The 144179-nt window shown below is 41.0% G+C and overlaps 1 protein-coding gene and 1 long non-coding RNA gene across 3 annotated transcripts; one reads left to right on the top strand and one right to left on the bottom strand.

The window, feature by feature from the left end:
* Nucleotides 1–23873: 23873 nt before the first annotated feature.
* Nucleotides 23874–74959, bottom strand: MAN1A1 (mannosidase alpha class 1A member 1; the record flags this gene model as incomplete). 2 transcript variants are annotated; one of them, XR_014509949.1, is made up of 13 exons in its annotated part: nt 23874–25027; nt 25079–28790; nt 30927–31042; nt 32697–32869; nt 34434–34653; nt 36271–36386; nt 40682–40775; nt 42449–42572; nt 47748–47842; nt 52262–52342; nt 56578–56693; nt 63635–63731; nt 74318–74959. XR_014509949.1 is itself a non-coding variant. In XM_083435215.1 (12 exons), 12 exons carry the CDS (start codon nt 74957–74959, stop codon nt 28667–28669), a joined length of 1998 nt encoding a protein of 665 aa, XP_083291341.1. In that variant the 3' UTR covers nt 23874–28666. The 2 variants fall into 2 exon arrangements, 1 of the variants encoding a protein (XP_083291341.1); XM_083435215.1 differs by having other exon boundaries at nt 23874–28790.
* Nucleotides 74960–75100: 141 nt separating this feature from the next.
* LOC310675111 lies at nt 75101–90023 on the top strand. Its single transcript, XR_014509956.1, has 3 exons — nt 75101–75231; nt 75455–75588; nt 89197–90023. It is a non-coding gene; the product is annotated as an uncharacterized lncRNA (long non-coding RNA).
* The last annotated feature ends 54156 nt before the right edge of the window (nt 90024–144179 follow it).

Here is a 144179-nt window from a genome sequence, read left to right as displayed (position 1 = left end):
CTGCAGGAAGCTTTGACAGCACATTAACAAGAGAAGGAAAAGCCAGCTTAGTCCATCAAAGATCTGGGCTAGGGGAAAGCAAGTATTTACCTGACACCAACAAGATGTCTGTGAAGGTGCCATGCAGACCTCACTGGGGCGAGCATTTGACAGATGGTGGGCCACAGCTGAAAAGGCCCTCCCTCTCTTTATGGTTCCTTTGGCATCTGCTTGCACATACATGCTTCTCTCAAAATGGCAAGGTGGCTTGGAAAACATCTGCAAGCAGCGCATTCACCTGCAAAAGGCACCTAGTGACTTCCCAGGCCTGAAGAAAGGAAATGCTATTGGACTGGTTACCTCTATTAGCCTCTGCCAGTCATGTCAAGACCCATCTATTTTTTCAGGTGAGGATATATTGCAGGGCGAATGCCTTTCTGCATGCAGTCAGAAGCACCAGTGTTAAGCAATCCCTACCATCTCTGCCCCAGGAGCGAACCTGTCCCACTGTGTCACTCAAGCACAAAGGACATTTTCCTTTCTCTCTGTGACTCATAAGGTGACTTGCAATGCTCTCGCTCCCTCCCTCCCTCCCCCAAATCTCTTCTGCTCCAATAAATTCTTGTGTTGGAGCCACTATGCCGCAGTGAGAAAACTGCTGAGTTTCTTACTGTAATATCATTTACAATTAGTTTGCATGATTTTGATTATGCTCCCTACAGAAACATATTTTCAGCAATGTATTTGTAGCTGGCTTGCAATGGTCCTGCATGATCCACAGTGTGGAATAACTGCTTTTATGCCTGTGACATTTATGTAGAATATTTCCAAACCTCCCAACCACAGATTTGTGGGTTAAACCACAGAGCCTAGGACTTGCCAATCAGAAGGTTGGCGGTTCAAATCCCCGCGACAGGGTGAGCTCCCGTAGCTTGGTCCCTGCTCCTGCCAACCTAGCAGTTCGAAAGCACGTCAAAGTGCAAGTAGGTAAATAGGTACCACTCTTGCGGGAAGGTAAACTGTGTTTCCGTGCACTGCTCTGGTTTGCCAGAAGCGGTTTAGTCATGCTGGCCACATGACCCTGTACACTGGCTCCCTCAGCCAATAAAGCGAGATGAGTGCCACAACCCCAGAGTCGGCCACGACTGGACCTAATGGTCAGGGGTCCCTTTACCTTTACCTTACCCCCCCCCCCCGCCCCAGCTCAGCTGCAAATATTGCTGAGAGGATTTCACCCATCACGGCTGATCTGTGTTGAGTGAAATGCACCCAATAGTTTTTCAATGGTAAAGTTTATATAGAGCGATGGGCAAACTCTGCTGGTTTTGATTTAGAATTAGGCTTAGTAAGTCACACACCAGTTTCCAAAAGTACATACATGAATCAAAAGCTCTTTTCCACGCTCCATTTCTGAATATGGGGAACCCCATCATGCTCTCCATGATGTCACAGGGAGCACAAATGCCTTTGTATTCCACGAATCGCGGTCTGCCGATGAACCCTCTTACTGCTTCTTTTCTTCCTCCTAAACTTACGCAGCCGAAAAGTTCAGAGTATGTTTTGCTCATTGTTATTTATGAGGACTGGCAACCCCCCCCCCCCGTATTCTGTAAATATCAGGACTATGAAACATTGCAGTTAGAGAGAGAGAGAGATGGTGGTTTTCTGGATTTATGCATTTTCCCCCTTTATTTGGTCTGTGAGTGACATTATATATTTGCATGTAGCTTTTCCTCCCTGTAGGTGGTGTAAATTATCCTCCCCCTTTTTATCTTTACAACAGCCCTGTGAGGTAGGGTAAACTAAGTAAAAATACATACATAAGCAGCAGCAGTTCTTGCCAATGGGTACTGATGGTGCAAGGCCCCCAATCCATATTTAGCATTTTAGGGCCATGAAATCTTGTTTGCATCTCTGTGGCCTTCTACTCATGCTTCTCTCTCTTTTGAGATGGATTTTCCTTTCTGCATGTCTTAGCCCAGGGTGTACAATCCATACAAGACACATGAAGCAAAGTCCACCAGCCATCTATGACAACGTACCCTCCAACATTTCTCCGATGAAAATAGGGACGCTCCATTCCATAATGCTAATTTTACTATTTATACCCCACACATTTTACTGGTTTGCCCCAGCCACTCTAAGCAGCTTCCAACATATATAAAAACGTAATAAAATATTAAACATTTAACAAAACTTCCCTACACAGGATTGCCTTCAGATAGCTTGGGGGTCTGATAATGCCTTACCCTTCAATGAAAATAGGGACATCCTAAGGAAAAGTGGGATATTCAGGGATCAAATAGGAAACTGGGATAGCTTCTCCAAAGCAGAGACGTCCCTGAAAAATAGGGACACTTGGAGGGTCTGTGACGACTCACTGGGTGCTTAATAAGCTTTCTGAAAAGGGCTCCCATCCTATCCCACTTACCAGGGATATAAGTATCACTGAATTTAGTAGGACTTACTTCTGAGTAGATATGGTTAGGATTGTGCTGCTTTGTTGCCTGCCTGCGATAGCAAAAACATGTGTGTATTAAGTAGCCCTGGGAAGGCACAGTAGTGTGTCATGTTTCTCTTTTCCTTTTGTGGGCAATATTCATAGCACAGCAACATTCATTTTCAGTTTCTTACGACACCCTGGCATTTTCATCAGCCTGTTCTTTGTCACTTGAATTTGTTTATATGTAAGGAACATTTTCTTACATGAGTTTCTTCACTTCATTTCCATTTCTGATCGTTCAAATAGTGTTAACGGCCCGTCAGCTTTGATAGGCGAGATCTTGCACTGAATTAATGCTCTAGGAAGAAAGACATGCTGACAACCAGAATTTTTGAGATCTAGTAGTTTTGCAGTCAGTTGTGCTATGATTTTGGGCTTCTTGGAATGAGTGATGACAAGCTATCACACGATATACACTTAAGTGGGGTCCCGTTTGTGTGGCCAAGCGGCCACCTCTTTCAAGCTTCTGTAGGAGGATGCAGCATCTTGTGAGAGATCTATGTGGGCAGAGTGGTAGAGGACTTAAAACCTTCAGCCGTTGAGCAGACCGGGGCCATGTTGGTTTCTATTATCAGGGGGACTATAGATCAACTGAAGTTGTGATGTCCACTTTTAACTTTTAGACTTTAGCCAGCAACTTAATTATCTTTTTTTGGGGAAAACATTTCCCCATCACTTGAGTTTGTTTATTGTAGATATTTCAACAATGCTGTCTTAACGCCTACCTGAATCAAGCTGGACAGTGTGGGCTAATGAATCTATTGTTAATTCCTGAGTATTTGCTGCCCTCTGCAGCTGAAACCGTTTATTAGCTTGTCAGCCATTCAAATACAACCCTGCATCAATGACTTTCCAAGCTCTTTAAAGCATGCCCTTTTGTCTTAATGCTGTACCGACGCTGCTATTGCTATCGATGAAGCAGTACCCATCCAATAGTCTTTCTTGACATAATGGTAGGGAGAGGAATCCTTGGAAATGATATCACAGACTTGGGCACCATACAGAAAAGGTTGAGATAACTTCCCTACAAGGAAAGAGTTAGAACACCTGCTGGAAAAAAAGAGGTTTGTACAGGGCTTCCAACTATTTATTGTAATCACTCAACTGCTTCAATCTGTGGAACTGGCACTGTTACAGGTCACACACAATACTCATTCTGTAGTTGTAAGAAATTGATCTTTTAGTGTGATGGCACCTACAATTTCGAACTTCCTGCCTGAAGTCAGGCAGGCACCTTTGCTGTGCTCTTTTTGGTGCTTGCTTAAAACATGTTTGTTTAGGAAAGCCCATCCAGAAATGTGATGTTGGCAAGTTTTAATCATTTTTAATTACCTTTTAGTGATCTTTAACTGTTTTTAATTGTTTTTAACAGTTTTCATTGATAATTTTAACATTTCCAGTAAACTGCTTAGAGGTTTTACTACAATCAAGTGATATATGCCAGGTGGCCCAAAAGCAGGCTTACAGAAGTTGGTATACAGTTGAAGGAAGGAAATTCCTCACAACAGATTATATGTGTACACATAACTGACACACAACAAAGTGACCGTTAAATTTTAGGCTGGCAGTTGGAAAGAATAGTGGAGTCAGGTAAAAGGATTATTCTTCTTTACTGATATTGTGAATGATGACAGTGAACTTGAGTCAAGAACAAAGAAAGTGGATTTTAAAAGCAGTATACCTACTTTGGGGGGTCCCTGTACACTTTGCTATTTTAATAATAATATTATTATTATTTATCTGAAGTAACTAACATGGGAAGCTTCCTTATACTCAGTGTTATGAGCTGCCAGTACACATTTCTTGATAAAAGTGGTGTGGGTGTTGGCATGAAATGGCTGCCATGGGCAGCAATAAAAAGCAGAGGAGGTATTTCATAGCAGTGAGTGCCTGCATTTTTAAAAAAAACACCACTACTTGCACTGTATCAGACTATGGGTCCAGCTAGTTCTGTGTTGTCATCACTGATCAGTTACCTTTTAATACCCATTAATAACTGCTTTGAGTTTAAAACTGGAGAAAGATTTCTCAACATAATAATATTTGGAACGGAGGTTCGAATCCACTTGGTAGCTGTAAGTCCAGAATGAGGGTTCCCACAGAGCAACAAATCGTGAGCGAAAGGTGAGATTTGGCACGTGTGCCTTGCAGTTGCTGCTCCGTGCTGCTCAGGTTCCCGGATTTTTCAGAGGGTACCGAAAAAGGCATTGGATAGAAGGGACAGGAATGTCCTTGAAAGAGGTACAGAGCTGTTAGCTTTGTACACTGGGATTGTTATTGCTGGCCTGGTCTTCTGGCGTGACAAGTCACATAGTGAATGGATGAAAGGTACATCCAGTTTTAGCCTAAGGGAAAACCATCCATCTGGGTCATTCTTCAGTTGAAGAATTGCTCTGTTTTTTATATCTGGCAAGGTACAGGCAGGTTTGTCTGCAGAGAGAATTTCTTAGCAGGAACAGATGGAATCTGAAGTAGAAGATTTCTCTTCTCTTCAAACACTTCCTATTAATAGTTAATATTTCAGCCGCTCGTGTCTGTTTCAGATATCTGTAACAGTTTTAGGTCTGCAGGTAGCAGAGATTTAGTTATTCTCATAATAGTATTTCTGTCCCACCTTTCCACTTAGCATAAAATTCTCGAGGCAGCTTACAATGCAAATTAAAACACAATATTACACAACCGTCTTCCTGCAGGTGGATCTGAAATAACAGCCTGTCTCCAGTTGCCATCCAAACAAAAACAACTTCTTATTGGTGTCAGGGCAGCTAGCTTCTGAATCCATTGTCCTGAATGCACCTTGTCTCTAAAAATCCAATTACAGTGGACTGAAAGCCATTTTCTCATGTTTGATTTTAAAGGTTTCTGATTTTTAAAGCTGCTTTTCTATCCTTTTCAGGCACCATCCTGTGATTAGCAGTAATGTGCTCCCCTCTTGTGTAGCTTTCACTTTTAAACCAGGGCATCAGCACCAGCTAGCATAATACTAATACTAATACTAGTATTATTTATACCCCACCCATCTGACTGTGTTTCCCCAGCCACTCTGGGCAGCTAACATCATATATAAAAACATAGTAAAGCATCAAGCATTAAAAACTTCCTGATAAAGGGCTGCCTTCAGATGACTTCTAAAAGTTGTGTAGTTCTTTATCTCCTTCACATCTGAAGGGAGGGTGTTGCACAGAGAGGGTGCCACTACCAGGAAGGCCCTCTGCCTGGTTCCAGAATCAGGAATAGCAAGAGCTGTAATGATCCCCCTAGTTTAAACTAATCAGAGTTTCTTTGGGCTTATGTCCTTTGTGACATAAAAGTGTGACTTGCTGCCTTAGCCATCCCTATCGTGTGTGTGTGTGAGAGAGAGAGAGAGAGGGGGGGGGTAACTACGTCATCTATGGTTGTTGTCTCTGGGAATTTCTGGAGTTAGCAAGTAAGCTCACCATTTGACTGTCAGACGTAGAACATGAATAGTCCTCCAGTGATAACCCAACAATGATATTTGACGTGCCAACTGAATAGATGGTTGTGAGGTACAGTTTTGAGAAGGAAAGTGGTTTTTGTTCTTTTTTTAAAGAAGGGGCTGAATCATGTTTATTTTCCTTTTGAGAATAAATTATAAATGCCACACAGATCAGCCTGTCTGAAAAGGCTGAATTAATTAGCCTGCCACCTGAGAGAGTTATCGTCCTTTCTGCCAAGGATGGAGTGTTTTCAAGTACCCATGTGGTACTTGACCTTTCCAGAGATGTGGTAGACAGATCAACGGGTGAGTGACTGCAACAAGCTGAAATGGCATAGCTAGGAAGAAGGAGAAGAGGTAGAAAAAAGTTGTGAGAGCAATTGAGAACATAATTTTCATAAACTTTAAAGAACTACTTCGGTTTGTAAGGTGAAGGATGGAACTAGTGATCCACTTAGGTGGCCTTGTTTCATGAGTATAGGTCAAACTTGTAAAGCTGGTGTTTACCAAACTTTGGATAGGGGAAAAAATTCATGAATTAAAATGGGAATTATGCTTTATTCTTACCCCCCCCCCCAAATGTTTACAGCAGCCTTCTTCAACCTGGTGTCACCCAGATGTGCTGACTATCACTCCCATCATCCTTGACCTTGACAGAGGAGTTTAAATATACAGTGGTACCTCTGGTTATGTACTTAATTCGTTCCGGAGGTCCGTTCTTAACCTGAAGCACCACTTTAGCTAATGGGGCCTCCTGCTGTTGCTGCGATTTCTGTTCTCATTCTGAAGCAAAGTTCTTAATCCGAGGTACTATTTCTTGGTTAGTGGAGTCTGTAACCTGAAGTTTATGTAACCCAAAGCATATGTGACCCGAGGTACCACTGTATCTGGACGGCACCTGGTTAGGAAAAGCTGTTTGAGAGAAATGCAGCAATCGCCAGAGGCCCTGCTCCAGGTCCAACTGCCAAATGAAGCACAGTGGATGGCTGCCAGGAGCAGGGCCTTTTCATTGAGTAGGACGTTGGGCTGCATGATCTTCAAGGTCCTGACAACTCTTACATTCTCTGGGAGGAATACAACGTTCCACTATTATGAATGTTCCATCTGTGCAAGCATTTCAGCTTGTCAGATGAAATAATTTCCCTCTCCTCCAGCCCCATGGTGCTGCTCTGGGGATATCCCAAGCCAATTTGGGGAGCATAGGGAGCACACAAATAGAGGAGAGGGGAGGAAGTGCTAGTGAAGATCCTTGTACAGGCGTCCACTAGCCAGACTCATTAACAGAATCATGGGGATTCATTCATCTATTTTACCTGAACCATTGTAGAGGTTTGTGCCCTTTGTAGCTTAAGCAGGATAGTTAGTACCCTTGGAAGGTGAGCCAAGCAGCAAGACTCTGTCCCTTGTGGTACTGGAACGCCAGAAGAATGACTACTTCTTCTTGGTCTTACAGAAGTTCTAGCATAGCGCTCCCCTGGCCACACTGACCATTGCTAGGATGGTGTGTAGCTACTGCTGCTGGTTGTTTATCCTTCTGGATTCTGTTTCACATCCACCAGACCCATAAGATGTCATAGCTGCTCCAGTCAGGGGTGGGGTAGGGATGATGGCAAAGTTATGCTGATGCCTTCTTGGCCTCCTTTACTGTGGAAGCAGCTTGCTGAGATAAAAAAAATGGAACTCATATAACAGTCCTACAAAGTTACCGAGGCTTTATAAGTACAGTGGTACCTCGGGTTACATACGCTTCAGGTAACAGACGCTTCAGGTTACAGACTCTGCTAACCCAGAAATAGTGAAGAACTTTGCTTCAGGATGAGAAGAGAAATTGTGCTCCAGCAGCGTGGCGGCAGCGGGAGGCCCCATTAGCTAAAGCGGTGCTTCAGCTTAAGAACAGTTTTGGGTTAAGAAAGGACCTCTGGAACAAATTAAGTTCTTAACCCGAGGTACCACTGTATTTGCCCAGGTGCTGGAAGAGAAAGGTAGACCTTGTGTGGGAATGGATACAGGGAAGAGATGGGGCACTAACAGATTTACAGATCAAGGATTAGTTTACACAAGCAGGTAGATTATTTGATTTTTGTTATGCATTGAAGTTCTCACCCTGGCCACCAGGAGTATCATGTATATAGTTTTCACTCAGGTCCACGTCAGTTACTTTAGGTGGGAAACCCTGGGTTGTTGTTGCTACAATGTTGACAGCCGGCTGCGTATAAAAGCAGGCCGGCTGAGCTGTTTGCAGTTCAGTTCTGTTCCAGCTTACAAATAAAGAGCTGCTTTGGAGAAATGGCTGCGTCGTCTGCCATGTCTACCCACTATTTAACAAATTTCTAGCACTTTTTTCTCTGCCCTTGATGACTGAGTGTGTGAACTGAGGGAAAATGTCTCCCATAAATGGCCACATAATGCAACTCATGAGGAATGCACATGTGTAAACCAGTCAAAACACTTGGATTGAAGCCAGGTTATAACCCCCACCTTGAGGCTACACATGGGGTGTGTAGCTGTGTGTGGCAGTTCTGAACAAAGATGACATTCCATCAGTAAAACGTCTGGAAACGACTGTGCTGAAATAAGCTATTTGTTACTAGGGTGCAAGATTTGTCGTTGCCTCTCTTTCTTCACGTAAAGACCGTGGTTTCTTTGTGACACATTGCAGGTGATTGCTGTGGATTTTTTATTTTTATTTTTATGAGACGGCATCAAAGGCATGAGAGCTTTCTTCATGCCCTTCACGCAGCATAGTCAAAGTGGTGTGTAAGACATAGACACACAACATCCAATCCTTCTGGTGCCCTGCTGTCTTTTTATGGGTCTGGCTTTGGTCTGACAAAGCACTAAAAGAAACTGTTAGCAATCTGAAAAGCAAGTCCCATTCAGTACAATTGTCATTCTATAGCTACAGTATACTAAAGTGCATGTTTCTTAGCAAGACCAATAAATGAAACCTGGGATGCGACTATGTAGATGAAGGGGTGGGGCCTATGCAAATAGGACCAGGCTTCATTTTCAGTTGCTGCCTTTAAGGCCTTGGGGAGCTATGTGCCAAGTAGTAGGGCTGTAATCCAGGTCAGAGACATCACTTTGCCAACAAAGGTCCATATAGTTAAAGCTATAGTTTTCCCAGTAGTAATGTATGGAAGTGAAAGCTGGACCATAAAGAAGGCTGATCGCCGAAGAATTGATGCTTTTGAATTATGGTGCTGGAGGAGACTCTTGAGAGTCCCATGGGAATGCAAGAAGATCAAACCTATCCATTCTGAAGGAAATCAGCCCTGAGTGCTCACTGGAAGGACAGATCCTGAAGCTGAGGCTCCAATACTTTGGCCACCTCATGAGAAGAGAAGACTCCCTGGAAAAGACCCTGATGTTGGGAAAGATGGAGGGCACAAGGAGAAGGGGACGACAGAGGAAGAGATGGTTGGACGGTGTTCTCGAGGCTACCAGCATGAGTTTGACCAAGCTGCGGGAGGCAGTCGAGGACAGGGGTGCCTGGTGTGCTCTGGTCCATGGGGTCACGAAAAGTCGGACACGACTAAACGACTAACCAGCAATAATCTAGGTCAGTGTTCTTCAACCTTAGATTCCCAGATGCTGTTGGACTACAACCTTCTGTGTCTGTAGCAAGGTGCTATTGTGCTCGTGTCCTGCTTACAGGCCTCTCACAGGCATTGGGTTGGCCATTGTGAAAACTGGGTGCTAGACTAGATGGATGGTTTGATCCAGAAGGGTTCCTCTATGGTGCTTAGTGGCTCACTTCAGCTCTGTGGTCTTTCAGCTAACCTTAGGCTCTTCTGCCTCACACACTTTCCTCTCATAACGCTGTGCATTTTTGTGCCAATTATAATAAAAGTCAATCCCCTCGCTTCCATTTCTTTGTCACTGGTGTACTGTGACAGAACTGAGTCGTTCAGCAACATCACTTCAAAATGGTTTTAAAATGCATTGACCAAAGCCAACCAAGTGTACAGGCTGGAACAACGAAGAAGTGCAGATAAAAACCACAGGACCCGACGTCCCAAAAAATGGCAAAGACAGTCATGCATTTTCCATTGAATCCCTAATGAAATCAAACAGGCCGATGAAAATACTTCAAATATCATTCCATTCCAGCTCCTCCCAAGCCCCCATAGTCTCAGATGATTGCGTTAATCCAATTGCCAGGGAAATCCAGATCTGATTCAAGAGGGTGATTATTAGTGGCCAATGATGTGCTGGACTATGCAAAATCAAATCGTCCTGCATCAATCATCATTTCCCTCTGCTTTCCTTGATCTGTTCTTTAACTTCTTGAAAGCATTGATGTGTGCCCTGTTAATAATGCCAATGTCCTTTTAAGGTGCAGTAGGCAGAGAAATAACTGGGCAACAACTACCTCACTTTCGGTCACAGGTACCCCATTGTTAGGTAAGGTGATCATGAGGGCCATGGCGGGACAATTGCATGCATTCTCTGATGAAACTGGTTTTCTTCGGGACGCAGGACGCTGCCTTATACTGAGCCAGATCGTTGGTCTATCTAGTTCAGTATTGTCACCATTGGCTGGCAGCAGTTCTCCAGGATTTCAGGCAGGGAACATTCTCTATTTCTTGACCCATTTCCATCCAGGTCAAGGCCTGCTTATTACCCAGGGCTTTTTTCCAGCTGGAACTCATTTCTGGCACCTCTCAGGTAGGCGGCATTGCCATTATAAAAGAACAAGGGAGGTGTTTGTGGTGAGTTCCAGCACCTCTTTTTTCTAGAAAAATAGCACTGATGTTATCCTTGGCAAGCTGTGTCTTGGGGGAACTACTGTACATTCGTTCCACTCCTATATTTGAGGTCCCTTTCAGAGAATAGCCAATTGGATGGTTACTTGGGAGGGGCATGGCAGTTGTATGGTGTCACATGGTTGCATACTGTCTCTGATGCTGTTTAGCATTAATAATAATTGTATAATTCCCTTCATTCCAGGGTGGTTCACAACAGACAAACCCCAAACAAAACAAAACAAAAATAATAAAACAAAAAGAAACCACAAACACATTTAAAAAACCATAGAGCAGTCATTAAAACCCTGAGAGCAGTCATTAAGAGTTTTGGGGCTCTGTTTCTCTGTAACATCTGCATTCCCATATGGAACCCCAGCCAGTAATCTGGCCATTGCATTTTACACAGATGGAAGGTTCTGACTCATCTCCATGGGTAGCCCCACAAAGAGTGCATTGCAATAGTCCAGTCCTCTCTGTCCAAAGGGGGCTGTAGTTGTCAGGTGCAGCTGGAAAAAGGCACTTGTAGCCACTGAGGCCACCTGAGCCTCCAGTGACTGTGCTGAATCCAGGAGCACCCCCAAGCTGACCCTTCCAGGGGAGAACCACCCATCCAGCTTGGTGAAAACAGCATACAGAAATGCATTAGGTAAGGAAAAAACACTTTGCAAAAATGTGCATATTAGACACAACTGCACACAAAGCTGTTGCACACCAAAACATGCTGGATTTTCATGAGGACGTGTTTATTGTTTTTAATCACACATAGTTGTGGAAATGGAATTGAATAATGAGAAATTGTGAGAAACCGAAACTGACAGATTTGCCCATTGCTGACTAGGAGGCACACGGCTTGGAAACAGCCTAAGGATGCCATCATATACCCACTTTCCTGGGAGTAAGCTGCACTGTACTCAGTGGATTACTTCTGAGTAGGCAAGCACTGGAATGCAGCAGAATGTTGTTGCACTACAGACAAGCCAGATCCATTTGTGCAAGTGCCCTTCAAAAATTCAAAATGGAACATTCCCCACCCACACAATTGACATAGCTTGAGCAGAGAAGCTTGGAGAATTGGTGCTCTTTTCATTTCCCCTGATGAAGAGCCAAAGAACTGGCTGAGGGGAATCGTGCATTAGCATTTGGCGGTGCCCTTTGGTCCCCTTATTAACACTCTCTCAGCCCCACCACGGAAAGGCCAGCACACCCTGCCCTGTTTTCCTTGCACTAAGCACTTCTGCAATGTTTTCTTCTCTTGCACCAGACTCTTTGGCAGTATGAGTCATTTTATACTTACAGCAATTTTCTGCTGAGAGCTTAATGAGTGCAAAAGGGCACTTTAGACTTACAAACATCATAAGGCAAAAATAAGCGCTATGTGGAAGCAAGGCAAATTAAAAACAACCAACCAACCCCCTCACAAATAAAAATAGGCAGATCACAAGGCAGAAAAGTGATGGTGGTGAGATGTACAAAAAGAGAAAGAAACAAATTCTGGATGGCTCACAATGATCCCTGGACTCCATTTACAGCTGCAATGTATTTTTTAAAAAATTAAATGATGTTTCTAAATGCACTCTTAAGCCTTAAGGTATTTGTAATGTGCCTGAGACATAATGAAGCACATTGTTGCTTTGACCCATGCAATGTGAAATTGTTTCAAAAAATCCGTTCGCTGCTACTGGCTAGAAAATTTCTAATGTTCTAAAACTTCTTGAGAAGTCCTCAGTTTGTATTTGGATTAAGGCCCAGAAGGTAGATCTCGATCTACTGGTAGCTCTCTGGCTGATTTGCATTAGATTGGCAAGGAGTGTTGGCCTCTCACTTTTAAAAATCTGGCTTCCAGTTTGCTACTGGGCTATGTTCAAGGCGCCAGTTTTGGTGTGTCAACCATATATAGCTTGGGATGAGGATACCGGATAGATCATCTCACCCTGTATATACCCAACCGATCATATGAAGAAAGCTCAAGGTAGCTATTTGTGTGGAAGCACAGCTCAATTCTGATACTCAAAACAAATACCTGGGCTCATTCTCTGTCTTTTGCAGCAGGCTCTTATTGGTGGATCTTGGGATTCTGCAAAATAATATTAGTAGTAGTAGTAGTAATAATAATAATAATAATAATAATAATAATAATAATAATGTAGTTTCCACAAGCCTGAAACCTGGCCACCCATGTGCTAGTCACTGATCACAAAAGATCCATAAGAGCAGCTGGTTGACATTCTACCACTATAAATCTTCAACACTGTACCTATTTTCATTCCCCTCTGATCTCCCATTCCACCTGCCACACAGCTTTCCCCTTGATGTTATTTATGTAGGGTGTCTTTATTAGGTACATGTGCCAAGAGTAGGAGGAATTCCTGCTTCCTTTTTCTATCATACTGTGTGATTGCTTTGGGGAGACTTGTTCCATCAATAATTTTTCCAGCTTTCTTGATTGACCATAGGTATTGCTTATTGAAAAGTCACCCAGTGAAGGGTGTTATTGGATTTGGCCAGACTTCTGGCAGCACATATATTATGTTTGAATTCCCAAGCAGTCTGTGAAAAACATATTGGGGTGGTGGGGGAATCACACTTTGGGAATTGGTTTTCCATAATACCTTTTTCCAAGTCCCTGTGCATATGAGTAAAAAAGTAACTCCTTATTAGGGAAGAACAAATTTTGAAAGTCATTCATTCCTTGTATTAAATGGATTTGTATCCTAACAGATGTTAAGAAGTTAGAGATGCTGACATGAGTTAATTTACAATCAGAATTACGTAAAACCGAAGCCTTGAGTATTTTGGAAAGAAAACCAGGAGGTGGCAGCATAATGCTGTCTCTTTGCCTAGTTTATTTATTTATTTATTTATTTATAATGTTAATATTGCAAACAGCAAAAAGAAAAAGGAAATAAAAGAAAAACTGTCAGCTCACATTAGCAATAAAAAAAAAACAACCCATCAATTTTGGCTAAAGCATATATATTAATATAAGCAGTTTTTATCTCCAAACAACGTGATTTATGATGATAAATCCGTTCAAATGTAGAAAGGGCAGTGAGAGCTTCAAACCACTGAGTCATGGATGGTGGGCGTTTATCCTTCCAGCCTTCAAGTGTCAGTCTCTTTGCAATCATAAGAGCTTGCAGGATTCATGGTGCTAGTTCCCACATCACAGCAATATATTGTCTGCGAACATCCACAGGATTTCCTCCACCACACCACACCCCCCATGCAAAGTTAATATGGACAACAATTTCTGACCAGGAAAAAGGCACCGCAGGACATACCCACATCAAATGCCTTCAGCGAATAATAGATTACTCACAACAGCAAACGTGGGTGTCAACCCCTCCCTTCCCAGTATGTAGTTCTGATTAGTATAGCTATATTTAGTCTTGTTTCACAATGGGGTAAAATACCTAATCATAAACTAGTTTACTTTTGGTGATTAGAATAAAAATTCTTAAGAACTTTGTGCATGCAAATGACCATGGCTGTCTTTCCTCTAGCTACCTAAATAACATGCCATTCACTTGTTCTCAAAGATAGTTCTAGGATTTTCAAGTTTTCGTACATGTCTGAAACTACTTTGGCCTTTTTTTTTTTTTTTTGCAATTTGCTTTATTAAGTAAAGCAAAAAAACATTTTTTAAAAAAAGTATTTTATTGCTTTTTCACATATAACAAACATTTTATAAAATACAATAAATAGCAATAATAGCAGCTAAACCAGGCATAGGCAAACTCGGTCCTCCAGATGTTTTGGGACTACAACTCCCATCATCCCTAGCTAACAGGACCAGTGGTCAGGGATGATGGGAGTTGTACTCCCAAAACATCTGGAGGGCCGAGTTTGCCTATGCCTGAGCTAAACCCTGAATCCTGAGGTAAAGCGGGATGCCTTGGAGATATTTAGGACTTTTCCGCAGCAAAGTGGCATCTCTGCAAGGTGGTTATGAACTGAAGCAGTAACTCCAGAAGCGTTTTGTGGCACCTTGGTGATCCACACATTAAAAGAAATACGCTGCAGATAAAGTCTGCTGAAAGCAAAAAGCACTGGGTTGTATCCAAAGCATCACTAAGTCAAGGTCCCATCAGTGCAAGTATTTCCATTTGTGGACTTCCCCTGCTTGCCGCCTAAATCTGTTCTAGGGAACAGATTAGGGGAGGGTGTGGGGCATGCAGGAAAGAGGAGGAGAGGTGGGGCAAATCCTGTTGTGTAAGTGGAAATCCTCGTGCTAATGGGACACATTACTGTAGTTGAATACCACCCAGGAACTCTAAGCTTACCATAACACCCAGGATAGGAAGATGGGAGAAGGATGAATAAGCATCACAGCGAGGACAGGGCACAGAGGAAAAGGTCCATTGTGATTGACGGGTCCAGCTTGTAATGGAAGGAAATTCTTTACTTCTGTTCACCAATCCCTGGGCTTCGAGTGGAAGAAGTTTTGCAAGAGGAAAACCTTTGTCATTAAGCTTAGGGACAACATCATAATGTAAAGCAAGGAGAGATGGTTCTTTTATGACTGACAAGTCTAGCTTGTAACTGGAGAGGACGATTTTTACCCCCTGGTATAGGTTCTTTTTGTTCTTCCTATCCCACATCCAACTTTATAGATGTCTAGTACGAAAGTCCTCTGGACCACTTGTCAGCAATTTGGCAGGTTTCTTGCTCCGGGGACCTCTCTCGTGCCTTCAATTTTCAGACCAATTGCCCACGAAACATTATATCCACTTTGGAGGGGCTATGATGCTTGCAAATTTAATCAACTTCTGTCAAAAGCTTAGGAAAGGTTATGACCATTGTTTGATTTCCCCATAGAGAATGGCAGTGGAAGGGAATCAAGTGGACTTGGACCCCTGGGTCGAATTGAGCAGCCTTTGTATTGGCTTGAGCTGAATTGCGTTATGAAGTGCCAAATTCACATCCCAATATATATATGGCACTTGTTTAAACTGAGCAATCTGATCCAGTCCTAACACCAAAGATCAGTAACGATGACAACAATTGCAATTATACAATCAAGATATTGTACATGCTGGGGCCCCCAGCTCCCCGATTTGAAGGACAAGCCAACCTCAACGAAGCCTGTTTACGTCTCATTGATTTCATCATCACGTGCTTCACTCTCTCACCAGTTGTACTTAATGGGTCTTCCCTTTGGCTAGATTGTGTCATCTTCCTTGCTTTTAATGTTCACAGTTCTAATTCAGGAGAATGATCAAGAACCCGTTCTTCATGAAGAGTTATAAAACTTCTTCCAAATTAGGGTACCCATGTGTGGCGTGTTATAGAGGACAACTTGACTCTTCTGCTTGAAGTGCTGTCCAGTCCAAGTCTGCTTTAAAGATAAAGCACCGTAAGAAGGGAGAGCAGAAGGGGCCTTGAAGTTGCCTGTCAACAGTTAGCACCAGGACTGATTACAGGCTTCCCCACTGTAGTGGGATATACTATTTATTTAAATGCTAGTAAATCTTGTTTTTTTTTAAATTATAACATACATTAGCATATTCAAATTTTATGTGAAATCAACCTTCTTCTGCCCTCTTTTCTTTTCTGAAGCATTCTTTCTATTATAATGACTGCTCTTTTTCATGTGGAGGAGTGCCTGTCAGCATTGCCCAGGAAGGAACTCCATACTTTTCCGGATATATCCTCCTTTTCTTGCAACTATTTTTCATTTCCAAAGGAGATCTGTTTCAGTTTGTGTGCTCAAGGGCTCACTGCATGACCTTGGCCCCAGCCGCTGCCTTTCAGCCTCACCTACCTCACAGGATTGTTGTGAGGATTAAATGGGGAGGAGAGCCATGTATACTACAACCCTTCGCTCCTGGAAGGAAAAGGGGAGATGTAAAGGCAATAAATGAACAATCACCTTTTGCAGATTCCTATATTACAACCTTCCCAGAATCTGTTTACCTCTCCATCTGTTGTTAGTTTGCAAGAACTAGGCTTGCCTTTCTGCTTTTGTCGTAGCTTGAGCCTCTGCTGCTGCTATTGACGACGTGAGCTAGATGTTTGCTGAGGCAGGCCAAGTTGGAGGAAGGACTGTGCCGTCTGATTCCTCAGGAGGCTGAAGAGAAATTTCATGCCATCACATTATTTTTTCCTAATCAAACACTCTAACAAGATTAATCTAAATGGTTCCATCAATTCCTTTTGGTGTTTTAAAACAAAGCCTAATTATAATTTCAGATTTCTGAGTCCTCAGAAATTAGATCAGATCAATATTTTCCTGCCAGTGTTTGAAAGTCTGACTCAATTTAAATTTCTACTTTTCCTGTCTGGTAATCGTTCAGCTTTGTTTACTCCTAAATGAGCAGTTTTCCTCTCTTCCTCTGCAGTATTTTTTCTGTCCCCCTCTTCTTCTGTAATTAAATATTTGTAACCAGTGCTGTGTTGTAATCCTGATAGGCAATGTACCACAAAAAAATTGCTTCAGGTAAAGAGAGATTCAGTAAAACTATTCTTTTGAGAGCTTCCATCCCTGTTTTCCAAGAATTACCCATAGCAACATAGGACGCTGCCATATAACAAATCATACCATTGGTCCATCTTGCTTAGTATTGTCTGCTCTGACTTGCACTGGCTCTTCAGGGTTTCAGGCAGGAGGCCTTTTCAGTCCAGCCCAACCTGGAGATGCCAGGGATTGAACCTGGGACCTTCTGCATGCAAGGCGGTTGCTCTTACAATAGGCCACAGTGCTTCCCTAGTAGTATACTACTATTACTACTACTATTATAGCTTCCTCTGATAGACCATGTTAATTACTGAAAATATATTGCTTATCATGAAGTCCAGGGAGAAATGTGGCAGTAGTTACTTTACAATGCAGGCCAGTTCTGAAGATGTTGAGGAGACAAATGTTTAGGAATAGTCTGCTTTAAGATGAAACTTCATGAAAAGTAGCAAGTGGAACCTCTGTGGGTCGGGGAAAAGGTTAGGCCCCATTGACCCCTGTGTTTAATAGGGAATGTCCTACTGACAGCAGTGAAGGGACTGATGTAGTAAAATAGCCTTATTAGCAACAGGGATCATCTGGAAATTATGAACGAGGAGAAAGAAATTGATTTCGCACACCATAAAATTGCTCAGCGATCTGTTATTACTAAACACTTGGTGTTTAGAACCAATAAACTGGCCATGCTGTAGCTGGAACCAAGGAATAATTGCGTGTGTGTGCGTGCGAACTGCAACACAGCACAACGTGTTTCTCCTTTGCCATTTGGTTACTGAAGGTTCTGTAAGGTTCCTCCTTGTTTCAGTGGAGGCTGGTCCATCAGGACTGCCCCATCAACCTCAGTCTACAGTCAGCCAGTCCTCATCTGGCCTCATACTTACAACTTGTCCAGGGGCTATCACTGAATGTCCATGTTCCCCTCCTTGGTCTCAGTGCTGCCATTGTGGAACGTGGTGAGGAGGAGGATGGAGAGACAACTAAAAGTGGTCGGCTCCCCTTCTCTCCCCTTGCTCTGGCTGCCTGCTTTCTGTCCCATCAGTCCCATAGGCACCAGCCCGTGCGGCTTTCTTCTCTCCTATATTTCACAGCAGGGCCAATGATGTGCGTCTTTTGGGCACTATTTGCCAATCATCCGAAGGCCAAATAAGTAAGCTTTTCTCGAAGAACCATTCACCAAAAAAGATAAGCTGAGGAAGAGGGGAGGTTACATTCACATGCATGTCTAAAGATTAAACTGCTACCTTAGGATAGTGCCAGAATTCTTTTATTATGACCAACCTGAACGTCACAAAATAGTGAATAAGCATTTGAGTTCATCCAGATTGGATGGTAAGCAAAAGGGTTGTGGGTATAAGGGGTGAGGAATAGGTTTGGTATTGAAACCAGGGTGTCTGCCGTATTCAAAACCTTATTTTTGCAATACAGTGGTACCTCAGGTTAAGTACTTAATTCGTTCCGGAGGTCCGTTCTTAACCTGAAACTGTTAACTTGAAGCACTATTTCTGGGTTAGCGGAGTCTGTAACCTGAAGCGTATGTAACCCGAGGTACTACTGTACAGCCTTAGAAAAGATTCTGCCCTTCAGAGATTACCACTACATTGCTGAATATGAAGCATGACTTCTTAAGATCATACTGTACTTCCAGGGGAGGGGACTTAAAGTGACGCCCTCCTAAGTTACACAAACATTCTCACTGTGCAAATAAATGTGCATGTTTTGAAAGCGCCTGCAGTATTTTATTGCTTGATTAATAACATTTTAGCCATATAAATAAAGTGGCATTTGCAACGGAACGTGAATTTGAGAATGTTGGGGGATATAACCCAACGAGGAGCTCTGCCTCCGTTCACATCTGTTCCTCTATTTGTTCAATTTGCATTTTTAAATTAATTCCATTATTCTTATGGAGCCCCAGCCTTCTCTCCTGTCCTTTCAGCATCTGTCCCCGTGACACCTTCCTTGATTCCAAACCCTGAGAAATAAAAGCAGCTCTGCGAACCAGCTGGTAGGAGAGAGCCCTGTAGCTGTCCTCTGATTCCCATGTGGCTCCCCTGAGCGATGTTCTTTTGAAATACTAACAGCATCTCTGGGCTGCTCCAGATACTTGATTAAACTCAGCCTTTCTAGTCAACAGCTGAAAGGGACGGCATCTTTAATAATTTCTTTAATTCCTTTTTGGCTGGGAAAGTGTAAAAATCAAAGTCCACCAAGTTTTTGTTCCCCAGAGAGAGCTCAAGCTTTTTATTTTATTTTGAAATTGCTCCATGAAAGTAGTAAGAAAACTTCTCCGTGTGTGTGTGTGTGTGTGTGTGATGTGTAAAAAAAATAGGAAATCCATAACAGCTGTCCAAGGATTAAGAAACAGCGGGAGGTGCCAGGAGTGTGCTACAGCTTGGAAAATTCATAATAATAATAATCATTATTAGGATTCCTAAAGTGTCCAAGAGTGTTCAGAGCAATTACTTACATTCTTCATCCCATCCTTCAGCACAAGCGCTCTCAGAGCAGCTAACAAATCCAAAGAGCCTCCTCTGCCCCTTTTATCCTCACAACAGCTCTGTGAGGTAGGCCAGAATGAAAGTTGGTGAAGGGCAGGTAATAAACAAATTAATGCTCAGGGATGATGAGAGCTAGAATCCAGAAAACCTGAGGTGCTGCAGGTTTCCCATAGTCTCACTGTTTGCTTCTGAGAAGCTCCATTCTCGTAAGTTTAGTGGGATGGATGTGGCCCTCCGCATTTGGAACAGGAGGTCTTTTTTTGATACACAGGCTAAATAAGAGGCATTGAACTATTTTTAATGAATTTTTCACCTTACCTGCTCCTTCCAGTGAGCAAGGTTTTTAAACAGCTGCAGGGTTGTTGCCCTTGCCGTGACTGAAACTTACATACTGAGGCTTTCATGTGCCCCCCAACCCCCCTCCCCAATTTAGCTTTTGAGGACTGAGAAGGTCTCTTTCATCTCCCTTCGTTGTTGGATCTGTAAAATGTGCAGACCCAGGTTCTGTTTAGTTTTTGAAATGTTAATTCATTACTTCTCACTTTCTGTTCTCTTTTCTTTGTTGGTTATTTCATGCAGCATTTGTCTGGATGTAGCTTGGGGGTGAGTCTCAGTGTCTCTTCACTGTGCTAACATTTGAGAAACCAACAGAGTATTGAGCTTAATAGTGGAAATCACTTTGGTTCTGCTCACTGAGAACTCCTGAAATGGGCCCATTGGAGAGAGGAGAGAAATCATTGGAGAGAAATCATCATAATACAGTGGTACCTCGGGTTAAGTACTTAATTCGTTCCGGAGGTCTGTTCTTAACCTGAAACTGTTCTTAACCTGAAGCATCGCTTTAGCTAATGGGGCCTCCCGCTGCTGCTGCGCCGCTGCTGCACGATTTCTGTTCTCATTCTGAGGTAAAGTTCTTAACCCGAGGTACTATTTCTGGGTTAGCGGAGTCTGTAACCTGAAGCGTATGTAACCCGAGGTACCACTGTACAGTATTGTGAAACATCCCTGCAGCTGTTGAACAATCTCATTTGCACAAGTTGTTTATACCTTCTGCATTGGATGTCTTATGTTCAAAAGGCGTACTTTGCAGTATGCATCTAGGTTATTTCCACCCTTGGGTTTTTCAGAGTTTTGCCTTTCCCGTGTTGTAGGTCAGGGGTCACTAGCAGTGGCGTAGCGTGGGTTGTCAGCACCCGGGGCAAGGCAAGTAATTTGCACCCCCTAACCCGTGGACTTGCGCCCCCTAACCCTAACCCCCAGAAGGGGGGGCCGGTGCGGCCGGCCCCCCCTGCACCCCCCACGCTAGCCACTGGTCACTAGTGTGCCGGCCAGTACCTTCTAAGACAACTATTTAAAGTTGCAGTGACCCTCCCTTAAAAATCCACATTGCACAAGGGAGTGGGGTGTATTCTACATAGTGCTAACTTAAAGTCACTCAGCAGTATACTTGCTTTTTGGTGAAATATTTTGCACTAGTGGAACACCTTTGCACAAGCGAATGCAAGTTGCTGGTAACTTTGTCACATAATCATGAGATTCTTAAGATACCCTGTGTTTTCAGATCTAAGAGTAAAAAATAATACGTGAATCTAGATAAATTTGGTATTAATCAGAGTCTTAAGAAGAATTCTTTGCTCACTGTGAATCAGAGGTTTGGCAACTTGGGAATCAGAGCTGGAGGAAACATATCAATGCAAATGCTAACAAGAAAAAAGAATGTTTCATAGTTCAGTCCTATGCAAGGTAGTTCAGAGGTCATCGTTGGCAGTGTTCAGTTTCCTTCTAGGGGTGTATGTATGTGTAGCTTAAGGGTCTTTTCACACAAGACTTAAATTTAACACAAGGCTGTGACTTCAGTTGACCTCTAATACAATTCTAAACTCATTTCAAGGCGAGTCAAGCTCTTTCAAAACAATTCTTGTCATTTCACAACAGCCCTAAACATCTATTGAGACTGATATAAAGGAGCAATCAACAAACAGTGATGAGGTTCTGTAGTGTTTGCTTTCAAATTTGGAGCATATCTTTCCAGGCAAGCATGAACGGCAGAAACAACACTGACCCCCACAAAGGATTTTTGTTGGGGAGGGGGCAGGACTTGGTTGGAGCGGGCATACCCAATGTGATTGGCCAGTTAGTTAAGCATTTTTATTGTTTTACTTGATTGGTGGTGGTGGGGAGAGCTGCTCCCCTGCCCTCCTTTGGCTACGCCCATGCCACAAAGCAAATTTTGTTCGGTTGTGGGTTTTTTGGTGGGGGTGTCATTTCAACTTGCTTAAGAGGAATAATTGTCCCAGGCTTCACATTGGAAGTTTTGGGAGCCGTACGAAGTACCATATATAATGTGTGTATGCCCCCCCCCTTCTGCAACCAGAATCAAACGGCATGGACACATTTGCACATACTTTTTGGTTATACTTTATTTTGCTTCTTTCCCCTAGGAGACAGAACTCTAAGGAAAGCAGGCGGTCTGCTCCCCAAACACTGGCATTGCTCTGTCTTTGCTTTCTACATCATTCCTTTTGGATCACCTAAGCAGCCTTTTCAAGAGCAGGGCAGTGGTGTGGCGGCGTCTCTCACACTGTTCCTCAGTAATACGCAAAGTATTTTCTTTAAGCAGTAGCAGAAAGTGTAGTTTGCAACTTTAAGGTCCATCTGGACCACGTCTGAATTTGAATGAGTTTTGTATCATCAGCTCCAGCCAGCCCTACCAATTGTCCTGGATGGTGAGAGTTGTAGCCCGACGACGTTTGGAGGGCAACTGATTCCCCATCTCTGATGCAAATCTGACTTTTACACGAGGGAGGTGGAAGTATTTAAAGATCTCCCTTGCAGTACCTGTTGGTTAAACAAATGTATCCATTATGTCTTGTGACTCAGCCCATCTCGATCTGGTGAGGAAGTTGGTGACAGATAAGCCCTTTCTTGATCCCATTTGATTCAGTTAGCCATACTTAGAGTAGACCCACTGATTTATATGTAACTCATTGGGAGATTGCCAACTAACTAGAATGCTTGGGTTGAACTGAAAGGATCACACAAGGAGCTTCTTTTGTACACGTGCTGCTCAATGACACACTGCAGAAAATGATTTCAGGGGATTTATTGATCTTACCTTTGGTCCAGAAGTCACAAATGCAAGGTGTTTGTTAAAAACCATATCCTTAGCTCATTGGTTTCTTATGCCTGAAAGGAAGGACGGCTGTTGTAGGAATCCTAAGTTGGAGACTCTTTTTGCAAAATTATTAAATGAGGAGGCACTGTCATGTTCAACAAGACGCCCAAGCTCACATGAACATTGGGATGATCTGAGCTGAGTCTACTCCACTAGAGGCCGATTGAGCTAACTGCTCAACAGCAGATCTTTGTTCCCTAGGATTCTAGTACGTATAGTATCATATTACTTCTTCCCTTTTCCTAAGCCTAAGACCTTCCAATCATGTCACCAAATCTTGTAAGAATGGTGCTGTGCCTTGGGGAGAAGGGGTTGAATAGAACTGTAGAGTTGAAAGGGCTGCCAAGGGCCATATAGTCCAACCCCCTGCAATGCAGGAATTTCAACTAAAGCATCCATGACAGATGGCCATCCAACCTCTGCTTAAAAAGCAAGGAAGGAGAGTCCACAGAAAAGAAGCAACGTTGCCCCTCCACCGGTTTACTAGACTGACAGAGACTAATTGACAGCAGTGGTGCCTATTCCTTAAGGAAAAAGAATAGCAGGGCAGTAGATTACACACACATAGATATTAGCACATTATTGGGGGAGTGGCTTTATGGGGCACCAAAAATCACTTGGGCAAGGACTGGATATAGCTTGCAGGCTGCAGTTTAGCTACTTCTGGTTTAGTTGGTAAGTACTGCTCCTGCCAACCTAGTTCAAAAGCACGTCAAAAGGGCAAGTAGATAAATAGGTACCGGTCCGGCGGGAAGGTAAACGGTGTTTCCGTGCACTGCTCTGGTTCACCAGAAGTGGCTTAGTCATGCTGGCCACATGACCCAGAAGCTGTATGCAGGCTCCCTCGGCCAATAAAGCGAGATGAGCGCCGCAACCCCAGAGTCGTCTGCGACTGAACCTAATGGTCAGGGCTCCCTTTACCTTTACCTTACTGTAGCAGATATAAATCTACAGAACCAGTTTTGGTTCATTACCTCCCATACAGCTATCCAGCATAACTTTAATTCTTTCGGCACTTCAGTGCAAGGAAAAAAATCCACCAAAAGAAGAGGCTGTATTAAAAGACTTTATTCACAATAGATTTTTTTTGTTTTGTTTTACAAATATAGTTCTTAAAAAGTAAGCATTTTGTTCTCTTATAACTTCAGAGATTTCTATAAAGGTGGAAGAAAACTAAGTGGGATATGCAGAAATAATAATTAAAAAAATACACAATATGACCACACAAGTTTACTGAATCAACAAGGTGTCACTGGGTATCATAGAGCTGTCATATAAACAAACATGGACTTTAAATTCGCATTTCTCAGGATTTAATATATATTTAAACAACTGCAGTGTGATATGCTGAAGAGCAATGTAGATTTAGACACTGTTGAAACAGGAAGAGACACTTTAAAAAAATTAAAAATTGCCTTAAATTACATATACAGTGGTCAGCATTAGCTCAGTCACCCATAGTTACTCCTACTGAATGTAAACACAGTGTTATTTCCAGCTTGATTGTGTGACAATTTCTAGGAAATACTAAAAGTTAATTCTGAAGCTATTTACACCACTGTAAATAATTTCAGGACTGTAGCTACAACTTTTTAAATGGTGATCACTCTGAAGTTTTATACTTTGGTGTTTTGTGTTAACATAAATTACTGCTTTGAAGATATAAAAACATGTTTCTCTTACACTTTGCAGTTCTACAGGGAGATACAATCTTCTTGTCTACTTACATCACTTTACAAAAAAGGTACATTATAGTGCAGCTTGTACATACAACCTGATTACTGTATGTTATAGAAACATTGTGCTCTTTCAAATAATAAGACCAATGAACAAAAAACTACCATAATCACAACTTCCCATAAAGAGAAATATGTAACAGATCAAAACACTTGTGTCAAATACATTAGGGAAAATAAACCTGGTGAAATAATCACTAAATTGCCTGCAAGAGGGAAAATAAGAAATATCCAGTACAATTCCTGCTGCATTTATAAATTCCTATTTCCACTCAGTTTATAGTGACTGACAAAAAAGTTTCACAGAAGCACAGTAACCATTTCACACATTTGGCCAGGTTTCCCCAAAATGGCACCAGTGGGTTTTGATGAGGTCCACACTGGAAAATTGGCAACAAACAGGGGAGAAATCTATGAATTAGGCCAGGCATAGGCAAACTCAGCCCTCCAGATGTTTTGGGACTACAACTCCTATCATCCCTAGCTAATAGGACCAGTGGTCAGGGATGATGGGAGTTGTACTCCCAAAACATCTGGAGGGCTGAGTTTGCCTATGCCTGCATTAGGCAATAAAAGATGTCAACTGGACCTGAACCACTGATAAAATACTACTGTTAGAGAGTGTTGGAAAAATGATTCCCTTTAAAGGCTTCTATCAGGACGTTTTTGAGAAACAGGATGCTTAAGGTGTGGTGTATCCTGCCTAGAATATGGGGTTGGACTGAATATTATTTTTAACAATTCACTACATATGGCATTACACAGTTTGAGGGCTATAGGGTTTACTGAGCTTTGCTTAACCAGACAATACTTCTATGTATGAGCATCTGCTGAAAGCCCAGAAAAGCAAGTTACAAAAGGGCTACTTAAGTTCAATGATGCCGTCTCTTGGAATGTTTAAAAGCCTACTAAATTGAACAGAAAATACTATCTGGATTGTGGCCTTTGAAAATCAGGACAATTTGTCTTAGCTATACATAGCAGATTATATATCTACAGAACATTTTTTAAACAAAATGTTCCAGATTTATACGTGAAGAGAAGTAATCAATTGGCACAAAAAAGGGCGTGGTAATTCTACAAGGCAGCCTGTTTAAAATGGAGGCTGGCAGGACTTCAGTCAGAAGGCAGAAATGGAATACTATATTAGAAAACTGAAAACCATACTAGGTAATCCAAGATCACTGCCATTTTTATGGGCTCAGTCTTAGAAGATGCCCTCTGCTTTTGGTTCTAATGTTTATTCCTCATACAGGATCTCAAATGGGATAATTCATATTCTACTACTATGCCTCTGTGGGAGAATTTGCTCAGAAGATGGATTCCCCCCCCTGACACTAGCTTCCACAAAAAGTAAGAGGGGTTCTTCCGTTGAAGCTGTAACTTAAGCTTGGGAAATCATTTAAAAATATCATTAAAAATAAAAAAACTTATACAGTTAGCAACTTTCAAAAATTTGGTGACTCTGCAGCCCTACATTTAATTGTTGTCTTGCTTTTCCATTTTAGGTTTTGAAGAACCAATTAACCTTAAAAACAGAGGTCTGCCAGTCAACACCAGCAGACTTACATCATTCCAAGTTACCAGATGAGAACACCTGTATGGCTGAGTATATTTTGATCCTGTCCTCTCGCTTGTGTGTTGCATATATTTTCTTTATATGGCAAAAGCCACCACTATTTGCTTAAACAATTAGAGAATTTAATTCCATTCTGCATTTAGACTTTGAATATACACACAATAGTGCTTTGGGTGATAGAACAGGATGTTCTTTGCAGTTTGAAAAATGCATTATAGCCTGTGAGCTAGAAATAAACCAGAAGCTCCTTTCCCCTTCATTCCTTCAAAAGGGGGGGGGGGGGAGGATAAAATATGAGGTTTCTCATAACAGATAGTAAAGGAATGTTTAGATTTACCACAGTATTGATTTTCTATAGATCAGGCTATCCAACTATTTTCAAATAAAAATGTTTAACATGAATAACATCTGAATTAATGTTTCACATGAATGAGTAAAGAATTAAGCACACAGGCACATAGCAGAAAAGCACAGCATATGAAAGGCTTCTTTCAATTTGTATAACTGATTTTCTGGACTGTAAAGATGTTAGCAGAAGTCCAGAATCAGAAATGTGACACCGGTTCTAGTTAAATAAAGAAAAAAAAATGCTTATATTTTCATTTTTATACTTTATTATAGTGGTTCTTGTGATGGCTTAAAAATCCATACACCAACACCATATCCAATTACTTGAACATCAGTCTTGAATAATAATCAAGTTTTAGTTTAAGAAAATTTGCTAGCCAACTCATTTGTAATAACCAGAGATTCATGTGTGCCAGCAACTCGCATGGTTTCCTTTGATTCTTCAGCTGCCATGCCTGATCTTAGAATATTTTTTTTAAAAAAATTGGGATGGGTGAGTAGGGAATGAATGTAGCATGGAGGCACAGAAAGAGGAATCATACATAAATTTGGGGGGTGGGGGAATTATTGCTTTTGTTCTCTCACTATTCTACCAGATCGAAATATAAGAGATTTCATTCCTATGGCCTTCACAAATGCTGTGGCATAGCCCTGGGTAAATCTATTATATTGAAAGTTAGAATTGTGTAAAGCTGTTCATCAGCACAGAAACTGATGCAGATTATCACCAGGTTTTTTAAATCTGTGGATCACTCATTTTATGCACCATTCCAAAAAGTCGTTCAGCTACCAAAGAGTTACCTGTGTTGAATCAAATCTGTGGTTCTCATATTTCTTAGCATAAAAAGGTTTGCAATAGATTAGAATAACAGTGTTGACCTGTTAAATCACAGGCACCTATGTGGCCAAGTAGCTTTACTATATTAATCACTAATTAAAGGCTATTCTGCTCAGAAAGGCATCCCAACTGGTAAACTGGAAAAAGCGGTGCTGTTTCATCCTCTGATTAGACTACTAACCACAGTTATTGAAAAAAATTGGGCTGTCTCAACCAACATTCCATTTCTGTCACTTTGATTAACACTGATTAATATGAGTACAGAGTAGAATCTTTTTTAAAGCAAAGCATTTGAAGAAGTAGTGGTTTGTTTCCATCTCTCAAATGTGAATGAAAGCTGAAATGTGGATTTCTATAGCATAGCACCTTCTCTTCCTACTTCCACAGCATATCTACCAAGTGTCACACAGTGGAATGTCTGAAATGGCAATCAACATACTTGCAACACTAGCCAGTCCTAGTCTCTAAGTGGGCTAAGGCTTAACACAAAGGATTTCACAGATCAACCCGTTTCTCATAAGAAATTACAAGTTTCAGGAGAAACCAGGTTGTGCCTTCAAATGCAAATCATGGTGAAATTTTGCAGTTTCAGCTTTTACAGAAGGTTTTGAGAATTGCAGTCTCAAATTGTTGTAGATAAGGGTAAGTTCAGATGGCAGCTACTATGCTCTTGGGTGTTGTGGCTTCTTGTGAAACCAAATACAGGAAAAGAAAAAAAAGGGCCCTAAATTTACTTAAGTTGATTTGCAGTTATGTTCTAAAATTGTTATTAAGGGTTTCAACATCTGGACTTTGCCTATCAAGAAAAGCCACAGTTTAACATAATAGTGCACACAGATGAGATGAAACTATTCTTATGAACAGAACACCTTCTAAAGTATTCAAATTACCAATTAATGATAGACCCGCATAAGAAGAGGCTGTCACAGTCAGATTTGTCTCTAGTAATAGACAAACCACATTAACATATATTAAAAAAGAAAAAGCTCTTCATACTTAATTCTTTATGGCTTTTTGCAACACAGCAAAGTATTACAGCTTAAAGCAGACATCTCCTCACAGAGGAGGAAAGGATTTTGCAGTCAAAAACAAAATGGAAAACAAGTAACATGCTGACCTCTGTATTCTATTTGGCCAGATGCATACTGCAGCCTAACAAAATCTAGAGATGACAAGTTACAATTCCTGTCAAAAGATAAATACGTTTAATTATAATTAATTACTTTAGGTCCCTTGTTAAATATTGTACGGGTAGACACCAGACTGCAAAAAATTGGTTCAAAACTAAAAAATGATGGAATTTTAATTACTACGTTGTGTGCCCCAAACAGAATTCAGCATTATTTTATTGGCTTTTTCTTTTTTCCTCCTCTTCTTTTTTCAGAACTGGTAGAGGGTGTGCCTCAGTGTTAAAGACCCAATGTTCAAACGGTAGAAGATCATCTTCAGAAAATAATAAATATAGATACCTGGCAAAAAGAAAAGGATATTTAATAAACTACAAAACTGGAAGGCTCACATAGGAATAATAATGGAATCATTTGTATCTCTCAAAACACCTAGATCAATAAAAGTGCAATATATCTTAAATGTGGCATAGTGGTTAGTGTTGGACTAGGACCTGGGAGAACAGGGTTCAAGCTTATTATGTGGACTTTGGGCCAGTCTCTGTGCCTAAACTACCTCACTGGGTTGTTGCGAGGATAAAATGGGGCAAGGAAAAACCATGTCTGCCACCTGAGCTCCTTGGACAAAAGGTGGGATATAAATCTAATAAATAAAACAAAATATAAAGGAATAGCTAGAATAACACTTGACTGCATCTAAATTTTAGTTCCCTTTCTAAGCTCACATTTTTGTGTAAGCGCAAAGCAGTTTAGCACTCAAAATGACACATGGGGAGTGAAGAGATTTGCAGCTATGGGACTGTTTTGATCTCCAATATACAGATGCTCCAGAAGCTTAAATGGTGCTTAGAAAGCCCCTGTTGCCTCTGGAAGGGATGATATACAGAAGATCAGCCCTGATGGATCAGACCAAAGGCCCATCTAGTTTCCATAGTTTTCACGCAGATGCCAGATGATACTCAGTTGCTCCAGAGCCTCCCCTTCGAGAGCACGCAGCCCTCTTCTGTCCCTTCACAAATTATCTATTGGGAACACAGTATTTGTAATAAAGTATTTGTCCAGCCAGTGTTAACTATTCCTTTTAGGTGGGTAGCTTGCCAAATCCACTGCTCAATTTGCTCTGTGACACAGAAAGGAATAACTCCTTCATAAATCAAACCAGGCTCAACTATGAAAACTAGATTACTTTGCTGCACAGAACTACATTTCAGATAGTATTTAAGAATTAATGCTTAGGTGTTGAAGCTTTGCTTCGAGAGACTTTTGAAATGGTCTCGCCTACCTGATTTGGAAGCACCTTTACTTCCTTAACATTTCCTTGAGAAGTTCAGACTTCTGGAGAAAAGCAACTGAAACAACTGCATGTAACTAAAGTTTGCCAACCTTCTCTTTCCATCAGCCCCTCCATCTGCCTGGGCAACTGCTCTCTGTCAGGCTCCACAGATAGTAAAGCTTATACAGTGGTACCTTGGGTTACATGCACTTCAGGTTACAGACTCCGCTAACCCAAAAATAGTGCTTCAGGTTAAGAACTTTGCTTCAGGATAAGAACAGAAAACGGGCTCTGGCAGCGCGGCGGCAGGAGGCCCCATTAGCTAAAGTGGTGCTTCAGGTTAAGAACGGACCTCCAGAAGGAATTAAGTACTGAGCCCGAGGTACCACTGTATAGCACATAGCCAGAGTTCAAATCACTTCATAAATTCTCACTAATAATACTTATTATTCCCATGTTACAGAAAGTAGGGTTGGGTCAGAAAATGGAGAATTCAAGGTAACTAAGCAAATTTCTATTTGATATGAATTGAATCACAGGATTTTCTAGCACACCTGCTCTGTCAGTATTTGTTTATATCTTGACTTTCTTTCACTGAGCTTATAGCAGCATAAATGGTTCTCTCCTCCAGTCTATTCTCATAAAACACTGGAGGGTAAGTGGAGAAACAGGGATGGGTTCAATGCTCATGGTTGAGTGGGAATTTGACCATGGTTCTCCTATGTCCTAGGTCCGACACTACCCACATGTCAGTTTTCAGAGGCACAGAACCAAATGACTTCAGTCTCACCCTTACTTGGAACCAATCTGCCTGATCACAGCCCTGGCGTTCCTGGTCACAGTTACATTTCTTTGTGCTTGTCTGAACTGACATGCTTGCTGAAGACATCAGCAGTACCCCCTGAAGCCCCCTGCTTCTATTCTGGCCCCGAACAGCATTTCCACACAATTCTTTGCCAAAAAAAGCAGAACTAATTTTCTCCACCACACACCAAGATTATGTGCAACACTCCCATCTGTTAAAATACTATGGTACTTCAGTAAACAGACCATCTTGTCTTTGAAAGACCACTAGCGATAACCTGCTTGCTTCTCCTGGTTCTGACTCCCCATATACCCATACCCCTTTTTTGTTCCGTTGCCCTGTACGCCAGCCCATACTCTTAGCTCTTCAACTTTTAAACTGAAGGGTTTCAATTGCTTACTTGAGGGTTTCTGAAAGGAAGAAACTCTGCTGCACATCATCATGGGTTTGACGGTTGCTGTAAACATCCCTAACACCAGAATAGCCGCCATCTACTCTGCAGTATTTTTCCAATGCCTGAATTTAAAGAAAGGAAAAGAGGAGTTTGATATTTTATAACTTATACCCTGCGCTTTAATGTAAAACATCTTCAGGGCACCTAATAGCACAAAGTTAAAATTTTAAATAATATAAAATAGCACAATTAAACATCAGCATCACAGCAAATGTAAAACAACTGCCCAACCGAAGCCAATAAGACCAGTTAATGATTACTATTTAAAGTCTCATTGATTTTGAGCCATTTAACACACAACTTCAAAATGGAGTCCTCAAATTCCCTACACTGTAGTTTTTTCAAAGGGATACAGTTCCTGAACTCGAAGGACATGCAGAGTAGAAAAACTACCCTCTTTATTCCACACCTAGACAAAGCTCCTATTGTACTGATGTGTTTCCCAGCTCACCAACCATTCTGATGGAAGTCGAAGATACTGAAAGATACTGGGCACATTATGACTTGGGACCTAAATACTTGAAGTTATCCTGGTATCTGCTGATGGGGCCCTACTGATAAGTGTACCAGTGAATGATTGCAGCTGCTGTTACTATTATGGTTTTACCATTTCAATATTTGTCTGATGTTCATGTTCTGATATTTATGATTACAGTTGCATTGTACTTTATGTTTGGCTGTGGTATTTGCTATGTAATTACTATATATTGCTTTGGGGTCACTTTTGACATGACCGGCAGCCAATAAATCCAAGGAATTGAACACTGAATATATTCATGTTAAAACGGGATGAGGTACTGACAAATACTAAAAAAGAATTAATAGTTATTTTTCAAACAAAAGGAAATAGAAGATTTGTGGAGAACTGTCTGGGATATTTTGTGGGAAACTGCAGTCAAGCATAACTATGCATGAGTGCTGGTTAGTACATGAAGGGGTTAAGAACAGAGAAGTTTGTTCCTAGACTCAGGTCACACTTCTCTGATGTGGGAGGAAGTGAAGCCTTCTCTTCCTGTTCCCTCTCTCTGTGCCATGTAACTAGTCAAGAAGATTTGTCTAAGCAAGCACCAAGCTTAGAGCATGTGTTTGATGCTTTCTGTATATTCTACCCAAGAGTGTTCTGCCAGTACTCTCCTTGCCTGCTGCTTGGCCAAATGCATGAATCTTTGGAATCTCTGGAACATTTTGTAAATAAAGTATTTTAAACATACTTACCAGTGTGTAGTCAGTTCATTGCAAGAGTGGTAGAAAAAGAGGAACACTGTAAAAGGGTCTACCAACCTATATTCCTATTGATATTGCTGCTAGACTTTTGTGTGTTTAAACTCTGCTACTGGGGGCTCTCTTCTGCTACAGAGTGTGCAAAGCTCGATGTTTTGAATCTGGGCACCCAGCGGATTCTTTTGTTATTTACCCCCCACATGTGGGTCACAAGGATTAATATTTTCCTCCCATATGTTTAAGACTCATAAGCTGAGTATTTATCAGTATTTCCAGCTAATGCACAAGGTGGGAGGGCACTAAGGAAGTAAAATCAAGGAGTTAGAAGCAATGTATAAGGACACTGTTAATGAGGAATTATTTAAGGAACTGGGTAATTATAAAATTCACATGAGGCAGAAAAATCATTAGTTTTTACTAGGCAAGCTTATTTTGAGTGAAAATAAAACACATTGTTCAAAATTAAGCCTTTAAAGTAACAAACAAATATATTACCTCTACAGCTTCCCAGCCCCACTGCCGGTACTTTGGATCATGAGTGAATCTCCACATATACATGTAGGTTTCGATAACTTCAGGCCGTAAGATGTAGTATTTTTCATTCTGTCTAGTAGCAATTGCCTCAACTCCACCATCAAACCTGAAGGCTTCTGGTCCCAGCTTCATGCCTACACAAACAATGTGCAATATCCAAATGAGTCGGCACATGAAAAACTTTCAACTCTTCAGCATGTGGTAGAGCTTTATTAATTTACGTGAATCATTCATATAAGGTTAGTACTATGTCACAGAAATATTTTTGCCATTTCTGAACTCCACTATTCAATGCTTGCGTCACTAATGCATGACATTTTAGTGTGGAGGGCACAAATATTTTGAAAGCATCCCAATAAAACTTATAAAAACACACCTCTTCTATGACATTTATTGATATCCCTGTCCCTTCCAGGGAATAATGCAGAATAAAAAGGGCAAACTGGGGAAACAAAACTAGAAGAATGAATTTGCTTAAAAATTGTAGGCAACAACATTTCCAAGCTGAAAGTTGAGTCAAAGATAACATTGGACTATGATCAGGCCTTATGTATGAACCACTTTAAGTTTTCTAGCAATATTGCTTTCTCTCACTCCAGGTTTTATTGGAAAAGGAAACACATCCTTGATAAAACTTTAGCTTGAATATTTAAAATCTTATTATTTTTTGAGTACATAATGCCAATTGGTTGAAAGGGTTTATATGCCAACAGTTTAGCCTGTTTTAAATAGGCTCAACTGATCTCAACTAGAAGTCAGGCTAGGGAACACTCCTTCAGCCGAGATTTGGCAAGCACCCTCACTTTTGACTCTTAGGTGTCTCTTCAATATATTTTTATACTGACAAGTCTTGCATTGGTTTGAGTTCTTTTAGTCTGGCCCGCCATTTTAATTATTGTTTTGTACAGTTTTTAATGATTTTTGTGTTTTATTGCAGTATACCGTCAGAGACTGTAGCATATAACTACTTTAATAAATATTGATCTGTGCTTGTTTCAAGTTCTAGGCAATTCAAAATTAAGCTCTTGCATGCAGTGATCATACTTTGCAGCCAAACTTGACACAAAGGTCTGCTACTTTTCCCTTTACTGGACAGTTTCTGGTGTAACATGGAAGTTTACAAGACAAGTGCCCATTCCCCTGGAAGCAGAAGCAACTATTAAAACGCTACTGAAATCTACAAAGTAGTTATTAGTAAAGGCAGTTAAGTGCAAGACATAAGAATACATTTAAATCTGCTGGGAACATGTTGCATCTTTTTAGCTTTTTAAAAATACCTGTAAAAACAAACCCTTTAGAAGTTTTCCCATTGATGTACATGGATATTGGACAACTGTGTACAATATCTATTGAATGTGTTTTAACAGAGGCAAAATGATACATAATGCATGTGTGTTGAAATGGGGAAGCTTCCAAGTAAACTGAGTGGAACTGATTTCTAGCACAGCCTTCTCTGGGATCTGGTGGTGAAGGGCACGTAAAAATAATAGATAACCTTCGTGGACCCTTCCAACTCTACAAGTCTGAGATTCTGTGATGACAAGTAACACAAATTCAATGCAGAAAAAGTAAAATGTATTAACTATGTTGGGGTGGGGGAAAGCAAAATGCACAGCACTAACCATCAATATAAAAATGGGCAAGTTTTTTGTGGAGTAGCTCTTTTCCAGAGGGTTCCCCCCAAAGTTTAATGCTTACTTGTGCGATCATAAGACTCGTGACATGTGCGGGCAATTTCTGCACCAAGTTCAATGTGACGTCCAGTTTTATCAGCAGGTGCTCCATCTGCACCCAGAACGAACATCCCTCCAGCAAAGCAAGTGAGGTGGCCCATTTTGTGTTCAAGCAGCCCACCCTTCCACTCAGCAATGTACATCAAACCAGTGCTAGATTTTCGGAGCAGATGGGTTTCGATAGACTAGAAAAATGCAAAAATATTTCTGTATTAGAAATAGACGCTCAGCTGGAAGGCATACTGCAGATCAGAAAGGGTACCAGAGGATGTTGTCACAGTTAACAAGAAGAATCAAGGAAGTTCTTTTGAGACAGGAAGGCTTCCCTCAGAAACTAGAAACGTTGCCCAAATTAGAACAATATGAAAAACAAATTTGTACCAAAATGCTAGCAGACGGTAATGGTTGTAAAAAGGAAGCATGTTCCTAAAAACATTAAGACAAACAATAAAATAGTCTTTAAATACATCAGAAGCAGGAAACCAGCTAGGCAGGTGGCTGCATCAATAGAAAGCAGGGGAGGAAAAGGAGTGTACAAAGGAGCTGAATACATTTGTTGTGTCTGTCTTTACTGCCTGAAGTGACATTTTCAGGGAGCGACGTGAAGAACCGAGGCAAATAGTGACAAAGGACAAAATTCTAGGCCTTACTGACATATTTAAAATAAACAACTTGCCAGATCCAGATAGCATCTACTCTAGCATTCTTGAACTCTAATGTGAAAAGATTTAGGGGCTTCTTAGTCTGCCTGGCAGCAGTCCCCCTCCCCATAAGCGACTTCCATAGGTTGGTATAGTATTTCATGAAGAATGAGCAGCTGTCATGGCAAGGGCAGATTTCGGCACACACAGTACGTTACTAGTGTTTCACATATGCAGTGGCCTCTGTACAGCATAGGCTTAGTTGACACATCTGATTAAACTTTTTAAAAAGATGGAAACCCAACTTATTATGCTTCCCTTTACCTGAGGGAAAGGGCTACATTTAGTACAGGACTGCTTTTAAAAACCCACCATCTTTGAACAGTCACAAAGATACATTTTAGTCACAACAGCCAGTGAGGGCTTCATTCAGAAATAACAGATTTTCAATATTTAGTTATTGCTGTCCTTGTAGCCATTGGGGGGGGGGGGGATCCTGCAAGGCCACTACACACATTCCGTCAACTAATGTTGTCAACATAAAAGCTATTGAAAAATGTGCTGCCATGATGTTTTGAAACAGAATTGACACATGTTTAATAACCATGTAGGTCTGGTTCAAAAGATGTTGTGTGTGAGCAGTCCTGCTTCCCTCATGCCCTATCACACACCATTCTGAAAGGACCCTCGATCCTGGGAGCAGCTTCTGAGGGGAGGAGTTTGGGAAATCATTGGCATGCGAGCAGAGTCTGTCTATGGGTCAAACCCATTACATTTACAAAATGTTTCTACTGCCAAGCATGGAGTAAATTATATGCTTTGTTAGTACTGTACCTCTTTTCACAGATAAATAGGCTTCGGCTAATCTTACAACTAGAGGGAAACTGGGAATCTGACCACCAGACACAGGTACATAATCAGTACGATGTGAAGACAGATGTAGGAGGAAATCACGGTCTATTCATAAATTAGGAACAATGACATTCATGTAAAGTAGATGAATATACTTAAAAGTTTTGTTTAAAGGAATACATATTCAATCAAAATTTATTGTTGAAAACATTTAAACAATCCAGACACTTAACATATGCTGCAAAGCCCCTTTCTTTAGAAGGTGTTTCATATTAGAAAATCTTAAGTAGATTTATATATTTCATTTACCTGAACAGCATCATAATACATCTGCATGCCTTCTTCATCTGTCTTGTCTGACATTAGCCATGCCTTCAGCAAATATTCATAAAAGCTATCTCCAAGCCCTCCAATTGACACATGATCTGAAAAGAAACAAACAGAAAAGCACTCTAAACTAATTTCACCTTCAATTTAAGTGTCTGTACACTCCCCACCTAATTTTAAAGATGAACTGCCAAATAACTCTTTGCACAGCAAAGCCGGAAACCCAAGAAATTATTTTAATTTGTAACCCTGCGCACACTTATCTAGGTGTAATAGCCATTGAACAAAGTGAGGCTGACTTCCAAGTAGATATGCAAAGTATTGGGCTGCAAGCCATTATTCAGAATAAAAGTGCTCTACAAACAACACTTTTTGATAAGCTGATTATATATAAATCCAATCACTCTGTATTGTATACTTCAAAATATAGTGCTCTGCGAGCATGAAAGAATGTCAAGCATTTGGCATATTTAGCTGAACTCTACCCCTAACATAAAGTTAAAAAGTCCTCCCATTCAACCTGATTTGATGAACTCATTCTATTCTTTCTATTCTGTAAGTGGGACTGACACATGGTTCAAATGCAATGCATACCGTCATCTGGGTTTAAAAAGGTGAACCAGTCTAATTTTAAGTTGACTCTTTAGGTTTGATTTTGCGTCATGTTGTTTGATTTTGCAAGTTGATTCTCCTTTAGGTTAAATAGGAGGCAATGCTACACTTAAGAGTTTTATTGAACCTTTTAAATGAATATTTCTAGGATGATGAGATACATTTTATGCTTTCTTTCTTTTTCCAGATCATAGTGCATCTACCTCTTCTAAGGTGGCTAAATACTGTGCTGCTGCATGTAAATTAGTCACCAGGGACTAATTGTAGCAAACATAATTTTTTTTTCCGTGTCTGGTGCTTTTATAGTATGATACAGTTACAGTGGTACCTCAGGTTACAGACGCATCAGGTTACAGACTCCGCTAACCCAGAAATAGTACCTCGGGTTAAGAACTTTGCTTCAGGATGAGAACAGAAATTGCGCAGCAGCAGCGCGGTGGTAGCGGGAGGCCCCATTAGCTAAAGTGGTGCTTCAGGTTAAGAACAGTTTCCAGTTTCCAGAACGAATTAAGTTCTTAACCCAAGGTACCACTGTACTAGTGATTTTATTGTTAGGGCTCTTTATTTTGTTTTTCTTGATATTTTATATATTTGCAAACAAATTCTGATCATTGACCATAATGGCAGATTTCCTAAATGTCAGTCATTGCTATGACTTCAATCACAGCAAAACAGTGAAAGGAAGAATAAAGTAAGTGTTTCACATAGCTAATGAGCAGAATACTGCTGGAGCAATGTGCCCTGTATGGACCAGAAATTTATTTATATTAAATGAAATATGGAAAATTGAGGAGTATGTCTATTCTGGGAGGGATGGGGGGGGGCAGCTTTCCCTTTCACACCTATACCAAATATCCTGAAAAGAAGTCTATTTAACTTCATGAAGTTCTTCCTTTCCAAATTATGCCTTCAAAATTGAAAGGACAGACATGCTTGTTTACTCTTTAAGGCTTAAAACCAAACAAGTAATATGGCCTACTTTTTCCTATTAAAGGTTTCACCTTTACTGTGTGCATCTTTAACTATCAGCCTGTGACCTGGTATTTAGTTTTCTGAAATGTTACCTTTGCTCTCCATTTCCAAAGAAATGTTCTGTGATGGCAAGATAGAATTACAAAGAACTAACAAAACAGAACACTTTTTTTTAAAGTAAAGAAATACCTCATTAATTACACGAGTGTCCACAATACAAAGAAGAAAGCAGCTTTTCTCAGAAGAATGAGCGCACTCTCTGTGATGGAAGGTTGATCTCTGAATAGCAGCATTTAAATGACCTTTGCAGTTTCCTAAATGAATTACCTCAGAAACTCTTGACATTTGCAGACTAAATAGCACAAGCAGAGTCTCATCAATAATAAGTCCTGCTATTATATCCATTATTGCTAGAGACAAATCTAATTGACCCATGACGCTGAAAATCACTTTCAATTTGCAACTGAAGTAACAAAGGCTAAATAAATGTACAGGAACAATAGCAATAAAATAGTTCCGACATTCGGAACTATAGTACTGCTGGTCTAATTGTAGTAGAAAATATTTTGCCTCACAGTGGCTATTGTTTCAGACTCAATATTCTCTAAGGCCCAGTGTCAACATTTTGGTGGCATTTAGTAAAAGGTAGGGTGTGCACCAGATTCAACCAAAGTCCAAAGTCCAAACTAAATCAGGTTGATTTGTGTCCTGCCTAGAGTGGGTAGAAGCAGCAACAAATCACTACAGGGCAAATGGGTTTGTCCCAAAAATATTTGTACAGATTTACGCCAATCTGTAGCTCCAAACAGTCTCACAGAAAACCAGGCCAATGTTTCAATTATTAATTACAATACCATATAAGAATTCTAGTGTGGAGAGAAGGGGATCTGGAGGAAGGGTAGCATGATCTCCTCCTACCAAACATTTGCTAATCACAGGCTTACAGGGATGAGCTGGACTTTGCTTCATGCATGCTGCAGGGCTACCTAGAAGGCTCCTGGTGTGTATGAGAAGTCTTAAAATGAGAAACACTTTTGGAAGTCCTGTCTCTTATAAAGCGTTTGATGGGTTTGGTTCCATTTCTTCAGCTTGTGTTTGTTTTCTCTCGTTTGTCACACAATCCCAGTTTCCTCGTTTGTTTGTTTTGAAATGTTTGCCGTTTTATTTTTTATTTTATTATCGTCTCATTGCTAAGAATATTGCATTTTGATTATCTATTGCCAACCACAAACTACAAGAAGGATCTAGCTTGTGTTTTGTAGCCTAGAGGTGTTTTACCTTTTATCTCTACAGTGCTACCTTGGTTCTCAAATGCTGAAAATCTGGAAGCAAGTGTTCCTGTTTTCAAATGTTTTTCAGAAGCCGAACATCTGATGCGGCTGTCAGCTATTGTTTCCGGGGCACCTGTACCAATCAGAGGCTGTGTCTTGGTTTTCGAACATTTCGGAAATCAAATGGACTTCCAGAATGGATTAAATTTGCATTTTTGTTTCTGAGGCTTTTTCGGTTAACTTGTTTTTGTGACTGTGTGGAACCCTGTTCAGCTACTGATTGATTGTGTGACTGCGGAAATGGATAAAAGCCCCCCATCCAACAATGACTATCATCAGTGCAGGTAAGAAAAAAATTTTTTTAAATTTTTATCATCTACAATACTGTCTTATTTATTTTATAGTACAGTACATTGATTATTGCTTTCATTTTATAGATCAATGGTCTCGATAGATAGTAAAATTCATGTTAAATTGCTGTTTCAGGGGTTGTTTTTAAAAGTCTGGAACAGATTAATCCGTTTTGCATTACTTTCTATGGGAAAGCGCACCTTGGTTTTGTAACGCTTTGGTTTTGTAACGGACTGCTGGAATGGATTAAGTTTGAGAACCAAGGTACCACTGTATTTGCCATCCAGCCAAACCTTGTGGCCACAGCCTACTGAATGCAATATTATCATAATTTATCAGCAAACACAGGACCATGAGAAATGACATGATTGAGCACTAAGTCTAATTTTTTTAATTACTTTTTTTGAAAAGCAAATTTTAAAGGTGTACAGCAGAAAAAGTCCTGCAGCTATCCATCTGCAACTAGGCAGTTACTTCCCTCTAGAGAGAGGTTACCATGCCCCCAGTTTACATGTTTCTATGTCAAAAAAGCAAGTTATTGTAGCTTTTATTCTGCAATGCCAGTCAATGTGATTTTGGAAATTTGTAAAATCAGATCGAGCCTGATCCAGATTTACAACCAGAGTAACAAATCAAATAAACGTGTCTGCAATAACACTTTATGAATTTTGAAATTTTGTATCAATAAATCTTTTGTTAAATATTTATAATTAACAAGTAAAATAGATACATATGCTCTCAAGATGACTGCTGCATTTGTAATGAACTGTGTCCAAAGGAATTGTCCCATTCACAAAATGAGTCCCACCTGCGCAAGATAATTTCCCCTCCCTCTTCTCCCCCATGCACCCTCCCCATTCTTTTCTGAGTGTTCCCAAATCCTTCCAGAGGAGATGGGAGAGGGAGGGGAGATTCGTTGTGCTTGCATGAACAGAACAACTTTGCTATAACCACTTATAAATTATGAAAATGCATTTCTATTTCATGAAAACAAAACTATCATTATTATTTTGGTTCAGAGTATATTTAGTGCACATTTTATAAACAAACACAAGTAACGAAGGGACAAAGAAAAGCCACATTGACAGTATAGTTCAAGCAGCTTTTTAAGAAGTCTTTTAAATGTTTTGTCTTTAAACAAAATAACTGAAATGTGTGCATACCACCAGTGAAAATGATATACTTACGTTGACCCCATTGACCACTACTCGGATTTAGGTAATTAGGATAAAGACCTTCTGGCTTATCCAATCGTTTTAAAACTTTTCTTATATTCATAACCTATGTCAAATAACAAAAACAGTCATGGTGTTTCATATGCACATTTTTTGGTGTATTTTACATAAAGAATTTATTCTTTACAAAAAGAAAAGAAATGTATGACTATTCAAACTTAAGGGAAGCAACTCTTTCAAGAGTACTGGATTATATTCTAACTAAACTTCTGCTGACAATCTCATGAGCAGAGTTTTGCTTTTGGAACACATTCCACAGTGAAAAGGAAGGAGGAAAGAGGAAATGCTTTTTGCCAATCTTTCCTTCCCACTGCAGCCCCTTGAAAATCTGCTTGAAAATCATGAGAAGCAACAAAATGGGAAGAGGAGATTGACAAAAATGCTGCCCCGCCCATACTCCAACCAGACCTTCTGCAGGATTCCAGTTGCCTATATAAACAGAAGCAACCTTTGCATTTGCAGGTGAGTTGTTAGGAATCAAGCCATCATTTTATACTGGCTTGCACTCTCCTCCTGTCCCACTCTCACACACAGCCCATACTGGGATGGACATCGTCCAGAGCTATTTCGTGTAGCTAATTAATGACTTCTTGCTAGATTAGTGTTGGACATTGGCTGAAAAGTAATCTGGTTCCGTAACTCCTCAATATATGTTTGAGAACCTATGGCTGCATTTGAACTTGGGTATTCAGTAACTATAGTTAAAAAATGCAAATAACCTGTGCACAAGCTGCTTGCTGTCCTAGCAGTCCTGTTTTGCTGCTCCTTGAGCTGAGCAAGGAAACAAACCACAAACTGTTTGGCTTAGCATTATATCCAAACCAGCTGTTTGTTTCACTCTCTAAACCCGAAGCCAAGGTTTGTTCTTAGTTGCAGATTGTGGTTTGGAGAGAGAGAGAGAGAGAGAGAGAGAGAGAGAGAGAGATGCAAACCAAGAGTGCTGCTTTGGACAAAGCAGCCCTGTGTGGTTTGTTTCCAAGATCTTCTAGGAGAGCAGAATAGTGGAAGAGCCTGGGCTGGACAAGCAGGCAAATTTGTTAACTGCTTATCATTATATACAAATGAAGCATATGTTTGTAATACAGAATGCATTGGGGGCAATTATGGGTTGTGTTTCATTACAAACGTTTCATCTGAGCAACTATATCAGCTTGCCAGGCGGAAGGGTATCCATCCCTCCCATGTGCTACTCTAGGGGATCACCCAACCACTTCAGAGCCAATTTCATGGGTGCAGGGGGCACACAAGGGGAGGCCTTACTGCAAAAGCAGCTACACAGGACTTCCTCTGATGGGGTGAAATATACCCAATAAGCCCTATGTTTTTAATCCCACACTCAAGTTAGCTGGAAAACATTTCTTTTGAATCAGCACCTAAATCAGACTGTTGTGCCATAACAGGCAAGCACAACATGATTTAGGGATGATTACTACCTGTGAAACTACTAATAAGCTGGATACAAAAAACCTAATGCAGAGAAAATCCACACACGCTTTCTCTCCCTTGTTTGCAGTACAAGGTCAACCTCTAAGATACTTAAAATGTGTACACTTCTATCATCCTACTTTCATAGAACATTTGAAAGAAGTGCTGGAAACCAAATCATTTGTACTCTGAAAATAAGTTCAGAGGATCCAAAGAACAAAAATGGAGATATAACTGGCAATTGTCACACTTCCAAAAGTGTGATGCAACTACTGGCAAAAACTCTTAACTGACCTTTTCAGCAAATACTGGATTTCCAGATAAGTGGCTTAGATGCATAAATTCCAAATGCAGAGTTCCAAATTCCGCCAAAATACTGCTTCCTCCTGAAGCCCAGGGCCAGTTGCGACCAATGCCACTAAAAAGGAAAAAAAAAAAAAGTGATGTGAGATTGAGAAATAAAACAGTTACATCATCATGCACTATGTAGTAGCTTGACAAGAAAAATAAAAGCCCTGAATACTAAATGCTAAATGCAATAAAAAGCCCCTACTATGCAGCCTCTTATTTAATCACATTTGCATCTCTTCAATGTTCACATGTACTTTGCTTTTATTTCCTGTTAATGCTGTTAAGCAGTCAGAGCAGCACTTGCTTTGGAGTATGCCTAGTTCACAATACTTAGAAGAGCTGCATTACCAAATCATTTTTATGTGAACCTGAATACCCTCCAAAGATTGCAGTTCACCTAAATTAGCTATTAGGATGGAGCCAAAATAAAATGTATTATTCAGTTCCTTTTCAATATTAGCACATTTAACCTATCTGCACTGCTTTGGTACTATTGCAAGTTAAGAGGATGCCCAATTTAGCAATAAGCTTGTTTACACAGACATTACCATGAAGGAGAAGGCTTAGAGATACTAGCCCTTCCCAAGCAGATCTTCTCTTTCCTCCAGAGTACCATACATTACTGTCACATGCTTCCTTGAGTGAACTTGTCTAACAGCCTCAATACTATGAAATAAGCCCAAATTAGTTCAAAGGTGCTTATGCCCAATGGACATTGACTCCTTGTCACACTTGGCCAGCTTTATGTGATGAAAACTGAACCAGCATCCATCCTTGGTATTCTCTTCCAGCTCTTGCATGGAACTTACTAGTCTGTCATCTCAGGCTAGTTATGGTCATGAATCAGTTATCCACATGAGTGAACTCTTGATGTGACTACACCTGGTGCGAAACCTGTATTTCTTTTCTTCAAAGGTGTCTAAAACCATTATGGCAAAAAATCCATGTAGTTTACTTTCAAAATAGAAAGTTGCATAAAAATGGAGTCTCTTTTCAAAACTTTAAACTAGGATATTATACTTCATGCTATACCTGATACAAAGCATGGGCTGTTAAACAAAGCATTGACCTTCCAGTAAAATAGAAACCAAATATTACATTAAAAAGCTTTCTGTGTGAATCTTCTGTTACTTATTTTACATTGTGGTTAACAATAAGAACTTCCAAAATAGAAAGCACCAAGGATTTCTACGTCCACAAGTTCAATACACAATGCGTTTACTTTGAAATTTCTGATGAAAGCAATAAGGCAACCTATTTCAAGAGTCAGCTGAACAAAATGGAATTCAGTTTTTGAGGCCTTGTGCAAAACTTGATATAAAAATGATCCTGACCAAGACACTATTTTGCAACAAAACAAATATTCTCAGTATGCTTATATTATCATGTACATCCTTGCATAAAAGTAAATCAGACCTGGCTATGGCAATGGGCTCTACATGGGGGTACCTTTGCAGACTGCAGGAAGCTTCAACCAGTCCAGAATGGAGCAGCAAGAATGTTTGTGGGAGCTCACCCCTGGATCAGGCTACACCTATCCTGTGACAACTGCACTGGTTACATATTTATTTTCATGTACAAGTCAAAATACCAGAGATGGTTTTTAAAACCCCAAATGGCTCTGGCCTAAGATATCTGATGGGATGCCTTCGCCTGTATGTTGCTAAGCTATGGGAGAGACTCCCATCCATCAGGGAGACTTATTTTACTGTGAAGATAGCAAGGCCTTCTCAGTGGGCAGCCCCCACATTGTGCAACATGTTGTCTGCTGAAGCCTAGGTTGTTCATTCTCTTGTTTTGCATGGGTTTGTGAAGATGCTTTTCTTTCAGCTGGTTTTTGCTGATGGACTATCTGAAGAGACAGTTTTATCTCTGCTCCCTGTTTCTTTTCAGCTGTTCTTGAATGCATTTTGCCTTTACTGGGGCTTTAATGTGAATCTGATCTATTTGTTGTAAACCATCTTAAATTATGTGTATAAGTGTTTTTAAAAATCTGATCTAAATAAATATAAATTACAGTAGAAGAACTGGTAGCAAGAGATTTAGTATGCAATCCTGTGCATGTTTCCTAAGACTATAACCCACTGAATGCAGTGGGACAGCTATGTAAAATATGCATGGGACTGAACTTTTAGCTATGTATATTTTCATAGCTGCTTATGATTTATTATTCTCTCTCAACAAAATGGATATACATCAACACCACTCAGTGCCTACTTGGAAACCTGAAGAAAAATGTGCAGCACTTCATGTCTGGGATTTATTTTACTTTCATCACCATGAGATAAGTTCAAGAAACTAATAACTATTTTTTATGCATAGGCTGAAATAAAGATAGCAAACTCAACTGTCAAAGAGATGAAAATACCAGAGGGACAGAAACAAAGATCTGCACTTTCTTCCTGCCAGAGGGGCATTCATTAAAATTCTTCAGGTATTTATGCTTTCAAAGTATGTGGGCTTAAATTCACGGATTTTTTGCAACAAATTACAGGAATAGTGCTGCTGAAGAGTTTCAGATAATCAGTTGGAGCCAAGGTGTATGAAGCACGTCAAATGTGGGGCAGGCATGGGTAATTTCAGCCAGTAGCAGAAATATGCATTAAAAAAAAGAAAGACTGTATTTACATACATTTCATAAACAGTTAGCTACTTTGGTGAAACAACTGAATGGAAAAGAATAGTTAAGGAATTTCTACAACATGGCTTTATTTGAATATTTCACCTGCAGTTGTAGGCAAATCTGCAGGAATCAACAGAAACGATAAGTTATTTCTTGCCCTACATATACATTTAGGTTGCAATTAAATGCACATTTACCTCAAGTAAGTTCCACTGAACTCAGTAAATGAGAACATCCAATCTTTGTCCCATGCATGAATGAGGAAATGCAGTAGTGCAGTGGGGGGCAGGGGGAAGGAAGGGTGTAGCCCTGGGTACAAATTTCTGAGGGGGTGCAATCAGGCACCACCACCACCAGCTCCCTCATCAAGGCCGGAGCTGTGGGAAGGCAAACCGTGCACAGGCCGGGCCTTCAGGGCTGGGCCAGCACCTCCTTTTCCTCATGGCTGGCTAAGGGACACTTGTGCATGCTCCGCCTCTGGGATGGCCAAGAGGGAGGGATGAAGAAAGCACTGCCAGAGCCATGTGGGTTGCCCATAGTGCTTCGCTGCAGGGACAGGAGGATGAGGTTACACAGCGAAGCTCCTGGCTTCACGTTTCTCTGCCTTATCTCTGCTCTCAGGTTGGGGCTAGTTTGCAAGGAGAGATTCCCTTGATTGGATGCTGGCCGGCGAAGGGACTGACTGCTGCCCAGTCCACTAGGGGGCACAACACTTGCCCCGCCCAGGGCACCGGCAACCCATGCTACACCCCTGAGGAAATGTGCACATTTTTGAGAAAGATAGGAGGAGCAAAGCATAGCCTTTTCCCATCTTTCTCATACACTTGCCGCAACACATCCCTTCAGTAAAAAGCCGTAAGCTGTTTGGTCTCTTACTGTGGCGTGAACCCAACCACTTCAGATGTACATATGGCTGATTTAGATCTTTATAGTCATCCTTGGCTTACTGTTTTGTGTGTAATGCATCTGTTTATATATGAATGAATAAACATGTCGGACAAAAAAATGCTGCTTTTAAATATGACTAGTCAGTGTTTTCCTAGACTAGCACAATAGTCATTCCATTCAAAAAGCAGGTACATGAAGGCAATTTAATTATTGAAAAATCCAGATCCCAGTGCATTTTAAGTATGTACATATTTCTTTAGGTATTCAGTTTATAGCTTAGTTCCTTATTAGGAAGTACATTCCAGCTCCTGTAAATCTCAAACATATTTTTTATCATCTTTCAGAATACACTTATGTAGCACTGATTAATAAAGGCAAACAATACAAGTTTCCCATTGCTTTATGTGCTAAAGGTTTGATTAATCATTTTTCCTGGAGTTTCACACATAGCAGGGGGGAATAAAATATAAGAAAGCTGTAAGATTATATGTAACAGTGAGAGCCAGCCTTAAAGCAGTTCCCTAAAGCAAAAGCAAGCTGAACACTAAATCAGAGAACCATGAATATGAGTCTATTATTCTATGAGCCATGTGATGATAATAAATTATCTCTGAAAAAGAAATCTGTTAGATCTAAATCCCCCTACAACAGCATCTTGTATAATAGGGAGATTCAGTACCAGAACCACTCCAAAGCCGCAGGGAAGTCAAACAGATTAAAAGGCAATTCATTCAACATAGCTGTTGGCATTGGGAAGACAGGTCAGTAACACAGCCCTACTGACTTCTACTGTCAACAGTTTGTACAACCCTTCCAAGTAGCAAAGAAACCTGAAAACAGACTGAATATAAGTGTGATCCCTAACAAAGTCAAAGTGTGTAGCGTGTTCCCAGTCAGTATTCCTGCCAGTGATTTCCTTTTCAGTATAAGCCATTCAATTCCCCTTCCTGTTTAGAATTCTACAGTCCACCCCTCAGTCAGTCACCATTCTGTGCCCTCTGAGCATGCTCACTCCTCATTGAGTGGTTTGTGTTCTCTTCTGAAGGTTTTTTTTAAAAAACAATAAATAAAAATAAATCTGGTACTTCAACAAGCCTTGAGTTCCCGCAAGTCTGTCTATTTTCGCCATGTCACACACTTTGAGAAGGAGGGTGCAATTAGTAAATATTGATTTAAAAATTGCAATAAAAAGAAGAGTAAATATTTGCACTGTCCTTGCATCAATAGCTGGCTCTCATGCAGGTCACTTTTTTGTCTTTTGTACAATTTGCTATTGTATGATAGAATAAAAAGATAACCAACATAAGAGCATGGGTGTGCATAAAAAAAATACACTAGTTAGTTAATTAATTTACCATTTGCCAGTTGAAGTAAATTAAGAAAGGAATTGAAATAATTAAGTTACACCACTTTTAGAAAGTCTCAATGTGAAATTCAGGCATATTAACTTTAAACCTAGAATACTGTGGCTTCACTACCTCCTTACAAATATTCAGAGTAGACTTTGAGAAGACTGGACTTCTATTCAACTGAGACCACAAAAGTTGTTTCAGTTTGCAGAATGTCTGCAAATTGCAACAAATGAGGAAAATGAGAGAGCAATTATGTGTCATCTCATGTTATGTATTCACACAAGCCAGGAGCCTAAAAGGTAAGATAATACAGAAAATTGTCGCCTGATTGTCCATCCCAATAAATAAAGGGCAAACAGAAGCTATTCCTTGTTTATACCTTTTGATATTTAACAATGCCCAAGGAATTCCTGTCGGTGTGTTAAAGGCTGGAAGCAGTTTCTCTCCTAGTTCTACTGCTTTCTTCCGAAATACCTGTGAAATTAAAACCAGCAATAGTCAGACAAATCAAGAAACAATAAAATCTAATTCACCTGGAGCTGTGGAGCTCTCCCAGGTCAGAGTCACATTAGCCATCCTCCAACACATGGTAAGTAGGATTTGGAATACTTCATGGACACTTTCCCATAACAAAACGAGTTAGAAGCTTTGTTCTAATTTTTTAAGAAAGCTGAACATTTCTGGAAAGGGTCCTGGAAAATCTCTGAAACTGCTCTGCTTGTACACCCATCCATTCATTTATGAGACTTGTAGACCCCAAAACAGATTACATATATGAAAAACAAAATAGAATAAAAATTGAACATAAAAAATCCATAACTCCAACAAAGAAAAAATAATTTCATACTTCCTCTTTTCATCAAGCCATAAAAATTATGTACAACATACAACTCTATTCTTCATTCAGACAATCCTGCATTTTATTATTTAGTTCCCGATTTATAAACCCACCCTTCACATAGTGATCCCTGGGAGGCATACAACATAAAATCAAACTAAATCAAGCTAATGTGATTTACCACCAATGATTTACACATTTATTTGCATGTGCTCTAGTGGCCATCCTTCAAACCCATCCAATAGACAAGTGGCAGTCTATCACCACATCAGGGTACTGGTTCTAGACAAGACTTGCCAATTTCATTCATGTGCACAGGTAGGTTTTTCAAGAATGCTGGTAACTAAACTGAGTGGATCTGACAGTTCACCCACTTGAATCCGTTGCCTCTAATCCATGCCTCTGTTCACCAGCACTTAAAGATGAAAGGAGAACGATGAATAACATTGGCACAAAGCAGAGTTAGAAACAGAAAACACTTCATATGTCCAGATTTTGCTCACATTACCAAAAAAATGACTATTGCAATTTGCTAATTAGCTTTTGTTATCTTATGAGAAGAGGAGAAAAAACCCAGTGGAAAAAAGTTTAATTCAGCTAACAGTAAAACTTCTGTTAGCAGAATGTGGAAGGAAGCACTTTTCAGCTACTCCCTCTCTCTCTGCAGTCTGCCATGCCTCCCTAAATCTGCTCTGAAGGATTGGGAGGACGATCTGCAGTCAATTGAGAGAGAGGTTGATGAAAGGGGGAATAGCTGAAAACTGCTTCCTTCCACATTCTGCTAACAGAAGCCTTACCTATCTGAATGACACAAATGGATTATAAACCTAAGCAAAGATTTTTTTTTTTTTAATGTAACTAAAATTCCCTGCAAGAATACAAAGAAGAAAAATGAAAAATGTAGACAGGGCACAGAGTTTGCAGATAACTCAATGCACATGAAAGTCATTGCTTTAAATAAAATTCTTATCTACATATTACTTGAAAAGAACCTCAGTCTGGAGGAGACACTGAAAGTTCCAGGAAGTGCCTTGTAAGTTTTCCTGCTTGGTTACACACACAATCTTTTGCCTGATCAACCTATAATCTCTTAGCAGAACAAAACTCTACATCTAATTGGTCGATACTTGTTTTATTGGCTTCAGAACATCAGGGACTGCAATCTTTAGCTGATCTAAGGTCAATTCATGACAAACAGAAAAACATTTATTCCAATGAAACAAAAATGCAGGTTCAGTGTCACAAAAATTGAATTATCTAGGACTGCACAAACGACTGACAAATCCTGAATCAAAAACCGAAGCAGAGCCACTTCAAAAAGGTTTGTCTGAAGTGGATCTCTACAAAGCACTATGGGAATTCAGATGTTTAATCACAGCAAACAGTCTCCAAAAATTTCTCCTCTAGTTTGTCATAGAAGAAAAATGCCAGAGCTGGGAGAGGGAGATGTCTTTTGTGACAGACAGGTCTAGCTTTTCATCAGAGGACATCATTTTACCAGGGCTCTCCAATCACAGTGCTTTGGCAGATGGGATGCTGAATACATCACCTAGTTTTTGTCTCTTCTGTGCTTTGTCAATTCTTTGTGCTCTGCCAGTGGTGACTGCTTGGAAAACACTGAACATTAAAGCCCTTCTGCCTTTGTGCCACATGCCATAAATATCCACTCCTATCAAATCAGCTTTGTGCTTAGTTTCTGTAAATTTTGGTGCCAACTGAGCACAACACAAGCCTGAAGCTGTTTCTTTCATTCATCGTAACTCCCTAGCCACGGCACTCAACGTCCTGAAATTTACTTTCCTAGGGAAACCTCTACAATGTACAACATCTTCATAATAAAATTGTTGCCCTACAGTAAAGTGCCCGCCAGCTCAGGTGTAACACACACACCAAGAATATAGGTGTGGTTAATCCAACAGGCTATATGGGTGAATACCCAGGCGATGGTGATGCCCCAAAGTGGTATCAGACGCAAAGTCTGGCAAATCACTTCAATCTCTTCTTCCAAAGCAGTAGAAGATGGAAGGGAAGGGGGAAAGGGAACACACAATAGCGATTCACACACACGCCAGGCAAAGGAAAAGCAGGAAAGGAACAGTAAAGAAAGGAAAGGAACAAGGCAGCAGTAAAGATGGTGGACAGGAGTAAAGTTGGGAAACCAAACAAAATGGTGACTGGTAAAAGACAAAGCTGAAGAGTTAAAAACAATAACCAACCCTCAATCATACCAACCAAACAGACAAAAACACTATGGAAAACACATCATGCCACACACCACTCATATAAAGAATAATTAGAAAAAATAAGCTTTAAAGAGACAGAGGAAACACCTGAGGAGAAATCAGTAACAGGAGCCAGAGAAGATGTGTACGGCTTTCGCCGAAGGCATATTGGGAGCGATCCACATCCCAATATGTTGTCCTGCCTTTCAACCACTAGGTGGGGCCATAGACCCAACCCGATAGCCTTGTTACCACAATGTGAAATCTGTAAAGGCTGTCTTGCAGAACTGCTTACAGCTATCCTTCTGAAATTTGGCAGGATTCATCCACTTAGAAGGGACCAAATGTTTCTCTTTTCCAAACCAATGAAGTGGGGTCCAAACCAAATCTTGTGATTTATACATACCCCTAGCATTTTCTTCAGTTTCAATAAGCTGGTAAGGTAAGTAAATAATGCCCAAATTCAATGCTCTGAACTGTTGCATCTTTTAAGTAGCAATCCAATTTGGTATGCAGGTGTTAAAAGTTAATTGGAATGTCATTTTCCTACTGTTTTATCTATTAAGTGGTATCTATTAAGAATAAAGTAATTTATTCTTTCAGGGAGACACATGAAAAGGTCTCCATTCTTACAAGCCAAATTACATTTAGGACAAGTCAAATTACTTCGCAATCTCAGAGATCCTAATAAAATATGGCTATAATACTGATAACCACACAATGGTGTAATGTATGGAACATAAGCAAAGCTTGCTGTGGGACTAGAAAACTGTGGATGTAAAGCGGAGGCTGTCAGACAAAGTTGCCTGATGGTGTAAAGTTGGTGAAAGTGTTACCACAAGTAAGATGGAGTCTACAGCACAGCATCAAGAAGGAAATTCAGAGAAATTGACCACCACATTTGCTGCATGGGAAGATTTCCTCTCTCCTTCTATCGTGTGCTGTTCCACTGGTTCTCCCAAGTCCCCACCGAGCAAATTTTGGAGGTAGGGAGCAGTGTGGGGAGTTGACCAGGTAGAAGCCCCATTATGCAAATAGAAGTCCTTGCACAAGGTCTCTGCTGACGGGACTCATAAGCTGAATCCTGCCGACAGGGCAAAATAGTTGTGCTGATTTTAGGCAGCATGATACAGCGCAAGCTCACACTGTCTCCCTGCCCTGCTGCCACCCTACACTTAAGGACAGGGACCCTAAGAACAATATCCCAAGGCTTCTCAAAGAAAAGCAAAAGAATTCCCATTTTTGTCTTTTCAGCTACTGTGTATGTAAGAAAGAAAAAGGGGACATCCACCTTTCTAGACTCTCAAAGTTATTTGCATACTTGTTATGGGGGATGAACTCCACATTTGGAGTATGTAGATACAGGGTAGTTTACAGGAACTTTGGGAGTGAGAGTCTGGGAGGGGCACAGACTCCCACAAGAGATGATGGACTCTCCTTCCTTTAAGCAGAGGTTTTTAAGCAGAGGTTGGGTGGTAATCTGTCATGGATGCTTTAGCTGAAGTTCCTGCATTGAGGGGTTGGACTAGATGACCCTTGGGTCCCTTCCAACGCTATGATTCTATGACTCTCTTGAAGAGCTCAGCGATTAGGTCTTCCCATTCTTGAGACATCCCAGACCCAAGTTGTTAAGGGCTTTGAACCCAGCCTGTGCATGAGGAGGTAGTGCAAGCTTTGAGCACCAGAGTTATGTGTTGGCAGCTTTTCTCCAATTAGCCAGTCCCTGGTGTGTTGTTGGCTAACTTCCGGTCCCATAAGCCAAACTTTGGGCTTTAACCTGTTACTCAGTATTATAGATTTAGAGCTATGATTGAAGACCATAAATGATCTTACCTCTTCTCCAGAAAGGTAGTATGCTGAAAGCAGCCCACCAACAAAGCGTATGTTCACTTCAAAAACGGAAACTTCTGCATTCTATGAATACAAATACAATACATTTTTAGGTAAATTATAGTGAATTTTCAACATGAAAAGGAAACACAATGTCTGCAGTAGTATCCAGTTGTTTCTAGGGTCTGGTTTGCATGACATGGTAAGCCAAATTTTGGCAGGCAGCTCGAGAGGAGCTTGCAGCTGCTTTGCTCCTCCTGGTGCTTTTAACTCCTGTGCTGCACTGAGCTAAGTCAAGGTTTGGCTGAGCACGTTGTTTGAACCCAAGCTCATGGTAAGGTTCTCTCCTCACTAAACACAAGCTGTATCCATGATTTTTTTTAAAACAAACTTGGCTCCATATCACAGACAGTGAAGTCACTATGAACTCTTTGCCTCCAGGAGGATAAGCTATCCAAAGATTTAAGCATAATTCTTGCCCAATTTGCATTCAGTGTTTATGCCAGTTTTAAGCTTCAAAATGCAGTATGAAAAAGTTTATATTCAGAAGCAGAAATAAAACGATGCTTCACAAAGACAGAAACGTCAGTTAAATTCCAAGAAAATGTATTCCTTGTTTCCACAATGAAGGAAATATTTCACCTAAGGAAGCGTTTAACAGACTACTAAAACCATTTGAACCTCACACCCTTACCATGCCCACAGCACTACATTTTTGTTTTTAAAAAACCCTTAGGAATAGGATTATTGGCAAAATCTCTTTGTGAATCATACCTTTATGGAACAAACAAATTTTCAGGATGTGAAAATTATGACTTTCCAGGAAAGACAGTTCTTCCTGTATTCTTTATGCCCATTTCTTTGTTGCAAATAGTTACACCATTTTACAACAATTAACCCATTATGCGTTATTTGTTACACTATTCACACACTTCTTGGGGTTTTTTTAAAGTATTATTCTGGGAAAACATGAAGCCTCAATTCAGAACATGATCCTGATCTTGACTGGGACTCTGCAGTGGTTTCTCATCCAAATTCCCCCATCTCCTATTTGCCCCTAAATGTACTGTCTGCTATAAACAGCACTGCCAGGAGCAGGAGCAGCCACAGGAATAACTTCTTGGTGGAGAACTGGCAGCTGTAGGCTATTCTTCTGTTTAGTACTCTGTGGGGCTGATTTTCATCCAGAAAGCAAAATTAAGCACTTAAAAACAACAGCCTGTGCTTAACATGTAGTTGGGCCATTAATTACTGCCTAGCTTATGCCAATTTTTTTTATAACAAGACAAAAACTTTGCATATAGCTACATCTCTCTTTATTAGTATATCAATTTCATAACATGATACATTTTGTTTTAAATGTGGAGAGAAAAGATATCACAAAACTTAAAACTTTTTATCATATATTAAATTACTCAACTTTCTCTCACACAATCTAAGGATACTATCATTTTAAATTCTAAATAAACCTTGCAGATTTGCTGAGGCTAACAACTGTACAAACCATAGCATTTCTAGAGTATGTTACACAATCCACTGAGGCATGTGGAACAAATGAAGCAAGAGATTGTAGTCAGCGTAGACATGAAAGCTCTGTATTTAATAGGAGAGCTATCCTTAAGCTCATTATGGCAAGCTAGCATCACCCTGGGAAAACATGTGGATGAGAGAGATTTGAAGAGAAGCTGAAGAGGCTTTACTTAACTTCTAGGAAACCAGTCTGCATTTGAATGGGAATGTGGGGGAGAAGACAATGAGGAGTCTTATTCAAGCCTGTATCTGATTTCCCTATGAGCAGATAATGAAGTCTCAAATCAAAGATGGTGGGGGGCACTTAAAATATTCTCTCCCCTCTCGCAAGCTTCAGAAAACTATCAAGATATATCATGTGTAAATGTAAGAAATAAAATATCTGATGAATGCAGTTGAAAATCAGTATGCCATATATGATGATGAAGATGAAAAAAGTAACACAGGGATCATGGATTTTAACACTAATTGTCTGTCAGCAACCTATTTCTATATCAAATATACCATAAAGGTCAGGAAAGAGAAATAATGTACTGTATTCTTCCATGTATAACATGCCTCAATGTATAAAATGCCCCCTATTTTGGGGGACTCCAAATTGAGAAAATGGGGGTGGGGGTATTGTATCCGTGTACTAGACAACCCACAATTTTGAACATGATTTTTAAATAAAAAAACCTAGTCTCGTACACAGAAAAGTATGGTAAGTATCTGTATAAAAATTGGGAGGAGCAGATCTAGAATCAGGAAGTGGCAGGGGAATATGAAGACTTCCTTCCAATATGTCTTTTTAGTGGGGGAAGGGGGAAGAATATGTACTTGCTCACTGAATTGTAAAGTTGCAGAGCAAGCCTGTTCTAAAAGTTGCTGGGTCAGATGTGGATTTTCAACTCCAGTCAAGTCAGCACTGGTTATTACCAGGGTCAGACTTTGGTAATATGGCCCCCTGACTGAATAGTTGCCCAGATGTTGGCAAACTACCAGCTGTAAGGTCTGTTTATGCTATACTAAGATCACCTTTGATATTTTAAAATCAGATAATTCAGGAGTGAAGCTATTTACTCTCTACCTTCTGCAGAACTCTTAAGTTCAGAATTTGGCAGCTCTGCCACCACACATTCTTCATCTCCCTTAATCAGGCTTCCTCAACCTTGGCTCTCCAGATGTTTTGAGACTACAATTCCCAGCATCCCTGACCACTGGTCCTGCTAGCTAGGGATCATGGGAGTTGTAGGCCAAAAACATCTGGAGGACTGAGTTTGATTGAAGCCTGCCCTTAATCATTGGATTGCTCCACCCATTTGTCTTTTGTTGTTGTTCATTGGAAGTTTCTTTCTTTGAGTAAGCCCATTTACTATCATTATTATCAATTACATTTATTAGATGCTTTTTGTTGCCACAGGCTACTCAAAGTGACTTTACATAAAAAAGAAATAATAAATTTAAAGTTTATCACAAAGAAAGTTAGAATTCTATGTCCCAAGCTGCATCACTTTGTGTTTACGCAAAACTACATTTTCCCTGGTACTGCTTTTGGAACTCTTCATGGTCTGCTTGGAATTTTCTATCCTGAATACTGTCTTCCACAAGTTTTGCTATCTCACCAAGCATCCTTGTCTCCAGTTTTCACACTAAATGCTGTTAGTCTTAATACAGAACATTGCAGCACTCAATTTTTATGACTTTATTCCATCTTTAGCTACCCTCTGGTTCCTGTTTATTAACTAGTTGATCCCTATTTATAACATAGGCATGCCACTGTTTGTGAATTAATTTCATTAAATCTTGCATGAAATTTCTCCCATTTATTAGGAAGGATTAAAACTAAAAATGTATTTAGTTAGATATTCCTTTGGTAACATCATCAGAATATGCAGCAAAGGCTAGATTTAAATACATAAAGACTTCTGGGAAACATTGAGGTGATTATAAATACCAATTCCACAGTGACCTGACAAACAATACCTTGGCAGAAAGATTTTTCTTTCAGTGAGACATGCAGGAAACAGATAAATGGAAAGGTGCTGCTGCTTATAATTTTGTGTTTGAATGGGATTTCCTGAAATTTTAATTGCTATATGCTGAGAAAAATTGAGGTGATACAGCCACTTTTCAACTTCAAGAATAGGAGGCAGATCATTAATTGCTGCCTTGGTCTAACAAAATATTGTTCACATTCTAGCATTACATTCAGATCCTCTCTAGAACAGGCCCACGGGGTGGGAAAACACAATTACTACAGAAATATGACACCCAGGTTTGCAGCTCTTGGGACAGAGGAAGTTATGAAGGTCTTTTAAAGTAACTGTCTACCTAACATATGTTTTCTAAGTAAGAACACAGTTTAACTAGCATTTAAATTTTATTTTATAATATATACCTCCCACAATTACCTTTTAAAAAGATTCTTACTAAAGGATTTTACATTTTAAATAGGTAGTAAAGCAAAATGACATACTGGAAGTCCCATTTGAATTGTGTTAAATAGCTAAAGATTTAAAGTTTAAAGCTCTGTCTCATTTGAAGAGAAAAAGAAGTGTCATAAGGGTGAGATAAGTAACTTGCTTAGAATGAAACTTGCCTAGGCCTGTTCTGGGTTTGAAACCCATGTTGGGCAAAAGATTCCTGCACTGCAAGGGGCTGGACTAGATGGCCCTTGTGGTCCCCTCCATCTCTACAGTACTATGATTCTCTTCTGAGGACTGCTAAAAAAAATAAATCTCTGAACATTCCTCAAGTCAGAGTTGTCGCTATGTGTGCAAGCAGTAGAAAAAGAACACAATACTCACCACATTAAAATCTAGATTTTTCTCTACCCATTCTTTAGCTTCTTTAAATTCATCTTTCATTTCCATGATGTACAGTGTATCCAAGGCATCGACAATTGTTGCTCCTTGAATATTACCTGAAAAGGGCCAGCATTGTAATTAATGATAAGCTTTTTTTGCTGCTCTATCAAGAAATATTTATAAAGTAGACACAGATCATAATAACTTTCATGGTTCTCAGTCTACACTAACTACAATAGAGTTGCAGATATTATGAAGGGAAAATCCTTACAGTAACTGGATTTTTAAATTTGCTTTAGTGTCCTATTCTATGGCACTGAAAATCTGATGCACACTTGTGCGCTATGGTCTAGTTGTCTGCATTTGTGAAACTAAATTTCTTGTCAACAGGCCTACAAATCAAATATCAGTCCATAAATAATAAAATACTTCATTTTGTAGAAAGCTTATGATTGAAACAGAATATGTTGAATAATAACTATGATCCCTGAATTAAGAGCACTATTTGGGATTCTTTCCTATCCTGCTATACTACCTGAATACCATCCTTTTGTTCGCACAGCCCCCTGCAAGCATGCGGCATTTCTTCACACTCCATATTCCTTAAATAATACAAATAATAGAACTGTGCCTCAGTTGTATTATCCTCCAGGCCCTGTCTATAAGATGCTCTTATTCTGTTACAGAATATAATGATATTGCATCTCACCATGATGAGAAGGTTGGGTGCAAGAAAGGTGGTAGTTTGTTAGGTTTTTATTTTTTTAAAAAAATCTCAGCATTTCTATTCTGAATCACATCATTTTAGCTATTTCTCCTCTACCTGACCCCTCAGTTAACACAAGTCTTTCTTGTAACAGTGCATTTGTTATTCATTAACTATTGAAATGTTATAACTGTGTACAACGACAAATATTTTACAGAAAAAGATATATCTTGCAAACAATGCAAGAACATTAGCATGTAAAGAAAATGTAAGCAATTCTTTTGGCGAACAACTTCTGAATGGGCCTCAACTGGCAACTGCAAAATCATATAAGTGTCTTGAAACACCACACATCAGTGCGAATGTCCTTTCTGTAAAACCAGCAATAAAAGCACAAATAATAAGCTGAACCACACGTCCCACACCAACATATGACTCTCCATTCACTAAGAAAAGTAAGAGAAAGTGAAAGGCATACCTCATCTTTAAAAAGGTTTGAATACATGAACTTGAAAACTGGCTGAATTCTCAAGTGCTCAATTCTAAACTAGAAAGAAAGCATAACAGGGAGATTGCACGCTCTGATTCATGAGCCAACCAATGTGGCACCTGGAAGCACCCATAGAGACCTTCCCTGCCACCTGCAGCATCCCCTCCCCACTGCTGAAAATTGGCTTGAAAGAATATGCTGCTCTATGATGATGCTGGGAACAACTGCTGATCTGAATTGTCTGCTTTCAGCATAACTTTAGTTGTATCTTCATGGCCATCAAAGAAAATGCAGTGAATTTCACCTATCTAACAAAGAACATCAAATTCCTGAGCCAGGGATTTCAGAACTTTTTCTTAGGCCCTCTTGACTGCAAGTCTCTTTTCTTCAGTGATCAAGCTGGCATCCATAAAGGCAGCTGTGGCAAGCAGGACAATACCATATCTCATGCTCTGCATACCAACATTATGCATTTCTATTGTGTTGAACTCTGCCTTTTTATCAGGAGTGGAAGGTGTATTTGGCTTTTCTAATGTCAGTTCATAACTTCCATCATTTCCATCTTGGTCATCATCTATGTGTTATTCATTTTCATCAGCACAGAAAATTATTTCGTTGGATGGTATTGAATCATCTAATCTACTTCTATGCTTATATTCAACAAACCTTCTCTCATCTTCTTGCTGCTTCCACTTTTTAACTTGTTTGTTATGCTCAAGCATATGTAATACACTTGTGATTATTAGATAATCATTTTAATGATTATTATGCAATTTTACACACTGTTTAAAAAAATGACAAGTTTTAAATTACTGGAAATTCCACAAAATGTTAAAAAGTCAATATTTGTTTGCAAAGTACAAATCAAAACTAAATTACAGTTGTATCTTGGTTCTCGAACGGCTTAGTTGCCGAACAAATCAGCTCCCGTATGCCGCAAACCCAGAAGTAAGTGTTCTGGTTTGCAAATGTTTTTCGGAAGCCGAACGTCTGATGCGGCTTCTGCTTGAGTGCAGGAAGCTCCTGCAGCCAATCAGAAGCCACGCCTTGGTTTTTGAATGGTTTTGGGAGTCGAACAGACTCCCGGAACGGATTAAGTTTGAGAACCAAGGTATATTAATTTAACCAAAATATCTTTTGAATTCCCAACCCATGTTACAACTTTTTAGGACCCCTCATTTTTTGAAATTGAAAGTTGAAAAATTCAGCATACCCTATTACGAGAACCTACAATTTTATTCTCTTATACTACTTGAAGCTGCATCCCTATATACACTTACAAGAGGGTAACTCCCAATGACTTGCCTCTAATTAAATATGCATTGGATTGGCCTGCATGCTTATTCCAAGTGTGAGATAGTATAATCCCAAATCAAACACCACTGCTATTGGTTTTTCTGTGTTAGATAACATGGCTTGCAGTTGAAGTCAAGCAGTGGGAACTAGCACTGGATGTTTACAGGGAAATGAATTATCAAGTGGTACTACTCACAACACTCCAGCAATTTAGGTTAGTTATATTGTGAAGGCAAATACCATGTTTTTATTCCTATACTTTAACCAACATTCCTCTGTGAAACAAACTCAGAAAAGTCCTCCAAGACAAATATGCTACTTGACATGACATCATTTAGAGGACAAAATAGGGTAATGCAATTTAATAGCATGAACAGGATAAAGTTATTTGATTTACCAATAAATCCTGGAACTAGTTATGCTGACAGAAGAAGTGTTATTGGATTTAAAATAGTTTATCTTATTAAATCAGCATAAGCTATAAATACAAACTTCAGTGTATGGCTCCAGCAGGACAATTTACCCACTGAAATAGCATGTTTCTTAAGTCTCTAAAAGCAGGGCACACTGAACTGTGATGCTTAGCATCTGCAGAAGAGCCTTGGATCAGAGTTTTAAGTATGCCATGAAGGGACAACACCAGCAAAACTAAGTACTGCACAATATAATGAAGCAGGTAGACATCAAGGGGAGGGGAGGGGAGGTTAGCAGTTCTCACAAGGATGTTTGCCTGACCTGTGATTTGCAACAGACTAGCAACAAATTGTCAGAGTAAAAGCATTACATTTCATGGCCTTACAGGAAAGTACTAAGAGATAGGCTGCATTCAGTGGGCTGCAGCTTGAGCCTCCAATATAAAAAGAACTTTAATCTAAATTCTCAAATCTGCTTATATTTCAGAAAGAACTTCTTTGCTGCTGCCTTTTTTTCTGCTATTGTTTTATATCCAGTACCTCATCACTTAAGCCATTAGGACCTGAAACAAATTAGCTCATACAGGGTTTGCTATACATTTGCTACTTACTATAACCCAAACTAAATTTGTAAAAAAATTGATGTTTGTTCATACCATTGGTACTAGATTTACTGGTACTTATACAGTCATACATTGGTTTTCGAACAGAATGTGTTCTGGAAGTCCACCGGACTTTCAGCTTCCAAGGCAAAGTTCGCAAAGCAGAACACTTACTTCCGGCTTTGTGACATTCGAGTTCCAAGTTGTTCGTGAACTAAGCTGTTTGAAAAACCAAGGTACGACAGTAGTTTTTTTCTTTGTATGAAGAAGATGTATGCAATGTGAACTAAGGCTAAGTTTAAATCTTTGTTTTTCAAGAGCAGATAGTCTCACAGAGTGCATTGCAGTGATCTTCACGTCTGCGTGCACACAGAAGTAAATCAATTTACACATATGTCATACAACATGTAGATCTAAACTGTAATAAAAATTAAGGTTATAAAAAGAGAAAGATCAGCAAAAATAACTTTAGAAGTAAAAATATCATAGTCATAACTGACAAAGGATTTAAAAATTCTCATCTGCTTGCTATTTCATTGTTCTATACACTGTGCCCACTCATGTTTGAACCTGTTCATTCTGTAACTTGTTGAACCCAGATATACCAAGTAATTTTACTCAAAACTGTTATTTCCTATGATTTAATACACCATTCTTTCAGGTGGGGAATTTCCCCACCCTGTGACCACACACAGTATTTTGCATATAGTATCCTTGCAGAAATCAAATTTTTAGATTACCAATGCATGGACCACTGTGGCTAGATTATCTTTGTCCAGGACCAGACATAGTGGGCATACCAACCAAAGCTAGCTACTAAAGTCAGTTGAGCCTCTAGTAATGAAGATGAATGACTACATTTTGACTACAAGCTTGGTCCTTCAGAAGAAATAAAACTACATCCAGACAAATTTTCTGGACCTGAGGACTACCTATCCACAGTGCCTCCATCTTGCCAGTATTCATGCTCACCTTACTGGCCCTCATCCAGTCCACCATTGCATCCAGAAGCCAGATCAGGGCTTGCATGTTGACTCCTGACTTGGGCGTTACAGAGAGATAGAACCATCCGCTTATTGAAGCCATTGTTCTCCAAATCTTGTAATGGCCACCCCCAATAGCTTCATATAGATGATAAATAGCAGTGGGGACAAAATAGCACCCCACAGCCTAACTACTAGAGGGCAAGCACATTTGTAAGTCCATAGAGCTCAGTGGCAGATCATCTACGTTGCATGCAGAAGGTCCTAGGTTTAATCCCTGGTATTTCCAGGTACAGCCAAGTACATCCCCTGTTTGAAACGCTGCAAGGTTGCTGCCAGTCAGTATAGACAATATAAGCTGTTTCCTTTGCTGCTTTCTGGACTTGCAGGTAGAAGTGGAACCACTGAAGATCAGTGCCTTCAACTCCCAACCAACAGAAGAGATCCAGAAGGATGTCATGGTTGATGGCATCAAATGTTGTTGAAATATCAAGAATGAGTAACATGATTGCACTCCCACTGTCCCTCTCCCAAGGAATGTCATCTATGAAGATGACCAAGGACAACTCAGACCCAAAAACCAGATCACAACTGAGACTAATAATGTTCAAGATAATCTGCATCATACAAGAGTGCATGTACTTGAACTGTCACTACCCTGTCTCAAGCACCTTCCCCAAAATGGGGGTATTGATGATGTAAACCAATTACCACTGGATCAAGGATTGCTCCTAAAGGTGATGGTGAAGTTTACATCCACTACCATACCCTACAGATAACACAGCCACAATGAGCGCTGTGGTACTCACAAAGTAACAGAGCCTCTTCAATTACACCAGGCTAAACCATTGAATCAGCAAGAATGTGGTGTTACACCTGCTCTCTGTGCTATTAGACCTTTCCTTGACGGTATTTGTTTAGTTTGCAATCTATGTTGCCAGAAGTGAATAATTATTAACATGTGCCAAGGTCAATATATGTAAAGCCCCATAGAAAAGCTGTTTCCTTTCCTTTCCAACCTTGGCTTTTTAGGCCGCAGTTTTAAAAGAAGCAGCAACAAACTTGAACCGTTAATCAAAAGAGCCAGCTACCAAGATTGCTCTCCACTATAATTAACAATTCTTCCAAAAGTGGAAATATAAATTTAATGGCCTTTTGGTAGAAGAAAAAAGTGTCAGTAAAGAGTATATTCTAAGTACTGTGGCATAACAAATATTCAGCTTCTCATAACATTTGCCATAATGCACATGGGTGTACACTATGGCAGCTAAGACATAGTCTATACAACAAAGCCTTTCATCTAGATTTTTTCCCAGAGTAGAAAACTTCATGCAGAATTGCAGCAAGCAAAAGGTTTTCACTAAGAACAACCTCATATTTCATTTTCTCCATCTCATTCCTATGCGAGGTCATATTTAACAGATTTCCCCCTCTCTAATCATGAATGAAGTGGAACACATTGCCTTGATACAGTGTTATAGAAGGCAATAAATAATTCCATGATCATAGTAAAAAGAGCATGAACTGGGAAATCTGGATGGTGATTGCATGTACTGTTCCCTCAACATTATAGGGAAGGAGATACAGGGCTGCTGTTTTTGATGGCAGCTATGACTTTCATATTTTGCCTTTCCTCCAAGGAGCTCAAAGGTAGTCCCGCCCCACTTCCATTTCATACCACAACCCTGTGATATTAGTTAGGCTCCAAGTGCACAAGACCACTTAGTAAACTTTATATTCTAATGGGAATTTGAACCTGGTATCCCTGCCCTTTGTCTGACTCTCTAAACACTACTGCACTTTAGGCTCTTTTACTTCACTACTGAGCAGCTAAAGAGAAGCTTCCAAACATGAAATGGAGATTACCATGAACATGCAGCCCAAAAGACAACTGAATTTATCGCGTTAGAGTTCTGGCTGGCTAAAGCACATTAAATGAAACAAAAGCTTGGATTCCACTATTTTAAGCACAAAATAGAAGCAGCTAAAGGAGAAAAGATCTACGGGACAAGAAGGCTATTTTTGTTGCTGTTATGGAAGTTCTTAAATTAAGAAACAAGGCTCCCTCAAATATTCCAGAAATTCCTACTGCAAACTATCATCTATTAATAAAGGATATAGATGTTCAAAGCTGATAATACAACAAGAAAAAGCTTAACTGAATGATTCTAATTGCCATTTTTATGTAGCTAGCATGCCTATTTTGAAGAGTGCTTAAAATCTTTATCAGTTTGGCCAGGTTCCATGGTCAACATATGATAACCTTACCATTTTAAATTATTATTTTTGATACTTGAAGCCACTCAAGGGCCCTATGGAGTCATGCTGGTGGATAAAAATCCCCATATAAGGAGTGCAACACTGTAGTATACCTTGTATGATCTTCCTTGTAAGTGGGGAACAAACTAATAAGACAATGCTGCTTTGGTTATTTTCAATAATCAACCATTTACAGATAAACAGCTGTTGTGACATGTGCTAAGAGCCCACATGCTTCTAATGTAATCTCTAACTTCAGAGCAGTAAATCAGATGATGTCACTAAGTACAAAAGCACATATTACTTACCAAATAAATTGCTTGAGTGTCCTTGTTTCGATATGGGTTTCAGTTCATTTAATCCCCATGCGTAATGTTTATAATTATCCCAGGCATGTTTCATCATCTGGTGGGAAATGAAAGCAGGATTATAATGTTGATTTAGCAAGAAACCATTGCAGTAAATGCTAGCAGAAAATATACTGTACACTGAGAATCAATGTGTTGAATTCGGTGGTTAATTAAATCCATATTGTATTGTAGACATACCACTTTAACATAAAGCATTATTAACATTAAGTTGCTGTTGTGGTGTTTTAGTTATAGTAGGGAGTCTTTTATTCAATTCCATTCTCTATTGTTAATTAGGAATTTGTAATGCGCACCCATTAATTCTCATTAAGAAGTTTAGCTAAAAGACTATTAATCCAATTAAGAATTTCCCTCTAAGACAACAGGCTTCTGAAGCTGGGAACTACAGAAAAGATATTTTATTCCCCCACAACATATGCTTACAAAGTTATGAAAGATAAATCATATGTCTGGTAGAGACTGCAGTTTGGTTACAAGCTAGCAGACTGAAACAACTCGAAAGAAAAGAAAAGAAAAGAAAAGAAAAGAAAAGAAAAGACCAAATCAATGACAGCAGAATACATTCTAGCAAGCACTGGAGTTTTATGAAATATGCTAAATGATCAAATCCTGTAATAGGACTACCCAAGAACTAGATGCTTTCCCATATTTAATAGATGAAAGACTGGTGTTCTAATATTTCACAGGACTCCCACAGCAGCACAGTCTTTGTTCCATCCCCATACCATGGTTGCCACTAAGCAACAGCTGAGTAAATACAGTGGTACCTTGGTTTAAGAACAGCTTAGTTTATGAACAACTTAGATTAAGAATGCTGCAAACCTGGAAGTAAGTGTTTTGGTTTGTGAACTTTGCCTTGGAAGCAGAACATGTTTCGCTTCCTGTTGAGTGTGTTCCATTTGTAAATTGAGTCCCCCGCTGCTATGGGAAAGCACGCTTCGGTTTAAGAACGCTTTGGTTTAAGAATGGACTTCCGGAACAGATTAAGTTCGTAAACCAAGGTACCACTGGAACTTCCATTCAAATAGACTTTCTAAAAGTTTAGGCAGCTTTTCTTAAAAGATTCAAGAAGACAACTTCACAGAAAATGACATTTCCTTCACATGATTGGTCTAAGTGCCACTGATCACATCAAACAAAAATGTCAAGAAAATAATTTATAAAGCTACTACATTTTGGTTGGTGTGTATACTTGTATCACAGCCCAGTTTTTGAAAGCAATACAATAGCCAATCCATATGCTGAAGGAGAGAGCAGACAGATCTTCGGGGAGGAAGCATTATTCTTGACATTTTTGTTTGATGTGATCAGTGGTGCTTAGACCAATCATGTGAAGGAAAGGTTGTAAAAGGAGGAAAGGCAGTAGAATTAGAAATAGATTTCCCACTTTCCTCTGCCCCTTGATAGTTTTAAATGTGGATGTTCCTTGGTATGGCTAATTTTAACACTATGAGTGCCATCTTATGAAAAATAGTGGAACATATGCTTCTGTCTGGTCTGACAAATCTGATAATGGGGAAGGCAGGAACAACTGTGTTCACTTAGACTGTGCTCACACTCCCATTTATAGTGCACTCAATGCATTTCCAGTGCTGCGCTTTTCATCCCTGTTCATTTGACGTTATCCAAAATGCAGATCAAGCCTGTACTTTGCTATAAAATACTACAGCCTGATGAGTTGTTAGAATCATAGGGTGATAGAATTGTAGAGTTGGAAGGGACCCCAGGGGTCATCTACTCCAATCCCTTGCAATGCAGGAATCTTCAGCTAAAAACACCTAAGTCCACAACCTCCTGAGGGAGACAATTCTACTAACAGCTCTTACTGTCCGAAAGCTTTCCCATATGTCTAGTTGCATGTTTAGTTGTTTGTTTGTTTATATTTTCCATATGTTTTGTTGTAACTTGTCAAACCAGCTTCACACCGGTTGGAGTCTTTAAGTTGCTTTTACTTGTCTCTAGCCAATATGTAAATACTTTTGCATAGAGTAAAGGCATCCGTGTCCCCTCAACACTGCTTGGTATATACACAAACAAAAACAAACCCGACACTAATAAAGCTGTGCTGATGTGAACAACTCGGGGGAGGGGAAGCTGTAAAGAGGACAAGGCGGGGAGGACAACATTGCTGCACTCTAAGGTGACAATGTGAACACACTGTCATTTGGCAGCCCTTGCTTTTTTCTTCTTAATTGCTCTCCAAAGTTATCTGCTGCTCCTCATTTGGACAGAGTTCTTTCTAAACCATTTTAGCCAACAACAAAACCTGGTGAAAACTTAAATTTTCATTATTGCTTGTTCTCTTGCTATTCTATGTTGTGTTTGTTTGTTTGTTTGTGTGTGTGTGTGTGTGTGTGTGTATGTATGAATACACCCCCCCTCTAAGTGGTTTAATAGTAGATAATCTAAAGCATTCATTAAAAATGCCAATAAAAATATTAAAAGCAAGTTACATATTTATAAATATATACAGTGGTACCTCAGGTTACCTACGCTTCAGGTTACATATGCTTCAGGTTACAGACTCCGCTAACCCAGAAATAGTACCTCGGGTTAAGAACTTTGCTTCAGGATGAGAATAGAAATCGTGCTCCGGCAGCGCGGCGGCAGCAGGAGGCCCCATTAGCTAAAGTGGTGCTTCAGGTTAAGTACAGACCTCCGGAACGAATTAAGTACTTAACCCGAGGTACCACTGTATATATAAAATCAGTAATTTTAAAACACAGTAGTGTTGCTCCTTATCTTGGTTGAGATTTCATATTTCAAGTGTTCTGACTATTTAGTTTTCTCTCATCTCAGAATTGTATGTCAGTAAAACACCTGAAATACTTTAATAAAGTGCTGCTTATCTACAATACACATTCCAATGCCAATCTTCCATCATAAGCCCTTGAAACAAAACCCAAAACTGGACCTGGACCACATGTGAGGTGAGCACCCCCATGTTAACAGGATTATTGTCCTTATTAGTGTACCAGCTGTTCATACCCAAGCGCCAAATTTATACCTGTCAAACATGAAACAGACTGAAACTGGCTTTCCACATATGCTAATAGTCAAGTACAAGATTGTAAGAAGAGAAACCATTCTGGTGTGTGTGTGTTTTATAGATTATGATGTGATCCACAAACCAATTACACTTTGACCTAAGTCTATTCTCCATTTTCAAGATAAGCACAAATACAACCAGGGTTGCTCAACTGTACTGAGAGAAGTTCACATGTACACACTCACGCACTTTTCTTATATATACACATACATACACTCTTCTATATTGCATTTATAGTCTGATCTGCAATCCCAGGAGACAAGATAGTAGTGTTTCACCTGCATCAGTCTGAGTTTCCTTCTTGGTGTGATTCCTGCCTGCAAGAGGTTTTTTTGGCTGACAGCAGAGTGCAGTGTTGTTTGGTTGCTGACTAGATGAGCTGGGATGTGATCCAGAGCACATCTTATCACAAAGGCAAATTGTGCTGCGGGAAGCAGGATTAACACCAAAGGGGATTTCCACTTGCAGGAGTTATAGGAATATGGGTGCATCAGGATACAGAATTGTAGGCCAGGTACTGTAGGTGACAGGCCTGTGAGACCCTGGGAGAGGGGAAGTTTGGTTTGGTGTTGTTTCCCTTGAGTGAGAGACAGGGGAACAAATGCTGTAGTTGTGTTCTCACTGACAGCGTGGGATTTGTCCACTACTGGGCCTTACTTAGTCTACTATCTGTGGCCCTATCAACTACAGTGGTATCTCGGGTTACATACATTTCAGGTTACATACGCTTCAGGTTACAGACTCAGCTAACCCAGAAATAGTACCTTGGGTTAAGAACTTTGCTTCAGGATGAGAACAGAAATCGTGCTCTGGCAGTGTGGCGGCAGCAGGAGGCCCTATTAGCTAAAGTGGTGCTTCAGGTTATGAACAGTTTCAGGTTAAGAACGGACCTCTGGAACGAAATAAGTACTTAACCCGAGGTACCACTATATATGATGATGGTGCTAAGATGTGTCTAGGCCAGCAGGTAGCAGTGAGTTAAGAAGATGCTACCTTGATGTCAGTGTTGGTGAGTAGGGTAAGGTATAGTCTGAATGGAGGAGCTGACCATCTGAGGCAGAGGTCTAGAATGCATACCCCGTCTCCCATTTCAGCCCTCCCACTTTTCCAGAAGTTACGGGTAGATTATCCACCGAGTCTTCTGGTCTGATGGTGCTATTAATGAATGTCAGATCAGTTTATAATAAGACCACGCTCATCCACAATCAAATTGGCTGACCTGCCATGTATTACTGAAACTTGGATGGGTAAGCTGGGTGGACCTAACCTAACTCAGCTGTATCTCTCTCTTCTTCACCACAAAACCTCTTGATGTTGGGATAAGCTTCAAGAGTCTGCCCCTGGTGTTTGGACAGAGAGACAGATTGAGGATGCTCCTCCTCTATCAAATACACTGTTGTCCAGCAGTGGCTATTCTGTTTCGGCATTTTATTTCTGTGTCTTGCTATCACCACATAATAAAGCTGCTCCTGTAACTTCTACCTACTTGAAGAAAGTGCATTTATTTCAGAACAGCACTGCATGGCCCCAACACTTTCCACTGAACAACCAATACTCACAACCCTTAATGCTTCTTTTTCTGCATGTTCACACGCACACTTTTTTCCAGCTCTGCAAGTCCATCTGGTAAAATCACAAACTCTTTCAGCTGTGCTACTGCAGTGGTGTGAAACCCTACACTAAGACCATAAATATAAACACACTCAGGTCTTTTTGCAATATTTTCTTGAATATCCCAGCAATAAGTTGAATTCTAGCTAGAAAAATCAAAAGGGGAAAAAATCACAACCATGGTCTGAATTATAATTAGGACTGCACTATTTGCAAGCAAACATTTTTTTTTTTAAAGAAAGGGGAACTTGAGGTCCACTCCCAAATGTTCCTAAAGATACAATTTCAAATTCCTGCCTTTTCCAAGTCATTTTTGGGATGTCTTTGCAGCCCAGGTAGGCCGATGCAATTACACCATTTAATAATGCCTCCCCAGGCATTATTAAAGTCAGCAAGTTATCAAAATTATTACAGTCAGCAAGTTATCAAAACTAGCTCAAATGTGAATGCAGTACTTTATTAAGATGGAAAACATCCTGGGAACTATATTTAACTCTCACAGAGCTACAATTCTGGCCAAACTACTGAACACAGCTATGAGAATACTGGTTTGGGAGTAGACCTATGATATAATAGGAAACATATGGAGGTCGTCTATAGCTGAGAAAGCAACCAATAATGTAATAGAGATGAAAGGAAGGAGGGGTGAACTGACTCCTTTTATGCTATTTGGTGGTTGTTTATTTTGTATACAAATGAAGTTTACAAAATACATTATCAGCCACATCACTACAAATTTGGATGTTGTGACCATCTATACTTGTTGATACTTTAAGTTGGAGAAGATGACATTGTAAGGGATTGTGTTTCTATAGAACCTTGATGGAATAACATAAGAGAGTCCTGTAGAATAACTAAATAAAAAATATTAAATATCCTCTATGCACTTCCTTTTCAAATCGTGCCACATGCAGTTTTGTTTATGTTTAGAATTTTTGTATATTATTTTGATAAGGCAAAAAGATCAATAGCAATTCCATGCTCATATCAAGAATATTTTTGTGGAGCGAGACGTGAGTAAACTGAGTAGTCAGCGTCTTGGGATCATCAGATTTTGCACTGTCACAGGTAGAAGAAAGGACATATGGGTAGTTTCCCCACAAGCAGCAAAAGACATACCTTGTGGAAGAAAGTGACTGGGCTCCAGGTGTCCTTCACAAAGTTTATTAAAAACAATTATGACTAAAAAACCCCACATTTTAAAAACTAAATTTTGTTATAGTATAGTAACCATGGATTTATTTTAAGTGAAAAACTAAAGCTCTGTCAGCATAGTTATGTCATGCATTTGACTTGGGAGATTTCTGCTAAGTTCCAATGATAGTACTCTCACTGAAACTTTATTTGGTCCAGCACAATTTGCAAACTATTCAGAATTACTTTAGCAGGTGCAAATAGATCTAAGTTTCAAAGATGGAACATGTTTTACCAAGATAAATGTATTAATTATAATGTTAAACTAACAGTGATATTCATAGTGAAACTTTTACTTTTAATCTTGAAAGGCTACATATGGAGTGCATTTCTCAGAGCTACAGATGGGTGGAGAACGAGAACCACATAAGCCAGCCCTACTCTTCTTTTTATACAACAGAACTAGCAAAGCTATACTTTAATAATTATTCAGCAATTATCAAAGGTAGAGCTAAAAAAGCAGTGTCAGGAAAGTTTAATCACATGTCTCCATGTGAATTTTAGTCAGTCAGTGAAATACTAAACCACTGTCAATTGCCTCCAATGCAAAGTTTTGCTTTCTTTAATAAAGGGCCCTAAGGCTGCTAGATTCAATGTAAGATACAGTTCTTATGCCTTACGTAAATAGTTTAACACTTTTATTCAACCCTTAAAGACACTAGACCTCTGTCCTAAACTGTGTTGCAATTTTGGACCATACAACTTATTTATTGTTTGTAGGGGGTAAACAAACAATCTTGAGAACACATAAAATTCAGGAAACAAGTACAGTTCATTCCTCTGCTTACCTACTCAAAAGTAGCTACTCCCTGCAAGTACAATGGAACTTGCTTCCAATGAACTGTAATAGGATTTTAGTCTTGTTCTATAAGACCCATGATATTCCTCAACGCTAATGAGATTAAAAGCAATGTGAAGTGTTTAGATATTATTCCTGGTGATCTGCAATGAGCCATTGTTGTTGGAACAGCCTAACCAAAATACAATTTATCTTACAAGTTACAATACCAAATCTACTCAAACAACACTGAATCCATTTTGCTCTGATCACAACACATCAGCTCTCATTACAAAGTTAGGAGAGCTGTGTTATTGTTGCTCAAATTCCATTTACTTTTATTTCCTCTAGAATAAGCTACAATTTACTTCCATTTGTAATTCCAAGCACATTAAATGAACAGCCCATTAAAATCAAGTTGTGAGTTGCCAAAACTGTAATCCTTAAAAAGCAAGTTTAAAAAGATTTGCTTTGCTGTTATGAAGCAGTTGCACACACCACATACATATGGCATTAACACACATTACTTGTGGAAGCCAGCCTGCCAACTTCACTAAGACTTTCCATCAGCATTTATCAGTGTGTTTGCCATATATGTAACCAAAGAATATTTCTCTAGTACGTTTTGCTGCCAACACCGCTTATCTATTATTTCAATGGTGCAATTTACAACACTGCACTTTGGCTACATTCTAACACACTTACAAGGAAGACCCATTGAAATCCATGAGTATTGCCAAGCAAACACAGACAAAGTAAGGCTGTCATGATACTTTCATTTTGGCTTGAGTCAAGATATAGTTTCAAGTGCTAACACCATGTATTTGGGAAAGTAGCAGTCGTCACCAACAAAAGTCAATATATACCAGCACTAGTAGATGCAGCTATATGTACACAAATTTCATACCACTGAATCATAAAACCAGTTTGCAATATTCAAAAGAAAGGTGAAAAGTTGCAGATGTCCACGTCAGCCTGCATGAATCGGGCATCATGCCCGACCAGGTTTTTGCCTGCAGCACACTATACAAATCCCAGAAACTTATGTAATTCTTGGACAGATATAAATCCAACAAAGCATCTTAATATTGTAGTAGGCACAAGAGAAAAACTTTAATACATTAACAGCCAGGTTCTAAAAAGAAAAGAAAAAATGAATCTGAAGGCCTCCTCTGCAAATATGATGTTAGCTTTGAGGCAACAGGAAGGGGTTATACAGGATACAAAAATAGAGTTTCCTGTTTCTAGATAAGAGGACTGTGATGCACATAAATATGAACAGTTGATAATAACCAATGAAAGAAATTCTAATGAGGGGAACTGCAGTTTACTAGATTAACAAGACAATGCTACTTATGATTGCTGCAAGTATACACAAAAATTCAGCCTAGGCACATATACTTAGAAATATTCCATTGAACTCAGTATGACTGAACTTGAAGCCTTCTGAATCCAAAACATGATCCCTTTCCATACACAGCCCTTACTTTCAGACTTAGGACTGACCAATAAAGAAGTTCTCCTGTGGAAGCAGCCGACTATGTACCATAGCCTACCCTACATGTGACAGAATCCTTGTTTTACATTTACTAGGAAGCCTCATTGAAATTCAGTGATTGACCTGAAAAGGTGCATAGAACATTGTAAGCTGAACTACCTAAGAAAGCTAGCAGGCAAATTAACTGCTTTCCCAGGTAGCGTACACCTGGGAAGCTACTGTCACTTTAATAGGACAGACATGGTTCTGTCACAATCCATGGTCAACAATGTGATTTTGTACCACTGCTGCCTTTCTCCCTACTGTTTTCAACTTACTGCAAATATGACAATGACCATACCACTTGCCCACACAGTATCTAATTGAATACATGATCCTAGTAGTTCCTGGGAAAATGCTTGATAAAGAAATATTACAGTAGCTTCTTAAGATGCAGGCCAGAGCATCAAAAGATTTGTTAACACATTCCTAAGATGGTGATGGCTTGTTTTGCTTAACTGCCATCTGTTCATAAGATTTAGTTTAAAAGGTGTACAAAATTTTAAACAGAAACCAAGGGAACCACAACAGATATGACAATGTATCACTGTGTGTCCCCTTTTTATTGAAACAAAAAACTTCTGAAACAAACTTAAGCTTATTTCACCAAGCATTTGATATAGGAACTTGAACTACCACTTTGCCCTTATCATAGAAGCACGCAGCACAGGTAAAAATCACAGACCCACAAAATCAGACTCCTGTAATTACAAGCCTGATGTGTCAGCCAAATAGTCACTGATAACAGTAGCAGCTTTGATCTTAAATTTAATTAGATGATTTACTGAGTGATTCAACCTGGGATTTAGACTGGGAATTCAAGCAATTCAACATTGTAAAAAAATTAATTCTTAGCAGGCATACACACAATTACAGCTGGTCTGTAGCAATCACTATTGGTACAGTCATCAGAACATTTTCAGAGTTGTCTATTTCAAAAGTCTCATACTGCACCAAGTCAAAAGCAATGTACATAGCCACTCATTAGCAATCAGTTACTGTACTGATGTTAGGTATACCTACCCAAGATTTTCACCCAAGTCTTCTCTGATACCAGCTTTTTATTATTGGTAGTAGTAGTAGTAGTAGTAGTAGCAGTAGTACTAAGACTTTCACCAGGAATAGGGCAGTTACTTAAAAGCACACATGGACACACACTTAGTAACTTAGGTGTTCAATAAAGTGTCTGTGTATGTGGGTTTTTTAAACTTGTTTGTGCACTAATCAAAAGTTTGGGTAACATGAAATACATTATGTGGGCCACTTCACATATTAAACAATTCTTATGGGCAAGTTAGTCCCATGAAGAATTAGGGTGCAAGAAAATGTATGCCATTTTGCCCACAGGGTATGCATAGGATTGCTACATCTCTGTGTGTCTCATGATTAATAGAAGTGCCTCACAAGCAGGACCACTTTTCAACTGTTACTATGTTTTAAAAGTTTAACAAGATCCAAGTGAACAATGAAGTGTATTATCCATAAAGCATGATGTTTAAGAAGTGGTATCAATATAATCCTATAATTTCTCCAACATATGGCCTCAATTACAGTAATAGTACAATTCCTCCCAACTTTTCCCAAACAGTAGGAAAATATTGCACATGTGGAAAACTTCCAGTAACACTGACAAAGCAGATGAGCAGGGAGAAAACTGAACATTGTAAAATCGGCAGATGGATGAAGACAAAATTGCACATTTAACCAGGCAATCACTAATATATTGACAGTTAAGGACGTCCATCAGTCATTAAAATGCTTTATGACAGTTACTTCTGCTACTAAGCAAAATACTGGAGTTAACTTTTAAACCCTCTTAGCGATCTGACTTGAAAAGTTAGACAAATTTAGTTTAGGAAGTTACGTAACACAGATGTATTTAGTTTAGAAAATTACATAATATCGTCAGGATTTGTTATGTTGTCCAGCACGCCTGCTAGATTTTTCTTTTGAACGCTGAAATCTCAAGCAGCGCTTAAGCAGAAATGTACTCTGGCACAAAATACACCCCTACAAGCAAACACACACACACATCTCGAGACAAGTCATAAGATTCAAGCAAACACAAGAGAAAACTGAGCTTCAGATAAGATCGGAGAGCTGACGTAGCCTATTTAAATCATCATCCCGTGAGCTCGAAGAAAACCAGAAGCGCTTAAACTATTTTGAATGAAGCGTGTCTTTTTTCCCATTAGAGGTTCCTCCTCACGTCAAAAGCCCTCCTCCTCCTCCTCACACAGGACCGTGCCCGACAACGACAACAATGAAATTATTGCAGGAAAAAATGGGAGGGAGGGTCGCCAAGGTGGCGGAGAGAGTACCCAAGAAGAACACAAGACCGAGCCACACAAAAGCGAGAGGGTGACTTTTCGGGATCGTAGGGAAGGAAGTTAATTTCTGTATTATCATTATTTGCGGGAGGGGGGAAGCTGCTTTGAAGGAGTCACCCACCTCTTTGATCTTCTCCCTTTTCTTCCGGATGGCGGGGTCGGTCGGTTCCCCTCCCACGGCCCCGACGGGTTTGCGGAACGGCAAGTCCGGCAGCCCGGCGGCCCCCGCCTCCCTCCTGCCCAACTTGTCCTGCAGCAGAAACTTCGCCTTGTCCTGGTGGATGTCCCTGCGGATCTCGTCGGGCAGCTTCTGGAGGGTTTCTTTCGCCTCCCGCAAAGCTCGCTCGTGGTCCTCGCGGATCTTAGCCAAATTCTCCGCGGCTTCCTCTGCAACAGCGGCAGCGGCGCCGGCCCCATAGCCGCTGCTACTACTCCCGGCTCCGGGCGGCTGCGGCGGGCGCTGGTGTTCCCCGTGCGCCGGGGGCGGCGGCGGCTGCTGCTGGAGGTTGCTGCTGGAGTGGAAGAAGACGCCGCTGAGCAGCTTGGGGGAGTCCGGCAGGAAGAAGATGGCCCCGAAGCAGAGCGTGATGAAGGCGCTGAAGACCAGCAGCAGCACGAACTTCTCCGTCAGGCGGAACGCGCCGCTGGGGCCGGGGGCTTTCCTGCCTCCGGGCCCGCCCAAGGGACCTCCGCCCAGAGGGCCGCCCAGGGCGCCCGGGCCGGCGGGGCTGCCGAAGAGCGGCAACAGGCTGACGGCGGGCATCGCGCGGGGCTCCGGGACTCAGCGCCCCCTGTAGGCCGGCGGCGCCCGCGGGGCAACCCGTCGTCACCAAACCGCCACAGCCGCGGCGGGCGCCGTCACAGCCAGAGCGGGCCGGCGGGACCAGCCCGCGCTTCCTGCCCTCGGCTGCCGGCGGCAACTTTCTTCGTCCTCTTCGGCGGCAGGAAGTTTTGCTCGGCCGCCGCCTCCTCCGCGAGTTCTCCCCTCACGGGAAGCGGCTGCCTTTTGCCCGACGAGGGAAGTTCGGACCCGAGGTGTGTTTGCGGCTCTGTCAGCTCCTGCCGCCGCCGCCCCCTCGGCTGGTGCGGCTGCTGTCGCCGCTGCCCATTTGACGCCGGCGCTGCCGCCTGCCCTCAGGTATCCGGCGAGAGGAAGGCGGAGCGGCGCTGCTGTTATCGCTGTGGCCGCCCAGCCAATTCATAGGAATGATGACACTTCGCTCCCTCTCTCCCCTCCTCCCTCCCTCTCTCCCCTCAGAGGCGGCGGCGGCGGCGCCTGGCACTCGGAAGCGGAGGACAACTGCTTACTCGAGCACGGAGCGCGGAACTGAGGCAGCCGCGAGAGGGAGGCCCCTGCTTCTCGGCGAAGGAGCGCGCTGGACCAATCACAGAGTAGGCGGGGCTGGGTGGTGGCGGGCGAGAGGAGGAGGCGGTTACGGGAAGAGAAGGGGCGGGGCATTCCTTGGAGCGAGGGGCGTGGCGTGTGGGTTTGTGGGTTTTTTTACAGTTGAGAACTAGAGCGTCTCGGGCGGAGGGGGGCGTTGCCCGCGCAGCGCGCGCGGGGTGCCAGAACCGCTGGTTGCAAACGTGCGCAGGCGGGCGCGCGCTCACACTCGCACACAAACACACAGGCAGATGACTGCTTGGCTTGCTATGCGTCGTCGTCGGCTTCCCCTGCTCGGGCGTACGTGACGCCACGCAGGAGGTTAGGCGAAATCTTCGTGCCCGGCCCACCTCCTGGCCTAGGGTTCATTAACCCCGGGTCCGTTCATGCATGCACACGTGCAGTAGTACGAAGTTGCGTTTCTTGATCAATCAGTGGGGCTTTGATTCTAGCGCGAGGTTGCAGCATGACGCGCACCGTCCCGTCCCCCCCACAACAAAACTCAAGTTTTAACACTTGTCGATAAAGGATCCTCCTGTGGGCAGCCGGCTGCGTGCATTTTTTTGTTTGTTTGTTTACTTATTATGTGGCGACAGTTTATGGGAAGGGAGGAATTGAGGCCGAAATCTGACACCGGCTGTAAATATACAGACCGATCGATACATTGCTAGGCAATAACGGGCGCGCTGGGCTTCCTGTGCCGCTTACTTGATTGACTAAGCGAGACTGGGTAAACGTGCACAGCCTCCCACCGAACTTTTCTGGAATTAAACAATGCATTGGCTGAAGTGACCAACTGGGTTTTTCCACCACAATAATCTAGCGGGGCTTCCAGACTCTGCTGCCATGCACAAAAGTTTTGCACAGTGTCAAGAGGACGACCTGATCAAATGGAGCTGTCAACTTTTTTCTTTTCTTGTGAGGAATTTTATTCGAAATAAGGGAATTTCCCTTAAAAAAGGGGAAAAGTTGACAGCTACGACTCCAATTTAAATCACGTTGCCTCCTCCAAAGAATGCTGGGAACTGTAGTTTGTCAAAGGTTCTGTGACTAATAGCTCTGTGGAGGGTAAGATACTGTTCCCAGGATTCTTGGGGGGAAGACACGTGCTTTAAATGTACAATGTGGATGTTGCACGAGTCTGGCTGTTGTTTATTTACTGGACGTAGCCTGCCCTATCCCAAAGATTTGGGACTGTTAGCAGTGTACTAATTATTCTGCCTTATACTCCACACCACTCCATCCATGTGACCAAAAACATCCACAATAGCCTTACATTCCTACAACCTTGGGCAAGTCTTCTTAAGAAAGTAATTCTAGAGTTTAGGTGCAGCAATCCATGACACTTGTTTATATTCCCTTGCAGGCATTATTTGGTTCATAGTGGTGGTATGCTTAAACATTATGATAGAGATGCTCTCATAGCTACAGGGTGGTACGTAGCCACCAGCAGCTTGAATTCAGCTCGGAAGGTAATGCAGGCTCAATGCAAATAATGGGAGAATATGGTCTGGGCGAGTCACCATTAGAAGGTGGGCAGCAATATTTTGCTTTGGCTACTACTTGTGAATTATTGCCAAGGAGAGCCTTGCTTAAAGATTTGGCTATCCTTATTTAGCAACATAAAGGCTCATCTGGGCCTCTGCATGTTATACTTGGCTGCACAGCTGTTGTGTTGCTGTGGTGCACTCGACAGACAAAACATATGCTCATTTAGGGTCCATGGTACTCTCGGAGCTCTAGGTGGGAATTGTGCTAGGCAAAAGGGTTTGTGAGTGGTTGTGAAGGGGATTGAAAATGGTGGTTGTGGACTTTCACCAGAACATTCTTAAATTCAGAATAATACTGTTTACAACATTAAAGTCTCACATTGAACAAAATGATCCATAGAAAGTACTTTACGATCTGAAAATAGAAACGATGTATGTACTTTTGTAACCCCAGAAAATCTTTAATAAAAACAATTAAAAAGAAGGCGGCGGCGGGGGGATGGCCTCCCTGGGTAGAAAAAGTTTTCAAGTGCTTGAAGTAAAGGGAAAACAATCATCTGATATGTTGCAAAAGAAAAAGAAATTGAATGTTTTGTTTAATTAAAAGTTTGCAACGAACAATGACTCAACGCTTTACCAAACTTACAAAGCTAATTTTTTCTATAAGAAGTTATGTAAAGCTACACATTTATTGTACATGGCTCTATGCCCAAAGCCCTTGCCAAGCAGTAAATTATACAGTGGTGTTGTAATGAACATAGAAATGAAAGGAACAGCTATAAAATGGTTTAACAATAGCCTGCGAAGTCTTTGACATTAAAAAGCACATTTATAGTACGTACAGTACCCCAAAGCATCTCCAGTGACCATGCAGCTACACATCACCATATGGTTAAGAAAAATGTGGTGAAGAAACAAACCAAATCAGAACCCTATAATCACCATCTTTTTATTTATTTTTTAAGGGAAGGGATTGGAATTTTTCATGGAAGATTTATTCTACTTGTGACTAGAATTTTAGCAGACAACAGAAAATCTTTGTCAACTCTTAACACAATCATTTATGTGACTATATTCCTCTTAGGCTAGTACTACATTGTACTGCAGACCACTGCTTTAGTTTGTTTGTTCTTTGTGCACCAGCACATTGTATTATGTTATGGCCACAACATAAGAGGCTGCTAGAAATTGAATTAAAACTCAGTTTGTTGGCACTCAAAGGCAACTGGGCATATGAAGTGAAGAGAAAGGGAAAGTATTGCTTGGTTGGATTGCACATGCTCAGTGTCTCTTGAGTTGGGATGGAGGAGAAATTCAAGTCTGTTTGTATTTAAAGGCGAATTTATCAAATTTTCACTTCTATCCTTTGCAATTCATACTTATCTGAATTTTGTGATGCAGCTCTCTTACCAACCAATGATAACAAAAATGCATATATTATGTAAAATGTGCAGACGAATGAATGTATTAGTGAACATAACGTGAGAAAGGCATTCTGTTAGGAGAAAATGCTTACAAAATGCATAGAAAAAGTGTTTATTAGGAGAAATTTGCACTAAAATGCAGAAGTGGTTTTTTTAAATCACAAATTGCTGCAGAAATGTGGAGAACTGAATTTAAGGTTGGAAAAATAAGAAACTGGGAGAACTTAAACTGACAGAGCCTTACATGGCAATCTGTAAAGCGCTCTGTATGTCTTAGGTTCAAACTATATGAAAGACCGTGTTCCTCTGGTTTTGAGATCTTTGGGGGAGGCCTCTAAGTCCCACCCCCCTCACAGGCACACTTGGTGGGGATGTGGGAAAGGGCTTTTTTAGTAGCTGCTCCCAGACTGGAACTCCCTCCCCGGAGAAGATAGACTGGTTCCCTCCTTGTCCTTCTGCCAGCAGGTGAAGACCTTCTTGTTCCAACAGGTTTTGGGGAGCTGACTGCTTTTAATAAAAAGGATGGTGCAGTGCTGTTTTTATTGCAATTATTTGTATGTTTGAAACACACACACACACAAACATATATTTGTTGTTTTTAATAAACAATGGGAAACTGAGTGTTAATTCAGCATTTATCACTGCTTGGGCTGGAAAGGCCTTCAGGACTTTGCTGTGTTATTTCTTTGTGACCATGGAACTTTACCTGCAAACACCCTGTGGACCACAAGCAGTCCTTACACCACAGTTTAGGAATTACTGCCAAGGATATTTAGGAAATTAAGATGACTATGGATTAAAGATATTCAAGCTAACCACAATTGTGTTAATTATACTATCTGTAGGTGGTGTACTGTATTATGTCTTGTGAAAGATTATGTGGATATTGCCTAAGTTGTGCCCTCAGTTATCCCTTTGTTGTTACTGCCCATTTCCTTCCTTCTCTTAGCAAATATGCAGTGTATGCCTGATGTTTTTTCTTTTTTGATGATTCCCAATATGGCTCCACCAATTAAACACTATGGAAATTGCTTGCTGAAGGTTCAAATGATCTTATCCTCACCAACTGGAAGGGCATTTACGGATCATAATTTCTGTTGCTAGCTGCAATGCTTTAAATGCAAATGCCATTGCTGCATGGAATACAGCTATATACATATTTTGGTGCATTCATTTATGATATATGGTTTTAAAGGGCCTGATGAAACTTGTAATGGAGGCGAGGCTCTAAGCAATTTGCAAAATATGGAAATTAGTTACACAAGACAGACATGATTAAAATACACAATTGTTAAATGAAAACTAATTAAAATAAAAAACCCAATCACATTAAAACATTACAATATAAACACTCATAGTTAAAAAGTACAATAAAAGGATCCAATTAAAAGTGATAAAAAATGAGTCTTGCGTCAAGAGATCAAGGTGAACAGGTGCATCTTCAAGAACGGGCGGAATGCCAGTATAGATGGGGCCTCATATTTCTGCAGGAAATGCATACCACAACACCAGTACTACCAGTGAAAAACCCCACCTCTGTCTCACCATAAATCATCAGGCTATCATAGGACTAACCAGGTTCCAGTTGTAGATATCAATGCCCTTACTGAGCAATGGGGTGGAGAGTTGATCTTCCAGGTATTCTTAGTCTTCTTATTCATTTCATATTTATACCACTTTATATTGTTATGGGGAAAAAAATCCTCAAAGCGGTTAATAACACATAAAAACATCAAAGTATACATTTAAGGCAACATAATTGTCAGGAAACTAAAATATTAAAAGATTTCAAAATAAAACATTGCAAAGGAGGTCAACTACAGAATGCACATTTCACACAGCAAAATTAACAAAAAAATCAAATCAAAACAAAGCCTTACTATAGGAAGTCAAGTATAAAAATGCACATTTAAAAGAGCATAGTTAGCAAGAGAATAAAATATTATCATAAGCATAGAACATCTACTGGGCAGTGGCTGTGGAAGCTCTGGTTCAATGACCTGGATCTGCACTCAGAGACAGCTAAGACAGCAGCCTTAGCTTTTGTAGCTGGAGTGATTCCTGGGCCCCATCCTCCCAGGCCAGTGGAAAAAGGCCTGTAAGGCAGGAAACAGGTCTTCCAGGACTTACAGCCAAGATGACAACCTGCTCTAGAGTTGTTTAGGGCTTTATATGTAAGAATACTGTAAAACTGGCTCAGTGGCTCATAGGCAGTCTGTGATCCCTTAGCACTGGTGTGACATGGGCCCACACTCCCCCTGTCTCTCCCCCCCCCCCGGAATTTACACAAGTATTGCACTTTCTCCACACCAAGCTTTTAGTACTTAAGGCAGCCTTCTCATTTCTTCCTTCTCATCTTTTCCTGCATTCTTCATTCTGCACCAACTCATCTGCTATTAATGCTTTTCTTTTTCAACTCCTGTCTCAGTGGCTTCTGATAGAATTCTTCCTATGGTGTGGCATCCTTTCCTTCTCTGTTCATGAAGGTGCTTGCCTTTCCTATTCTATACATGACATTGTGGCTGAATCAAAACAGATCTCCAGACTTCACAGCCCTGTTCACAGACACTGAAAAGATCCTCTCTATGGGTGATGGTTTGGGGAGGGTAGTAGCAGGTCTGATGATTTTGTCCATCTTATCTTGTAAGCTGAAACATTTGTATGCACACTCCCCTTTTCCACCACTCATTATGTGTTCCTTCCCACTTATCCAAATGAATTAGCTATGTTTGTAATATTGCGACAATGTGAAATCTGATTGGCAGTATGGAATTGTAACATACAGTAATCACATTCACCATGTGATCTGTGATTGGCTAGTTAATACAGTGTGCAAAATAAGGAGAAACGGAATAAAAAAAGTGCCTAAACAGCTGTCCAAAGTGAAAATGAACATGGGCAAATGGCTGTGTGAAAAAGTCAACATTTGATGGTCTTTGGAGAGACATTTTTGGACATCCCACCTCTAATTACACCCCTCATTTCATATCAGAAATGTTCACTCCTGAATATTCATTGCAGCCTTACACAAAATCCATTTCTTCAGCAAAGCCTCTACCTGCAACTTTACTGTTAACAGTGGACTCTGTATCCTTTTCCTATTGTTCATTCATCACACTGTGACCTCTCCCTATACTCCCCTTGTGCTTACTTATTTTCTGTCCAGTATCTAAGAAACTGTTGGCAATAAAGCATGTTAAATGGTAGTGGTACCAGATACAGCAAGATTCTAAAAGTAGAGTTTTAGTAGTGCCTTCTACCTTTATGATTTATCTGAGTTGTAAGAACTATTTCCCAACAACCTCCTGTAATGTTCTTCAACAATACCAAGTTGCACTCTCATACTCTGTGTGGTAGTGATCTAAAAGCATTGCAGCCTTTACACCTATTGCAGCTTTTATACTTGGATGCACACACAATTCACTCTCTTTCTTTGATCTCTGGCCTTTAATCATTGTGGGCCCCCCCCTTCAAATCTTGATGCTGCATTTCAGAATAGATTCAACTTCATAGGCGATTTTGCTGCAAATAAAAGCACAATAAGAGGGAACAGTAGTAGTAAATGTGTTAGCTTTCTTTCTAGTCCAATAAGGAAATATGACATTAGGGTATATTTCCAGATTACAACTCAACATTGATGCCTCTAAATAAAACATTAAGATACTAGGTTTGGTTAATAATATCTCTGTTTTTCTTCTGTTGTGTTCCTTAAAAAATAACTTTAAAACTTATGCTGCATGCCCTTTTTATATTCCTTTTATATCAATAATAAATGCTATCCAGAAAGTAAGTGGAAATATTTATTTATTTACTTATTTTATTTCTTATGTTTCCTCCACCATTTAGAGTACTTTTTCTGTTCTTTGAACATAAGATTTTGGGAAGGGGGGAAAAAGATACCTTGAAAAAAATAAAGGGCCAGATTAGCCCATTGGCAATGCCTCGAGACATACCTCAATTTCTTTTTAGTATGTGACATCTGAACAGACACACTGTTCCCATGGGCAAGTAACATAATGGTGGAGAAAAGGGTTTTCTAATATGAATCAACATTGTACTTTTAAAGAATGGTTGTTGCCTGTTGACCACTGCTGCCCAAGTGCTTATATTTTATGGCTTTAATTTTATTGTCTGTAATGGTTGTATTCTAAGACTTTAATTATTATGCCTTCCCAATGATTTAGAAAGCCTTCATTTTAAGAGCCCTTGCAACCTGTCTCACTTTTGTTGCCGTGTTATAACAGGCCAGTTTTGTTCCGCCATTCTCAGCCTAGCCCCATGAATTTCATTTCGTGCAATCACTCAGAAGATGGCAGTTCTCAGGGGGGTGGACTGCCGTGTGTTGATTAATGCAGCTGGGATGCCTGTGTTCAGGCCATACCACTATGAATATTTGTCTTTTTCCAAATGAGATCAAGGACTTTCTCCTTAGTTTTTTAGCCTTAGGGTGCTTATTCCATTGATTTACTCGGTTGGCTTACTTTTTAATAAGGGAAAGACTAATCAGGAACAAAAATCCAAACTTGTCTGCTCTCCAGACTTCTTCTGGATTATCTGGTATAGCTAAGCCCAAACTTTGGAAAAGGAGTAGTTGGTGTGTTGCAGCAAAAACAACCATGATTTATTTGGCACTTAGAAGATGGACAGATTTATGGTGGTATTCCATTGGCCAGAGAGACCATTTTGTCAGTTCATAATCACCTAAGTGCATAGTAGGTACACATATATAACCATAGAGAGAAGTGTTATTTATTGTCTAGGGCCTGAGCACCGAGTCTTCACTTAGATGGTGACTAGGATGGCTACAAAGCCGAGTGCTAGTGAGACCCCAGACACTCACCCTCTTAATTTCCCCAGAGATGTTTGTTACATTTTGCTAAGCATCAGTTTTTGCCAATAGCTTCTGGGTGGGGAGAGAGCCCAATTCATGTGCCATGTACTGGGCAGAGAAAATCCTCTTGGTACCACATAGCTCAGAGAAATACCTGACAGCTAGATTTTTGGGGTGGGTGGGGAGGGTGTCCTCTTTCTCTGAAAGTCAGCCTAAATTTGCATCTATACCACTTAGTTAGAATATACAAATGTTACATCTGCCCTGAGTCTTTTAGATACCTAGCAATGCCCCTTTTTGCTGTCATTGGTTTTAACAAAGTAGACCAAAAGGGCATGCCATGTAAGAGATGCAGCATGTGTTTCACACTGCTATACAAACGGGTGATTTACAGGGCCTGTGATCTCAGTTTCTCTCTGTTTATGGCATTGATTGTGATGCATCCTGGGAAAAGACAGATACCTCTTGGACACTCTTCAAGGGGTGAAGAGCCCAGACTGGTCTTGTGCCTGTACACTCCAGACATCCCAACAGATAAGGACCAGGACAATCACTCCGAAACATGCATGTAAGAAACCTAACACAACAATTCTAGGCATGTTTATTCAGAAGTAAGTCCTACTCCAATAAACTTGCCTGGACATCAGTGGGGTGTGTAGAAGTGGCATAGCCATTGCTTCATCTGCAGCCTTGCCATTCATGCCAGCAGGGACACAAGGCAGGCAAAATCCTGCTTGGTGCTATGCCAGCCTGGAGCTGATATAGCAACTGAGCCCAGATCAGGTTCACTGTCTTCAAATGCTGGCAGTCAGCCTGGCTTGGAAACTAGTGTATTCCAGGTCTGTGCAGCCCTTCTCTGCCCATGGAATGTTTGGGAGTTTTCCATGGGCTACTGTTGGTGGGATTCCTGCTGCCAGTAATTTTGCCAGGCAGAATGGGGAGCTCTGCACTGGAGGAGAGATGCCAGCATCGGTCCATGGACAGAGACTAGTGGAACTGTTTTAGGCTGTGCACAGAGAGAGACACCTGCCCCACCCAACACCTCCCTCCCCAGTATTTCAGATTGTGGGGTTTAGATTGCAGCCTTATTTTCTAAGGCATGTTCAGAATTGTAGATTAAATCTGAAGCTTTTAAGAGGACACTGTACCCAGGGAGTTAGGCTACAAAATGGCACAAAGCAGATTTATTTAAAGTAATAATACACTGTTAAAATATATTTTGAAATATGAGGCACCTGTTAAATGCAATGTGCATATTGGTGCAAGATATTCAGGCTGAAAGAGCTTAAGGTATTCAGTTCAGGTCTCTAGCAATGCAGAAGTAATTAAATGCACATATATCACTTTACGAACACATACCGGGAAAATTGTCAATATACAACTTTCAACATCCATTGGTAAAATGCAGCCCCAGCAGTGAACATCACCTTAATGAAAATCTGTGAAATACACAACTGTACAGGGCTCGGCAATAGATAACAAATTGGAAATAAGGGAAGTATTATGGAGACACAAAAATGGAACATTGTATTTAATTTATGCTTTATATTTCAAAGGGTATTTTAATAATATGTTGTAACTTTTAATAAGCCTCTTCTGTGCAATTTTGTGCTCTAACTTTTGAGTGTAGCATAGAACTTTTTCTTAGAATTTATTACCCTTGCTTTTTGTATGTGAGGGTCTTGTACAGCCTTTAAGAAGATTGCAGTATAGGATCATTTGAATCACGGGGGACCTTGAGCTGCACAAATATGAGGCTCCCTACCAACGATTGATTGAGTGAGGGTTTAATAGTCATTTATGCTAAAACATCTGCAGTGGGAATAATTTTACTCAAGTGCACAATATGCTAATATGACAGCATAGGATCAAAGTACAGTAACAATTCCTTCATTGAAACTTCCTTGGTAGCAATTGCAGGGAATGCTCTCTTAAAGGCCTTTATTGGTCCTTGGTATCTTCAGTGCTGAACAAGCAGGGTCCCATGGACACTGGGAAATGTAGTTCTTCTGGTTGCATGAGTTTTTAATATAGATAGCAGGCAACCTGGAATTTCTTTATTGTTGTTGTTGTTGTTGCTGCTGCTGCTGTTGTTGTTGTATAGTTGCTCCCCCCCCCAATGAAACTAACTCACACCATTTACAATGGATTCATGTTGCACTGAAGGCATTAAAGACAGGTATACATTGAATGACTATATTGTAGAAAGGTAAAGGCACTTTATAAAGAAAAGTAATAGAGGTACAGAGATATAGAAATTTGACTGGGGGCATTACAGGTCTCTTATGAATGAAGAACAGACAGGACATAGAACATACCAACATCATAAAAAAAGTCCAACTTATTAATATGTGTAATGTAGGACCTACTCTAAGGAAAATGGGCATAGCATTTCAGTCTGTTGTATTTAACTTCATGGAATCTAGAGCAGCATTTTAGCCCCATGGCAACTCTGTGAGCTAGTTCAGGCTTAGAGAGAGTGGCTTGTTCAGTGAGCAAATAGCTGAATTGGGATTCGAACCTTGTTTCCCACATCCAAATATTGCATTGCCACAACAGATTACATTCCAGCCACCTCTCAATTTCTCTAGAGGCATCTACTAACTTCCCTAGTAGTACTAACTTCACTTAGATTGAGAGACAAAACTTCATCCCAACACAGTGTTGATGAGCAACTATAATGGAACTTAAGCATTAATTGTACATGGACTCAGAAAGACTATTTTAACTGGAGCAGAACCAGGGATTACACTGTTGTTCTGAATAAGGATGCCCATTAAATCCTAGATTTACCTTTTCACCTATCCGTGGAATAAATGCACTCTGAAGATCTTGCTGTAAAAGTGACTTGCATACTTAACTTTTCTTCTGAAGTTCTTTTTTTTAAAGACACTTTATTTGTGAGAGGCCATATGGTGTATCTTATCTTTTTTGCTCACTAGGTAGAACAATAAATCTATTGTGCCTGATGCATAACAATAGGAATCTGTTAGACCTTGCAGTCCTATCACTTGGATGATGATTCAGTTTATATTTGCATCCCATCCTTCTTCCCAAAGAAGATTAGGATGGCATGCCTTTGTTGGTAATGTGCAAGAAAATGTAGAAAGTTTTTATTTTCTGCTCGGTCAAGAAGATGGGATGCTCTGTAGCCTGTCCCGAACATATCCTGTTCTCTCTATGAAAATATTGTGTTTCTCTACAGTTTGCCATTCTTTTGGTGTTTCCCATTGCTTTGGAGAAACATCAGCTGCCTCACAAATCCTTCCTATTCAGACACATTTAAAAGAAGAAAAACATGCATCAAAAGCCTTCAAAAAGTAACTGAAGTGCATTGTATAAGCAAGACAGAAGTATCAAAGTACAGTGGTACCTCGCAAGATGAATGCCTCGCAAGATGAAAAACTCACAAGACAAAAGAGTTTTTTGTTTTTTGAGTTGCTTCGCAAGACGAATTTCCCTATGGGCTTGCTTCACAAGACGAAAACGTCTTGCGCCTTTTTCTTAAAACCGTCAATGCATTTCCTATGGGAAACCGTGCTTCACAAGACGAAAAATTCACAAGATGAAAAAACTCGCAGAACGAATTAATTTCGTCTTGCGAGGCACCACTGTATAATAGAATCAGATCAAAGAATCACAGAATTGTAGAGTTGTAAGGGACCCTGAGGATCATCTAGTCCAACTCCCTGAAATGTAGGAATATGCAATTATCCCATAGGGATATCGAACCTGCAACCTTGGCGTTATCAGCACCACACTCTAACCAACTGAGCATTGCTAGCTTGCTACATTTCCCTCTGACTTGCAAAAAGTTAGACAAGATAAATGCAAGAAATCCATAGGTTACTCTACTGACAATAAGACTGCCGTCAGTGGAACATGGAGTGAAGTAATATTTGGCAATACACTTTATCTCATTCAGCTCCTGCCTCAAATAATCTGCTCCAGAGTCTTGTACAAGTCATATCTTGTCAAATGAAGTTATATGGCCATTGATCATTTATATTTATTTATTTTTCTGCCATACCAGATAATCTTCCATTGATTGAAATTGTATTTCCATTTGCTCATCATATACTAGAGATGTGATAATTTAGAACTGGTTGAAATTTACATGAAGCTTTTTTGGTAGAATTTGTTAACCATAACAAGCTATAGTATTAGGAGATTGGGAATGGAATTATTAGAGGATTCTGAATTCCAAAATCTTCTTTGAGATAAGAAGGCTATTGATATGGAAATGTTGTGTTAAGGAATGGAAACTGCCAAGCAGCATCCTTAATATTCCAGAGCACAATCCACTAAGAACTAGGATTACATATACTCAACATAATTCCCACTGGAATGGGTGGAAAATATGTGGCAACAGTCCTTATGGAGCGTACCTCTTTCCCTTGCAAGAAAGATTTGTTTTCAGAATTGGGGAATCTGACTTGAGCTGTCAGTAATGAACATAATTCACTATGGAATCTGAAACAATGTCCATGCTAGAGAATTCGAGGCATTCCCCAGTTGTAGATGAAATAAAATATTCACCACAGAAAATATAATGAAAAGGCGGCATAATTTTACATAATCATAGCACTAAAAATAATACAACTTGCTTAATTCATGAAGTTTTGCTATTTCTTCTACATGAACATTGCCATTTAATTGCAATTTTTTTTTTGCAGCGTAATTTTTATTGCCTTGTCTAGGTAAATGTCTCTTGAGCCTGAAGCTGGCCAGTAGCTCACATCTCTCACTTGCAACATCTGTGCAACCAGACAGAAACAATGAGTCCTGCTAAATAATTTCCAGGGGATAGGGAACAACCACAGCAAACTTTGCTTGTATGAAATATTTACCCAGCATGTTCTTTCTATAGAGGAGCAAAGAGGTTCTTGTTAATACCCTTTGTGTGTGTGTGGGGGGGATGATTTACTGATTTCAGAAGGCTTCATGTACAAATGTTTGTTGATCACACTGACAACCTTTCCAGTATGTAATGTTGGCTGCCCATGTCCCTCTATCACCTTTCGCCAGACCTAGGTCCAGTAATGGAACAAGGCACTGAACAGGATAACCCCAAGGTGGGCCTCTTGTTCAGCGATGGAGGCTCCACTGGAGCCATAATGTATGCCAAAGATTGCTCTTCTTGATATCCCATCATAATAAATTATATGGCGTTATGCAGTGCCATAGGAGGAGGGCTCCTATGTAGCTCAGTGGTAGAGCATCTGCTTGCATGCAGAAGGTCTCAGGTTCAGTCCACAGCATCTCTGGGTAGGACTGAGAGGGAACCCAGCCTGAAATCCTAGAGGGTTGCTGCTAGTCCAAATAAACTATTCTGAGCTGGATGGACCAGTGGTCTGACTCAGTAGGAGGAAGCATCCTACGTGTCTAGGAAAGGGCCTTCTCTTGGATGGTGCTCCATTTATGAGGTGTGTCTGGTGCCCACTTTGGGTTTTGTTTGTTTCAAAATATACCAATTTGTCCAGGCATATGTGAGGAGGCTAACTAAGGTCGCAGTCCTCACTTGCCTGGCAGTAAGTTGCAATGGATTCAGCAGAACTTACTGCTGAATAGAAATGATGAGGATTGTACTGCTAGTTCAGTGCTGGAAGGATGAAGCCAGCTGCAGTATTAGAGGTTGTTTCAGAGTGCACTTATGGCTGTTATTTAAATTACTTTTTAATTGCTTTTGTTTGTTTGCATTGTCTTTTGTTGATATTTTGTTTTCTATAATCTGCCCTGGGATCAATACTGATGAAGAATGGGCTAAAAAAATTCAAAACAAATAAACACAATTGCCTAGCATAGTTGTATTGGGTTAATTTACATACCTATAACATTTTTTTTAAAAAAAAATGGTTTATTTTCTTTCAGCATGTGTGGACAGCTGCCTAGCTATAGTCAAAGGCTCAGTCCAATACGAAAGTAACAACAGAATGAACGACTGAGTGCTATGAGCATAGTGACAACATATGAGAAACTCCTCTCCTTATTCTGTTACTCAGAGCTGGTGCCACCCTCTTCAGGGCTTCTATTTAGCCCTCCTGATAACATCTGGAGTATGGAGGTAGCCTGAGCTTTGGGGACATAAATGGGCAAAACATTGTTGTCAAGAGGAGACAAATGAGAAACTCCACTAGCGGGCAGTTCAAAGCTCCTGATTGTTCTATTGTCATTGAAATGTATTGTTTTAAGGAGCTCCAAAGAATGCACAAGTCTGGACTTATTTCTGCAGGAACAAATTTGCTTTTTCCAGTTGGCATAAATACTCTGCTGCCATCCACCTGATTTTGCTTTCCACTCGGCTCCCTCAGTGGTTAAAATGCCAGCACAGTACATTTTCCTAATGTGTTTTGTCAAAGTAGCAATTTTCTAATAGTGTCGTATGAAAAGTAGAAAATGACACAAAATGTTTGTGTTTTCTATTGATCTTTAAAATGACCCCGCTCCTTTTCAGCATAAGTGACTGACAATTACTTGGCAGATAACCCATGCAGACACCGACCTTGAAGAATTAGAGGAAATCTGTTCCACGGATGAAGTGTTCTTGAACAATTTCTCTGAAGGATTGCACACAAAAGTGCTTTCCTCTGGCATCATTCATGCATGCCCTCTTGTTCCACTCTCTGACTGTGGTACAAACGTGATGCTGTAGTCAATGTAAGGAAGAAGAAGAAGAAAAATAAACAAACTACCTTACACCTCAGTTCCCACCCACATCATTTTATAGAATGCTAAAGTATAATGTACACACAAGTTGGATGCAGGTGGTGCTGTGCTCTAAACCACTGAGCCTCTTGGGCTTGCTGAATGGAAGGTTGGCGGTTCGAACCCCTGCGATGGAATGAGTTCCCGTTGCTCTGTTCCAGCTCCTGCCAACCTGGCAGTTTGAAAGCACACCAGTGCAAGTAGATGAATAGGCATTGCTGTGGTGGGAAGGTAAACAGCGTTTCTGTGCGCTCTGGCTTCTATTTCTGTGTTCAATTGTGCCAGAAGTGTTTAGTCATGCTGGCCACATGACCTGGAATGCTGTCTGTGGGCAAATGCCAGCTCCCTTGGCCTGAAAGTGAGATGAGCACTGCAACCCCATAGTTGCGTTTGACTGGAGTTAACTGTCCAGGGGTCCTTTACCTTTACCTTTCCACTGGTGCACCTGTCTTTAATTCTTATTTTGTTCAAGCTTCATGACAACCCTAGAATACCAAAATTGCAGACCACGTAGCCATGCATCAGGGGCTTGCAAGTGCTTGACAACCCACTTCCCCTGTGTTTGCAAAGCCAAGTTAGCATTTAGCCCCTACACAGCACAAAAGTGCTTCACGCAGATGACCTGGTAAGGAGTATTATCCCCATACCGTAGGTCAAGGGCTAAGACCAAGAGGCCTGCTTGGGGTTGCCTAGTGAGCTGTGTGGCAGAAGCAAAGCTCAAAGCAGCTATTGTGTTTTTATTTTCCCTAGGTCTCTGTTGCTATGCTACACCAGCTCTCTGAAGCAGCTGGGCAACAAAGGCAGGAGTTTTATTGAGCCCCAGTGGGCTAAATAAAATTCGGAAGCTATCTACCTGCCAGCGTAGTTGACTGTGCTGGGCATCTTTGCATGGTTTGGAGTAGCAGTAATGTCTGCTTCATGCAAGCTAGCAGGTCAGCAATCGGTGTGTTTCCCTCCACAACACCAACAAGCAAGGGAACAAGAGACCTCTTTGCAGGTTGGGAAGGTTGGGAAGGTGTGCGAAGACACAGAAGAGCTGCCAGAGAATCTCAGAAAATATGCCCCATTTAAAATATCTATTATTTCTTTAGCTCCTCTCTTAGCCTCTGCCTGTTTTTGCATCTCCCCAATGGTAAGAGAATTGGTAGTAACAGACCTTGGAGGCCACAAAAAGTGTCAGTATTGCAACCAGCTATTCACAGAGAAGGTGGAGAGGGGGGACAGAACATTTATTAAGTGAAATAAATAGTGGCTTGCTTGAACATTTGTGAACCTGGTCTTGATTTAGGCTGTGTGCACAGGATACCCTTAAAACACGTTCGAAACACATTCTTTTGCACAAAGAGCTCTGGCCACCTTGGTCTATCTCTCACGGAGTTACAATTCCCAAGAACCCTTAATAAACCACAGTACCCAGAATTCTTTGAGGGAAAGAATGTGTTCCAGATGTGCTATAAATATTTAGTGTGCATGCAGCCTTACCCAACAAACCATAGTTGATGTAGAGCAGAGGTAGGGAGCCTTTCTCAGCTCATGGACCAGGATCCTTCCTCAGCAGCCTTGTAACTGGTAATGCGTGGAGCCAAAAGCAAAAGTGGTTAGAGCAACCAATGCTAATTTGGCCTTTGTACAGCAGGCTTCTTTCTGCACACACTCGCACATCCCTCTCTATCCTCCATCCAGGTAAGAAAGAAGCCTCATCAGTCAGGCAAAAAAAGAAAGAAAACAAAAGAAAAACTTTCAAGGAGGGTGCACAGCAGGGCTGATGAGGGATGTTGTCTGAGGAAGAAGGGGCCTGGAAAGAATCCTGAGGGTCAGAGAGAGAAGGCCCCCATTCAAACCTCAGAGCTCAGGTTCCTTATGCCTGGTTTGGTGCTACATCTGAACCACTCCAATGGGCTTACAGAGACATGGAAAACCACACACACAAGTTGACCAAGTTGGACAACTGCACTTCTTTGGGCATTCCTAATGATTGAAAATAGTGATTTTTAAAATGCCGCATTGGCCATATCCTGATGTTCCAAACACTCATCTCCCCTGTGTTAGAACCAAAAGGAATTTGTTAGCATCACTTAGTGAAAAAGCAGCCGCAGACTTATTTGCTGCTCACTGGATGACAGCACTGGTGCTAAGCGGTTTCAGAATTATGGTCTCAGTGGCTTAGTACACATAACTTCATTAGGTTACAACAGGTTATTTTCAGAAAGGCAGATACACATGGAATAAATATTATACACATAGACACGCACGGTTAAAACAAACTGACACAGATATTCTTCTTTCATTTGTGTTTGTTTCTCAGACACTAAAATATAAAGCTTTTTGCTGGATGTTATGTTATGCTAATATTCTCATTTATGTCTATGGAATTGCCTGTAGGTGTTAAGATTTTTGATAGCATGTCATATTCTTTTTTGCCACCCAGCTGACTGATTCATGCCACCTAGTAAAGCTTCATGTAACTTTCAAGTATGAAACTATGCCTTTCAAGTATGAAACTATGCCTGAGTTGGAGGCGGTGGAGGGGGGAGGGAGAACCATCTTAAGACAAGGCAAATTTAATAAATAAAATATAAAAGCTTTGCAAATGTCAACATGGCTATGTAATGATATATGAACCAGAAACATTTTAATTTGTATCTCACCATGTTCAGAGTCACCATTATTTCAGCAATAAAGTGAATAATCACCTTAACTTGTTACATGGTAGACCCAACATGTGAAGTTATTATTAATGAAGCCATGAATTCATAAAAAAGGAGAGATAGTTGCAATACTACTGTGCTTCATTTCAAAGAGACATCTGGTGATACACTGAGAAAATCAGGATGCCAAATTTCATGGCAAGCCAATCTCTGATAGGCCATTGATGGCTATACTTGAGGTATAATATTGGAAAGGGGCATCAACACAAAAGGATTGCCGCCGAAAGGCATAGCAAATTGATAACTGCAATTGTTATCTGAAGACTGCATCTGAATGATGACTATATTGTTAGAAATCAGCAGAAATACACTGTACACCATAAGACACAGAGATGGTTCAAAAGTCATGAAAACAAAGAGCACAGTTTTAACTGTGGAAATGTGGCATACAAATAAAATGATGTAAGTATGTATGTATGTATGTATGTTGGGACGCGGGTGGCGCTGTGGGTAAAACCTCAGCGCCTAGGACTTGCCAATCATCAGGTCGGCGGTTCGAATCCCCGCGGCGGGGTGCGGTCCCAGTGCCTGCCAACCTAGCAGTTCGAAAGCACCCTCGGGTGCAAGTAGATAAATAGGGATCGCTTACTAGCGGGAAGGTAAACGGCATTTCCGTGTGCTGCGCTGGCTCGCCAGATGCAGCTTGTCACGCTGGCCATGTGACCCGGAAGTGTCTTCGGACAGCGCTGGCCCCCGGCCTCTTAAGCGAGATGGGCGCGCAACCCCAGAGTCGGACACGACTGGCCCGTACGGGCAGGGGTACCTTTACCTTTATGTATGTATGTATGTATGTATGTATGTATGTATGTAACCCATGTTTTATTGTGATGGGAATGAGCCACAGTAAGCGTCTAGCCCTTTCACTCCTCTCCTCCCCTCTTCCACCACAGCCCCAAAGAGGAGATTTAGCTCCTGTTTTTGATTAACCACAGCTTGTCATTTCATCTAAATCAATAAACTGTTGATTGTTTGAAGCAAGTCAACTTCAAACCATGAGTTATGCAGCTAGCTTGTTTCAACAAACCATAGTTAAGATTTTCCACAGTTTAGGGTTTGATTGTAAGGCTAAACTGTAGTTAATCTACAACGGAAGTGAAAAGGTTCAGATTTTCTCTTCAGGAACACATCGGATACCAAGCAGCATGCAAACACAAAGCTTGATAAACTGTGGTTTATCACGATGACTGAATTGTCCCAAAGAGAAAATGAACCATACAGTACTTGGTCTGATTTATGACCTTTTCAGTATTGCAGGATGTGTGGTACAGTGAACACCGAATCTGTGCCAAAGCAATTATTGGATGGCCTTACTCTACATCAGATCATCAATCACTTCTCAACCCACTTTCAGAAGTTTTGCATAGATATGTGCAGAATCTGGAGGAGAGTTTTGTTTTTAAAATGGTAATACCAACCCCAAGCAGGGATTTCTGGGGTGGAGGGAATCTTTCTGGCTTTTCAGATTTCAGCTGATTCTTGTTGCTCAGATGTACCTGACAGTATTGTAAACTCCTTGCTCAAAATTATAGAGTCCTCAGATGTTTTCAACCATGCATATTTCATACAGTGACAATGCATCATGGGTTTTATAGCCTTATGTCTGCATAAAGAGTTAGTTGTTCTTGTCCATGCATGGAATGGTATAGTTTAGTTTGAAAGAGAATAAAACTGCTGTGGAAGTAACAAAATGTTCATTGGTCTGGTGCTGGTGTGAAAACAAATGAGAGCAGTTCCTGGGTGAATGTGAATGCAGTCAGTCCTTCAAAAGCAGCACAGTTTCAATACTCTTTTCTACTTTGAAAGAAATTCAAATTTCAGCATGGATTTAAATAGGCTTGGCATTTGCAATGTAGTATTTGTTTTGTTTCTGTGCAAATGACCTTACCATAAGAAGGAATTATTCTACTGGGTGCAACATCTTCCTTTCCTTAGTAAACACACAGGGTAGCTTAATAAACAAGTTTGGCTATATGCAATTACTCAAACTAGCCAAGTTATCAAATAAAGCAATATGTTTCTTGCTGTGCGTACAATATGCCAGGCACATTGCAAACAAAACTGATAGACCAAATCTAGTTCTGAAGAGCTCAGAAATGATACTGTTCATTTCTATCTCACCATGCTGGAGGAAAGCAATTGTGTTACGGGTTTCAGTTGTTTCTGCAAAATTATTAAGCCATTTGTAACATAGCCATTACTGCAGCTTCAGAACACTGTGGCTTTTTCCAAGCTAAGTCCTTTTATTGGCTTTCTGTCAACCCTTCTTTCAAAAACATGCTTTCATACTGCTTGACAAATCTCAAAGGGAAAGTGGAGGAAACTAAATTAGAAAGTCAGATATTTTTGAATTGGAAACGTGATGGTTTCACATGTGTTGCTATTCCCCACCCCATATATTTATGTAAAAGCAGTTAGTTGGGTTCACTCTAAATGGCCAGAGTGTGTTCTGTTCTAAAGGCAAGGGCACTGACTATCAGTTGGAGCAACAGGGAATAATTGGCTTCTATTTTCCCTTGACTTTGTTATTTCAGAAGCTTGGGATAAATTAATTGAGGTTTTAGAAATGGGAATGATTCACCAGTTAAGAAGATCACTGAATAAGAACATAAGAGCCTTGTTGAATGAGGCCAAAACCCCATTTAGTCTAGCATCTTGTTCTCACAGTGGTTGCCTATATGGGATGTCCACAAGCAGGACATGAACACAATAGGGCCTCTCCTCACAGTTATTCCCAACAAGTGGTATCAGGGGATAGGATTATTAGTCAGGCCACTCAAGCCCCTCTTTAGCCATCTCCCTTGTGCGGCTTATTGTTAAGAAAGATGCATATTACTGGCTATTTGGTGACAAAAGCATTGTTAATACAAAGTAAGCAGGTGGAATTTCATCCCAGCGCAGCCTCCCAAAATCAGAGAGTAGGTCTCTGCTGACTTTTTCAGCAGGAAAAAAAAAGCATATTCCTGAGTTGTAGCTGTCATTCAGCAACAAAAAAGAGAGACAAATTATACAGCTACAAGAGCGGCTGAATATAATTAAGGCAGCCAGCTTTTTCAGTGCTCTACCATTATAACACTTGAAAAGTCTATTCATCATAAAAAATCAAGACAATTTGTCCTAGGAAAGTAAAAGCTGGGATGAAGCGTCTTCCCACCAAGCTGTATAATCTGGCCAAATTTCAAGACATCCCAGACCAGGATCAAGCAGATAATTCTCAATCACTGGTTGTACTCCTGTCCCCTGATTATTAATATAGGACATGCTGAGCACTTTCAAGGCATAGTGGATCTCAATGTGCAGTCCCTAAGGGCTTTCTTGGGAGGTGCACTTTAAATCTTAGTACAGGGAGGCCACATAGCCTTGGCTAAGGCACAGAACCAGCCACTGGTGATGTGGCCACAACGTTAATTAGGTGCAAGCAGTCCCTTTCTTCAATTTACTTTTCTAGCTGCATCCTCCTTGGATCTGGACTTTTCTCATTTGCTTCTTCTGAGGTCTGATTGAGGCGGGCAAATGGTGGGCAAATGTTTTGAATGCAACTGCATGTTATCAACCACTTGCGGGAAGTGCAGTTAAGGCCATTTTTAAACAAACCACTGCAAAACATCTGTCTTGGGGTCTTTGTAATAGCACGATAGAAATAATCTCAGCTACTCACACAAATCACTTGCCATATGGAGCACCTTCCAGATTCCCCCCCCCTTCAAATGGCTTCCTATACAGATCTGAATCATCCATGGGGGATCTAGTTGGCTTGCTTTGCTTTATTGAACAAATGGAGATAGATTTTGTTGAAATAGAATTTATCACTTTGCCATCACACCATTTCTGTTTGTACTCGCATTTATTCTTAACAATTGCACACCTGGTTTCCACCTTGTTCCAGCTGGTTAAAAAGTGACCAGGTGGGAACTCTGCATCATGGAACTCTGTATGATGAGCCACCAGCAGTGGTTGATGAAGAAGGGGACAGATTGACAGTGGCGCCTTCCCAGCAGGGCATTCACTGGAATGGGGCAGGTCAGGCAGTGGTAAGGCTGAGGAAGATTTGGGCTGGCATTGGTGGCAGCCTACAGGTGCACATGCACTTGTGAGGCTGCCAACACCAACCCAGAGCTGGTCTTGCCATCTCACCTCACCCTTTCATTGTCCCAGTAATGGCATGCCTGAGGGCCACATTGTGCATAGACAGCAGCAGATACTTATTTTCTGCTTCCTGTCTATTCAGCAAGGTTTTGTGACCAAACCACACTCCCAGGATTATGTGACTACATTCTGCACATGGCACACTGATTAAGGTTTAAAACAGAAAATGCTTTTAATGGATGCTTTAATGTGTGGAGTGGACCATGGTGGAACTCAATGGGGCACACCCATTGGGGAGCACACCTGGTATAGAACAAATCTGTAACGTCTCCTGCACAAGGAAAGTGGAAACTCAAAAGACTAACACTGCGCAGTGTTACAATGCTTGACATGTTATATTAATCACAGGCTCACTGGCTGATGTTGAGAAGCAAAAGTTCTGTCTGTTTAATCTTCCTTATGTCTCCAAGCTGTTGAGTAGACATGCTTTTAGATCATTTTCACATTCATGAATAAAGACTCCTAAGTAAAAGTAATGTACCATTATGGAATGGAACAAGCCGATGCCAAAAAAATAAAAATACAAAAAAAAATACTGCAAAGTGGTTTCAACAAAATTTCATATTAATCACCAGCAACACAGGACCCGATTTAGAACGTAGCAATTCGATGCTGCTGCTTGCTGCCAGGTCAAAGGTGGTTTTAGAAATAAGAATTCATTTTCCAGAATTCCTCTGAAGACACTTGGCCAAGGATATTTGGTGCTGATAAGTGAAATGCAAACTATCTTAGTCTTAGGGATGCTTGACAAATTTGATTTCTTGTGAATTCCAATGTGAATTAACCTGATCCACACTTCCTGCACTAATGTGTAGATTTTGAGCTTTTGAGATACAGGTCTCAGCTTGAAAAACATACCAAAGTGTGTTGATAATTCACATGTCTAGAAATGTGTATACTGAGATAAATATGTTTTTAAATACACCTTTGTTTTTAAAAAATGGAATGAAATGAATTTATGAATGACCACATGAAAAACCGTCATGAACTGGAAATAGACCAATCTGTCCATTCTTACATAGACTTTCGTAAGCATCAGAACTAAAAAGTTTTCCCAACCTGAAGGTGCCACCTAGCTATTAATAGCATTTCTAGTATATTCTTTTTCTACTTCACAATGTGCGTCAGATAACAGTAGTTAAAAGTTATCAACTTTCCAATTAGTATGCTCATTAATACTACAAGCAGCGCAGTGAGTGAAGAAGCCATACAACTTCATCTGGCTTTGCCTTCCAAGTCACTGCTTTAAAGATAGATTTGTCAGAAATTTACGAAAACACTGTTCTCTTGAGTTGACGTCAAATCATTGTACTTACATTTATTCCCAAGTTCAGCGCAATGTTAATGCAATGTTTTCAAAGTGTCATTCTGTTCTGAAAGGTAGCTATTAAAAGAATAGTCACCATCCTGCTCTGATAATATCTGTTCCCTATTTACATTAAGTGCCAGGTTTGCTTATTTTTTTGTGTGGCAACCTCCCCCCCCCCGCTTTTATTGCTTTTTAATTCAGCTAGTGATGCAAAGCCAAATACAGCAAAGAGAATGAGCAAGATTCTATTAGCAGTTGTGCATCCATAAAGTTGATTAAGCCTCAATCACATTTATGCAGGCACACAACCAGTTGTAAATGAGGGCCAAATGCTGCCTGCAGAGGCTTAGCTACTGGCAGTGATGTGCAAAAAAGGAGAACAGAAATTGAACATAGTTCTCAGAAGGATTGTGCAAGGCTATCCGCAACTCCCCCTTGTCTTGGTTTCCATTTTTCTGCCCACTCTTTGCCAGTAAACTGGTCTCAATGTCATCTGTTACATGGTAGGAAAATGTGTGTTTTCTGCCATTCATACATGTGGTGGGAGCTACAGCCATTCCTGATTCCATGACACACACAACTCATATAGAAAGTTGGACATCTGCATTTGTCATAAACCCATTGAGTTATTGAAAACACAGGGCATGATTGAACCAAAAAACAAGAGCTTCTGAGTCCTATTCATTTGGATGGGAGAGTTAAGCATGTACTGAAAGCTTGTCCCATGGAGCCTGGATTTAAAAATGTATAACTTTGCAAGGGTCATGCATGTATTGTATGAAGCAGCTGTGAAAGTACATCTAGTTTCTAAAGGCAGATTCACAAACTACTTCTCTCCCCCCCACACCCAGTGTGTACCTAGATAGTTTTGGGCAGGGGAGAGGTTAAAAACAGAGGTAGGCGTGTATTGCAAACATGTGTTGGATCATGTACATTAGGGAGCCAGAATAAACCCTTTCTGAGGCCCAAACTTATTACTATTGTGCCCATTGTATTTCCATTTGAACCTACAATAGTCAATATGAAGGTGAAGCATTAGCAGAAGGTTTGTGAAAATGTCTGACCTCAAAGTTTTATGCTTGGCTACTTTTGTCATTGAGTATACCTAGTTGACACAATTGGTTACAGAATTAAACACTACCACCTGTCGGAATTGTTGAACCTTGAATAAGATTTATAATGGCTGGGATGTAATGGCCTGTTACAATGATAGCACTGAAATACTGATTGACTTGGAAAAGTTTTCAAACTGGCTGATAATGATCAACGGTAAAAACAGAGTAGCCAATATAGTCAGTGTAAATGACCAGAGGAATTTATACAATATTTTTTAAAAATAGCAATACTGAATATTCTCCACTTTTGATTTTTGGGTTAAAACAAGACATTTAGGTGGGGTTGACATTTCTCCTGAAAAATAATACAATGAAGAGTGAGGTTATTTCATGGAGGAAAAGGCCAGAAATGGCCATATTACCTCTAGCACCAGATGCAAGAATGCTTCTGAATAACAATTGCTGGGGATCATGGTTGAGAGAATGCCATTGTGCTTAGGTCTTGCTTAGGTCCCATAGACATCTGGTTGTCCACTGTGAAAACAGGATGTTGGAAAAGATAGATCTTTAGTCTGGCCCAGCAGGGATCTTCCTATGTTTTTATGTTAAGTTAGATTTCCAATACTCTTCAGTGTTAATGTTTCCAGTGGCTGCTTTTCCTTTTTCCTTCCTGGATTAGTCACATGGACAATTCCTCCCCATCAAGGCTCACTTCATGAACTGGATAACGTAACAATGCTGTGTATCCAAACAGATTTGGCTTGGAAATATCACCAAATGCATTAAATGAGTAATTGAGCCATATTTTTTTTCCATGGCAAGGACTGCAAAAATCATCAAAGAGGGAGACATTAACATTGCCAAATTGTTTCCAAAACCTTGAAAAGTTTCAGCTCAGCCCAAATAATAATACATGTTGCAGTTGTTACAGTTTATTATTACTTGCCCTTCACCATAAGGTCCCAGGGTAGGTTACTGGAATTAAAACCCAAGATTAATATTAAAATCTAGTATCACACAATATTAAAAAACAGCTCAGAACAATTAACAATTACAGAAATAAGGAGATTCCTAAAAATATACACCTTAAGTGTCAAAAACCAGGGGAAAGAAGCACACCTCCAGCATTCTATGAATTCATATAAATGTTAACTAGCATTTTTTGGGGAGGAGGGGTTGAATCCCATGGCAATGTCCATGGTGCTGAACAGTAGCTTCTCAGGACTATTTTCTGGAAATGACCCTGGGGGTAGGAGCAGAGCCACTAAAACACAGCTCCCCCAACCTACTGAGAGGCTCCAGAGCAGCGTTTCCCAAAGTTGGGTCTCCAGCTGTTTTTGGACTACAATTCCCATCATCCCTGACCACTGCTCCTGCTAGCTAGAGATGGTGGGAGTTGTAGTCCAAAAACAGCTGGAGACCCAACTTTGGGAAACATTGCTCTCGAAGGATACCATGGTCAACAGTATCAAAAGCCGCTGAGAGATCAAGGAGAACAAGCAGGGTCCCTGGCTCTCTCTCCTGATAAATGTCATCAACCAGGGTGACCAAGGCAGCTTCTGTGCCATGACCAGGCCTGAAGCCAGACTGGAATGGATCCAAGTAATCTAGGCAATGGTCTGTTTTTTCTTTATGGGTCTAAAGTCTAATTACTTTTAAAAATAAGAATTACATTGGCTGTGATAGACTTTGATAGTAGCAGCTTATTAGATGAAATCAATGGGTGTAGTCCATAGGTCAAAAGACACACCAGCCACGGGAGCCTCCCAGCACTGATAAGCTAGCTAGAGTGTGATGGGTAATGCACCTTCTGACCCCTAGAAAAGTTGTGGGTCAAGGCTTGCTTACGGATCAGAGCAGCTGGGAGAACAGCTCTTTGTCCCCCTCAGTTACACAGAAGCTGGACCTGACAGCAGCCCAGGATGACATGGGTGGCTGCTGTTAGCATAGAAGGGAATGGATGGAATACAGCAGTGGAAGAAGTGTTGCCTCCATAGGAGGGCACCTTGACATCCTTCTTTGCTGTGATACATTCAAATGAACACGGCGGTTGCTAGTCATCAAGATAAAAATCTCCTCCTATTTGGCTGAAGGAAAATGACAGATCAATATGAAAACAATGCCCTTTGCAGTAGACACAGCAGATGCTCTCAATTACAGGCAGCAATTACCATACAGAGGGAATGGGAAAGCTCCAGTACCACTTAACAAACACCAAATAAGCTGTAAAAACTTCATGACCCTAATAGTGCTCTCTTATAAGCCTGGAAATGATTTCCTCAGCCTAGCATAATGTACTTATAAATATGTATGTAATCTCAAAAGGAGCCTTAATAATGATAGTCATTTAAAATAAAATAATAAAATAAACCCCTGACAGTGATAAATCAGCCTATTACAGTCTAGAGGCAGTTGTTGCTTTGTGCAACAGAGGCGACAGATACCCATGACCAAGGCTTACACAGCAGAGAGATGACAGCCATTCTTGGAGGGTGGGATAACAGTTTGCAGAAACTGTCTGCCTGTGGCAGCTGAAATTAAATAGGCCGTTTACAACCTGCTTTGGTTTAATTTTTACCAATTCCCATAATTCTGGGTCCATAGGAATTGTAGCAGTATTATCACAATAAGTAATTTCTGTAGGGGCTGGCGGACTGATGGGGCACAGAAAACTCAGAGCCCTGAGAATGAGCCAATGCAATTCTGGAAGGCGACAATCACAGGGGGCTCAGTCATTTAAAAACTGGTCCTAGGTTGGCCAATGATTTTTGAAAACTGAATATCCCTGTTTCTGTTTTTATATCCCTTTGAGCTGTATATAGAAGCTTTTGCCCTAATGTTTGCAACTCTCACTGAAGAAGAAAGTGCTCCCTCCTCCATGGCTGATGTTTTCCGTGTGTGTATGTGTGTGTGTGTACACACACAGAGACACACATACAATGTGTGTGTGTTCAGTTTGGCTATGCCTTTAAGAATTTTGATTTTTTTTAAAGCTACCTATCAGGAAGTAAATATCAAAGGAAATAATTTACAAGCTACCAAGTGTTGCTTTGTACAACGTGCTTCACATCCTATTTTTAATACTAGGGGTTCATTTCATGCAAAGGCATTATTGTACTCACCCACACCCAACAAAACGCTGTCCTGTGATTTGTCTTGCTTACTTTTAAGGGTGTTGTGGCTAAAAGCTGGAAACGAGACCTTTAGAGAGATGTTTGCTTGTGTGGAACTGAGCATCAGAGAAACCATGACACCCAGCATATTACATATGTGTTGAGGCAGACCTTACACAGCACCTGTTTCCACAAATATTTTGCAGTATCCAGTGACAGTAGGTAAAGGTTTGTATAGGCCCACCTCCCTATAATTCAGCCCATGCAAGGCGACTATGTGAAGCTACCATCCTACACAGAGTGCAGCATTTGGCACCCCTTGGCGTGCTAAAGTTAGATCATGTGCATGCTAGTAGGTATAGGTGGGTGACTTGCCATGGGCTGATGCAGCTGGAAAACTTGGGGAGGGTCGTTCCCCCCAGCCATAATACATATTATAAAGGAAATATGTAGTGGTCAGAGAAGGTGTGGGAATACTCAGGTTCAAATCCTAACTCTGCCACAAATCTCACTGGGTGATCTTGGGCCAGACACATTCTCTCAGCCCAACCTACTGTAGAGGTTAGTTGTTAGGACAAAACAAAATGGGAAGAGACACATATGCCACTCTGAGCTCCTAGGGAAAAGCAGGGTTATAAGTACAGGGTGAGTCCTTTAAAAGAGGCCCCGTGGATACAGAGTACACATGTTCCACAGGGCCTCTTTTAAAAGACTCACCCTTGTACATTAACAGCACTATGGTAACATATGGAATGTGTTTGTATAGTAATCTGTGATCCTAACAAACGGAAATACTTTTGTAAAGCCTCTTTGCCATTTTCTCTTCAGAAATGATTGTGTGATTTATGAAATGGGGTCCTCAGAGTGGGTTGGGAAACTTGTTCCTTGCTATTGCTGTCCCCTAAGTGACTGAAAAAGAAATGTACAATTAAAGAGAAACAAACAAGAGCATAAGAATGAAAAGTCTGCTGCAATTGAAAAAAAAAAAGTGTGTTATTAAGAAGAAAAGTATAGATATGATTAGACCAGCTTCATAGAGAGATGAAAACTAGAGGAAAAACCAAGCACAAACCTGAACTAAGTTTCTTTCTTTCTTTCTATCTGCTTAAGTGCACCAGTTCTGTGACCTTCAACAGATCCATCTCTTGGTAACCTTATGGGAAAGTGCCCTGTTTAAATTCATTTTGCAGATCTCATTACCTTGCCTATTATTATTAATTTGTATAATAATGAGAGTTCTTAGAGGCCACTGTCAGAGTCTCTGTAGGTTAGCAGCTGTGAGTAGACAGAAGCTGGTCACTTTCCCCCAAGAACAAAAATGTTTATTAATTTAAGGAAGAACAACAAAGGTAAACAGATGGAAAAGAGAGGAAGAAAAAAAATTCTCTTCCCTCCAGTTTGGTAGAATCCTAATAGCCACATTTTTCATTTTGTGTTTCTCTCTCAAAGCAACTTCCATGTCTTTCCTAGTCCCTCAAAAATCTGGTGACTTTTTTTTTAGTTAGCTTCTCAGAAATCCAAAATAGTCAAGGTTTGATATTGTGACATCTGTGGGCAGACCCTCTGGAGCACAGTCCCCCTGTCCCTTTGATGGCAACTGGCAGTGGAAGTCTGAGAAGTGGAATAAAAGGAATGACTGTAAATTTCAGAATATTCTCTCAGGCTACCAGAGAGGGCAATAGAGTGCACCCTATGCTGTTGTTAAAAGAAAAAGTACCAAATGAAAGTTGTTCTTGTTACAAAGACAGGATAGTATCTGTCTGTTTGTGAGAAAACAGGGATCTAACAAGAGGCCAGAGAAAAGCAGAGCTACAAGATGAAAACACCACAGCAGATATCACAGATGGCCTCCAGCACCTGGCAACCATCTCCTATGGACTTTGATAATGGAGATATGGCTGAAAATTGGGCCCAGTGGAAGTAGCTCATGGAACTAATCTGTTGCAGGCCCAGAAGCGGACATATAATCTGCAGAGCAAAAGGCAGTTCCAGTTCAGCATTGGGCAGAAGCACAGACATATCTTCAGGGCCTGGGGAGCAAGTGGCAAACTATTTGTACAGGAGAGAAAGAAGCACAGTACTGTGTGTATTGTTTGAAACATAAGTTGCATTTACACAGAAGTAGATTCCGTTTCCATGACATTTCCCTAACTGCTAATTTCTGCACTTTATTTGAGCTTTCGCGTTACATAAAAGCCACTACTGGAAACCTGTAGGGGAAATGTTGAATGTTTGGTGGTCATTTCTGTGTTAATTGCTTCAAAAATAAAAAAAAATAAAAATCCGTTTGGAACCACTTTAACCCAGAAAAATGCAGGAGTAAAGTGATGAAATTTGAGGCAGGTTAATGGCATGCAGTTATTTCCTGCTGAATTCATAAGAGAAATGGGGGGGGGGAGAGAGAGAGAATAAGATAGTAGTGACACTGTCCAATGATGTTCACTTCCCCACTTTTTGGGGGGTTCTTTCAAGATATAACAACATCATGCACATGTAAAATAAAATGTTCAGCTCTAATCCAGAATAAGGACTTTAGGCAATACACACAAAATATCAACTGAATAACAAGATCACAAAAATTCTGCACTGCATTAAAGAATTCAAAAACCGGCTAATTTTTCCTGAATCTTTAGTTTGCTCCTATGTTAGATATACATAAGGAATGTTCTGATTATTTTACCACAAAAAGCACCAACCAAACAACCAAACCAGACATTTAAAGAGGGTGCAATCCTATACCATCTTACTGCAAGGAACCCATCAGCCTTCATGTGGATTACTTCTGAGTAGACATGTATAAGAAAGTCTGAAGTTTTCAATTTATCTCCTCCTCTTCACTGATAATAGAACTACAGCGTTCTTGCAGCCTACCTCATAAATGTGCCTCATCTCTGACTTGAAAGTGATTTCCATGGTATGAGAAGCTTAGTTCATATTCTGCATCCATGCAGCTGTTCACTTGCATGCTGAGGTTGTTGTGAAGGATGCCAGTTATGGAAAGGGCTTTCCCTTCTCTCTCCTTTAATTTAAAAAGAGCCTAACCACAGAATCTGCCATATATTTTTCAGAGTCGTTTCTGCTGTTAATCCCTGTCCTGCTGACCTGCACCAGTAGGCAACTTGCTTGCTGTATTTTGGAAAACCACAGGGAATTTAGTTAGTGCCCCCTGGGAACTTACAAGGATTAAAAGATCTGTTCCTTTATTTTACACTTCTTTCTTCTGTTGCATCATGAAATGGCTGTGTTAAACTGCTTCTGCTATTTGGATTAGGCTGCCATTCAAGTCTGTCCTGATGAATATTTGTTGTTCTAAGTGAATAAATATCAGTTTTTGTCTTTTAAAAGTGATAATTTAGAAGATAATTAAATGAGTTTCTTTCTTTATAGCTGGGAATTTTGTCAAAATGAGAAGACTAGTGTGCAAATCAGCTGGAGCTGAGTGGGAAATATAATTTCTTGGCGATTTTCCTGGTAATTAAAATTTCAATGCAAGCTATGGACATGATGCTCTTGAAATATTAAAAACCCTTTTTTGTTTTTTCTTTTGACAGATTCATGATGTTAATGTTGATGAATGTTCCACATCAAACAAACACAGAACACCTCCGTGACTATTTCCCCAGACTTTGAAAGAAAATCTTACATTTTCAAAGGAAAAATATGTTTTGTGTATCACAATGTGTTATTAAACATCTGCAGAGTTACATGTTACTTGAAAGCAGTGCAGTATATATATATGTATATATATATATATATATATATATATATATATATATATATATATAAAAGGGGTGCCGGAAATCACCATGAACACCTCTCATTCTCTTAGAATGGAAATGTTGCCCACCTGAGAGGTGCTGAAACTGAGATCCCCTGGGAAAAAACCTTGCTTAAAAGGGAAAACAAGTATCTGTTCTGAAAATGAGTTTGTCACTCTACAACTTGTAAATGTCTTCCCACTGCAGTATCACAAAGTCAAGCCCAGGGCCCTCTATCCCTTAAAAACAATCCCTTGTCTGCTGTGGACTCTTTCCCTCCAGTAAGGCTGAGAAAGTAATTGTTGTCCATGACCCCCAAAGAGAGCCAATACATAGACACACCTAGTTGTGTTTTTATGTTACCTGACTTTCTTTAGACCTGCTTTCCTCCCATCTGCCAAGGAGGAAGGGAGAAAAGTCCTCAAATTCACACCTTTTCCGGCTATTTCCCTTGGCTAGCTAGTCCCAAAGGAGGAGTGGAGGAGACTCTTGAGAGTCCCATGGACTTCAAGAAGCTCAAACCTATCAATTCTGATGGAAATCAGCCCTGTGTGCTCACTGGAAGGACAGATCCCGAACCTGAGGCTCCTATACTTTGGCCACCTCAAGAGAAGAGAAGACTTCTTGGAAAAAACCCTGATTCTGGGAAAGGTTGAGGGCACAAGGAGCAGGGGACGACAGAGGAAGAGATGGTTGGACAGTGTTCTCGAAGCTACCAGCATGAGTCTGACCAAACTGCGGGAGGCAGTGGAAGACAGGAGTGCCTGGTGTGCTCTGGTCCATGGGGTCATGTAGAGTCAGACACGACTAAACGACTAAACAACAACAAGCTAGTCCCAAAGTACTATTCCAATCCAGTTGAGATTCCTGCATTGCAGAGGGTTGAACTAGCTGACCCTTGGAGTCCCTTCCAACTCTACAATTCTATGATTCTATTATCTCCAAGATGGGCAAAAAGGGCTGTCACCCACCTACACCCTGGTAAATTTGACATACTTCAAAACCAGGGGTATTTCAAAATGGTGTCAGCAACCCCTTTAAGAAGTTGCTAAGTGTGTGCCCCCATCTGCCACACACTGTAAGAACCTTCACTTCTATTAAGTCCATGAGAGGAGAGCCTCCTGCCCTTCTTAGCTGCTGAGTTTTCTTCTCTCAGCTAAAGCGTCCTAACCATGGAACTCTACGATGGTTCCCCATTTATTATTTCAGGGCAAAATTGTGTTAGGGGAGACCCTGATCCAACACCTCCTCTTCTCAAAAGCCTTTGTGGCACCAGATGGTTGCATCAGATGGGGTTGGTTCAGTCTGTAGCACCGAGGCAAGAAAACAAAGTATGATCAATATATCAGGGAATCCATGGTACAAAACCCACACTCTGGCAGTTTTTCACTAGGAAGTTTCCATTGATTTCATAGTTACAACAAAGGAGCAATTGTATAGGAGTTCTCATGATATCACAATACTTTTTGAACAACCGTTGCATGCAATTTCACAGTCCTGTCTCTCTTTTTCTCAATTTGTTGAACTTTTTTTAAAAAATCACCCTACCAAAATACTAACTATATAACTAAGCACATAGTGAAACACATAGTAAAGTCTTTAACTACTCTTCATGCACAATCTTGCAATTTGTAGTCTATTACATTTTCATTCTAGTAGTTCCTAGCCCTCAACCGCACCAATGATGTATTCAAAATCTTGGGTCTCAGTAAATCCTGTTAATGTTTTCCTTATTCCATTGTCAGAGAGATACATGGGTGGAAATGTTGAATAGAGTGGCCTCTTATCATGGAGTTACAATCCTCTCTTGGTTCAGACATTTGCTTGTCAGTCTGTTTTGCCTTCTCACCTTTATCTAACTGCATGCTTATCTTCCAGTACCTGTATTAATCCACATCTTCTCCAGCGTAACTATTAATTTCCCATGTGGTGGTGTATCAAATGGGGTACTGAAATCCAAATAGACTGGATCATCAGCATTTCCACTGTCTAGAAACCCATTATCTTACAAAAAAAGGAATCAGATTAAACAGCAAGGATCCATAGCAGACCCCAACCCCCCTTCTTTGCAGCTCCGGCAGAGTTTGTTTTATCAGTGTTGCCCAAGGTGATCTTAGTCCGCACACTGATACTGTTTCTTCCACATTGTCACTCTTTGTTTCTTCACTATCAATCATATTGATATATAATGCTCTTCTGCATTCCCTCCACACACACCCCTGAAAGATAACAGATTCTCTTTGGTGCTGTCATTCCAATTCAACCCCTTGTTTACAGGTTATATACATACAATATTTAATTTTCACACCCTATTCTAGCAATTTAACTCTCTCTCCCATTAAAAAAAGCCAACTGGACTGTTCACATATGTGCATGCTGATTCCCTAGATTTCATATTCTGCATTTTGCTGCTACTTGGAAATAAGTCCAATTATTTCAATAGAATATATTTCCAAGTTAAGTATGATTAGGCCAAGATGATTGTTGGCCTTATCATTATTATTTATTGAATTTATATACCACCCTATACCTGGAGGTCTCATTATGTACCACCTTTGAATCCCAAAGCACCACATCCAGTTTCTTATTGATGCTTGGAGGTTTTTAAGCTGTCATCTTCTGCTATAGTGTCCTGTCCCCCATGCCAAACAAACAAACATTTCTCTGAAAGGCTGTGGAACTTTTCAGAACAGCATCTTTGAGGCCTGAGGGACTGTTACTGAATGACAAATTTGGCCCATCCACAGTGTGTACTGGGGGCTTGTGGTGACCACAAGATTCACCTTGAATCTGTAGCATTTGAAAACAGACCAATCTGTTTCAGATCTGCTCTGTGCCATTGTGATTCATGTAGCTATTTGGATCTGGATCTCATCTGTTAAATCCAAAACTCTGTCTTGCCCCATATGTTTTTAGGGAAACCTAAAAACAGTTTCTTTGTTGTTGGTTTTTTTAGACTGTGGGAAGTTTAAATTGTTTTTCAGGGTGTGGGGTGCAAAATTATGCATGTTTGCTTACTTAGAAGTAGGTCCTATTATGTTCAATAGGGCATGTTCCCAGGAACGTCTGGGAACAATTGTGTAATTGTTGTAAAAATTGTTTATTATGACAGCAATGGAGGACTGACACACGCAAAGGACTATACCTTAATGGTAAGCATCTGCTTACATGTGGAAAATACCAGTTCGATCCTCAATTTAGATTTGGGAGGGAATTTTGTCTGAAATCCCAGAGAGGTGCTGTTAGTCAGTATGGACAATACTGAATTAGGTAGAACAATGGTCTGAGCCAGTATATGGTGGGTTCTTGTGTTCCTATGTTGCATCAATAGAGCTCCTCTATCCAATTTTGGGAAATATTCTTGTGACTTGTCTCAATACAGCCCTATGTGTTGCAGCCCACAATGTTCATAAATCCCTCCAACCCTGTGGAGATTATGGGGCTGTGGGGATGGGAAGGGAAAGCTCAATTGCACAAACTAGCTTTCCACTTGCGAAACTCTGTATACAACCCATAATGCTTCCACTGCTATTGTTTTACAAAGGGAGAAGTGAAACTTTAAGCAAATCTATTGCAAAATTAGAATTTGAACTGAATCCCCTCAGGTCTATATCACAGCCAAGCTGTATCTACTAGGTCAAGGCAGCCGCATAAAAACTATTTCTTAGGCCAGATTTTGTGCATAATTTTCCCATCAGCATTCTTCTGTTGCTTTAATGCCAGAGATTGAATAGCGAAGAGATTTAAAGAACACATTTTGTTGAATTCTGTAATTTCAGGTCCAGCACAGTGAAGCTGCGGAGTGGTGGAGCCAAGGCATGGTGAAGTTGCAATAAACACAGTACAACCATTTTTTTGGGGGGGTGGGGTGGGTGGGTTAAAAACAGGCAACAACTTTATTGATTACAGATGTCAACAGGCATTGGCTGTTTATCCTGAATCGCTCAACTTGTCTGCAGGTTGATTATTCAGCAGGGTTAACCAAGGTTAATGATCACCCTCCAAGATTGCCATTTTGGGAGTTCTATGGCCCATCATCCTGCATCTGGGCATCAGGACAAATGCATCTTCCCTTGGATCCCTTACCAGGAAAACCTGATACCTTGGAGTGGGGAGTGGAGCTCCCAACCACCCCTGCCATCCATCTAGGCCATGGATGCAACCCAGTGCCTTTTCTGCCATTGAGTAGTCACAATTGCTGTAAGGTATGCGAAAGCCCTAGGCAGGCCCAATTTGTCTGAAAGCAAATTCCTCCCTGGTCACAAATATGGTGGCTGAAGACTTCCAAAGCAAGTAATAATTAATCATATTTTTATTATTCCATCTGACTGAGTTGCCTGAGCCACTCCCTATGGTCTTATGCAGGGCCTGCCCGCTTACCCACGGGAAGTCATACACCATAAATATTAGGGTGGTGGTGGGGAATCCAGTGCTGCTTGAAGCTGAGTCCTAGGCTCCTAAGACTGTGCCCCCCTAGCTTGCCCACAATGGGCTGCTATTGGTGTGGCTGGTGCAGGAGCAAGTGACAACCTCCCTTGGTTGTGCTGAAGCAAAAAGACCGACCAGCTCCACTGTGGCTGCGCCAGCCCGCAACTGCCACTTCCCTCCAGCTGGCGCTAAGTGGTCTTTGTCAGACCTTTTAATTTTATAAGAGACTTTCAGCATCCAAAAGTTCCAGGAATACCAGACCTCTGTGCCAGCAGGGCCAGCTGCCACCTTTAATGATTTACTGAGCTTTCCTCCCTCTGCGTGTCTGAGGCAAGAGTTCAGAGTGGATTTTATTTTTCTTTTCATAGCCATTCAGTTAGGGCTTATAGTGCAAATTGAGTATTAGGAAAACAAATGAGCGTTGTGTGGAAGCACAGGCATCCCACATCCCAGAGGCCTCAGGCAGTGCTTGGGCAGCAGATGTGAGCTAGTGGGAGCTTCCTACAAGGATGCTGTCTGTTGAAGAGCATGTTGCAGGCTACTCAGAGGAAGAGAATTTAACACCCAATCTGGCTCTGTGGCTCAAGCCAGGAGTTCACACGCCTCAAGAAGAGAATCTGAATCTCTAGAGCGTCATCACCTCTCCAACTGGCCAAGACCCTTCAGTCCTCAGTAAACTTCAGACCAAAATCACAGAGGATGCTATGCTGGAGTGCATACTAGGGTTTTGCTTCTCTAAATTCTTACTCACTGGCCTGGTTTGCACCACACAATAAGCCAAATTATGTCTTAGGAAGACTGTGCAGCGTCCTTGTTCCTCAATAGTCCTTTTTAATGCCACACTAAACTAAGCCACTAGATGCTAGGACTGGACACCAACCCTTCTGTCTGCTCTGAACTGAAGAGAGGTGCAAAAGCATCTCTCTGTAAGGGAGCACGTCCATCCCTTTCCCCTGTTGATCGGAGGGGGTACCTGCATCATTTTGTCTTCCCTTCTCTTTTACTGCTCCTTTTAAAGATGTGACAGTGTATCATATCCCCACAGAAGTCATTTTGTGTTGTGATTAAGTTCCATTGGAAGCAGTGGGACTGCCTTCTTCAATACATTCCTCCCAATGTGCTCCCATCATTATCCGAGGCCCTGCTCTAGATCCCTTGACCTTGTGAAGAAGCAGTGTGGGTGGCAACAATGGCTAGAGCCTTTTCTGTGGGCAACCCATGGAATGCCTGGTCAAGCAAGTGGCACAATGCCCCATCACTCTATGGTTTGAAGTAGCAAAAACAGATGTGCTTTTGAAAAAAGGCCTTTGACTGATTATCTTTCTGCTTGGTGCTTGGCAGTGCTGGAACTATTACTGAGCTTCATTTTGTTTTCAATTTGAAGATAGCTTGTAGTTGCGATACTGTTTTGGTATTGTGACCTGTTACCTACCTTGAGTTCCTTTGAAAGTAGGTGGGCTATATGCTAAAAACAAATAAAATAAGTGGAAGGTGACTTGATTGTGGCTTGATTAAATTATATTGATTTCAATGGAATTAATTATGATAAATTTTGCCCTCTGTAGACAGAACAAAAATTGTCTGGTTTGGTTGCTACTAACCACTTCATTAGCATCTGATTATCATACTACCTTTTGTTGGCATATTATTTTTATATGCCCCCTTCCCCAACACAGAGTGTGTTTCTAGATGGGAGCTTAAATACTGCAGATGGTTCATTCAGATATCATAATTTATGTTTTTAAGGGGGGGGGGAGTGAAATCTGAATTAAATGGGGGGAAAATATGGGCCAGTGTTTTGATGCCAATTATGTTGGGTGAATCTCATGAAAAATTTGCATGTGTGAATAGTACCTACCCCTCAGTAAGAGCCCATTTGGAAGCACTCCTAGAGTGCACTGGTAAAGCAATGGAATAATAGTAATTCTTTCAGTGAGCCAGTGGTTAAAACTATGCTTAAGTGCAGCTCTTTGCTTGCTCACTCTTTCTCTTTGTCAACAATTATTCATTTCAGTTGCTTGCTTAATGCTGCTCTTGGGCCACACACCGAAAGTTCAGAAAACTATTGCATAATCTATGTACGAGTCAAAGGAAACTCCTGCAGAGTTTAATAGATGAGGAGATTGTGCCCTGCAAATGTAAACTGTGTGAGGGGAGACTTTTTATCTCATAAGCCCAAGGGCACAATTTCTTTTTACAGCTCCTCCTATTCTCTCAAAATATAGATCTACCACCACATTGTATACAAATGCTAAGAGAATGAACACATTTGCCACTTATTAATTCAAGCACAAAAGGAAAACAAGCAGAGTTCAACTTCGTGGGGGGTTGAAGGGAGGGGGCAGACTCTGAACTTACTGCATTAAAGCTTGGTGTCGCACTAATCTAATGAGTTTTCCAACAAATGAGGCATGAAATATAATGCTGGAATATATACTCAGTAAAATATCCAAATTACTGCATAATGCCACTGTGTGTTTTATCGTATTGGAGGACCTAGTAACAAATGTGTTATTCTTAAATTTGCACTACCAGCAGAATAAAAGGGGGTTGGCACACGGTAACCCAACACCTTATTTTATGAAGTAATTTGCTATTCATATATGTTGCTAATAAATGCACATTACAAGCTATCCCTATGTGAGAAACATACCTGCACCCATTTTCAGGAACAACATTTAAGACTTCAGTTTGGTATTTTATTTACAATTCTTGTTTACTTTTGTGTGTCATCAGATAACCTTCTCTAACAGAGAACAAAAAGTACTTGTTTTCTCAGATTGCCTAATGCAAATAGGAACTTTTGCAATGCACACTGCTAGCACTTTTGTGAAAAAAAGATCCCAGGTGATCAGTGCATTCCTTCTGCTGCCCTATAGTCTGTGGTTGCTAATTCAGCCTCCCAAAGAAATAAACTGGTCCTCTAGTAATATAACATGGGTTTCATTTATGCAACCCTTAGGCTGGGAATGGGTATCCTGTGGCTCTCCAGATGTGTCATACTATAACTCCCATCATCCCTTACCGATGGTCATGTTGGCTGAATCTGACGGAACAACGTATGGAGGGCCACAGATTCCACATTCTCAGTCTAGATCACAAGAAGGGATTGGTGGGCTTCCAAACTCTAGCACTGAGAAAAAAGAAATTAGCCAACTCTGCCCAAACTCTAGAATAGATCAAGGAAAGGCTTTCACAGTTTGCTCCTTAGCTAGGGAACAGTGTTGTGGTGGCCTCTTGTTGCGTCAGAGAGTCCTTGGATTGTGAAGCAATTCCTATCCTGGTAGCTCTGTTGCACTGTGATGAGAGGAGGATTTTGTTTTTTTAAAATCTCCATTTCCTTGCTGCATAGTAAACGGACTCTCCTGTATAGTAGACAGCACTCCACATGCTAGGAGGGCAGGGCTCCAGAACGCTAATGTAGGGAGGGTAACTTTTTTCAGGAACAAGGGCTGCATTCCCTTCTGGGTATGCTAAAAAGTGGATGGAGAATTTAATATGAACTTTACCTTTATACAGCAGGCTGCTTTCTACACACACCTCTCAATCCTCCATCCATCCAGGCAAAAGGCATATTCAGGGTTCAAGGACATATTCTAGGAGGATGTGAAGCAGGGATAGTTGGAAGTGTGGCTAGGGAGAGGGTATGTCCTGGGGAGAGTCTTAGGGGGTCAGAAAGAGAGGTATTAGGAGGTTCCCCATACTTGCAGTAAGGGTTAAGTAATTAATATCCTCCATTGACGTCCAAATCAGTGGTGTTGAGAAGACAGGATGGGCTTAAACACAGCCAACTATCTTTGTCTTGATTGTTTGAGGAGCACTTAAGAGCTTGTGTGGACAATTCTCCGTAGAATGCAAGGACAAAAGCTTTAATTTGAGTGTGCGTATGATTAGAATGTCAAAAGCAGATAAGCTCTTCAACAATAGTGCTGATGTCAAGATGGGACTTGTAAGATAAACAGAATCAGTTGCAAGAGTGTTGGGAGATCTTGTATAAATAAAAGAAAAACCAGTGAAGGTTAATGCTGGAGCATATGGATTGTTAGGGTGGATGGTACCTCTGGTGGGGGACATGTCATGCTCCTTCTGGAGTAGTTTGTCTACCTTTGGTCCCCACCCTGCACTCAGCTCTCATCTGTGGCTCCTGGAAGCTGTCAGATTGCAACAGTGGCCACACCCCAGGAAACAGCTTCGACTGGCTGGCTAAATTAGGTGAGGGGAGCAGATGGGTCTCAGGAACTTTTTCTGCAGGCTCTGCTGCCTTGCATGATATCTTCAGGAGAAGAAAAGGCCAAGGAGTAAACCCCACACTAATCCAGTGGTGTCTCTAAGATGGTTGGATGGCACCTTGTATGCTTCCTTCTAGCAATTCCTGCAGTCAAGCTGGTGCCAAACATATTGTTCTGCTTTCCTTTGAACCACATCAGCAAGGCCAAGAGGGGGGTCCTGTCATCTGGGCAGCCCAGGACCTCCATACACACTGCCCAGGCTTGTGTTCCAGGGAGGTCACTTTGGTGCTGCTAATGCAGAAGTTTGACTTCACTCCCAGAGCCGCACTCCATTGTCTTTTGAGACAGACAGATGCCAACAACAACAATGCTGAACCATATAATACACATTTAATTCAGATAATTAATATTCCATTGCAATGGGATTGAGTTAAAGAGAATGGCGGTAGGATGAGGTGTATCTAAGAAATAAAAGTCAACTGCATAGTGTTAAAAAAAGACTGAACTAGAATATTCACAGTTTTTAAAGAAAGACTGACTGAAGCAATGGTTACAGAAAGGTTTCTCTGAGTCTGGAAGTCACCCCCCCCCCAAAGATAGCAGTTACAGCTGCAATTACAGCTGCAGTTCCAGCCCATCTAAATGGGATGCTTCTGGTAGATTGTGGCAAATTCATCTAGCTAAAAGAGTGCCAAACCAACTGCAATCATATATAGTCAGTTTGGAAATGTACTTTATGTACTGCTGTTTAACTTTTATGTACTGCTGTTTAACTGTTTATCTTTAACCAGTGCCACTCTGAGATCTTCCAAAGAAAAAAGAAAGACCACTTTCCCAGGAAGATAGACCACTGAACACAGTGGGCTTGACCTCTGCGTAAATATGGACATCAAAAATACTATTGTTTCAATGGATAGAAATATGGTGAAACTCCCATGGAAGCAGAATTGGAAAGTTAGGACTCAAGCTTAACAAATGCAATCTCTGCATCAGTTTTACTTTGGGAACAAACAAGAAGCAGGGACAAAGTGATCTGAGACAAGGTGTGCACCAGGACCCCTTCATGGATCACTGCCTTGTTGTGGAGAAGGACCTTGAATAACTCCAAGAGGCTCTGAGCTATGCTATGCAGGGCCACCCAAGATGGACAGGTCATAGCCAAGAGTTTAGACTCAATGTGATCCACCTGGAGAAGGAACTGGCAAACCACTCCAGTATTTTGCCAAGAAAACTCCTTGGACATAAAAAAGGAGAAGCTTCGAGAGGAAAGTGAGAGTTTCCAAGGCATGCTCTGGTTCATGGGGTCACGGAGAGTTGAACATGACTAAGACGACTAAACAACAACAACATGCACCAGGAGCAGGACTGGAGGAAGAGCAGAGCAGCCATGATCTCCAAGACCCAGCATATTTGCTCATTTGTGCTAAGCCACGCCTTGGCTTAGTCTTAAGTATGAATTGGGCCTATGGTATGAATTCATGAAACGCTGAATAAGATGGCAAACATGCCGTAATGGGGATGCTGCTGTTTCCCACCTGCGTTGTTGCAGAGCAAGCTTAATCATGTACTCCAATTCTTTCCCTTCATTCTCTACAATTAAAACTGTTGTACTACTTTTATTGGAAGGATACACAATCAAACGGACCCTGGGCGACCCTGAACGGGAGTCCACCCCGGCTTAGACTCATGCTGTGCAAGCGTGTGATAAAGGAATAATTGCCTTGGAACAACATCCTTAGTTCTGTCTTTGAACAGTAGGCATGATCATATCCAGTCCAGCATCAAAACAAATAGATTTTCTGTATAACCTGCTAATTGAAAACAGAGTTTTAAATGTTGTTCCCCTGCAGTGAAGCATTTCATGCCAGTTTCATATAAAAGCCTCTTAAGTAGCGCCATCTCACAGCTAGCTTTGTTCAACATTTCTATGCGGGGAAACTATATATATGAATATTAGCTCCTTTAGCAGAATAAATGGTTCGTGGACTTTTATACTTGGAACAATCACTGGTGTGGGTATCAGAATTTGAGACTAGCTAGTTGAAATCCTTGTACAAGTCAGCCTATTTCAAACAGAACATCAGAAATGTAGAATGCGTAGAGCCTTATTGGCTTATCCTGTGATTTAGAATTTTATTTTCATAGAGAAGTTAGGTTTGTTCTTTCCTGCTCAGCACAATGAAAATTGTATTTTGCAGTAACAGTAATTGCCTTTGTGAGCATTCTGCTTCATCTGGCATGATATCATGCATTCCAATGAGATTATTTGAAACACAGGCATTTTCCTTGTTTTTTTATATGACGATGGTTGCATTTATAGGCACCCCACCACAAACAATACTGTGCATGGCTGTAGGCGCTACATTCATATAAGGAGAATGTTGGACAATTTTGAAAGGATTCAGTGGAGACATAAAAGGATGATGAATGATGTGGGTAGAAAGTTATTTCGAGAAAGGCTGGAATTACAGAGTATGTATTTTAGTTTGAAGAAAATGCTGTGTGGGTCAAGAACACAATTGTTATCCACATGCAACAACGAGTAGGATAAAAGTGCTGGGCTTGAAGTACAGAAAGGGGAATGTTTCTCAACCATTCAGCAATAGAACAAGCTGAATTCAAATTCTCCGCTGTGGACCTCATAGGGCAACTTTGAAGCAATCTCTCATAAAGCCTATTCTACCTCACAAGGTTATTGTGAGGATGAGAGCGGGGGAGACGATGAGCCCTGAACTTCCAAGGCTGAAAATGCAATTAATCAATTGACTTGGAAATGAAGTGCAGTCCTAAGGTTATTTATTGAAAAGTTAGTCCCCTTGAGTTAGATGAACCCTATTAAGGTGTTGTTTTTTGAGTTTGTAGTCTTCAATGCTTATTTGGCAGAGCAATGCACTCTAATTTCTCTGCAAAGTCCTTAACTGCAAGGTGGCCACTCTCTGCAGTGAGTTACACCACAAAAGGGGGTATTGTGCTGCATAATCGGTCCCTGGGTACCAAGGCTGGCCTTTGCCGGGAGCATACTGGATCAGGATGCATGGCCCATTATCTCCCCTTTACAGAAGTTCCCCTGAAGCTTTATGAAAGATGCTTGCTTTGTATTTATAGATCAAAAAGCCATTGTGCTAAATGAACCTCACAAAAACATTTTCCCTGCACTTGAGTATTCAGTACGTTGTTCTGAAGGTCAGCCCCATCACTGACATTTAGCTAAATGCATGGCAGACTCATATTTCATAAACAAATTACCTTTGGACAGCAGAGGTGGGCACAATTGGCAAAGCACATTGCCCTGCGTCTCTTGTTGCAACATCATGCTAATGTATATAAAGCAGATCAGGCCTCACAACATAGGGTTCCCTAAATGATGCTTCCTGCTTGCCCCCACCCCAGTCCCAAGGTGAGGTGCATAGATCCCAAAGCCAGTTAAGTAATTTTGGCACCTGAGGCAGAAAATCCCACATGCAACCCCCCCCCCGGCAGTGAATACAATAGCAATGAATTAAACAACTCACAGTTTGTTGTTTCATAAAGTCAGCTGCAGAGGTTGGCTGACTGCCTCATGATATGGTCGATCAAGAGGCTGCTATGGAGTGTAGAGAGGGATAACAGTTAATAGACAGAAAAACAAATACTGGGTTAAAATGGCAAAACAAATATACTCCAGGTACTGATGTGGCCCTCCATAAATACATTAAAATGGCCCTCAGAGTGCTCTGAATTGTCCACCCAGCAAGTGGATCAACATGAATTCTCCATCTTCAAACACAGCTCAATCAATAGTCTATTTCTGTAGTTCGAGTCTTGCTGCTAACGCGTGTAGTCCATTAGTGTTTAAATTAGGCATGCGAGGAGCAAGAACTAAGTGTTTATATCTGTTTTTTATGTATAGGACAGTGAGAGGTTTTACTTTCTTGGGCTCCATGATCACTGCAGATGGTGACAGCAGTCACGAAATTAAAAGACGCCTGCTCCTTGGGAGAAAGGCGATGGCAAACCTAGACAGCATCTTAAAAAGCAGAGACATCACCTTACCAACAAAGGTCCGTATAGTTAAAGCCATGGTTTTCCTGGTAGTGATGTATGGAAGTGAGAGCTGGACCATAAAGAAGGCTGATTGCTGAAGAATTGATGCTTTTGAATTATTGTGCTGGAGGAGACTCTTGAGAGTCCCATGGACTGCAAGAAGATCAAACACATCCATTTTTAAGGAAATTAGCCCTGAGTGCTCACTGGAAGGACAGATTGTGAAGCTGAGGCTCCAATACTTTGGCCACCTCATGAGAAGAGAAGACTCCCTGGAAAAGACCCTGATGTTGGGAAAGATGGAGGGCACAAGGAGAAGGGGACGACAGAGGACGAGATGGTTGGACAGTGTTCTCGAAGCTACAAACATGAGTCTGACCAAACTGCGGGAGGCAGTGGAAGACAGGAGTGCCTGGCGTGCTCTGGTCCATGGGGTCATGAAGAGTCGGACAAGACTAAATGACTAAACAACAACAATATGTATAGGACACACACACATATAGGCCATATTCTCAGAAAGGCAGGCTCCCAAACCATTGTCTCTCACTGGAGCTTGAAATTGCTAACTAAGATTTGGGGGAAACAATGTTGCTGTTGTTTTGGTGTTTGGTTTGACCGTTTGCTTTTTCTTGTAACGAACCATTTCAATCCTGTGCCTTATTTATGTTGCATTGTCTTTCAATACTGCCACTAGTGCCTAGTGCTTAGGATAAACCTAGCAGTGTGTTGGTGATCCAGCCTAGCGTTCTGTTCCCAGGAAACATCTGCAGCAAATCTGGGGAAGCTGGATAAGAATCTCCTAAATACTAGTTATTTTTTTCAAGGGTGGTGGTGATGGGTGACCTGGTCGAATTTCTGTAGGTAAAGTTCAGTAAACAAGCCATACAGATAATGTTTGTGCAAGCCAGACTGAGATGCTCCATTATATATGGATGCTCTTAATTATACAGTGCAATGTTTCATTATAAATTATTGTAGGGAAAGATGAGGATTGTTTTTTTAAAAAAAGTTAGGTGTTTATGTGTAAACTTCCAATTCCTGGTAAGAAAAGCTTTCAGAAGTTCAAGCTCTGAGGGGTGGAAATGTTAATTATGCTTGTCAGATAGTAATTTCTTACTAGAGTGAATAATGTCATGACAAGTTGTCCATTAACAGAGAGAAACAAAAAGGAGAGACGTCAAGGAAGCAAAATGTACATTGTGAGCAAGATATTGTTTGAATATTGTGGGTGGGGTGCATGCCATCCACCTGCTTTGTGGAAATGCAGCCTTTTTGTCATCACCCCTGGCACAAGAAAGCCTAAGTGGCATCAATTTGTGGATATTGTTATAAGTTTGTGTGTGCTAAATGCCTGGGCTCAGTAAACGCTAGAATTTAATTACAGTTTGTGTGTTAAAACGGGATGTCAAACCTGTGTGTCTTAAGATGTGTGTTAAACGCTTTAATCCTTTGATTACATTCAGCAAACCTATTACATTGTGTATTAGACCTTTTCTAATCCTAGGGAATCAACATGTGAAAGGCTAATTAAGCCAGGACTAGCCTCCTGCAGAGGTGCTAGCATGAGGGTGCTGTGTCCTGTGAGCTGACTGGGGAGGCAGAGAAATGGCTGGTGTCTGTTGAAACCTAAAGCTGCATTTATGGAGGAGGCAAAACCCCTGTGTAATGCTGGGTACCCCCCACCCCCGGCTCAGATGTGTGTGTGTGTGTGTGTGTGTAGATAAACCACATACCGCTATCATATAGGCATATATCACAATCCTCTCCAACTGCCCCCCAAATGCCAGGACCATCACAAAAACCATTTAGCCACCATGGCTTCTCACTTTGTCATACAGAATCCTGAATTTCCATCTTTGTTGAGGTACACTAACTGGAAATGGCTTCATGTGGGGGGAAGCAGAGGGAAGAGGTACTTGCTGACTGAAGCCACTTCCTCCTCCTTTGCCACCTCCTTTGCTGCCTCTCCCGGGAGTCGGAGAAGGTGGGGTGGGGGGAAGGAGGATCTGAAGGATCTGGGTCTGAAGGAGGGAGCCAGGCAGCAGCAGCAGCACCAGTAGTGGGAGAAGGAGGAAGGGGGAGCAAGGCAACAGGGACACCACCAATGTCTCCACCATCCCTGCTGTAGGAGGCTCTGGCCTCGCAGGCCCCCAGCCACCCATGTAGCTGGCCATGCTAAATAAAAATAAGGAGGGGAAAGTGAGCCAGGTCAAGCCTGCAGAGAGGGCGTCAGCTGGAGGAGACCCTGGGGAGGAGCAGGCCCTGGGGTTGGGGGGTGATGTGGAAGGGTGTAGCTGGCAGAGGGCAGGCAGACCTGTCAGGGGCTTGAGTTTGAGTAGTGGGGGCAAGGTAGTTATAGGGGTGGAGGGTGGGTGAGGAAGCTACGGTAACTGGGCTTCGGTGAGGGTATTGTTTGTATCATGAAAAACTTTAATAAAACTTAGCCTGCAACATCCCCCCCCCCCCCCGCAAAGCAGTGATACTGTTGTAGAATAGAATGTCCCTATTTTCATCTGAGGAATGTTAGTGGGCATGATATCATAATAAATGTATCGTAAAGAAACCACAGTCTTGACTGTGCCTCATTGTTTAAATGGAAACATAGACCCTGGGTAAGTGCGCCTGGAATCTCACACTGCTTGGATATTGGGTTGGCATGTAACCATTTTATCCTCTGTTATAGTTGCCCTTTCTCCCTAACTGCCTCTCCTGCTGAAGAATGGAAGGGATTTCTTTCTCCCCATCTTCCGTTTGATTTCATGCTTTGAGGTGCCGTGTGAATTGATGGTTCTCTAATGCAGCTGGAGCAGGGAGGCTTCAGGGCTGGAATCATGGAGCTGGATGGAAGGAGCAACTGAAAACATGATAATAAACAACCAGGGACCAAATTGGGAATCAGCCAGTTGAGATGATGTTCACAAATTATGTCACAGTGAGTCTTTCCCAAATGAAAGAAAACAGCTGGAGTGGGACCTCTTCAGATGTAGCTAATAAAAAACAAGCACACCGATGACTCATTGACTGGCAGTGCTCATTCTCATTGTAGAACCATAGCCTGGTAGCGCAAAGGATCTAGGCCTTGAGTTTTGTCCTCAGTGTCAGAGTAATAACATCTGCTGTATCTTATCAGCCAATGTATCAACTTACAGCATTGCATTCATGGTGTATATTGTGAAACTAGTCTTAGTGCTTTTGCCACCCGGCATACAGTTTCAGTTCCTGCTCCCTGGTGGAATCTAAAAAACACTGTGAAAATGTTTTTTTAAAAAAACGTTTTGAAAAATATATTGAATTTGCCATAAGCTCACCATCACCATCTAGTGTCAAATTTGTATAATGCACTTAAAACATTATACTTGCAGTTGTAAAGCTGAGTCTCTAGTTGTGGTGCACTTGACAGTGGATTGTATTGGCCCCCTTGTTAGCTGGCAGGCTATGGCATTGGGCTACCATAATCTGCCCCATCCCCTGTCACACAAGAATATTCTATTTCCCTCTGTGGAATACTGCAGGATATGATACCTTCTGCTCTAGAAGGTAAGAAGCATGCTCCCTCCTTTCCTGCTTCAGTCAGGTGCAGACAGGAATGTGAGCTGCATTGCTCTATTAAGTTCAAAGTGCGGGCTGCTGTCATTCACCACTGAGTCACTTTCTGTGTAGAGACACATAAGCAAACTAATTCCAAAGTCCATTAACTTACTGGAAAGCACTAAAGCTTTTTATAATAGGCAGATTATCTCACCTTCAGAATGCAGAAATAAACCATTTCAAACCTATTGCCATCATATATAAAAAGCATCCAGAATTCAAGATCCAGGAGAACAGTCCTTAGGTAGAAGCTGCCTTAAAACTTTGGGTTGAAGATCTTCCACAATTTTTAGTATAGGGAACAGTTAGGTACTTTATAATGTATAGAAGACAACATGATGATTTCTCTACCTTTCAATTTGTCCCTAGCAGATTATTAACTCATGCTTGATTTGTTACATATTATTCATTTCTTTAAAATATTTATGCATCACCCTGTAGCAATGTATCCAGAGTGGTTTGCAAAGACATGATTTTTAAATATCAAACAAAAAATGTAGTTAATTGTAGGATGTTAAAATGATAATACATAAAGAAGCTTGGGAATACAAAACATCTTTCTTTGGCGCTGGCAATACTGTAGTACTGGTGCCAAGCAAATTTATTGGGGAGGGAATTCCATAAATGAGGTGCCACCACCAATAAGGCCTTCTCTCTAGTTGCCACTTGCCTCACCTGAGATGCTTGGGACATCTGGAGGAGAGCCTCTGCAGATGACCTCAATATTTGGGAGCATCTGTCTCTTCAGGTACTTTTTCCCTAAGGAATTCAAGGCAATGTACACATTTCTCATCCTTGTTATCCTCATAGCAACTCTGTGAAGTAAGGTGGGCTGAGAAATACAAGTAGCTCAAGGTCACCCAGTGAGCTAAATGACTGACTGGGGATCTGAATCTGGACAGTCTCAGTCCTATATAGCAATCTCACTACACTGATGGCCAAATTTCTTCTCCGTGTCTTAGAGATCAGCTACACTCTGAGCATGAGGAAAATCCACAGTTTATTCAAAACAATTGTATTGGGTACAGCCTCTGCTTTAGAGAATCCCTCAACCTTTTAGAAGTGCAAAGGAGAGAGGAAAGGAAGGCGGTGTTCTGTTGCACAAATACAAGTCCCTTCTGCTGGAAGATGGATACCATTGGCTGTCATTCAGAAACTGGTTTGGTGCAAAAAATTATGCATGTTTATTTGGAAGAAAATCCCATTGAGTTTAATGTGACTGACTCTATTTAAATGTGCAGAGGACTGCTAACTTAGTGGATTCCATCAAAGCAGTCCTCACTATGCAAAAGAGCTCCACCCACTGCCAGTTCTATTTATCTGAAATACTATTGCTTCCGAAAACACAAATTAAATGCACCACTGACCAGTTGAGATGGGGGGGAAAAGTGCTGGGGTATACATTAATGTAGAAAACAGCCCCCCAAGGGGAATTCTGTACATCCCAGTTCATATTTGTGCATCTCTGGGCATATTCTGGTGCTCTGAGAGTGCTTGCAATAGAGTTGTTTTAGCTGTTTTCAGAACTACATCTGGAGATTAACCCACTCTTAATCCTCCTTTGTCCTTGAATATATTCACTCCACATTAATACTATATGTATGCATGCAGGGTTCCATAAAAAGATAGCAAAGAAAATAACTGGAGACTCTATATATGTTAAAATACAAAACAGGAAAGATATGCTATTAGGATAAGAAGCTGAAAATCCGTTAGGCGGGATAACTTTGATAATGTAATACAGACAGACAGGAATAGGATGCCATGATTATGTGCTAAAAAGGTAAAAATGTTTTGAGAGGTGGTATGTGAGCAATGAGGCAAGGCATTTGAGTTTGCAAAATAATAGGATAGGGCAATGGGAGGAGAAAATCAGTCAGGATTGTAAGTAAACGAAAGCTTACAAAATAGCAAGAGTTGGTTTAAATTCTGCATTGTTCTGCTAATAGTCTTTGACAAAAGTGGCTTGGAGGCACCTGAGGGTTTCATAAAATCCTATCCGCCATTACCCAAGGGCTTGAAAGAATCTCTCTTTTGTTCAGAACAAAGGTATTTTGTCACACTAAAAATAGTACAGAATAATGAATTAAGCAAAGGTAGGATGCTCTGGCACAATTTAAAGCATTTGTGCCTTCCTTCTTTTTCTCATGGAAAAATAAGATCCAGAGGAGTGTTAAAATGATATGCAGACAACATTATATGTGTGTAGCATTATAAGAGATTATTAAATGTGACTAATAGTAGTCGCAGAGGTAAGCCAACTGGTGCCTTCTGGGTATTGTAGGATTCCACCTTCCACTATCCCTGACAATTAGCCATGCTGGTTGAGCATGATGGGAGTTGGAGTCCAAGACAATCTGGAGGGCACTGTGTTGGCTGTTCCATAATATAGGTAATATTATCATCATAATTGGCAGGGTGGGTTTCCTTTGCCCTATGTCACCATTACCACTACCCTTGTAAAATCACAATGCTCATTTCTGGAGCAGGAAGCCTTCCCTACTCATGTACGAGCCCAGCACTGTTTAGAACTCTGGAAAACCAGGAGTCTAAATCATGCAGGAAGCCTATGAGACCAGGCTTCCCACTTTAGACGTTCTCTCTCCAAGAAATGGAGGGCACCAGGGGGCAGAGCTAACATTACATGGCAGATCTAGAATGCCTGAATTAAACTTGAATGTGGCATTTGAGCCACAGACTGATCCTTTCCTTGTTTACTCACGAGTAGATCACATCATGGTTCTTATTCCCATGTAGGTATGCACATAATTATATATGTTAATGTTCTGAAAGAGTGAAAGGCAAAACCCTGTTGTTGCTGCTTTTTTTAAAGGAGTGACAGAAATAAACACTTGACCCTATTAATAGCTTGGTAATAGATTGATCTCCATCACTGCAGAGTTACTTTATGGAAGAGATCCAGAAGAAGGCATTTAATAGTTGGAATGTTATGTGTAAAAGAAAAAGGTAGGTTACATTGCCTGGGGATTTAGTATAACATAAAATAATATATTTTCAACAAAAATGTACATTGAAAACATTCCAATAGTCTATGCTTAGGGTCTCGAAGAGGCAGATATTAAAACTGAGTTGGGGATGTCAAAAGTCCAAGCATTCCTTCTCAATTAAAATGCTGAGATGAGCATTCCTGTGTGAAGAGCACAACTGGAATTTACTTATGCTATTGTTTGGGTTGGGAACCTCAGGCCTGTGGCCTGGAATAGATCCCAGTTTTGCCTATGATGCCCTTTCAACCGAACCATGCTCACTTGCCCAACACTGGATGCCATATGTCTGGATGGCTACAGGGTCTCTGGGCCTAAACTCTGACACCTGTTTTTAGTGCCAGGGCATGGGGAACCTTGCAACCAGGGATTAGAGGGGAAGCATCCAGATCAACAGGTGCTGTTTCAGACAAAACAAACTTGTGTCCTGCCATCTTCCCTGCACCCTATCACATAAACCAAACCTTGACAACAAGCTTAGAAATACAACTGTGGTCTACCCCAAAAACTCACAACGTGCTCAAAGTCATTGTGTTAATGACATTTGCTAAGGAAGAGCTCTTTCTTTCTTTCTTTCTTTCTTTCTTTCTTTCTTTCTTTCTTTCTTTCTTTCAAATAAACTTTTCAGCACAGAAGGGGGCCTTGTTGGGGTCCAATGCAAATGTCATGAAAGCACTCTCTTGCTCAACTTATCCACTTATCCACAGAGAACATTTCCAGTCCTCCAAATTCCATTTTGCAAACAGGAGAGCAAAGCTCTCTCTCTCTCTCTCTCTCTCTCTCTCTCTCTCTCTCTCTCTCTCTCTCTGGTATATTTTGACAACCCCCAATTTAAGGCAATCCTTGTGCAACTCCTTTTTGTGGGAGGAAGTTTCATTGTAATTAATGGGACATGCAGGATCAGGCTTAATGGTTCTCAATTAAAAATAATTCTTACAGAAATAGTTTTTGCAAACCTGTATAAATATTTCATTCCTGACCTAAAATTTAGATTTCTGATCTTTTGGATACAAAGATTTTAGAAGAGAGGCCAAATGCTGCTGCTCCAGAGAAGCGGACACGGAGCAATGGATCCAAACTACAAGAAAGAAGATTCCACCTAAACATTAGGAAGAACTTCCTGACAGTAAGAGCTGTTCGACAGTGGAATTTGCTGCCAAGGAGTGTGGTGGAGTCTCCTTCTTTGGAGGTCTTTAAGCAGAGGCTTGACAACCATATGTCAGGAGTGCTCTGATGGTGTTTCCTGCTTGGCAGGGGGTTGGACTCGATGACCCTTGTGGTCTCTTCCAACTCTATGATTCTATGAAATGCAAGGTGGGGTTGGAACCACTGATCTGCACTGCGTAAAGTTCATTCTGGAGCAAGAAGCTGCAAAGGTTGCAAATGCTTAGATCTGCAACTTCTTTCACAATCTTGTCCCCTTGACCCTTGCCTTGTTTTCTAACCATGTACCTCTTTACAGCCTTGTACTCAAAGTTACCACCTTATCCTTTCTGGCAACTGTCAGAAACGTTTCCCTTACAACTAAGTGCTAGCCACTTAACTAGTGTGTTCGTTGCATTGTGTCTACCTTTTCCTTGAAAGGTTTTCTTCAGTGCCTGAATATGCTCCATCTTCTTCTGCGCAATGCTGAGCTTATGAGATCACCAACCTTTCACATAAGGAATTGCCCTATTTCAGAAACAAGACTTTTATTGAACTCATGAGTATACATCCAAGGCTTAGTACACAGATGATACACATAACCACCATGGACTGGTTGGGCACAGAGGAATGGTGGGAGGAACGAGCTGGAGAACCCAGCTCCTGACCAACAGGGTGGAAGCCAGTTCCTTATGCAATAATCTCTCTTGCATAAGGCTACTCCAGTTGCATAGGAGTCACATGTGTCTTGCCAACCAGGTGGGAAAGATCCATGTAATTGACTGAGATATTGGTCTGAATATTGGTTGCCAATTTATTTCTGGGCCCAATTCAAGGTGTTCACATTAGTGTTTAAAGGCCCCAATGTCTTATGCTTCAAATATCTGAAAGACTACTTCCTTTGCTACAGACACTCTTGGGTGTTGGGATTATTCACGGGGACCCTCTTTGTAGTTCTACCACCTTCAAAAGCTAAAGGAATGGCTGCCTGGTAGAGGCCATTCTCTGTTCCAAGTTCCAAGGCTGTGGTAGACCCTCCCCACCAGGTGCATATGGCACTTTCAGTATATAGTTTCTGCTGTATGCTGGAGATGAACCTCATTACCCTGGCCTCTGACACCCGAAATATGTTTTTTCAGAACTCACCATATTCCTGTAATTGCAATTTGTTCAAACCGCTTTTAATATTCAATTTTACATGGTTGTAACCTCCCACAGTTAACTGTTGTTTAGGGTTGCCATATTTCAAAAAGTAAAATTCCTATCACACACAAAAAGACCCCAAGATTGTTGAGTTTTATTTGGGAACAAACCCAAATTGTTGAGCTTCTTTGGGGAAACCCCAAATTAGTGATTTTAAGCTTTTAGAGCTGTTTCTGCTGCTTTTTTCATTGCCATACATCTGGGTTTCCCCTGGGATTTTACCATTTTGGCAAAATCCCCCCTCCCCGACACCATTTTTACAACTGAAAACCAGGACATGTCAGGATTTTTCCTGGCATATGGCAAGCCTGCTGTGGTTACCTGATGATAACCCACTGTGGGACCTGATGATGAAGGGTGGGTAATTAATTGAAATAACAACAACAACACAAATTCTCCAGTAGTGTAGGGCTGAGTGAGGAGGAAGTGACTCTGTGTGTATCTAGGTGTTGAAATATGTATTTAGTTGTGGATATCTGGGTAAATGATTAGAATTAATGAGATAAAGGTTGTCATTCTTCCCATTTTATCCACCCCCCCCCGAGTAAACATGCCTAAGATTGTGCTGCAAGTTCACAGCATTATGTTGCTCACACACAATAACTTTCCTAGGCAATACGCAAACCGAAACAAGTCATTCTTTGAAATACGAACTTCACTGAATTTTGCAACAAAGTTCTCCAGTTGCATAATGGACACATATATGCATATACTTTGGGAAGGTATATTGATGAAAATAACATACGGATATGTATTGTACTAAGGGAAATTGCTTTTCAGAAATGTGTATATTAGTCAAAGTTGCACACAAACAACAGGTGCATATTGTGGGAAATCAGCACTGATGAAATTTCATGAGGACTTCTTCTTTTAATTGCAAATAGATGAGGAAATATGGAGAACTGAACTTAAGACTGGAACAATGAGAACTGGAGAGAAGCCTAAATCTATGAGTACAGGTAAGAGTGGACCTTGAACTTGGGTAGGGCCTCAAGGAAGGGACTGTGGAGCTGAGATATCCATACATGCTCTTCCCTTGCCTTCTGTTTCTTTAACCCCAACTATGAATGCGTGATTAACGCTATTTCCTGATTTTTGTTATCTTAACCATTGATGGTCAGATCAGAGAAATAAATGGGAGAATTAACAAACTGAGTGAAAAGCACCCAGATACTAGGGCTGTGCATGTGGGCTAGTTTTTGTATGAGAATTGAGCTGAGAAAGTGGAGAGCTCTCAGGGGACTGAGTATAAACCTTAAGAACGATCAAAGGATTTGAAAATGTGAATCCACTTCATGAACATGAAAACGGCTGTTCATTATTTCATCTCTACTTTTACCCTTCAATTACCAGTCCTAGGCTGAGGACCATGGCAAAAACTCTGCTATGCTATGTCTCCTTTGTTTGAGTGTGTTAGAGAAGAAAACTTGCCATTTCTTCTTCTTCCAGAATGCATATTAAAGATGTATCAGGAGTCATGTGAGGGAAAACTGATTAGAAATCCTGTCAGCCGATAACTCTCCATCTTCCCTTCAGCGATATGTATCTCCGAATGTGTTTGATGTTATGAAATGCATTTTGGTTAAATGCTGGAATGCCGAATGGGCTGTCAATAGCCTGAAGGGATGCTACATTTAAGGCATGAATCAATTCCTAGAATCTTTAAAAGTGGAAGTGTAGGGAATTAAAGTGCCTAAGGGCACAATCCTAAACATTCTTACTGGGAAGGGAGCCTCATTGAACTCGGCAGGGCTTACTTCTGTGTAAACATTTCTAGGGCTGGGCTGTAAATATGTTATTGGATAAAACAGAAGATTTTTAAGGTCACTTTAACTCTCTTGTTGAGATTTCTCTCTCTCTCTCTCTCTTTTTAAGAGCGGCCTGCAGGTACAGCACGTTCTACATCAGCCAGCTAGGATGAAGCAATATTGTAAAAATAGTCCAGAAGCTCTAATAGTGCAGCATTTCGCCACTGGAGACATGCCTCATACCCATTAGCCAATCCTAGCATCACAGGGATGTAGAACTGGTGCGAAGTGAAAACAGGGTCAGTCTGAAATGTCAGGGTTGAAAAACTCGGATCCAAATAGCTTTGAACTTTGGGGATTAGGAGAGGTTGTGGAGATGTTAAGAAACAGCACATTGTTGAAGGAAAAGGTGATAATTGTGATCCCTGGTTTGTTTCAAGGGCTACGTCTTACAAGTAGTTTTTCAGTCTTCTATTTTCCTGAAGTCTGTTCATCACTGGGATTTGGGTTTTCATTGTGTAAGGTGCCATAATATTCCAGGGAGCCACAGAAGCACAGTTAGGAATCTATTTTCTATCAACTCACAAGAACTCTGTATTAGTATCTATAATAGCACTGGATTGTTTGCTATTTGATGAGGGTTAGGAAATCTCACAGCTATGGCAATACTTCTTGGAGCTATTGCTGCTTTTCAATGCTCTGATGTGGGCCGATTTCTCTTCATGCAGGATAGGTCACAATGACTACACAGAACATCTACAGTAGGTTCATAGGCAACATGCCAGTGAATACTAGCTGATGGAAAACAACCAGCGGTGTAGGCTGTTGCTTTCAAACTGCCACTTGTGGGCTTCCCCAATGCATCTGGGTGGCCACTGTAGGAAGCAGCATGCTGAATCTCGATGGTCCTGTGTTCTGTTATTCTTATTCTTACATTTTTATGTAGATATCTGCATTGATGTGTTGCACCATCTGTAAACAGAGGCACAATGCATGCTTTAGATTTGAGGTATGGCTAATATGGGTGTGATCCTGCCAACCTAGCAGTTCGAAAGCACGTCAAAGTGCAAGCAGATAAATAGGTACTGCTCCGGCGGGAAGGTAAACGGTGTTTCCGTGCGCTGCTCTGGTTTGCCAGAAGCTGCTTTGTCATTCTGGCCACACGACCCGGAAGCTGTATGCCAGCTCCCTTGGCCACTAAAGCGAGATGAGCGCCGCAACCCCAGAGTCGGCCACGACTGGACCTAATGGTCAGGGGTCCCTTTACCTTAATGTGGGTGTGAAGCTGTACCTAAAACACATTGCAGTCACCCACACCAGCAAGTTCTTTTCCCACCAGATCCATCCAATGTAGAACAGGGGGTGTGAGGTCGGATTGTGCCACTCTAACTTCTCCTTTTGTTCCTCCCTCCACGTTTCTACACTAACATGGATCTGAATCAAAGCTTAGAATTTGCTTTCTTATCATGTACTTTGCAAGCTTTTTCTGTACCCCAATCTGGAGCAGGATCTTTGTGTGTGTGGTGGGTGGGTAGGAGGGCTTGAACCTTTGGGTCCTCCCCTGGGTCAGCACCCCTGCCTTATATTTGCAAAGGAAGGAAAGTTCCCATTCACTTCAATGGAGGTTCTCCACAAACAGCCCACCCTGCAGTTATAAGGGGTCTGATTTCGATTGAGACCACAGCTGAGGGCAAAGTGTGAAAGCCCAACCTCCACACCAGGGTCCTGATTTGCACAGCCCCCTGTCCCGGGCTGGAAATTTATGAAACAGAAAGCTTGCAAACTGCATGATAAATGTCAAGTGTCATTTGGCTTTAAAATACCCAAAAAAGAAGAAGCTTGCACTCAAGGGCAAACTGTGTGATTTATGCTGCCTAGTTTTATGGATGTTGATGTTTTACAATGTTTTATCTGCTGTTTTAGAGTTTTATACCTCGTACATTATTTAACTGTTTTCTGATTTTTTTTTCTGCCTGCAAAACTGTTTTGAGAGCTTCATGATGAAAAGTGGCAAATAAAAAAAATACAAACAAACAAACAAACAAACAAACAAACAAACACCATGCATGGTTTGGCTGCTAGCATGCTGGCTGGTGATGGCCCTGCACCATAAGTAATAAAAATATGGCTCTCTGGTGTCATTGTGTACAAAAACCGGCAGAAAGGATGGACATTTCTGGGTTTTTTTTGTACCCCATGTAATATGTCCATAGGAAATCCATCTATTGATTTCAATCTGTGGCAGATTTGTTTGAGTTTTTCTTTTCTTTTCTCTCTCTTTAAGAATCCCTGCAGAGCCAGATCCCAGTTTCTGCTCCTTCCCAGTGGGTGGAAGCCTTTAAAGGAGAAGTCCAGACTGGAACTTTACACTCTACTTTTTCTGTTAGGTTTCTCCAGGCTATTTGCCAGTGTTGATGGAAAGTTGTGTGTGTGAGAGACCCTGTTGTAGGTGTTCCAGTTATGAGGCCCCTGGTTTTATGAGCCCCTAACTGTCATGCTGTGGCAGGATGTTGGGCTCTGGGTTGGTATCCAGAAACTCTGTCTCTCCATGGTGGCTGGTGTTCCTTGGGACTGAAGAGGTGGAAGGCAGCCAGAGCCAATACAGGCTGAGCCAAAAAACTCTAGTTTTGCCCTTTTCCTGTTCTCTCTTGCTGAGCTCTACAAAGACAAAACTGAGACTAAGGAGAAGGAAGCTGAAAGGCTAGCCCCTTGTTACAAGTCAGATAGTAGTCAGGCAGATACTGGCTAAGTGTGGGTGTGAGGTTGATAGGAGAGTGTCTCAGTTGCTCTAATGGACCAGCCACCACTGTTGCCTCTGGTATCACTATCCTGATTGGCCCCTACTAATGCGGCTCAGCTTGCCAACAAAGGTCCGTATAGTAAAAGCTATGGTTTTCCCAGTAGTGATGTATGGAAGTGAGAGCTGGACCATAAAGAAGGCTGATCGCCGAAGAATTGACACTTTTGAATTATGGTGCTGGAGGAGACTCTTGAGAGTCCCATGGACTGCAAGAAGATCAAACGCATCCATTCTTAAGGAAATCAGCCCTGAGTGCTCACTGGAAGGACAGATCGTGAAGCTGAGGCTCCAATACTTTGGCCACCTCATGAGAAGAGAAGACTCACTGGAAAAGACCCTGATGTTGGGAAAGATGGAGGGCACAAGGAGAAGAGGACGACAGAGGACGAGATGGTTAGACAGTGTTCTCGAAGCTACAAACATGAATCTGACCAAACTGCGGGTGGCAGTGGAAGACAGAAGTGCCTGGCGTGCTCTGGTCCATGGGGTCACGAAGAGTCGGACACGACTGAACGACTAAACAACAACAACAATGCGGCTCAGAGTTCTAGCTGCTGTTCAGAGTGGGGGCTCATGGTGACAAGATGGGGGTACCAAATACACCCTTCTAGGCTAGTCTTCTACTTTCTTCTTCCTGGCAAAGTGCAAGGGGAAACGCACTCCTGGTAATCTATTTTGACATCTTTCGAAAGCTTGCTCATAATTAAATGGGAGAAATGGTGATTAAAAACTGTGACCATAAGGTTGGTATAAATTGCTTGGTAAACAAATTAATAACAAACTGTCAAACAGGGAGGAGGCAGTTAAAAGTAGTATGATGCCACATTTATCATTTTCCCCCAATTATTTCCATGACAAATCTTTGCATTATTTTTTTAAAAGAAACCTTCTTTTATCGACAGCTCCCCTTACATAGAACATGCAAAATAGCCCCACATTGGCCATTTCTCTTCCCATATACTGCCTCCCTTTTCATCAAATTCAGACTTGTCTGTTGGACACAAGCAGCCCACCACCCTCAGGGTGGGGCTTCCAGAGCATATTTATTGCATTGCATTGCATTGAATTTATATTCCACCTTTTCCCGAAGGAGCATATGCTAGGCATATCCAGGTTGTGGACCTGCTGGTCACTTTGCCACACTGGGCTTGCATGGATTTGATGCTGAGAGAGGGCTGCTTGCTTGTGCTGGACGAGTTGCTGGCATAAGTGCTAGTATCCTTGGACTGAGCTGAAAATTTTACTGCCATCACAATGCATATAGACCCAAAGCATCAGCATGCTTAGATAATACGTGAAACAGTGGCATGCATTGTGCAAATTTGATATTAATAGGAAGGTACCTTTTATGCACAGTCCTTTTCCGAAAGGGAACAGTGTTTCCGAGAAGAAAGGCACGCCTGCAATATGTATTCTTAACTAAACTGCTTTTGTCTCTCCTATATCTATATATGTATTGCTTGCACAGCCCCAGGTGTGCTTTCTTGTTCTTCCTGCTTGCCGTGTTTCTCCTATTTGTGTTGATCGACTCCCCCTCCCTCCTTTTTCGGTATGTGCCTCCAGGGCTTCTAACCTTGTCATGAAAATGCTCCCTTATTGTTTAATGCACTCTGCTTCCCTTGCTTCCTGCCTTTTGTCTTTACAAACCCCTCTGCGATTTGTGCCTTTGTAAGAAAATGCACGGCATGTGCGCACAACCTCTCTGCTCCTTGACAATGCACGTCAGCACTGTACATTTTGCTCTCCCATTTAAAAATAACCCTCCTTACATAGCATATAACACATTAACCCAGTATGGTAAAAGGGAGGATTGCGGTAGAGAAGAGAGGGCCAATGTATATGCTGCTTTGGTGACCTCGCAACAGAGAGCCTTAAAAAATGATAAAATTCATCACGTGAGTAGGCTCTTTGTTGTTTTTGCTGCAACCAACTAACACAATGACTTCCTTTGGAACTTGGTAACATGGTAGCTGCTTAAAAAACAACAAAGTTCTGTATGCTCAACTCCCATATGCAAGTATGAGTCCATTCTTTGACATCTTCTCCACCCATGGTGTGCCATGCATCAGAATCTCCCCACTGTTATCTATAGAGCTTATTCCCAGGTGAGTCAGTTTAGATGGGACTTTTGGATCCCTTCCAGGACTTTGATCCTGTGTCAATGGCTTTAGCTGGCCACTTACGTGAATGTCCTCATCAACAACTCAAAGAAAAAGCTAGGCTGCAATAGCTACAATTAAATGATGGAGAACAATAAGCCAAAGTTGTGTGTGAGCTGAAGAAAGCAGGCTAGAAGCTGCTCTGTGCTGGATTTTGGGGATTTAATGCTGTGAGGCCCTCCAGTCTATGCTCAGGTTGTATATATGTGTAAATAAAACTTTATATCCAAGGATACCACAGTCTCTGCTCACCTTCATTCCAAAGAAAACAGAATCCTGGGTAAAGCGCTTGGAACCCCTAGAGTCTCTCGGCACTTGGAGATTGGGTTGGAGTGCAACAATATAAATACGATTTATATTATTTATCACATTTTTATCTCACCCTTCCTCCAAGTTGCTCAGAGTGGTATGTATGCATGCAGATGTGACGTGTTGCTCACTCCACGAGGCAGGCTGGCCCGCAGCCTAGCCATCGTTTATATTTTGCATCTGAGGGGGGATTTGAACCTAGCTAACCCTGGCTGCCATCCAGCATTCTAGCAACTGTGCTTATGTTGGTTATCATTGTGGTGAAAGGAAATCTCCATCAAGGGGATTGACTGGTATTACTGACTTCCTTCAGAACGAGAGAATAAAGAGCAGCTCCTGGTTGCTGATCTCCCACAGCCAACATGGGCAGATGGGCTTCCCACTTTGGTCTGGCCTTCTGCCAAATTGCCTAGACCTTTGGACAGGTGCAGCAGTAAATCCTGGCCTCCCAAGGAGCAGGCCAATTACATGGGATACAAAAAAAGAAAGGGCAAACACTACGTTATGTAAAAGGAAAAATAATAACCCTTTTAGGAGAGCATGGATTTTAGAAGCTGATTTTGTCGGATAATTTTGTCTCAGTCCACCATTCTGTGGTGATTTCCAGATGGGTGGCCACTATCCCATCTGTCTCTTTGAAGGCGATTCCAAAATGCTTCTCTTTCAGGTAATTAAGAGGACCAGGGATTAATGAGCAACTTTCTTCTACCCTCTGGCTCACTGAAAAGTGGCTTTGCTCTGAAGAAATGCCTTAGGGAATTGATGTAGCAATCAACACCAGACTGGTAGGGCTACATTTCAAGAAGGCATGATAGGCTTTCAGAGCCTTGTAGGGCAAGAAGGGACCTGCAGGGCATTTCCCTCACTGCACAACCCACATTCATCCACAAGACAGTGGTGCCAAAAGCAGATAATAGGCGCAGCCACGAGGCAGAGAGCCAACAGGCCCTTTAGGGTAAGAATCAGTTGAGGCAAAACAAACAAGAAAAATGTGTTGCTGTATATAGCTAACCTGCCAATTACATAATAAACCAAAGTGCCAGGTAGACACACATATTCATGGCCAATAATGAGTAGTAGTTCTTGATATAGAGGGGTGCCGCCATGCACATGACCTCCTTGCAACAGCTATGCTACAGTTTACTGGGAGGGGCGAGGTGGCAAGGATGGTATTGTGCGTATTCACTGGTGGGAGCACTGGATTTGCTCTGTACTGCATCCATACAGGGCTGACATCTTCAGTTTTCTCGCCCCCTAGAAGCTGCAGTGATGCTGCAGCCAGGAGGTCAGGTGCATGATAGTACCCCTTCCTGCTGGCCATTAGTGATAGTGTGGCAAAATTCTACCCTAGGTAGAATTAAGAAATAGACCTTATTCTTCTGGGACATTGTCATTAATGTTGTCAACAATGTTGTCAACATTGTTCCCAAATTTCAGTCATTTACCATTTTCAGTTTTATTTTTGTATACAAAGAGTGCCTAGGAAATAAGAATAAGAATATCCTATGAATCCTGGCAGATTCTTATGTTTGGGCTGATTTTTTGTCCCTGGTCAGGGAAGTGCCCATATATGGAGATTTCTTCCCCAAAACAAAACAAAACAAAACAGCTTAGGGGGAAAAGACCCCTTTAGAAGTCTATTGATTGTTGCCACTGGGATGATTTCTGACACAATCAATGGCATTGGGTTAAAAATACCCACATTTGTTGTTTTGAAACAAAAAGTGATCCAGGGAAACAGCCTTAAGTGTCCATAGATTTCTATTCTACATGCACTGACATTTGGCTTGGGGAGGTAAAATACCCTTAAATTATTTGTGCACTTTTTATAATTTTGGTTTATGAATTAAGAAAAAAGGTGAAATAGTCAAAAGTGCCTAGGTAAGGACAGAATGTTGGGTTGTGTCAGCTAATATGTGTCCATAGGTCTGCATCCTTTGAGATGATGTGAATTCAAGGCTTTGGGGATAGAATGATTGGGCTGGGGGGAGAGGGTGTTTTAGCCCCTACTCCCAAGGTCATTTTCCTCTCCAGAAAGGCTCATTTCCATTCTTGGAGTCTTGCTGGGAAGGCAGGGAAGAAACAGACTAAAAACAGCCTGGGAGGGTTTTGCAGAGTGAATTTTCAGCAAATTCTCCTCTGCCTTCCCCACTGCCCCCATATCAGTGTTAGGAAGAACATATGGATGCTTCCTAGTGCATAGCTCCACCTAAAGACTTGCATGCAGTCAAAATTCCTTTTTGGATGGGTGCATTATCACTCATTTGCCATTGCCATTCATTTGCCGTTTTAATGCTCTGCTGCATCCATCATGGATGTTGGCAGCATAGCACCACCATAGCATCAATCTGTCCTTTTTACCAGCATGATGTTCTGTTGAGTAGTGGAGCCAATGCAATGCAATATAAACCATAATGTTTAATTGGCCAAGCATTATTGTGGTCCACTCCCCCCCGCACACCCTTACTATGCCTTTGGCTGAATGACCAATTGGATTAGGCTGTAGGTTTCCCTGTAGAAAGAGACTGTAGCTCTGCAAAACCACTTTCCCCAGTGCAGCTCTGGGGCATCCTTAATAGGCATGGTTATGAGTCATCTGCTGAGCAAGAGGTTGGGAACTGTAGATTTCAGTAGTTAAGCTGGTATCTAAGTTGCTTTTATGGTTATTGAAAGGAGTGATAAAATCCTCTTAGCAGATCATGAATTTTATATACTGAATCTGTTTGATGGATGGAAATAATCATCTTATCTCAGTTCAATCTAGCTATAAACTGGCTACCGTCCCATTTGTCTCTTGGGATATGTATCCAAGCTCACTCAGTGCATCCAGTGCCTTTGAGGCACATGAGTCCTCCTCAGCTGAGCCTCCACAGACCTCTCCTCATAGCAGATGAAAGCAGTCTGAGTGTGGATATCTTTGTCCACACAGCTGTGGGTAAGATGTGGAAATGAAATTCTGGGTGACCTCTACTTTGAGGATGGGCACGTGAAGGACTGCTGACTGCCTATTACTGAAATGTGAGTATGGCCTGCCCTCCTGGGTGTTTCTGTATGAGTCACTGTTCTCAGCATGCCTTTCTGAAGGCAGGAAATTCTGCAGTGTCTTTGCCCTGGGAGTGGCTGAATGATACAGAGATGCAGCAAAATTACCTCCTGGAGCTCAGGGGAGTCTGACTGGATGGCAACAATGCCAGAACTGTGATTCATGCAGGGATGAAACAGGCAGCCTCTTTGGACTTGCAGGTATCTTTATTGAATGCATTCATTGCACACTTAGAAGATTTTGTAATGGCGCGCAGATTAGCAACAACAACTGTTGCTGTTTTGCTGTTCATTTCATATATGCTTTCTAGGCAAGAACAAGCCACCTAGAGTCTAGGCTAAAAAGGACATGGCCCTGGCCTCCATGCCTCCAGTAGTGATCCCTCAGTTATGGTGGCTACCCCAAATATGCCCTAACCACTCCTGAATTACTGGTCTAGACAATATCAAATTACTGAGCTGCCATGCAAAAACATTCCTCTTCAACCAGGCCTTTGCCTGATTAAGCAATCTATGGCCTTTTAATGTGTTGTGTGTGTGTTATTGTTTGTTATTATTATGTTATGTATTTTGTGTTTTTATGTTGTAAACCACCCTATGATCTTTGGATGGAGGGAGGTATAACTATTTAATAACTATAACAACAACAACAACAACAGGAGGAGGAGGAGGAGGAAATCATCATTGATACTGGATATGACAGGCTCTGGTTGGTTTGTACATGCATATGGGAATACTCTGCTGAGTGCTTGTGGCATATTTGTGTAACCCCTAAAACTGTATTTAAACTGGACTATAGTCCCTATGGTCAAAAAGACGTAGTTATAATACCTCTAATAATAATAATAGGCGGGTCATTATTTTGAATCTATGACCATGATATTCATATACATTCAAGCCCTAAACCTATTCATACAAGCTACCCGGCCTTCAACCATATGTTTTAAGCTATTAGGTAAACCCACTTTGATTCACACTTGAAGACCTTTTTTTTTAAGAAGAGGATGAGTGCTGCTATTATAATGACAACAGTACTTTCAGAGTAATTAGTGTACTGCAAAAAGAAAGAAAGAGAAGTTAGGTTTATCAAGGGAATCTGAAGGGACAACCCACTTCATGATATATTTGATGCTATAATATAAAGCATTTTTAGTAGTGACACTTGTCCACAAAAGACTTGGAGAACTCACTTGTGGTTCCACCACTTGCAACCAATACACTCATCTCAAATGCACAGCAATAAAATTTTTTTATTGCACCTCACAAAGTATGGCGAGCTATAAAGATTTTATCACTATGCATTTGGGACAGCCATATTACATCACCACATATCCCCTCCATAAACATTCTGGCTCGCTATCTCTGCTAGCTGAGTAATCTTGTTCCATACAGATGGCTTCTGAAGTTAGCTGTAGCATTTAACTTATCACTGCAATATGGTTTGCTCTGCATTGTGAATTCAGCTTTATTTATTTTTTATGCAGTGCTGGGAAGGTCTATCATAATGTAAGAGAAGGACTTGCAACCAAACTTTGCACTGAGGAGTGCTTGGGTTCCAGCCCTCCATTCCAATACTCCTCAGGCTTCCATCCCCCCAAATCCCCCTGAACACTTTTATATCCTCTATCTGTAAGGGCCCTGTGGGATGAACCTTGGAAAAAAAATCAAAGTGAAGAACATTTCTTTAGCTGGAACCACCATTATACAGACAAGTACAAAGTTGCCCACAAATAAATGAATGCATAAGCAATCTGGATGAACCAAAGCGATGCCACAAATAGTTCCTCTGAGCCCAGGGAGAAGGTCTGGTAACATTTGTTTGCCAACTTTGTAGTCAGCCAGTCCAAATGATCATCTAATCAACCAAAGTTCTGGTCACTACACAGTTGCTCTCTCTGCAAACAGCTTTACTCCCAAAGCAGTGGGACAAAATGACAAATAGCAACGTGGACATTGCAACTCAAAGGATGGGGCTGTAGTTCATTGGCAGAGCACCTGTTTTGCATGCAGAAGGTCCCTGGTTCAATCCCTGGCATCTCCAGGAAGGACTGGGAAAAGACTGCTGCAAGTCATAGTAGGCATGGACCAATGGTCTGACTCAGGATGAGGTAGTTTCCTGTGATCCTTTGACATAACCCTGCACTCACAATACAAATATAACCAAGAATGCTAGATATACAAGAGCTGATTCCCATCTCTTTGCATGCATAAACACATATTCAATAATTCATGTCAATGAATTCAATTTACCTTATACAAGGCACGAGTCCAGAAATAGAGTTCGCTTCTCCAGCGGAACAAGCTGACTTCCATCACTTTCCAGACCTTTCCTCCAGGACGTCGCCCCTACAGAGCCTAACCATGCAGGGGTGCATGTTGAGCTGGCTTTTGTTGTTTAGTCGTTTAGTCATGTCCGACTCTTCGTGACCCCATGGACCAGAGCACGCCAGGCACTCCTGTCTTCCACTGCCTCCCGCAGTTTGGTCAGATTCATGTTTGTAGCTTCGAGAACACTGTCCAACCATCTCGTCCTCTGTCATCCCCTTCTTCTTGTGCCCTCAATCTTTCCCAACATCAGGGTCTTTTCCAGGGAGTCTTCTCTTCTCATGAGGTGGCCAAAGTATTGGAGCCTCAGCTTCACGATCTGTCCTTCCAGTGAGCACTCAGGGCTGATTTCCTTAAGAATGGATATGTTTGATCTTCTTGCAGTCCATGGGACTTTCAAGAGTCTCCTCCAGCACCATAATTCAAAAGCATCAATTCTTCGGCGATCAGCCTTCTTTATGGTCGCTTTTATATACGCTCTATACAACTGACTGTGCCCTCAAATACCCCAGTAATAAGATCATTAAGTTTGCAGATGATACAACGGTGGTTGGTTTAATCACGGCTGGAGAGGGGAAGGCGGCCTATAGGAAGGAAGTTGAACAGTTGGGGGAGTGGTGCAGGAAAAACAACCTACTCCTTAACTTAAAGAAAACAAAAGAGATCATTTTGGACTCCAGGAAACGTAAATTGAATATTCAACCACTCATTATTGAGGGGAAGTGCGTGGAACAGGTCTCGGTGTTTCGATTTCTGGGAATGGAGTTGAGAGATGACCTAACCTGGGGAGAAAACAGCAAAGACCTGAAGAAGAGAGCACAGCAGAGGTTATATTTTCTGAGAATCCTCTGGAAAAACAATCTCTCAAAGGACCTGTTGATGGCATTTTACCATTGCACTGTGGAGAGTGTATTAACTTATGGTCTGTGTATGTGGTTTGGGAGCTACACGGCCAGGGAAGAAACAATACTGTCCAGGGTTGTAAAGACTGCAGAGAGAATTATTGGGTGCACTCTTCCCACCTTAGATCAAATCTATGCTGTCAGGTGCCATAAGAAAGCTGTAGAGATAGTGCAGGATAGGATGCACCCCGGAAATGATCTCTTTCAGCTTCTGCCTTCTGGAAGAAGGTATAGGGATATAAAGACCAGGACTAGCCGTCTGAGAAACAGTTTCTACGCAAATGCAATTCTGGTTCTAAACGCAGCATAAGGAGTCTCTATAATATATTGTATTTTAAAATGGGGTTTCAGAGTTTTTAGGGGGTTTTGAATGTTTTATGTAGATTTTCAATTTCATTGTTCTGTATGAGACAATGACAATAAAGATATCGTATCGTACCATTTAGATATCGTATCGTACCATTTACCATTTAGAGCATATACATGCTCTGTTCTCACTGGGCTGGTCCTCCCATCCCTTTAGTCTCTCCCCCCCCCTTTGTACTTCTCTAAAGCTTGGTGTTCTCATGAGCCTCCTGATATATCCCTCTGCATGGATGATGCAGTTTTGGCTACGTAAGGCTTGGCGCTTGTAGTCCTGAGTTACCAATTATGGCTGCGGATACACTATAACTTAAAGTCATAGTCTTTCCCTCGCAGAATTCTGGGAACTGTTATTTATACCTCACAGAGGTATCACAGATTTTATATATATAACCGTCTTGCGGTTTTTTCGTCTTGCGAAGCAAGCCCATTAGCGGAGTAGCGCTATTAGCACTATTGGCAGTTTAAGGGCTAAAAACGGCTTTTTAAGGCTTAAGGGATTAGCGGTTTTGCTGCTAAAATGCTTTTAGCAGCTTAGCGCTTCAGAAAAAGGGGTTTTGGAGCGGAAAAAAACCTCAAAAATTTTCGTCAATTTTCGTCTTGCGAAGCAAGCCCATAGGGAAATTCGTCTTGCGAAGCGCCTCTGCAAACGGAAAACCCTTTCGTCTTGCGGGTTTTCCGTCTTGCGAGGCATTCGTCTTGCGGGGCACCACTGTAGTACTAATCTATTTAAAATACCTCTTCAGAAATAGTTCCTTTCTTTCAGCCTTAGGATTTGCACCCACTTGGAAAAAGATCTTCAACATTAAAATATATTCCATGTTATAATACTGTTTTAAAATTAACCACTGTATCACTAATCATTTTGGTATAAAGTGGTAGTTTGGAAAAAGATAAAATATCAGAAGCATGATGAAGAGCAGGTGAAATTATTTCCCATCCTTAATCCAATAAAATACAGTGAATTATTGAGCACTTCACAGAAATTTCATTTTGTCTGATATGAACGATAGACTGTATATTTCCCCCCAATACCGAATATAGTTACCACTTTTGTCTCTTATAAGCATTTGTCTCTCATAAATACAGTATCAGATGAGTGGACTAAAATTACAAAATGCGCTTGCATAAAATTTCAAGTGCTACATATTTTCAAAAATGTATAAATGAAATGAGCTATGTTTTCCCAAATCCAGTTACTAGAGAAAAGGAGCTCTGGTTGGGCTTTAACCAGGAACATTTCAGGAATATTTCAGGTGAGGAACCTCCAGATGTCATTGAACTCCAACTCCTATCGTGCCCAGCCAGCACAGCCAGTGGTCAGGAATGATGGAAGTCATAGTCCAGCAACATCTGGAAGGTCACATTCCCATCTGGAAGTTCCCATCCCTGGAATATTCCAACAAATAGGAGGACAGGCACTTTTATGAATTTGATGCTGAGGTGGACATGAGTGACAAACTTCAGAGGTCAATCAGGCCTACTCACTGTGTGTTTTTATGGTAACAACTGTCCTTGAAAATGACATTCATCCAGGAAGGATCTTTTAAAAGGAAAATATGTTGCTAAACTAGTTGTCAGTATAGAGTTCAGAATCCAGCCCAGCTAACATTTAGGGAGAGCTGTTTGTAGACGAGGAGTCAAACACAAAGGTCAGCTACTCAGAGGGTTAAATCTTGCATTTTCAGTTCAAAGCCAACAAGCTAGGAGGCATGGTGTACAAAAGCAAAAGCAAAAACTGCTGTTTACTGAATTAAGGTCAGAGTATTGGTCCATGGAGTTCGTCACTGTCTACTCTGTATTGACTATCAGAGGTTGTCAGGGTTACACACAGGTGTATTTCCCAGAATTACTTGGAGTTGCCTATGATTGAAATGGGGACTTTTTGCATGCAAAACACATTCTCTTACTGCTGAGCTACAGCCCTTCCACTTGAATGAGACTGAATTCGTGGTAAGGAACTAGAGAAATAGGAAGAGGGAGCAAGAGTAGTCATGAGACTAGGCAAGCCTGGGCAAGAGAGAACACACCACAGGGAGCAACAGCCTCTCTCTTTAAAATGGGGAATAGCATTGCATCAGTCTCTTTGCTGACAATACCCTGTTTATGCTAGACAATTCTGACAAAGCTATCCAGTGTTGTAAGAGCAATTACATGACTTCAAAGAGATAGCAGGTCTTGAGGTGAAGTATGAGAAATTTGGACTTACATGCGTACCTATCCTTTTGGACACCCAGAAAGAACTCTCTGGGCTAACCTTGAAATTTGGGTGCCTTAGATAGCCTGGGGTTCTTATTGTGAAAGAGATGTAGCAATTGCAAAAGAGAAACCTTGTCCTTTTATTGCAAACTGTTTATTGATGTGAATGCTTGAACATTTCTTGGTTGGGAAAGAATGTGTCACGTGGCACTGCTCCCCAAGTTCTCATTCTTATTTCAAACCCTCCCTATTCCTCTGAGTGAGCTTCAAAAGTAGCAGCACTTATTTGATATATTTTAATGGAAGAGGTAACAGACCTAGAGTACAGAAGGTCTGCTGAGGGTGGTTGCAGTGTGCTTCATCTACATATTATGAGACATTTCAGGTGAGACAGCTCATTAGGTTTATTTAGAATGGAAATGACATATCATGTGTATAAACAGAAGCTAAGCCTTGGTCTTGTAAATACTGGAGAACCATCCTTTCGCTTCTCCCAGAGTAGAAGACTTTGCTTTATTTCCTATCCATTTTTACAGTAAGTTTTGGGTGAAGTGGGCAAAACAGTTTGCTAATGATCCGTCCCTTCTGCTACCCTTT

Source organism: Podarcis tiliguerta (genome assembly GCF_965153285.1).
Source record: "Podarcis tiliguerta genome assembly, chromosome: 3".
NCBI lineage: Eukaryota > Metazoa > Chordata > Lepidosauria > Squamata > Lacertidae > Podarcis > Podarcis tiliguerta.
Note: the sequence above shows the minus strand (reverse complement) of the source record. Positions and strands in the feature narration are given on the sequence as shown.